Source organism: Condylostylus longicornis, unplaced genomic scaffold (assembly GCF_029603195.1).
Source record: "Condylostylus longicornis isolate FDR11 unplaced genomic scaffold, ASM2960319v2 ptg000046l, whole genome shotgun sequence".
NCBI lineage: Eukaryota > Metazoa > Arthropoda > Insecta > Diptera > Dolichopodidae > Condylostylus > Condylostylus longicornis.
In genome coordinates, this window is record NW_026578015.1 from 1,492,591 (window position 1) to 1,636,769 (window position 144,179).

The following is a 144,179-nucleotide window of genomic DNA, read 5'->3' on the forward strand; positions in this document are numbered from 1 at the left end:
ATACCGATTTGAATTAATATGGTGAGTGATTTAGTTATAGCAGACACTAAGAAAAGAAAAAGCTTATACAGGGAGTTTTGCACTCGCAATATTGAGGTACACCCTTCCACCGTTAGAACATCATTATACATCTAAGAAAGGTTTTTTTCTTTACAAGTGCTTATATTTTTTTCCCATTTTAAGCAAATCTAATTAAAATTATCTAGAATATTTTTGGTTAATTATTATTTTATATGCATATATTAGGCAAATTACGTTTAATGATCTTAAATTATTATGTAGGGTTATTTTTTTTTAATACAAGCTGTTGCAATTTTAATGAATTGAATAAATTGTTTTAAATATTTTTTTCTCAAAATTATTACTTCATTATCATTGGCTACATAATTATTAATAAATTTCTTCCATTACTCATAATTACATACAACGTATTTCTTTTATTTAAAAAAAAAAAAACTAATTAAATAGAAAAAATTGATTGATTGATTATTTACTAATCATTGCATATTATTATGTATAAAGAAGGTAAAATTAACCGTTATATAATAATTGTTCATAATTATATTATTGCAAGCTAATAAAGGTTTTTTACAAATATTCCCCATACAAATATAGGGAAGCAATTTTATAATTACAGTTTTATTCGAAAAGGAAAAAAAAATTTCTTTTTCATACTTGCAACTTAATTTGATTTTTGCAATATTTTCCTAAAGCATAATAAAAGGTATACAACACTTAATTATAAAATATACGCAACAAAAACAGTAGAAAATCAATAAATTTCACTAATTAATCAAAATAAGAAAGAAAAAATATACACGTAGATAACTACAAAATAAATTCAATTGACACATCATTCATTTATTTATTAAGTCATACACTTATCATTTAAAAAAAAAATTGGTACTATTGTTCATGTGCGGTTTCTAAAAATGTTTTAAATAAAAATTGGAGTTACCGCAGCAAACAAAAATTAAATATACATTTACGATATAAACCCAATATCGTATATCGTATATCATACGGAGGGTTCTGAAAATAAAAATTTTATATAATTTCATCGAGAGTTATTACATCCTTCTCAAGCTTTCTTGGTTTCCGCTATGATCCTGAAAGTAAAAAAGGTAACTATAAAACGATTGCATCATCTCATTGAAAAATTACCTGCTATCCCGTTATAGAACTAACGTTCTCGCTTCCAACGACTTTATCGATGTCTGACACATCGCACAATTCATCTTACTGCAATCAATATCTATAATAAATTCTATTAAAGTTTTATGTTGATACCATTAACCTTTATGTTGTAATAATTAGAATTCAATAAATGTAATAAAGCATATATGATAAACTTCAATTGCAGTAGATTTGAATATATGTAATCAAAAAGTTTGATCACTAAGGCACCACTATATACAAATGTTCGTATCACAAATTCTTAACATTATATTTTATTTTTTTTTAATGAACAAAATGAAATCTTCAAATGTCAAGTATTTTGTTTTATTTACATATATTTTTAATTTTTGCAAATATTTTATTTTTACTATCCATATAAATTATAATTATTATAAATACTATATTGAGAGTTCAATATACCACTTTTGTTTTAAATTATAAAATGGCAAGATAGCAACGAAAAAAAAAAATAGAGAGCATAAATTAAATTAATTTTTATTTACTGATATACTCTACTATTGTTATTATAATAATTATACAAAAATTTTTTAAAATAATATTATACGTTATAATTACATATTATGAAAATGTAAAGAAAGAGAGAAAGGGAGAAATAGAAATGACTGCTGCAGGCGAATTTTTTCTTTAAAACTATATTTATACAACTTAATCACATATTATGCTAATTTTTCCCTTCATATCTCTTTATATTTTCCCACTCTCTTTATACCATCACTTCCTTCTCTTGATTGAATTTAATTTTTTTTTATTGTCTATTATTGTATTTTTTTATTTTTATTTTTCTAACTCTATTTTTGCATTGTTTTGAATATGTGATGTGTTTACTGTGTGTTATAATGAATGCGCCACAGTTTTATAATAGTGTGTATTGTGTAGTATGTTGTGTATACATGTGTGTATATAATATGAAAATTTCAAACGACATGTTCAAATATTTATTATTAATGTTAAACATACAACAAGTGTTGGTCGCTATTTAACAAAAAATAAAAAAAAAAATAATAAAAGAAGAAAAATTTTAACTTTCAATCACCAATGTCAATGTCTTTTGGTAAAAGATCGTTAACCTTTTCATCTTGACCATCCATCAATTTTTGCAATTCCTTCTGGTTTTTTTTGTCTTGACTGATTTTTTTTTCTTATTTTTTGTTTTTCTACTTCTTTTTTAATTTTTTTTTATATATTTTTGCAAAATTCCGTGAGCTGATTTTGATTCATACATTTTTTTTCATTTCCAACTCTGTTTGCAATTTATGCAAAAAAAAAAAAAATCCAAAAACATACATTGAAACACGTACGTTTTACAATATGAAAAGCAGTTATTCAATATTTTGTAATATTTTTGTTTTCCTATTTATTTTAATCTTATATAACAGAATTGCATTGATGGATTGAAAGCATGTTGTTAAAAAAAAAAAACCGCTACCATACACCAATAATTCAGTCATTCTTTTGTTAAACTTCTATCTGTATAACACTCTATTATTAATATTTTACACTAAAAATTCCGTCTTAACCTTACAAAAATATATTTTAAGAAATATACATACGTAAATATGTAATTTTGTAATAAAATTGAATTTCAATATACGAACTGTAATTTTTCTAAACTTCATCTGTGCTTCTGCATATTTTATATGCACTGTACAGTAGAACACAATTATATTTAATATTATAAAAATCAATTTTCTCTTAATAATTTTATTGCTCTTTTTATTTATATATTCATGTAAATACAAAAACACTCATAATTAATCCAAAATAAATCATCATAAATAAAAGACTATAGCTGAAGTGAAACATTTGCAAACAACCTAACAGATAGCCATAATATTTTTGTTATTAAAGCATGTAAATTAACTGACATCTTTGTTGTTTTGTGTACAGTAACTCAAGTGTATAACAAAATTAATGGTTAATTTAGAAATTACTTTCAATATTATTATTTCCAAGTACTGAACTAGTTGCACTAATAATCGAAAAATAATGTGCAGAAGATTTTAAGATTTTGTATATATGTATATTTCACTTCAAAATTTATGCCCCGCTAGGTATGTATAACAGATTATCTTATTCAGTTTAAATTGGAATTTACTGTATACTTATAATATTTTTTGAATTAGTTTGTATAGTATCTATTTAACACAAAATACATAGTAGCACTACTATACTTAAAGTACAGTTTCTAGAAATAGCGTTGCTTTTGGTATATGTATATACATTAAAATAAAAGTGTTATACAAGGAGAATATAATATATATATGCAGATGTATAACAAAATATTGCAAAATAGATATATACGCTTGCACATATACATACATAAAAATCTATCAAGTAATATTCAATCTTCTGTCCATCAAAAGCAAAACCAAAATATGTAATAAACACAAGCGATGAAAAACACAATAAAAATTTTGTTATACCTGACCATCATTTATTATTTCATCAATATCATTATCATTTTATTGATTAGTATAATACAAGAGTATTAACGTTACATATTTATAAAATTTAGCGTTAATATTCATTTTAAAAATAGAAATATTTCTATATAATAGTTCGATATAACAGAAATATTTTTGATTTTAAGTATAAAATTTTACCAGGATGTCATAGACAATAATGATTACATGTCTGTATGTGTGTATGTGTATTTATTATTTTGAAAATTTTATTCTACATATAAGTATATTATTCTTATAGTTTTAAAGGATGAATTTTATTTGATTTCTGTAATGCATTTTAAATGAATGCAAATAAATCTGTTAATAGATAATATTTTTTTCTTTACATTTAAATAACAGGTACTTCATTAATAACTAATATGACAATTGACAGTATATATATACTTGTATGTACTTCAAATAAAATTGACAAGCAGTACTATCGTGAGCAGTTACTTCAATAGCATTCAATAATAATTTAATATGAGATTCAATTGCTATGAGAATATAATATCAATTTTGTATTATTATAATTTAATTGAAAATATCTAGAATAATTTGAATAAGAAGACTATAAATTAAGCAGCACTATGTACAACTACATGCTCCTGACGGTATGCAAATATATTTATGTGATACATTTCATATATTTTCCAATTATTAAAAAAATTCCTCTCATATTTTCTCAGAGAATATTTCCTATTTTCTGCTTTTAGCAATAATAATTAAATATTATAATGCAAAATTTTAAAATATAATAAAAATTTTATTTCCTTCATCACTAAACAAAAAAATTTTTTGATTTTATATGAAAATTTTAAAGAAAATTGCGATCATATGCGCTCATTTCAAAAATAAAAAATATTCGCTCTATAAGCATAATCTCACATTCAGACACATGTACGTATTTTAAGAATCACGTAAAAATTTTCATATCTAAATAGATAAATATTTAGGGCTATAAAATATTATAAAAAAAATTTTTCCTTCTTCCTTTAAAATCCATTTTTTTACTTTAATTTTTTAATCTTTTACTTTTAATCTTAGTCATCATCATCAAGATTATTATAAAAATTTTTTTTTTATGAAAAACATGAAAGAATATACTACCTAAATACCTGTATATACTAAAATTATATAATATTAAATAGTATAATATAGAAGTTGTTGATCTTTTAGTTCATATACCTACCTAATAAATATACAGGATGGGATTATATGTGAAACAAGTAGAAAGTACACAAGGTATATGCGCGCAAAGTGCATTTTCACTTCACAAAATTCATAATTCCTATTATGATACTGATAATAATGATGATAGTAACAGTGATCATAATGATGATGATATTGATTATGACGACAGTAGTAAAAATAATAGCGATAATCATATTGTATAATGATCAAATATTAATATTCAACGTATATAACAGTAAGAATATAATTCGTAATAGATGTAATAGTAATGATATAGTGATGATGATAATGATAATCATATAATGATGATCAATGTTTCATATTAAAATTAGAATATAAATTCTTCTTCTATATTCAGATATACAGAAGTGGTAGCTATTATTACAGTCAAAAACTTTATATGCGTAAATAATGATGAAACATCATCATTTTCCTTGCGCATTAGAATTATTCCTTAAGGTATATGTATGTGTATGAATAGATCAAGATGACCTTTGTATACAATATGTGATATATTCATATTTTATGTATACATATATGAATATTTAATATACCTTTCTCCACATACTTTCTAACTTTTCTTCTACAATAATTCTAATCAGTTTTACTCAAATACTTTCTGTGTGTGTGTGTGTATTTAATATTCATATTTACATACAAATGTGATTTAATGCTTTATATTTTCTTTTAAAAGTGAAAAAAAAAGTATTTTGAATAAGGAAGACAAAAAACTGACAGCAATCAATAATGAATGTATATATATATAGTAAGTGTATAAACGACCTTAAAGTTGCCTTTATGAATATAAAACTTATGCGGTTATTATATAGTTGAACCAGAGAAGTACCATTATATTTGAGCGAATTTATGTTCATCGAATAATTTTCGCCTTGTGCGAATGTGTTATGCTATAGTTAAGTTGGAGGGAATGAGGCCTCTAACACTTGAATCACATATAATCATCTGTGGTCACCATCAAGATACGACCTGGTTGAAATTGGAATTCAACAGTGGGATATCAATAGGTCAAATTGTTTTTGCCGCCACACCCAAAAATATTTTCGTTAAAATTTCTACATATAAGTAGGAAGAAAGTCCATGTAATAACAAATCTAATTTTCTGACAGAGTATATTGCTTATTAAACAAACGTCTTAATGCTATAGAAAAATCAAAGACCATATACTTTATGCTGTATCTGCGGTGCAGTCGATGTATACACTACCTATAGGATGTATGTGCAGTCGATAATACACTACTTATACGAAATGCCTCTTATGTACACCTTATTGTTTATACTCGTAATATATTCCAATCTCTTGAGGAAACAGGGAAAGAATTGAATTCGTGTCTATGATAGGGGATTTTATTACAATAAATCGGACTGGCTGCGATTATATCTTTAATTTAAAAGAATATTACAATTAAATAATCTAGTTTTAATAGAACATTTGCACTGTATACAATAGAAAGTAACCGGATAATACAATCATAACAATGTATAGTGTCCAATATGATCAAATGTCAATTCGTTTAAAAAACATTTCGTTTAATTGTACCCTCTACCCCATACCTTAATCATAACTTTTCATTCTTATCAAATAATTGCATGTACAATAGATAAATAAAAAATTTTTTGAAATAAAAGTCAGTAATAACTCAAAAATAAAATAACTATTCTGCGCACAAAGAAATTTTATTTTTTTTGTTTTTTTTGCTATTTTTACTTACTATGCTGTACGCTCTTTACACTTAGACCATGTATATACCCTTAAGTAAGAGAAGTTAGACATATTTTAATCGTTGATTTAATAATCAGTACTTTTTTATCTTTCTTTTTTTAAATTTAATTTAAGAATAGAATAAAAATTGCAATTCTAATGATTATCTTTTTTCCTTTTTTATGACATGATAATAATACTCTTTTTTTACTTAGTAGTTGTTATTGTTACTTTTATTAAAGATTAACAATAGTAACACGGTTGAATTCACTTTACTTCAATTTTTTTTTTCTTCTTTTTTTTTTTTTATAAAATATTAAAGGTTATACGTGTTAAAGTGATTTAATGAAATTAATGAAAAATAAAAAAAAAACTGCAAAATTTCCTATAGGAAATTCTATAAAATAAATTTTAAAATTTATACAAAAGAATTCAATGAATTTTGCATAATATACACTTAATATAAGAAACAAAAGGGTAGCTAACCAGAAGTAGAAAAAATTAAAATTCTATACAATAAGGAAAACCGCTGATTAAATTCCGTTTTTTTTTTTTATTAAAATTAGTTATTTATTAATGAATTTTTCTAGTACACTATTTTTAAAGAATATGAAATGAGAATAAGTAGATTTCCTTATAATTGTTATTCTTTTGCACCCAAAAGTATGCAATTTTTTGTAGTAAGGCAACTATTTAAGTAGTATTTTCCATAATACCTAAATTGTGATTTGTGTTTAAGTTTACTTTAAAATGTTATTAATATTCTGTAATTAAATAGTTTTTTTAATATTTTTTAGGTGCATACCATTTTACCATTTTAGGTGCATATATCGTATTGCATACAACATGGGAGATATTAGGATTCCATCAAATTTCTGTGTCCATTTTCAAATGTAAATCTCATTCTCAGTGTAAGGAAAACGTTAAATAACTTTTTTAATCAAGATTTCAGCTTGTTTTTCTGCCTGATGGTGTTCGTAAACGGATGTTTGCACTTCTATGTCGTAATTTAATTAATATAATGTCGTGAATTGATTAATTTTCAAAATATATCAGAAGCTATAATTTTTATAAATAAATTATTTTTCACCATCTTTGACACAATAATCAATTTTTGAAATACATCACTGAAACTATATTAGAGTGACAATCTCTAACACAATAATGAACCTCAGTAAGGTACATTCAAAATATAAACCACGTGCACGTTATGCACTAATTTTTGTCTGAAGAAGACTAGTTAATGAGCTTCTGCTTTTTTCAGATCAGCATGACAGCGTAACTATTTTTCTTTGTTACGAAGCAGCCAGCAGATTGGATAGATTTTAGAAATTTCTAATTTATTTTATGAACTATAACAATTATGGCATTCGTACAATAATTTTATTTCCATATTAACACAAAAAATTGAAAATTTTTAATGAATTTTCATGTAGTAAAAAGCGAAACGAATTTTTTTTTTTTTCAAATTTCAATAGCAAGCATCCGAAAAATTTTTCGTCTCAAAATTCACAATAATGAATATGGTAACAAACTATTAAAAGATGGTAATTAATTACATTACTTTTTAAAATTCAAAAGTTCAAAATGAGCATAAATAAATCACTAAAGATATTACAAGCACCTGAAATTTTATACATTTTTTTTTTTGCTTTTAAACTACAATCGAAATATTGTACAGCGGAATAAACCTTTTTTCGGAAATTTTACTTTGTTTTCATTTTTTAAATTATTCGGACTTTTACAATTTAAGATCGAAATTTTTATATTCAAGTTCATTGTAATATTTTTAAACTGATAAGTAATTGTTATACAAAATTTTATAAATAAAATATAATATGCAATCTTATACTCCAATCTTCGGAAACATTTATATATCCAAAAATTATAACACTGAACAAAAAAAAAAATATTGCATTTAATGTAAAAAAAATATTTTATGCTTTATGAAAAAAAGTAAAAATAAATTTCCATTTCAACAATGTCGCACACAAAACACATGTTACCGATGAAATCATAGCAATTTATCATTGCTACGGCTTATTACATATAATTTAATACACAATATTATTTGAATATACAGGATGTCCGAGATTCGATGGTGTACTCTTGAAGTTTGGTGATATTCCTAATACTGGTATTTGGTTGAAATACCAGCTTTCATTTTACGTAAAAAAAATTAATAAGTTGTTAGGGATAAACTATGAGTAAACAAGGATTTATTCAGGCATTGTTCTAAAGAAAAACTTGTTGGAAAAAATATTTTGATTTAAAAAATTTTGATTTTGGCTCCTATATTACGACACTAGAAGGAAAATTTCATGATTTATAAAGTGAGTGGCACAAATTTATTCCCGATTTATAAAGCAAAATTAAAAAAATCTCACGCTTTTCAAAAAAACCAACTGTAAGACGCCGTAATTTAAGAAGGAGACGAAAAATGAGAGGTGTCACCCACTATTGATTGTTCGCCTAACCTTTTTTTCTATCAGCGTGCCTCGATAATACCATCGACTCTCGCATAGCTTGTTTTTATATTATAAAAAGTGAATCGATTATTGCATAAAAAAATATTTTTTTTTTTCATTTCCTATCTTTTTTTCCGTTTATTTTTATTAATATATACAATTTTAAAAAAAAAAAGCCAATATTTTTTTTTTAGTCTGCAATAATTTTTAAATTTTTGAATTTTTTATGGTTATACATATGTTAAGATTATACATACACTGTCTGTATTGTTCAGTTGATGCGGTAAAGAAAGTCAAAAATTTTATTTTTTCACTTACTTTTTTATATAATTTAAATCGAAAGTCCTTTTTTTTCCCGTTTTTTATTTTTATTTTTTTGATTTGCCCTTAAAAATGACAGATCGGCAATACTTGAATATATGTATATATGTTTATGATATGATAAATCGTTCAAGTGAAAGTAATCTTGATTTTATATCGCGAATGGCATAATAATCATGTAGATGGCATAGCAATACTTCAAAATACATATAACAATGTATCCAATGTATGCGTTTTACAAAACTGTTATACATACGTACATACATATGTATATATTAACGTACACACAATAAAATGAAGTTTCAAATATTTGGAGAAAAAAAAAAAATTATTGGAAATAAGAAAACAAAAGCAGATTTTCAAGATTGATTACAATTTTGTATAATTTTTTTATTTTATTTTTAATTTATTGTGTGCATTTGAATTTACATAATGCTTTCCACTAGCAACGCTCTATATATGAAACGCTTTATATAATTTCAAATGAAGAAAATTATGATTTTGAGTCGGCTATATAAGAATATTTTCAAAACTATACTTTTTTTAATTCATAAAAGTAAAATTGTCGCAAAATATTGTTTAAAAGAAGAATTTTTAACAATTTTATTGCTATAATTGAAGTTTAGTAATGCATTTGAAGTTTAGAAAAGACCAATTGTCAAAATGTTTAAAAGAGAGTTTTAGATTGTGATCTTCTTAAGAGATGGTAGCACTCCAAATATATAACGAACATTCACAATAGCTTTTATTAATAATAATTATTAATTATTAGAAGATGAGTTTATTAGTAATAAATTCGAAATTATTATTATTCAAATTTATATATATAACAAATCTTCATACAGTTTATCGTTTATGCTCCTAAAGTAATTTATATTATACCGTTAAAAGGAATTCACTAATTATTGAAAAAAAAAATGTTAAAGGCCATCTATAGCAATTAATGTGCATATATAGAAAAGTAGCTCTCAATTTCTTTGTTGGATATATTGGCTGATATCCAATATTAATTAAATCATAATTATTTTCAAAGTTACCATGTACTGCTTTCAAAATTTAATTTCCTTATATTTCAAATTCACATTTTTTTATTGAAATTTCTTACAATTTATACACAAATCCTTAGATGATTTCGAAATAAACTTTTCTCTCTTTTATAATTTATTACAAAATGTAAAAGAAATAAAAAAAAATTTTCAATTTCCTTCTCACTTTTTTCCTTTGAATTTTTCCTATACAAAAATATTGTATACGCTCAAAGATTTAAAATAAAAAAGAAAAAAAATCTTTTATCACAAACGACAAATTCCAGATCAGATCATCCTCATTATTTTTGATGGTTTATGATCTTAAAAAGTTCACAAAAAAAAAAAAAATGCCCGTAATATACGAAAAATTTTTCGAAATTGTTTTATTTATTGGATTTAAAGGAGGATATAACCGCATTAAATTTATTGGATCAATTTTTTTTCACTGTTTTTTTTTTTTTTTGCAATTCTTTTGATTATGCGAATTTATTTTTTTTTGTTTACGTAATGGTTATGTTCACAACTGCCATAGGAGATGCACTACAATTGTACTATAAAATTGCATCGCAAAATAAATTTTCGTTTTTAAATTTTCGTTTTCACAGAAATCCTGTGTTTTTGAACTCACCTTCTATTGTTTGTTTTTTTTTTTTAATTCACAATTTAATGGTTGTAATTTTCGACTTAAATTTTATGGTGAAACATTTTTGTGTATTCTACTATTTGAACTCGCATAACTTAAGCTTTTCTTCTTCTCATTTTTTATTTTGTTATACGCTTTACAGTTTACACTATTTTTTTAAGTTTATGGGTTATTAACAAATTATGTAACATTCATTATCATAATTACTCCCTTACTCTCGCATCTCAACATAGAGCTTCTAAAAAGTCTGTCGGTCTATACATGTTTCTCTATTTCGGACTAGCTCTTCATTTAACTCCACATTTCTTCCTGACTGTACATTTGAAAACTGCAATAAAATTCTTCTTCGCATATATATTCTTAACGTTGCTAATTCTCTTACTTCCCAATGGGAATTCTACTCTATACCAAACAACATTAAATTAGTTTTAAAAGTAAAAGTTTCCCCAAGTTATGAACATAAGCAGTTATGGGCAAATTCTTTAAAACCTAATTTATTGGACGACCCTCTGTGACTTACAAAATCACTAAATTCCCAATTACCTATAAATTGAAATTGTCAGCAAATGAAGATCAGCTGCAATAATCCGTACACATAAATGTTGGAATTACACACTTAATTGAATGGTTCAAGACTGCTTATATGTACTTATATCCTTCTTATACCAAAAATAAAATCATAATCATCCAGACAAGAAAGCGCCCAATTTCTTCATATTTACAAAAAAATTTTTTATCATCCTTTATTTTAATCAATTTTTTTTTTTGTTTTTTTCAGGAATCTTCTCTTTTATCTTCCGTATTCTTCCATATAAAATAAAGGTGAATAAAATCGGAAAAATTTGCAATCATGCCAAAAAACAAAGTAATCAAAAACAAAAAAGAAACACTCGAATCCAAAATTCTCAAGATTATTCTGAATGTCTTTAAGTATTAAAATTAAGATTTGCAATCGTCTCCATCACAATCGTATCATCATCTCTCATCACCATCAATATTTATATAGTTTTATTCAACAACAATAGTTACAAAAAAAACAAGAAATGTGAAAAATAAGAAAAGATTTAATAAAAATTGCGATTTTATGCTTAACAAAGCAAAAAATTGGGTTCAACTATGCTGAACCATGCCATCACTATACATATATATTTTACAACTTTAAGTGTAATAAAAGTACATTAGGTACGTATGCCAAAAAAGAGATGAAAACAAGAATAAAAGTTTTAACAACTTAAAAAAGTAGCCATAAACCAACCAAACCAATATGACTTAAGTATTAAGTAAGAAGTATGAGAACACAAAAATGAAAATTTAAGAGCCACAAAACATTGACATGAACAATTTTTGTACAAATTTTAACTTTGTGCATTATTCCCCACATTTACATACATATGTACGTGCATAAGGTAAATCTGCTCTTTGTTGTTCTTACCATTTTTATTATTTTCTTTAAATTGTGTGTTTTTTTTGGTTGGCTTAATGTTTGTTGGTTAGTTAAATGAGTGAATGATCAGTTATTTGGTCTGCTGCCGGTTAAAATTTTTTTTTTTATATAAAACTATATCAGAAACAATCTAAAAGACACAACGGAAACGAAGCAGCGAAGAGGACAGCTGATGCTCATGCCATACACAAATTTTATATAATTTTTGTTTTTCCTGTTTTATGTTTTTCTTCTTTTCTATGTACTCTTGTTTTCTTTTTATACTTAGACACACACTTAATATATTTGTATAATCTTATATATGATTTATTAATATGTTCCAGGCTAATTAAAGACCATAAAGTTCTTATAAAAGTACACATCGTTTATTTGTGGTTTTTAATTTTTATTTTTTAATTGTTATGGTCAGGGATGCCATTGAATTCTAAAAAGTTAAAATATTTTAATTACAAATGATCAATTTCTTGGATTTTCGATTGAATTTTACCAAATACTCTAGTGATACTTTCAAAAGTCTGAAATGACTCAGGCGAAATCCCGAAAAAAAAAATTTCCAATTATAATTTCACGATTGTTTCATTTCATATAATGTATGTATTTAGTTTTCCTATTTATTAAATCCCGTCAATTCCGTTCGAACATTTTTTGCTTTAACTTTTGTGGTAATGCCAAGTGATATAATTAAGTCCGAATTTCTTAACGACATAACTGACAAAAGGGCAGAAACAATTTAATTTAAATTTGACATTTTTTTTTAGACTGGATTGGATTTCCTTCTCAACTTTGTGTTAGGATAATTTTTGATAGCTTAATAACCATAATGAGGACTGAGCGCCAACCCAATTATTAGGCTAACCGAAAAGCTTATTTAACTTCATCTTTAGAATGACGGCAGCTCATAAATGGAAAAATTGTAATAATTCAAAAATTTTATATTTTAAAATTTAAAATATCATTCAGTAACCCTTAATGACGTGAATTACATTAATATTTAAAGCAGAATAAAAGGGAAATAAAATCATACAAGACAAGTTAGTTTATTATTATAACACGAGCAGGTCAGCTTAAGTTGAGAGCACTCTTTGGAACTCAAAAACACAATAAAAAAAATTAAACAAATTTTATGAAAAATAAAAATGAGACAACAAACAAAAATGCCAAGATCAGATCAGACCTTAGCATATCCATATTTACATTATGTACATAATTATGTTATGAAAAACATAATCGTTGACTCAGAGAACAAACGTTTTAAGTTATATTTAATAAATTTTCAAGAAAGTAATTTTAAATTTAAAATTGGGCAAAACATAATTAATTTCTAAAATGAATCTTAAATTAAATTCAAATTTAAATACGGAAAAGTATTTTGAAGCGAATTTGATATATTTCTGCTCTAATATAAGAATAACATTTTGGGATCCTGATTTTAGTCCAATTTTCAAAATCAACTTCTGGTTTTCAAAATAAGTTCCATAAGTATTTATTTTAGTAATTATACTTTAAAGACCATGTCATATGCTTTTGCATATTATTACGAATTGAATGTGAATGGACGAATATTCAATCAAATTTGATTGAATATTCAATGAACGAAATTGAATGAACGAAATTGAATGAACGAATTTGAACGAGAGATATCTTATTATTAACTTCATAATTGCAGTAAAATTGTATTGCTACATGCTCTATCTCATTACCACAACTTACTCTCATTACAACAACTCATAAGCTATTAATAATGTATATTTATATACATACTGTTGCATATTAGCACCGTGTTACTGCAATTTCAGAAAAAATTTGTTAAATTTTCAGAAACAAATTTTATTCAAATTTTAGACTTGCATTGGTTTTAATCTACAAAATTTTCTATCAATACGCTTAACATATATGTGCTTTATATTTTTTGTATATAAATAAAAGCAGATTTTATACTTAGAGTATACCGAGATTTTTATCTTATACACACACATTTTTTCTTATATTATTTATAATTTTTTTTTTTCTTATTTAATTTTTGATTTAAAAAAGATAAGTGCAATGGCATTTTGTTAAAACAATAAAAGGGAGTGTTAATATGATAAATTTATGCTAATAGCTTGTTTTTTCTTTTTTGGTTGGAAAAGTTCAGAATTGAAAGTAGGTGCCTTACGTGAAATTATGCTTTCTATCGTACGTAATATAATAAAATCATATTATAGGCATAGGTAATTATAATAAAAAACCAATTTTGATTTTTTTTTCTTCATTTTTTTTTTTTTAGATATTTTAATAATAAAAATAATAATTGATATACTCGCATAGGTACGTTAGACAAAAATTATGTTCAGCGCGTTTATTATTGCGTTGTGATTATAAATGTAAAACGATTACGCATAAAAACGACATATAAAAAGATCAACCAACTAACAAACTAAAAGAGAAATGGTAAAAAACTTGGGTTAAAACAATGGTTTATAAAGTAGCACTTTTTCCTTGAACAAGTGAAAGTACTGCCTTTAATATAAATCTAGTACACAATTTAAATTTCATTCGTATACTAAATTACTTCAAATGATTGCATATATTTGCGGTACGATAAAAAAAAATTGAAGAGAGAACATAATTTAAGGGTTAATTGCATGAGTTAAGAAAAATAATTATATTTTTTAAAGACATGACATTTACCGTCAGTAATTTGTGGAAATTTGAAAAAGCATCTTCAGTATCGGAAATTCTAATTTTACAAATTTCGAAAGACGATAACTTGAGAGAGGATCCAAATAGAAATAAATTTTCTGCTAACAAAATAAACTATTTATTAGTATTTGAAAGGTTTTAAAACTTCAGATTCTTACAACTTATCGTACAGAAGAATAACGGTATTAAAAATTTACAAAAACGGATTTTAAATAACGATTAATTTTAACGCACATATTGTTTTTTAACGTTCTACTATGCTAAGTCCCGGTATAATTAAACCACCACTACTTTTCTACGTTTTCAGATTTTAAAAACTTTTGGTTTCGCTGCAGGGCTTTTAAATGGCTTTAACTTTTAGAAGAGGGGGGGGTCGATTGATAAGTAATTTTAGGCACAAGGACGGACGGATGGACGGACAACAATTCTTGTTGACAAAACTTCTACCCCTTTAAAGATAGATAAATGAGATAGAAGATAGAAGTTTTGTAAACAAACACAAGGACGGACAGACGGATGGTCTGACAGAGTAAAACTAATAAGTACTCTTTTCAAAATTTATTTTTGGAATAGTACTAAAAATAACGATTTAAATAGATTGATGGTTATAGATAAAAAAAAAAATAAAGAAAAAATTAAAAAGAATTGATATTCATAATATTTACTTAAAGGAATTGCTGGTTACCATGCTGTATGTACTCTAACGTGATGCGAGTACATGCATATGTATGAGCATGAATGTATTTTAAATATAGATTTACATATTATTTTTATAATGAATATTGTGCGTAACCCATAATATTAATTTGTATACATTCGTATATAAAATATTGCGTTTTCAAAAAGGAATTTCTCTTCATTCCGGATTTTGAAATTTTTTAATATAAAAATATTTTCATCATTTAATAATTACAATGTATAGCTTAAAATAATGTTAATGCATATAAAAATAATTAAAATCTATATATGTATGTATATACATACTACACTACATATAAAGAGTGTATAATAATTTATTTGTGGGATCAATAAATTTAAAACAAGGAGTAATTTAAAATTTTTTTAAATTTCAGGAATGCGAATGAATTTGGTGGCTCAATTCAATAATTTCAACTATTTGTTGTTTTTTTAAATGCCATGCAAGCAAATAATAGGCACACAAACTGTAACGAAGTGAAAAATGACTGCACTCTTTCATGATATACGATCAGTGACTTCAAAATTGTATTAATGATATAAAAATTCGGCAAATCCGAACTGTGAACACTCGCTTAATGGAGTTCAAATAAAAAATAATTATAAAATATTTGTTTCTCTAAAAAATTTTTGAAATAATTGTTAAAAGATTGAGCAAAATAGATTTTCAAAATCGAAAAATACTCAAATTCTTGTGGCTGAGACCTTATATTCTTTGGTAATGTGGACACACACATGGCCACTTTTTATATTAATTTTCCGGAAATAGATTGTTATACTTTAAGTTAGAATTTTGTGATTAGTTATTTCAATCAAAAATATAATTAATTTGTTTTTTACCAAAAAAACAGTATTGAATTGTAAGTGTTGAGGAAGAAGTCTTAAAATTTATAGCCAGTATAATTAAATGGTTTCTGCTACCAGTTTAAAAATTTTCCAAGAATTGGCTATATCCCATTGTAGTTAATAATTTTTAAAATATAAAAAAATATATTAGAATCTATAATACAATAAAAATAATTTTATTTAAACACACAATTTAAAATAAAAAAATCAACATAATTAAATTAGTGTATAAGTTCAACTCTAAAATCCTAAATTAGCAAGCATATTTTTAAAATCACATCTATATGGGTATCTACAAAATTGCAAATCTAGCCGCAACACAATTTTAATTTCTGTATTATTATGTGCCTGATAATAACTTAATTTAACATATTCATGTATTCATGAATAATTTTAATTCATCTTTTGCAAATAACCAATCGAATTACTATTTAACCATGAATTATGCATTGAACGTTGTTTACGATAACCAATTAATTCATTCATAAGCCAAAAACTACGTAAATCATCTTCATTATAATTATAAGTTCCATTATTAATTGTTGCAATATTATTCATATTTTCATTAAAAATTTTTTGTTTAACTGATGCCATTGTATTTAATGTTTTTAAATTATCAACATCATCATAATTTGGTGTTCTAAATATTTTAATATTTTCAATTGCATCTTTATCTGATGATGATATTAATAAATCAATTGGATGAAATGGATTATTACCATAGAATGCTTTATATTTTGATGATTTAACTAAATTAATTATTTGATACATTCCAACAGCACCACTCCATTGATAACCCAATAATACTAAAATAATACGAATAATATTATTATAATAAAATATGAATTTAAAAAGTTTAACAGTACAACTTACGAACTGTAAAACCCCCTATAATTGTTAAACCAATTAGAATACCTAAATTAACACTTTTCTTAATAATAAGCATTGCTGTTATATGAATAAATAATGCTCTTATTGTGAAAAAGCATTGTGTTATAATATATGGTATTAAAAACCATTTCTTGAGCTACAATATACAGTAAAAAAAAATATTTGATTAATTTTATAAGAAAGATAAAAAATTTATTTTAAAAATATTATACCTTATACGTTCCATAAATACAAAGTAAGCAAGCAATAATATGAATTGTTGAATCAATTATCATATGAATGATGAAAACATCTGAATCTGAAAGACAATAATTAAATAAAATTTTAGCCACTTTTTCTGTTAGTTTAAAAAGTAATAAAGTACTTAAATTAAATTGCAAAAGGAAAGAATTAATTTTAAAGATTTATGATAGTTGGAATCCTTTTACGACAAGATTAACATTGCTACTTACTTTGTTTCATAAAATTTGCAAAACTCTTCAAAAATAAATTATTATTCAATTCTGGATCTTTTTCAATTGTTCGAACAATTTCTGGAACCAATTTCTGACCATAAAACGCAAACGCCAACAGTTCAAGTAGTTTGAAAACCTAAAAATAATATTTGGGCTTTAGTAATGCTTCAAATCAGATACTATTTACAAATTAATTTTGCGATTGTAAAATTTGGTTTGACGCATTTATATTACATATTGTCAATTAAACATATAAAGTATTTATGTCAATTAATAAAGTGCAAATTATGGTCTCATTTATGGAAGATTTTTCATCTTCATTGTACCTATTGCAAATTCTTGTACACTCGAAACTGAATAGGGCAAATACGCAATTCCAAATCTTACAATTGCATTATTAATGTTTTATATAAATAATTTATATGATTATTATTTTGTTATTCTCATTCCATATATGTAGATTATTTTTTATACATTACTGTAGAAACCATTGCTGAAAATATGACACCTAAACGCACAGTACAGCAAAAACAAAAAGATTCCATCCAAACCATTTTTAAATTTCATTAAATTTATAATTCCAATTTAAGTTCTGAAAAGAGAATCAAAAAATTAAAAATATGTATACTAAACACACAATACGCAATAAATAAATAAGAATTTTTAATTCAATTATTCAAAATTTTTTAATTATTTTGTGTCAATTATGGCAAATCCAAACAGTTATTACAAAAAACGACAAACGACAGTAGCGCTCTTATTATTCTTAGTGTTAACTTTTTAAAACATTGCCTTATAAATAAAATCGAAAACTTTTCTAGTTGCTTTTTGTTTCATCTAATACACAAACCATTAAAAGTTTTCATTTGATTTGTAGCTAACTTCACTTCAAAGGCAATCAAATCTGTCAAAACAACATCAAATTTTTCTTGCGTAAATTTCATTGTAATTTTCCGTCTTCAAATTTTTTTTTCAAAATACAAAATTATTTGAAAATAAATAAAATCATAATTATTGTTAAAAATCTCATTTTAAAGTTTAACATTACAAAATAACGGTAAACATTTGAAAAATGGATATGTTACCAAATCATTCAAGATGGTTAGCTGAGGATGTGGTACAGTTAATAGAACTGGTAAGAAAGGATGAGGCCATTTATAATCCTCGGCATATGAATTATTTTTGTCGTCCTTATGTTGAAAATTTTTGGCGTGAAGTTGATATTAAACTAAATAAAAATCGTAAGTATTGAAATTTTTAATGTTAAAAATGAAAATCAAATTCTTTTATTCCTTATACTTACTATATGCAAATATGCTCATTATTTATGTAATTTGTAGCTGGAGCAAGCCTTGCAAAATGGACAAATTTAAGGATTTCATTTCGTAGAGAATATTCAATATATTTGGCTGAGAAAATACAACCATCATGGATATTTTTTGAAAAAATGTTATTTTTAAGTCCATATCTTCGAAAGTAAGAAATTTCTATTAGTCATTAGTATTCTATTAAATGATAGACAGATTCTTTTCAAAATTCATTATATTTGATATAATATCTTTAGAAATATTTATTTTAGAAAACGACCACAAATTGAAGGAATTGATCCACATAATATTCAAGAAGCACTAGAACAAATTAGTTCAATAACACGCGGTAATTATAAAAGTTTTGTTGAAAGTATTGAACGTTGTGGTGGTGGTTCAGCTACAGAATCTGTAACTGGTGATGATCATCATTCACCTGATACTGCTGATGATGATATCGTATGGGATGAAAATTCAATTAAAGAGGAATCTATTGAAGAAAATTCACCACCTGGTGAACGAGCTGTTGATGATTTAGAACATTATGATAATGATAATGTTGAAATATTATCAGAAAAATCATTGCCACCAAAATCACCAAAAGAGCACAGCACAAGTACATCACAAGAAGAAAGAAATTTATTAAAACGTAACCATCATCATCATCAATTAAATAATAATTTGGATGATGAAAATATAGAAATGAAAAGAATGCATTATAATAATGATATAAATTTAAGACATTATCCATCATTATTAACAATTAGAAATTTACAAATGAATAATGCAACAGAATCTACAAGACGTATGAGTAGTAGTACAACATCCGGTTGTAGTACAACAAATACAAATAATAACAACAATAATAATAATAACAATACAAATAATGCCGGTATACAAAATGGACGTATATGCCCAAGAATATTTGATCAACAAATTCATCCGATACCAAACAATGGTTTAAATATTGATAGAGAACGTATTGGTAATAATTGTTCTAGATCATCAGCATCATCTAGTCAAGGTGCATTAGATATGGCTGATAAAAAAATCGATGATATCAGTTTAAGATCAAATGGTAAAACATCAAATTCAGAAATTTGCATATGTAAGACTGATCCAGATGCAATGTTTTTAATGAGTTTATTACCAGATATACAAAGTTTATCACGTAAAGATCGTGGTAAATTGAAAATTGAAATACAAAAAGTTATACAAGATTTTTTGTATCCAGATTGAGTTAAACTCTAAAAAAATTTTAATGTAAAACTATACAAAAAACAAAAATAAGAAGATAAAATTAAAAATATTTAAAAAGAAAATTTAAAACAAATATAAAATGAAAATTACTTATATTAATCTAGTTTATAAATATATTATATTTTCCTTCAGAGGACGTAATGTACTTAAGGTACAATATATTTAGTAAAAACAAAAAAAAAAAACATAAAATGGCATATTATGCCTAAATTTTAAGTTTTTAATATTAGTTTATTTATATGATAATGGTTTTCTGTAATTATTACGAAAAACAAACAATGATTAAAATTTGGAAACGAAGATATTGGGTGATTTTATTCCATAATCTACATTATGGCGCATTGTAGTTTTTAAATTAAGTCTTAAGAATTAAATTACATATTATTATATTACTATATTATGAATATTGTATTGTATAGACAAAATATTTGCTTTTATTGTTATAGTATTTTAAATGTAATGGAAAAACAAAATTATAAAAAAAAAAATTTGAAATAAAAAATTGCATTTAAATTTTCTTGAAAAGTATTTAACCGTATTTTTTTTTTGTAATTACTTTTAATTAAACACAAGATTGTTAAATTTATTAAATTTTAGTAGCAAAGTAGAATATTTATTTAACACTATCACTCCCACATAATGTAGGTACTCTTTTAGACGCATCACATAAGATAATGCAAAAATTTTTATTATTTTTAGATAATTTCGTAAAATTAATATTCTATAAATCCTCAATATTTTTGAAAACCTCAATAATTAACTTTTAATTTAGAGCTAAATGAGTACCTTAATCCTCAAATATAGTGATTATTTTTCCACTATCCGAACATACACTGATAATCCTTTAAGAATTTTTACCTTTATTTTAAAATTTACTCTTTTCCGAAAGTGAACTTTTGTTACTTTACTGAAAGTTTGACTGCATTAATGTAGTATTTAACAGAAAAATATTGAAAAGAAATAGAAAAAGAATTTTTATGAAAATTAATGTATAGGTCTTGTACAATTAATTGATAAAGATCTCTTAATGAACACGCAATATGTATTCATTGTTCATTATAACAAAATTTTACCTTAATTTTGAAATTATTACGAACATTTTTTTCCATTAGGTAAAAAACAATTAACTGCAAGCAATTTAAAGGAACGTATGAATAGAGGAAAACCTATACGATAATTATTTTAAAAAATTTAGTAATTTAAATAATTTCAGCTAAATATACAGAAAGAAAATCTAAAATTTTTTAATTTAACATTTCTTTATTATAAAAAAGAGCCAAAATAAAAAAAAATATTTCTTGAATATCTTATTGAATGCTTATTATTACCATCTTTTAAACAAAATACTGTAAAGTTCTTAGATTTAATAATATTCCATAAATCTAAAAGAAAATTAATTTTCAAAAAGCGATGGATAAGCTGCTTTAAAATAGTGACTATTTAAATCTTTTGCTTCTTTTTGTACTTTTTCTTTTAATAATTTAATTTGATTTATATCAATATTTTCTGAGGAACATAATAATCTAATTTCCTCTAACAAATTTTTAAGTAATTCATCATCTTTTTCTGTTTTTAATAATTTATGTTCATCTTCGAATTCACCATAAAATTGTGTAGCTAATTTAACAGTTTTATTTGGGAATTCAGCTAATTTTGCTACATGAATACCAAAACTTTTTTCTGTTACACCTGGTTTTACCTCATATAAAAGTACAAAATCATCTTGATTAGCAACAGCTGCCATATGACAATTTTTTACAGTTGGTATATCCTTTGATATATCGGTAATTTCATGAAAATGTGTTGCAAATAATGTAAAACATTTAATTTCTTTAGCTAAATGTTCTGCTATTGACCAAGCTATACCACAACCTTCATATGTTGATGTACCTCTACCAAGTTCATCAATAATAACAAGAGATTTTTCAGTTGCTGAACGTATAATACCAGCTGTTTCAATCATTTCAACCATAAATGTACTTAAACCTTTAATAATATTATCACTAGCACCAACACGTCCTTGTATTGAATCAACCATTGATATTATAGCCTTATCGCATGGTACAAAAGCACCAACATGTGCCATTAATACAGCTGTACCAATTGAACGAATATATGTACTTTTTCCGCCCATATTAGGTCCAGTTATAATATACATAGTTGTTTCATCCTTATGAAATTCTACACTATTCGCTATAAAATTTGTATTCGCTTGTAATTCTAAACAAGGATGCCTAATATTTGTAAGCTCAAGGATACCTGAACCTTCTGGTAACATTTTTGGTTTAACATAAGTTTTAGGTGCCGAAACAGCTGATATAGCAAAACTTACTAAACAATCTATTTCAGCAACCGATTTGTTAAGATTATTTAAGGTTCCTATATAACCAATAGCTACTCGAATGACTTCATTAACAATAGCTTGTTGTTGATCAACATATTTTTCTTTTAACACTTTAAATTCTTCATCGTAATTTTGCAATTTTTCATTTGTGAAACGAACTCCCCCTTTAACACAATCCAAAATTTTATATCTCTTATCTTTTCGAATAGAACCCTCATCTTTTAACGTTATACGGAAATGATATCCCAAATGACTTATATATTCTAATTTAACTGTACCTTTACCATCTAGCTCAATATCATCATTAGCTCTTTTAAGCAATTTTTCCATTTTAGCATAAATCTCATCCATTTTAGTTTTAACTTCTAGTAAATCATCATCAAAAGAAGCCTTTACCAAATATTCACCTTTCGAAATCGTTTCAAAATCAACAACTTGTTCAACCATTTGCTTAAGTCCTTTTAAATCTTCCATTGTCGATTTCATGGGGTTAACAAGAACATTATTAATTGTAGAGTTTTCTAGCTCCATCAATGTTTTGATTATTTTTGGAGCTCTCATAATAACTTGGTATATCCTAAATACATCTTGCAATGTAGCTTTTTTCCTCAAAAGTTTTCGAGCAGCCATTTGTATATCAGGTAAACGTTTAAGATAATCATCATGCAGTTCGTTCAATGAATTTCTACTGTCTAGTAAGCATTCAACAATGTCATGACGATCCTTAAGTGTTGCTTCATTTCTTAGTGGTTGCTTAATCCATTGAGCCATTAAACGATGACCTTGTGGTGTACAACAATAATCTAAAACACCAAGAACACTTTGCCAATGATAAGCGGGACTTGATGGATTTGAACCAGGCTGTGGAAGAATATTTAAAGCTGCAATAGCTGCTGCATCTAATCTAACAAATCTGTTAAAATCCATTTGTTTTATTTCGTAATTTCCCACATTTCCAGCATCTTCTGTAAGTTTTAAATATTTCATAACTGCTCCTAGAGCGCTAACAGCTATGTTTAAAGACATTTCAGGAAGTGAATTTGCATCTTCAATCTGACCCTTTTTAAAACGCAACACATTATTTAAATCTTGCACAATATCGTCATTTTTAATGTTAAAATCATTCTTTTTACAACTTGTTACCAAAATCCTATTTCTTTCCATTAATTGTTTAATTTTTAAGAAATCTGCCTCCTCACTTGGTAAAATACATTCTTTTGGCCCCATTAAAACTGTTACTGCTTCCAATTCACCAAAATAATCATCATCTTGAAATTCCATCAATGATATTTGACAATCATTTTGTTCAACACAAGCCACACCAACTCGCCTAGACATACCATCTGTTTTTATTTGAACACCAATCACAGATGAACCTATATTAACTTCTTCATTTGAAAATAGTATATCATCGAATTGTGAGCAGTTTCCAGGCGACCCTTGATATTCCAGTTTCCAACTTTCTTGACCACCTTTACTCGTATATACTTCTACTCTAAAATTTTTTACTAATAGAATATCTCTTATGGCTGTTTCAAAACTACTTTTTGACAATGTTACATATAACAATGTTTCTTTATCTGTGGGACTCATATTTTTAACAATACCATTTGTTATTTTTGATACTAAATCGGAATCATCTTGCCCATGACATGTATAATATTCACCTCTTTCGAAAAATCGAACAGTCGTTGCTGGTTTTTCACCCAAAGATTTAAAAAACTTTATAAAATTTTTCTGAGAATTGACATCAAGATTCAGGGCATGAAATACATTTTGATTATCACCTTCTTCCATTTTTATAAAATTACAACTGAAAATGTTAATAAATATTGAACAGTATTGATATGAAAATCCAATTTATTCTTCGCTACACTGTGTTATGCTTGAAATTTAAGCATAAACACCAAAATATGAAATCTTTCCGCCTAAAAATAAGAAACGTCAGTCTGACTTTTCAACTTTTTGTTTTGAAAGATTACCAATAAACAATTCTACTACAAATTTGACATATCACAGCCTTCACATCCAAGAAGCTTCATTTTTCGGGCGTAACAAGAAAACATGACGCATTCATATTTTATAATAACCATACCAAACTTCTTGAAAGTATTCAGGATTAGTTACTTGCAAAAAGAAGCATGTTTTGTATGGAAATTGTGTAAAATTTAACTTATAAATTTAGATATTGAAATTTTGATATTTCTTTTCCAAAGAAAATATTTTAACCATCTACCGGGAAAAAACGAAATAGTATGTCTTTTCTGTAAGTCATTGCGACAAATAACTGAGTTTTGTTTTAATTGTAATTAGCATATCAGTTCTTTTGACAAATATTATTATTAACGTCGCGTTAGAAAGGTTCGGATCGGAGATAGTATTTAATAATTGTATCCTCGTTTCTCCTCGTTTGATAGTCTTGTGATTTTTTAAATTATGCTAGCACCGTATTATGACATTTTTAAAATTGATTTTTTTTTTATAACTGTCACTTTCATTTACTTTACCATGCGCATAGCGCACACAAAATATTTTTGGTGTTTACGAAAATTTAATTCATTAATTTTAAATTAAATTTACATTATCATGTTGACCAAAAATTTTTTGTGTAACTTTTAAAATAGTATGTTAAATCTAATTTTGCGGAAAGGCACCAGCCTTAAAACAAATCACTTGTGGAACTATGAAATTAAACGAGTAAATATTTTGTTATCACTATAAGTCACTTGGTTGATTATATAAACATTGCTCAAATATAAAATCCATATTTTCAGCTATCGGGGAAAATTCCTTTAAAAACGGCAGTGAAAAATGAATATGCTGATGATTTTTCCAAGGACTTACAATCCATTGCTGTACCTGTTAGTGCTATACCAACAATAGACTCCACTCATAGGGCCGGTTTATCTGCTGTTGTTACCCAGAAAAAAGTTGATAGAACAAATTTCCCTTGGAATGTGACTCCGTCACAAGATGGCAAATTACTTAAAAAATATTTAAAACTGTCAAAATCCAGATTAACAAGTTAGATTTTAAGTTTAGTTTTATTTTGAATTCTACTCAAATTCTAAAATATATTTTAGCTTTAGTTGTTGTGACATCAATGGCTGGTTATGCTATGGCTCCGGCACCCTTCGATTGGGGAACATTTTTAATGTGTTCTATTGGAACTGGTTTAACTTCCGGTGCTGCAAATGCAATAAATCAATATCACGAAGTACCATTCGACTCCCAAATGTCGAGAACAAAAAATCGTGTATTGGTTACTGGACAATTAACACCAGCCCATGCGATAGGTTTTGCTTTGATTTCCGCAAGCACAGGTTTAAGTATACTATATCTGGGTTGCAACGGTATCACTGCAGCTCTAGGATTGGGGAATTTAATACTTTATACATCAATATACACGCCAATGAAACGTTTCAGTATTTTAAATACCTGGGTTGGTTCTGTAGTGGGTGCTATACCACCTTTAATGGGTTGGGCAGCTTGCGCTGGAGGATTAGATGCTGGTGCATGGATTTTAGCGGGATTATTGTATGCATGGCAATTTCCGCATTTCAATGCATTATCTTGGAATTTAAGACCAGATTATTCAAGAGCTGGTTATCGTATGATGGCTGTAACTAACCCAGCATTATGTCGACGTACTGCTTTAAGATATACATTAGGATTAGGTGCTTTATCTTTAGCAGCGCCGTATTTTGATGTAACAAACACATGGTTTGCTTTAGAATCACTGCCTTTAAATGCTTACTTTGCATATTTAGGTAAGTGACTAAAAACATTAACTTAAGTTCTACCAATGATATTTGCTTATTTTTATTTTAGCTTGGAAATTTTATAAAAAATCAGACAGTGGTACCTCACGAAAATTATTTAAATTCTCTTTATATCACTTACCAATCTTAATGGTTCTATTTTTATTTAACAAAAAACATTGGTTCCTTTTTGAAGATACCAGTCTACCATCAGTAGCTGCCCCAGGACTAATAGCAGCAATGGTTAATCCAATTTATGACATACAAAAAGCAAAAGCGAAAGAAATTGCAAATTATTATATATCTTCAGATGCTGTCCCTACAAATAGTCAATCATTTGTTACAGCAACTGCAGAATTAAATGGTGACAAATTACAAAATAATTCTATTTTAAATCCAAATTTGAAAGCGTCGTGATAATTTTTTATCCTAAGATATATTCTAAGTTTAGTTAAATTGAGTCCAACAAAAATATTACACTTGCACATAATATGTAAAGTGTTATTGCATTCAAAATAATTTATGAATTTTAGTTTGAATTAAATCTAAGTTAAAATCTATTTATGAAATTGTTAACTTTGAATATTCAGTGTTTTAAAATCATAAATTGTATTATAAATCCAAATATATATCAATGTTTATATATGTAAAGGTGTTGCATATATTCGCTTAAGACTTGCAATACAAGTGACTACATAGATAGCTAAATCACTTATTACTATTCTATGAAATGGTGTATGTACCTAATTGAAGGCTCGCAAAATTGTGTAAATACAAGTGATTATTATTATTTAAGCAGTACTTGCAATTAAAAATAATTTTTAATGCAAAGAGATGAAGTATATAATATGTATGTATTTATATTTGCATAATTGACAAAGACACTGCTGAAATATAAGATATTATAAATTACCAAAATTTTTATTTATAAAAAAGTTTATTAGAAACATATTTTTTAACAACAACACCCATGACACTACCAAAATATAAATGCACTTTAAGTGTTTATCACTTACTACAATGATGTGAAAATTTCGTTTTATCTGAAGTTCCAAAAATAGAAATTTAATCTTTAAATTTTTATCGCCTGTTATCATTTTACACAACGTTTACAACTTAGCTTTATTTTTTTCAACCAAAATATTAACAAATTTATGTGCTTCTTCATAATATGGTGTACACTGTTTTCTTACTCTATTTAACCATGCTTTTAGTTTTGGTCTGCCTTCTGTAGGATCATAATTAGCTAAAGCTGTTTGTTCAACTTCACAAGCACCGAAAATATCAGCAACAGTTAATGAATTTGAACACAAATAATCTGTATTTGCTAACCAAGTATTTTCCATAATATCCAATGATTTTTCCATATGGGCCTTAGAAAATGCGATTTCAGCTTCATTCGGTTCCATCCCTAGCAAAGCCGGCTCCAAAAACTTTTTACGAAAATACATACCACAACCTAATCTTGTATTTAAATGTTGCCATTCTAAATATTCATCTACTGATGCTCTTTGTTTAACTTCATTAGGATACAATGTATTAGAAATCCTATTTCCAGTTCGGCTTAAGTATCTCACAATTGCAACACTTTCAGATAATTTAAATCCATCTTTGTCAACAATGCATGGAACTTGTGGAAAACGAGAAACTTCATTTTTATATTTGTCACTCAAATGTTCACCTTTTCGTAAAGCAACTTTACAGTCTTCATAAGGAGTTTTACTTAATTTCAATAAAATATACAAAGCTCTTGATGGTTGAGACATCAAATCATAATAAAGTCTTAGATTTTTTGCCATTTTTATATTGAAAATTTAAAGTAAATTTGTAACTTGAATTATTTTCTACACCCTTATATTATATGGGATTTGAACTCTGAAGTTTAAAGTCCAATATCTAAATTGAATATTGTCACTTTCGGCTTTTTATTGTTGTGTTTTTAATTTTTTTATAAGTACGTTCAGTAATTGAATAAACAATCTGTTGATTGATCAAAAATCCGTATGATAAGTAAAAATGTTAAATGTCAATATGTTTAAGAGAAATTGACACATCCATAATTATTGTAATTGTCTGGATATGTATTACGCCATTAGGCTCTTGTTTAAAAAGTTAAAACTAATAAATTTTAAAAATTTAAAGTAATAATTACATATTTGATTAACAATTTGATTAACATTTATTTTCAAAAAATAAATTTCACTTTAAGAAATCTTAGAAGCATACTTTGTTTTTTATATTATGGAAATATAATTTAAGTAAATGACTTTCCTATAAGAGAAATGAATAAATAATTGCTGAATTCAATTTAATCCTGAATTGTTTTATAAAAATTAAATGCAATATTCAAGAATTATAAATCTTTAAAATTAACAAGTTAATTATTTTTATTAAAAACATGTACAAACAAAGAATTATTTAAGGATTTTATAATTTGCTTAGTTTTCTTTTTTTTAATTGCATTTGCAATGAGATTTCCTTCAATTTTAAGAAACTTTTTAATAAAATGTCAAATATTTTCTGAAACTATACTTGATCGATTACTTCTGAAAAAGTTATTTTGCATAAGTACTTTTGAGACTGTTATAATAAAATATTCAATATCGTTGCCAACTTTAGAAATTTATTTGACATTTTCCACATAAATTTGACATTTTTTAAGAAGTTTTTTTTTATTTTGATGCTGTCTTTTCTGAATTTAAGGACAGTCTGACATTTGGCTTATAAGAGTTTAGTCGTAAGATTTAAAAGGGAATTTAAAGTGTTTTTATTGTTAAAATTGTGCAAATTTTTTAATAAAACTTAAATTAATAATGCAAATTAATTAAGAAAAAAATATGAATTTTAATAAAGAAAACATGAATTCTTTCTTAGGATAATGTTTTTTTTAATTTTGTTTTTGTAATACTATTGTGTGCTATGGAAATTGTTTCAATATAGAAAAAAAAAACAATAAAAGAAAGTTTCTCCCAAATTCTAATTAGGGCAGAAAAAAAAAAGTTGTAGCTATAAAAAAAGAAAATAAAAGTAAAATTATACCATATTAATAAAGAATAATAGTTAAATTAATTAAAATATTAAAAAAACAATTTGAAAATGTCATTAAATTCGTAATATATGCTTTTGGTGATTTAAATGAATTCCAATTCAAAATAAATATTTACAAGTTGTTCTTATGTATTTTGAATAATATTTAGATGGTACTATTACCTGCGTGCAGTACAATGCATTAAATAGAGCCTTAGGTTAAATTAAAAAAATATAGAAAATAGAATACGCTCTCAAGGACGTTATTGGAATCCAAAATAAATCAATAAAAAATAAAAAAATTCTAATCAAGTACTCGTTTCAATTAAAATATCAATTAAAAGAGTTTCAATTTAATTTTTTTTTGTTCATTTTCTTTTAATTTTTAAGTAATATTATTCTTACATACAGAATAAATTTAAAAATAAAATAATAAATCTACCTATATGTAATTGCAAAATAATAATAAAAAATTTGTTAAAAAAAAACAACAATAACAAAAATTTTATCAATTATGACATTCATACAGAGCACAATATCCCGCCGGGCAAATCTTATTGGTATATGCGGTGTAAGTAGTCTATGTATATTGTTATTAATAGCAACACAACATAGACCACTTCCGGAGCCGCAATTTTCAACAGAAAATTATCGTTCATTTAATACAACTGTTACAATAAATGATATATTATTATATCAAAGAGCAAAAATTATACAAGAAATGGAAAATTTTGAATATCCAGCTGGTAGATTTGGTGTTGATGCTGAAAAATTATCTGATTTAATAATGGAAAATGATGGTTCACCAGTACGTTCAATAATTGTAACAACATGGAGATCTGGTTCAACATTTTTAGGTGATATATTAAATTCAATGCCCGGTAATTATTATCATTATGAACCATTATTAAATTTTGATATTAAACAAATTCGTGGTCCACCAGATGATGAGAAAGCAATAAATAATTTAAAAAATTTATTAAAATGTGATTATACTGATATGGAAGAATATTTAGAATATGGTAAAGAACATAAATATTTATTTGAACATAATGAACGTTTATGGACCCAATGTAAAGAATTTCCACAATTTTGTTGGAGACCAAAATTTTTAACACCATTTTGTAAATTATTTCCATTACAAAGTATGAAAATTGTTAGATTAAGATTATCATTAGCTGAAAAACTTTTAGAGGATGAAAGGTAAGATTTAATCTTGTATTTATTATGTATTAAATACTAAAAATAATATTCTTTTCAGCATTACTTGTATTTACTCAAGATTTGTTTTTACAAAATTAAAAAGTTTTTGGTTGCATTCTAATATTTACTCTAGTAGCCAGGCACACAAATACTTTCGATTTTGAGTGTGAAAAAGTAAAATTTTTAATTTGTTGCCTTAACTAATCCCTCTTAAATATTGTATTAATCCCTATCTGCCTACCTTCTTAAAACATAACCTTTTTATCAATTCTCTATAACTATGCACGTAAAATTTGCATTCTCAAAACTAAAATTCTTTTTGGTTAAATTACTTAAATATTGCGAATCAATTAGTTGCGTCAGGTATTAAATAGGTCAAAACTATAAGTAACTATCCAGTCAAAAAGGCAAAAACAATAAGTAACTAAGCAGTCAATGAAAAATAAAATTCTAATTGCTTTCATCTTTTAATGTTTCTTTAAAATTTTAAAGTATCAATTAAAAAATAAAAAAACTTTTGAAATAATTGAGATTTTTATTACTTAACTAAGTTGGGTACCTAGGTATTTCATTTTTAAATTGAATCTTTCCAAATTTTTATTTTTATCATTTTAAAATTTATTGCTTGCAATTAATGTATTTTCGAAATTACTCAACATACCTAACTAACCACAGTTTACTTCTCAGATATTAATCTATTATATTTCTATAAGCAAGTAGTATAATGACCGAGTTTTATTCTAAGATTTAAAGAAGCAATCAAAGAAGTTAAGCTTTTATAAATTATTGGACAAGAATTGATTTAGGTATTTAAATGCATTTCAGTATGCCCAGATAGAATCAAGAAAATTTTAATAGTTAAGTAAGTTACTTTAAAAACCAAATTCTTATGCAAATACCAAAATATTTTAGAAGTTTGCCCTCAAGTTCAAATTAAAAATTCAATAACTAATCGCAATAAAATATTTTTTTTTTTATTTCTCTTCTATCTTGGATTTCTCAACAGTAGTTAAGCTCTTTGAATAAGGGTCAAGATGTAAATTAATTTTTGTTTTGTTGCAATTGCTAACCTATAAAATTTTGAAAAATTACAAAAAATCATTTTTAAAAATTTTTAAAGTACTTAATAAAAAATTTTAATATTTAAATAATTTTTCATGTCAATAGGATTGTAAAAAAAATAATAAATACTAAATGATGGAAGTATTGACAGGGTGCACAAGATTCGATAGAACTTCATTCGATAAAACTTCAAATTGAGTATACAAAGTTTGGTTTGTTTGTCATATTTCCTGAGTTATTAATTTCAACTTTAAGGTTTCATAACTTGAGAAAGAAGGCCCATACAAAAAATTTAGTTAGGTGTTTTTCGTTCATCTAGAGGCATTCTATCACCTTATCGCGGGAATACTGTGCTTTTACTGTGTAATTCAATTTTCGTGAAACGATTTTCTTATTCGGAAAAATAGTAGGGTGATACCAAGATACAATCGATTTGTACGGTACTACTTTTACATTATCTACATACTTATATGAAAATCGAATTATATAGTAAGGCCTCTGTTCAATATTTGGCACCCTGTATTCATGATTTTCATTTAAAAAAATTGAAATTATAAACCTGATTTGTTAATCAACTAAATCAACTTGATTTGTAATTTTCTTGTTTACAATGCACTCACATATTGTATAAGTAAAAAGGTCAAATAAAATCATTTTTAATAATTAAATAATAGGTTAATAAAGTCTAATTTGCATATTATAATTTTGTTCTTGTTTGTAAAACGATTATTTAGTGATTAGGTTAGTGATTGTTGCATTTAAATGAAATAATTAAGAAAAGAGTTTATTCTTAAGAGTAGTTATTCTTAATCTGAGTTATTGCAAATATTTAAGGGTAAGGTATGCTTTATTGTGAAATATATCTTCTGTGTTAGAATACTAAGTAAGCATTTAAAATCACAGATTGTTTGTCTCTTCCTTCGGTGTCTTCAATTATTACAATTATTAAAATTCGGTGTCTACAATTTATATTTAGTATGTAATTGAGCATTTTGCAAAATTTTAAACTCTAGACTCCCAAATCATTTTAATTTCAACTAATAATGGTGTTTTTAATAAACCTGAACAGTCAACTGTTATCCCGATTGCAATGTTACTGCTTCGACATAAAAATTTTACAATAGAAATACCATAAAATTTAAATCTTGTTTAAATTTTCGAATATTTTCGTGAGTTTACGTGCACACACATTTAACTACTAGTTTTAAAGTTTTAGAATTCAAGGTTCTTTTCATTCTTATTGATATAAGCATAAAATAAACTAGAATTAATTTTTAATTTAAAACATGAATAACAAAATTAGATTTAAGTAAAAGCTTGTTTATTAATACAAGTAAGAATTTAGTTATTATTTAAATTTTTCTATGATTACAACTTATCAGATTTGTATGTCTTAAAAGTAGGCACTACGATTAAATTATTAATAATTAATACTAAAAAAAATAGAGTTATTAAAAATTAATTCCTTTGTACAGATAACCTTTCTTAATAACCAAAAATATGAAGCTGAATAAAATCTCGTAACACTAAATGGATATTTAGAGGAGAAAAGAAATTTGTGGATAGGGAAATTTTACCATTGCTGGGCGGGTAATTTCTAGTAATAACGATAAATATGTTACAGAAATTGAAATGAAAATCTTGATTACTATTAAATGTTAAGCAGCGCAATAATCTTCCAAGTAAATTCAATTATACTTATTTGATATTAATTTAATGCACACCTTCCTCCATATCAATCACTGAACAGAAGAGATGGTTAAACATAGTGCATAGAGCATTTGCTATCAAACTATTTAAAATGCTTAATACAATAATGAATTGCAAAACAAAATTTAGTAATTTTACGAAATATTCCTTAAATGACTATCTGGAAACCGCAACAAATTTGAATTTCCGATTATAATAAATTTTCAGTTGTTGGAATTAAAAATATAAATAATTCAAATAAATTAATATTTATACTTACTTACATAAAAAAAAAATGCTTATGGTACGAATGAGCCGGTCACTAGAATGTTGCGTTCTGTTAATTCTAGTTTTTTGGTATTTGATACTGGTATTAGTAAGGATATTCTTAGATCTAGACTTTTGTGTAATTTAAATTAAAGTAGTAATATTTTTCTCTTTTCTCTCTGGTAGTCGGTATTTTGTTAGCCTTTATGTTTTTTGTTGTTATTATTATTTTTAAGTTGTGCTCGTCATTTTATTTTACTTACCTTTTTTCTCTTCGCTCTTTTAATCCACATATTCTCTATTTCCCTCCCTTTCCTATAAATAATAATGCTGTTGCTAGGTAACAGATACTTTCTTAGTTTCGACTAAATGATGTTTTTCAATTGCGCCTTTTGGCGATATACTTTGAGCGTTTGAATTTCGAGATTTTGGAGAAACAATACTGATTTTTCGACAGTTGAATGCCGTTTATTAATTAGAAAGGTTCTATTAGAATTTCTATAATGATATGATTTTATTGAAATGAATTTCATTTTCGATACAAATGAATTGTAAATGATATGCCATTCCTCATTGTTATTGCAAATAATAAGGTACTTAATTAAAAATTAGTATGAACAAGTGCGTATAGTACTAAAGAGTGTGTCACGACATTAATTTGTATTTCAAATTTTCTCTCTTTACTAAACTTCACCACATTCGAATAAATGTGGTGATACAAACTCAACTATCATCACATTTACTCTATAATTAACAAACTAAATTAGATTTTCTTTATAATTTATTTTTTTAAATTGAACTGAGAATTTAATTATAAATTTTTAAAAATTTTATTTACTTATTATTGGTTTCATTAATAAAGAGAACAACTAAAAGTTGTTATAGAATAGGAAACAGTAAATTGGTGTTCAACACATTATGTTTTAAAAACCTTTTCTTAATTTTATTTACAATACCTTTAATTTAACCTTCTTTCATCAATTCACAATTAAATTAAAGTAAGTTTATGCTTTAATAATTTACCACAACAGAATTTCAATAATAAAAATAATCTTAAAAATTAATTTTTTTTTGACTTAATGAAGTTCAATGATTACAAAAAAAAAAACCTTCTTTTTCCTATTACCTTTTTCTTATTGATTGTCACGAGTAATACAGCAATATAAGTAAGATAAAATTTACCTGAGGTTTTATATGAGTATAACGGTTTTTATTGTATATTTAATACCGTTTATTCGTTCATTTAATTTAACCGCATGCCGTGTTTATTTTTTTTTTTCTTTCTACTTGTATAACAGGAAAATTCTACTATTACAATTATTTTATTTGTTGAATTTTTTTTAAATATTTTAACTAAATTTTCTAATTTCATTCTATAATTTTTATAATAAAATCTAAATAAATATTTTGATTTGATTTCATAGAAATTTTATTTTGTAAAAGTATAAAATGTTTATTTTAAAAAGAGAAGTAAATACTTAATTAGTGAAATTTATTAATAAGACATCATGTGTTATGGAAATAAACAATGAAAATTTCTACATAGAAATGAGAGAACAGATTGATGACGTAAGGGTCAGTGATTTGAGTAGAGTTTGGGTAGAAAAATTTTTCTATTTTGACTCGTTCTGTTGACTGCGTCATCCATCAGTTCTGCAAAGTTGTATGAGCGAATTTTCTTTGTTTATTTTACTTGTTTATAAGAAATTTTCGAAAAATACACGGGCAACTTAATTATAATATATAGCTTAAATTCTAGGAGGCTTACGGTACTTGCCCACAATTATGTACGATTTCAAGAAAATGTTGCTTACAACTGTTTACTAAAATGAGTTTAAAGAGCTTTTGTTAATATACTCTGGTAAACTACTTAGTTAGGTCTTGTTTGCTAGACTAGGTATAATAGTCTACGCGTCAAATTCAATGAAATTCTTTAGTTGTTTGGGAATAATTATTGCAATTTCTTAAGTCTTTTTTTTTATATTCACTGATTTTGCGTTGAATTTGACATTCGTTGTATTTCATGCCTTAATATTATTAGCAATTTGTTCGGTTTAAACTTGAATTATATTAAATTCTTTCAAGAGCATAAATGAATAAGAATTTACAATTTATGAATAATTTAATTCTGAAATAAGTACTTATAGATTTGTGGTTATTATTTACAGTTTAGGGAAGTATTAAGTAATTAATTTAAGTAGTTTCTTTTCCGAATTCAAATTTTGATTGCAATTTCATATTCCATTTAAGTCAAAATTATAAATTGTGTACGTTTTGTGATTAATTAACATTTTTGCTGTGGTTATCATTAAAAATTTTCGAGATATTTTTGTATTGTTGTCTATTAAACCCTTAATTTTCTGATTACTTAATTTAAGAACTTGAAAATTATTCTCAAATTGAATTAAGGGTTAAATATGAATAAAATTAAAATTTTATCAGTAACTTCTTAATTTTAAAACAAAAACATTTTCAAAATACAAAAGGAACACATTTCATTTTTGACCGCACTTACTTACTAACTCAATTTTTGATGAAATCTCCAAAGAACTTACGTCAAAGGAAATGAATTTATAAAATAAAATACACAAATATTTTAAATCTGCATATAACAAGATTTTCTGTCTATGCTAGTTCAATGTCATGTTGCGGTTTATTTTCTCAAGTTTTGAGCGTTTATAATTAGTTTTGCTTATATTTTATTAATTATAAAATTTTAATTCGTTTCTTGTTTTAAAAAAAATTGAAAAATTTTTATTTTTGGTTTTTTTTGAAAAGTTTTGAGTTTCCTACAATTTAATAATATTTGATTTTCTTATATTTTGTGTGTAAACTAAGTAAGTGTAATTAATTAAAGTAAATTTATAGTTATGATTGATTTCAATGCAATTTTTTAATTTTTGGTTAAATGTAAATCAAGTAATCAAGTTACTGAAATAACATTATTTGGTTTTGTACATATACTTATAAGTAGTCATAATTTCTGAATTAGATTTCATAGTAAGCAATAAAGATTTGAAATTTGAATAAAATGATTATACTTATTAAATTAGATTAGGAGCTGAAATATTAAAATTACTCTACAATTTTCAATAAATATTAAAGGAAAGGGGTAGTAGATGTTACGATACCTCTATTTTCAATATGTTATCAATAAATTACCGATCTGGGTGTCACACCAGTTAGAGATCGGATTTAACTATTTTTTCAATGAAATCTTAAGAAATATCAGAAATAGTGGCAGAAACTTATCGATAATTTTTGTTCATTTTAATAAGATAGCAAAATTTTATGGCATCTTTATTCAATTACATACTACTTATACAATATGGTTTTTGTATTAAACTACTTACTTACCTATTTACTAAAAGAAAACATCTTTTTTAAATATGTAATATAATAACTTTAATATTTAAGTATAGTAAGTAAATCTGTTAACATTTAAAAAAAAAAAATGCAATAAAATCATTGATATTTTAATTGCTTTGCAATAAAATAAAAGTAATAACTACAATAATAAAAATTCCACAACATACTTATATGTAGTTAATAGAAATGTAGCATGAGAATTTTTATTTTATATCAACACCACAATAATAATAAGTGTCGTGATACATTTATGTATACGTACATAAATAGCACAACGCATAAAGCAATTGAAATTTTTACTCTCATCCACAAGTATTTTATGGCGCTCATTTAGAATTTTCAGATTTGAAAAAAATGAAAATTATATTAAAATTTTTCTATTGATTTCAAGAAAGGAGTAAAAGAAAAATAAATATTCATTAATGTCGCATTAAATAAATCATGCAAGTAATTGATTTTATCACAATAATATATGTAGTTGACCGGAATGGCGTTTAAATATCCAAGTATATGGATAATCAAAAGATTAATATACTTGTTCTTAGTAGATTTTACTTTTCTAAATAAGTATAGAAGTTAGGTTAGGGTTATAAGATTATTAAAATCTAATTTATCATAAAAGAATTTAAATATATAAGTAGACGGCTCCCCTGGAGTGACGTTACAGCATTGATATAAAGAGAATTTCAGAGAAGAGAATATATGCATGCAAATAAATCGCGTGTTTTTTTTTAAATAAGTGAATGAGTAAATATACTTGTATGGTTCTCTTCGTATTCCATAGTATTTGTGTTCAAAATCCTAAGTCTATTAAGTAGTTAAGTATTATTTTCGCATCAATTAATATTCTATTTAATTATGTAGTTAGTATAGGTGTTGATTTATTGAATTTGTGGTGAGTAAGAGTTGGTTTGATTAACTTGTATCAATTTATGTACTTATTTTATCACATGTTTCATGTTTTTTATTTACTGCTTTATATATGTTTCTTACTTGTCCCCTGACGCACACTATATTTTGTCACATAAGTAATAAATAAATTATTGTCAATATAAATGTATAAATTAAAACCGCATTAATTTCTCTTGTTTCCTGTAAGTACAATCTCTTTATTACAGTAATCTCTCGCTTCAAAATGTTTTTGAAACCGAAAATTTACGATTTTAAACGAAATGACTCAAAGTTAGATTCATACTTAATTTTTATATAAGAAAAATTAACTTTTCAATTTCGGGTTGTAAATTGTATATTGCAGCTGGCAATGCGCCGCGACCAACATATAAGGATTTATTATTGTACTTACCCATTAGTTGCGGAAAGCGCCTCTACAACTCCCTTTCGGAACTCACCCTCCTGATGAATTCGAGTAAATTAAAAGATCTAGCAGACTCTGCCGGGAGTAAGTATGTACTTTCTCAGTATTCCTCTTCTCTTGCCGAGTGTATAGGCAGCCATATTATGTATATTGAATTTTTCTATGTAAAGGTGAATTTATGCGAGGATTTACTGTATTTTAAAATCTCTAAATCTTAAATATGTGCTTGGCTATTTAAAATATTGTGATAAAACTATTAATTATAATATTTTTTTTTAAATTCTTATTATTTTTTTGAACAAATGCAAATTATGATTTCCCTTTCAGTCAATTTCATTCAATTAATCTTACATATATAAACTACATATTCATTTTAAACTCTTAACCTATGAAATCAAGCCATTAAATCACTTAGTATAATTTTTATACTTTTATTAATTAATTATTTTGAAGAAAAAAAAATTTTTTTTACTCTAGAGAAAAATCTATTTTTATCATTCACCGCATGTAAAATAATCAAATTTATCAAGAAATTTTTGACTTACTTGGTTATAAATAAATCTTTAAATTAACATATAAAACATTTACGATCATACGTTATTAGCATTATTGAGGAAACTATATATGTGTATGTATAGTAGATATACGTATATAAATTTTAAATATGTAGTATAGGGTATACCATTTTTCATAAATTTTCTTCTATAAAATTTTGTTTTTTGACCATTCTTATTCGTGGATCATAAGTTTTTAGATTTCTACAGCTTAGTATTGATTGAATTTAAAGTTCACATATGCTTACTTCTGTACATTTGCGTCTTAATTTTCATGTATACTAAGTATTTTATCAGGATAACCAGATTTTCATTCATCTTTGAGAATGTTGAATTCAATAACTCTGAACATTTTTGGATGTAACTATCCAAAATATAACTCATCCTGAATTCAAAATTGAAGTTAGTAAAAGCTTATATTGTTACACAATTCAGTTTATGATCTGTAAGTAATTACTGAATTGGATTTACAAATATAGTGTTACAATACTTACTACAATTTTGCAGCTTCGGTTACTTAACAATTTAAAAGGAACACCTGGCCCCACATAAATGTAAGGTATTTTAATTTGAGTATTCATTTCGATATGCTTAAATTCTGGGTATGAACTAACCCCTAACACCCTCTATCCTTAGAAATTTTTCTTGATTTACTTACTACAAAAATCTTTTGATATACTTACGTACTTTCATTAATACTGTATTTTATTCATTATATACATTAAAAGAGCAAAATATTGAATAATTTAAGTAAAAAACAAAATTTATTATTCAAGTATTTAAGTATAAATATGTAAGTATATCATGTATGTACATATATATATATTAATTAAAAGAAATAATAGCTTCAAATATGTCGAAAAAACATAATTAATCATTAAAGTCTTCTATGTTGGTATACTTGTACATACTTACACATAATATACTAATATTTGTATATAGGATTTCATTATATGTTTGTGTGACACTCTCAAATCATACAGGAAATAAATATTTTATCTAAAGAGAGCAGAAAATATAATAACAAAAATCAAAATGAATATAGAGTAATGAGTAAATGAGTTAATGACGACGGAATAAAATAAAATAAGAAAGAATAAAAAGAAAAAGAGATGAAAAGGGATGAAAAGAGCAAAAAATATAAGCTAAAAAAGCAAAATTCTTTAGTACCAAAAAAATAAAATGTAAATATTTTCGTTTGCAATACGTGTTTGTCTGTATGTATATTAGTATGTGTGTGTGATGTGCATGATAAGTTATTTGTATATATTTACTTAAAGTGATAATGCTATTAAGTTTAATAATGCAATTATGTTTGATAGCAGTGTATTTGAAAGAACAACGGAAAAAGTATAACGTAACGTCATCATAATTTTTCGTTATAACGCAAATATTTTCAAATTTTCGTTACTCTAAAATATCCGTGTTCTAATATAAAATTAATGTGGGTTCTCTTGTTAAAAGTGATTCTAGCGCCAATATTAAGAATATTATAAATTTTTGTCTATTTGCGGTATGTATGTACCTTGGCTTAAAATGTGTGGTGCGTTTTAGTTACTGCTTACATATAATATACGACAAAATCTAACATTTACTCGTACATATACATAAACATACTTATGTAAATACTGTTGGCACCAGACCTTGTTTGACAGTAAATATTATAGAAATTACTCTATTCTCACCAAATATACTGTCACATTTTTGAAAAGTACAATACGGAACGTGATACAATGTCATAGTTTGCGTTTTTTTTTAAACAATACTTAAGGATTACTGTCACTAATTATTTTGTTGTATTTATTCATCTATCTTAAATATTAACCATATAATTACATAATTTAATTAATATACTTAAGTATATTTATTTATAAATTATTTTAAATTTTAATTTTATTGATTTTAAAATTCAATTTGCGATTTTTAAATTTGTTTATTAAAGTATTTATGTTAAAGTGCATGCAATATAATATTAATAATAAGATCATGCTATAATGTAAATTTACAATTCATTAACGAAAAATAATTTTAAATTATATAAAGTTCAAATATTATTATTATTTAAATACTTGAATGAAATTAAATAAATATACTTAATATTAATTAAGGCAAATAATTCAAAGTTAAATTAAAAATTTTGCTTTATTTTTAAAATTTTTGGAAATTTTGATAATTTTTTAATTGAAAATATTGCCATATTTCACTTCAGCATTATGAAAAATTGAAAAATATTGAAATTTGAAAATTGAAAAAAATTGCATACTTCTAGGCAATGTAATATTCTTTTTTGCTTTAATATTAAGAGTAAAAGAAATTTTTAAGCAATTTTACCCTATCCTTAAATTATTTTATAGTAGAAGATGGAATTTATTTTCGTAACACTTGCTTATTAGTCCCTTCAAATCCTAATAAGTCCCCTCAAACTCCTAATAAGTATAAATATTTTTTTGTTAAAGAAAATACCAGAATTTTCATTTCAATTGATTTTAATTTCTATTTTAAATAAGTAAATCAGATTAATTTTTACACAAGCTGATTTAAAATTATCTCAAACTTTAGATTTAAAATTTGTTAAAAGCTCGACACTGTAAGTAAATAGTTTTTGTTTAATTATTTAAAGTATATAGAGGGAGTATTAGTATTCGTTACAGCTTAAATACTGTGTTAAATTCATTAATTAGCACTACTTATGATGTTTTGAAATTTTCTTATACCGTCCATTGTATTTATTTGTTATTTGAAATTTGAAACAAAAAAAGTTCAGTAGTCCAGCGTTGGTGCCTTGTAAATATTTTAATTTGAGAATTTTAAAGTATAATTCACTTGTATTTGAAAGGTTTGTAATATAAGTTGGAGTTTCTGAATAAATGTGTACTTGTCTATATGGTCAAATATTTTGTTAGTGTTGGTTATTTTTTGTCATGAGTAATTCAATATTTTTTTTTAAATATAATTAAATTGAGTTTTAAGACTTAAGTTTTTTTTTTGTTCTCATCACTTACTAAGAATTTAAAAATTGTGAGTAACTTAAGTGAAGAACAATACTATCTGATGTAATCATTAATAATTACTTTTAAAAACTTTAAAAAATTCTTTTGTTTTATAGTAGTTGTTTTTTTTGTACATTTTGCAAAATATATGAGCAAAAATGTCAGAATCATCTAAAACTATTTAGAAATTTATAGCAATTTGATCTATAGTAATTTGAACTTACTAACCACATGTTTTTCTTATATATATATTTTTTTATGATACTTAACATGCATTATCTAATAAAAATTATTTTAATATTCTTTTACTTATACTACAAAATTCAATAAAATGTGTGAATTACTAACAGATTAAATCAACAACATTTTAAATATTTAGATATGAAATGATATCATTATTATTATGTAATAAATTCATATATAAATTACGAGTCCATGTATTTGCTACTAGATGTTTTAAGCTAATATAGCAATACATATTCATATATATATACAGTCAGGATCTGCTTATTTAAGCACATTTAAATTTTGCATGATTTTCGTTGTTTGTATTCACATTTCTTGAATATAACTCGTTTATGGAAACTGCCGTAGTTTTCTACTGAAGTGCCGTAATTTGACAAAAATTTCAAAGAGATAAGCGAATGGCATTTCGAGTAAATAATTTCGTTTAAGCTTATTAGACTTTAATTTATGACAACTCTAATAACTGAATTGAGTTTTATGTGAAATTAAGAAAAATTTTGTATTGAAAATTCTGTTGTGCTTACAAAAGGACCACAATAAAAAAAAGATTACATTTCAGTAATATGGCAAATTTATTTGTGTTATAAAAGAATTTTGCCAGTAACAGATGTGTTTATTGGAGTGTAGATTTTAAGCGAACCGAGTAGGGTAGCAGAACCCGCCGATAGGAGTGTAAATTATGAATAAATTTCATTTTGCTTATAAAAGAGTTTTGCTTTCGGGTGAATTTAATATCTTTGGATTCGACTGTATATATGTGTATGTATTTAATATGGTAATTATTATTATTTTCACATTACAATAAGATTATTGACTAAGTATAGCGGTCATTAAATATCTTTTATGGGAAAGAGCTTTTTACTGTAAATATGAATTGGAATTCATATTAATATATTAACGTAAATAATATGCTATATATTAATTTTGAAGATTATAATGATACTTATGCACCTCAAACTATTACTAGTTGGATTTATTATGCCTTCCTACTAAATATAGTCTGAACTTGGAGTATAGAATAAACTAAGTATACAATATACTTAGGGCCTGGAGTACTCTTCTGTGACCTATGGTCAAGGCGAAATAACGTCAAAATGGATCTTTATTTTGAAATAAACTGTTATATTTTAACGTACTGCCAAATGTTATAAAACGACAATCGTTAAAATGGAATTGTCACTACTCTTTTATTTTTCCATCTTAAATTCTACCATTAAATTCTGTTTGCTGTTGCTAAAACAAAGTCTCTTAGAGAATTTGTCACCCCACCCCAACGCACCAAGGTGGAATCCTGTTATATTTTAATGTTATGTCAAATGTCATTGAATGGCAATCATTAAAGAGAATTATCTCTTCTCTCTCTCTTTAAAAGTCATTAAAAAACAATCGTTAAAGAGAATTGTCACTTCTCTATTGTAAACGTGTCCTTCTGTGTATAGGATAGGCAAAGGAAATAGATACAAACAGAAAAGGAATAATTATTGTTTTAATATATATAGTATACACAAAACATACATACATATACATACAATTATGTACATTTGCCTATACAATGTTTTTTACATTTTTTTTAAATCTAATTTTCTAAAATATCTTCATCATAATTTCATATTTTTTTTTTCATATTTTTATTTTAATATTCATATTATTCTCTTTTAATTTAAATGCAAATTCGTTTTAATTTTTGAGTTCTTTGCCATTTTTTTTTTTTTTGCTTGCTGACTTTCATTTATCTATTTTTTTCTCTTTTCTGCATTAAATAGCAGTTTTTTTTCACTATTATTTTATTCCAATAATAACTAATATGCAATTCCGAAAAAAGAAAGAAAAAGCAAAAAAAATAAATAAAAAATGAATAAAAGAATTATGATATTAAAATTAAAAAAAGAAAAACATAGAAAATAATATAAAAAAGAACATAAAAGAGAAAAAATAATAAAATGAACTCCTATTTAACATTGATAGAAATCAAGGGCATTTCATGTTTACACATGAAAAATTATCATACAACATGACAAGTGTATTAAAAAACAGCTATCATCTTAATAAGTATATATGATGAATACTTACCTGAACACAGAGAGTACAGTATACATACACAATAGAAAAATATAGAGAAGAGAATATAAAAAATTATAACAACACAACTAGCATGCAATGCACATACATGTGAGTATACTAAATACGCCGCTCATCGTACTGTTTGACATTTGAATATTATTTTGCATACCTTATCCGATTGATATAGATAATTAGTAACCAAAGTCTAAAAAGATGACAATCATTATTATTATTAGAGTAAGAAAAATTAAAAAAATTTAAATGAAAACAAAAAAGAATTATAATTTTTTTTTAAGGTCTTAAAATCACCTCAACCGTAACACGTCTTGTCATGCATATATGTAGGTATTTCTATAATTACAAAAACTTTAACTAAAATTAATATGTATAAGAAAATTATTTTTTTTAGCAATTATGATTGATGAATGAGAATTAAAATACTAGAAAATTATAATTAATATTATAGTTTTTTTTACTAAATATGTAGATGTATAGATTTAATATAAGTATATATAGAGATGTAACTATTTTAAATACACAAGTTTGAGATCAATAATGCTCCACATGCAATCATATAATAAAAGGGTCTTAAAAGAGACCTCATTCAACAATCAAATTCAAATATTTCATGTGTGATTATTTAACAGTTTGGGGATACTAGTAGATATATAACATGCAGTAGATTTGACAGTAGTATTTGACAGTAGGTATAATAGTAAGCGTTGCAGGTGACGAAGTTGTAACTATTGTGCAGTAGGAATACAAAATTTTATATAAGATAAATATTATGCTTCAATTAGTACGTGTATACCTAAATAAATTTATTAAAACGGATTTTTTGGGCTACATTTAGGAAATTTTTTTTAGATTTTAATTAAATTTTAATAAAGTCTGTTGTATTTAATTTCTTTTTCTGCCACGAGGGGCTTTGCGTTGAAACAATGAAAGTTGGACTATCAAGGAGTGGTTGTATTACGACGAGTATTTAATAATATACTGAGAGGGAGAAATCATACTAAATCCAAGTGTTGTGGTCGGTAATAAAAAAATAGTACACAAAACATTGCTTTTTAAATAAAAAATTTGACATAAAATGCAGCATCGCTTCTTCAAACTTTTGTTAAATTTTACGGCAAAATGATGAGCAATAGAAAACTTACACCATATATTCTACAATATCTTGTACATTTGATTTCGTAAGAGAAGCAATTTTTTTTAAATAGATTTCAGTTCCGGAGCCAGGAAGACCCATTTGGCAACAGAACTGCTAAGGAACTTTTGAGATAAGAGATGTTGCATAAATTCTGGGGATTGCAACATTTTGTGTAAATTAATTTTTTAGTGTTCGCGTGAAGCTGCCTCTTCCTTCCTTACTTATACTGATAGTACTAAAAGCCGGCTCTTCCAATCGGTTCTAGAAAGTTAATATCTAGTAAAAATTTAAGTACCGCATAGCTGTTTAAGATACCAAACATTTTTTTTATTCACTTGTAGTTTAAATTACGGTAAGATAAATTTGCTTATATTTTTAACATTCTATTTAAGAGCGAAAATTATTAAATAAGAATTTGTAACTATCATTTTAACATTTAATTATGAAAAATTTTATACATTCTCACATTCACACATACATACATATATTCATTTGTATATACAGACGTTATTGTACTTTAGAAAATTCATTCAAGGATTTTCTCTTTGCTATTCGGTACACATTTTTAATTTCTGAAAAATGAGAAGAATAAAAAAAAATCATAAGTAATATTAAAAATAAAAAATAACCATCGTCGTAAGCGAATAACACTAAATGACCCCGATTCATTCCAGTAAATTCGTATTTCATTCTGATTTTTTGTATTTGCCACTTTTTTTTTTCATTTTAATTTGTTTTCTACACTATTTTTTTATGTGTTGTTTAGGCTTGTGTTCTTCGAGAATTTTTTTTTTTAATTTTTTTTTTTTTTTTTGACACTTTCATGATTATATAGCGGTAATTATGGTTAATATCATAGTTATATTTTTGGTTTTGGTTTCTGTTTTTAATTTTTTCTTAAGTATCTTTATTTTTTTAACTATTTGCAAGAGTCGCAATATTTAAATGTTGTGTACCTATGTTTATAACCTAGATGTTAAGTCTAATGTGATGATGGTAAAAAAAAAACATTTTTTCTGGTTTTTTTTTTAACTTGAAAACTGACTCTTTTTTTTTAGCTCCTCTAAATTTATTTCAATATTGTATTTAAATACGCGTATGTATGCATATTTTGAAGTTAATAATTAGAATGTGTGTATGTATAAATGTATTTAATTGCATAGTAATTGTAATTATGTTCTGTATAGCATTAATATACTTTAAGAAGATAGTGATTACAGTTTAGATAAAATTTCTAAAATTAAGGCATACAATTTTATGAAATTAATGAGTGGGTATGAGAAGACTTGATATTGGGCAGATGTATGTAGGTAATTAAGAGAAGTATTAGTACAAAAAGAATGGTATAAGAACTAAAATTATATTTAATGTGATTATAATGAGAGATAAATCAAATCAGATTTGATACAGAAATCTGATATAGCACTCGATTACAAAAATTTCAAACAAAAGTTGCTTCTTTTCTGTAAAAATTTTCAATTTTCGTAAAATTTATGAGGTGGGTGCAGTTAGTATTGTGGAGAATTGAGTAGGTGATGAATTTTTTGTTGAAAAGTTTATTTATAGTGAAACACATTTGATGGTTTACATTAATTTATTTTTATTTTTTGGTACATAATGTCCCGTAAATCTGGGTATATGCGGAACAATAGAATATTCGACAATTTTTAGTAGGCAATTTACTACTACCGAAGGCAATTTGTATTCTTAATATGATTTCATTTCTAAATTGACCAAGTGAATTAAACGGTACTGTATAGAGTTTTGTCTTATAATCAAAAATAAATTCTAAGTACAACCAATTTATGATAATGTTCTTAATATGAATATTACCCAATAAAATCTTAACAAAAAAATATGGAAATTTTCATCACATTAAATTCGAAAAGTATCGATTTTTGATGGGTGATTTCAAGGTGAGAATATTGTAGATTAAAATCGGTTCTTTTTCATCAACGCCAAATTTTTATGGTTATTTTCTCCTTTATGATTTTTTTTTTGTATTATTTAACCTAATTATTCCCATTACTCTGTTCTTATTAAATTTAATTTTATTTTCTACAAGTAAATAATAGTAATTTTTATATTTTATAAAATAAATAGTCATCAATTGAATTTAAATATGTACTTGTATAGTTACGGTTTAAGTATATAAAAAATATTAAATTTTATTTACGCACAAAAAAAAATACAGTGTGCCTACTGATAACCCTATCCGCAGTTTTTATTAATACAGAGTGAACAATTTTAAGGTGTTCTTTTTTTTGACAATTTCTAAATTTGAAGAATATTTGACTGAAATTTTGGAGCATAACATGTCGGGTAAGGGACACGCCTACGTAACGAACAATAATTCAAGGTGAAGAATTACAATTTTTGTATAATTTTTGTGGCAAATTTATTTGCCAATTTTCTTGTCTAATTGCGTATAGGTACCATTACGAAGATTGAAGTATGGTTTATTAAAAATTTACACCTTTTTATTATGAACACAAACCAATGCAAGAAATTAGGGTCTCTCAATTACTCTTTTACTTAGCTTTAGTATTTCAACTGTTTTACAATCAATTATAAAACCACAATTTTTTCTTACTTTTGCATATATAAATATATTAAAAAAATTTCAATTTAATTTTTGACAAAGAAATTATAAAATTTGATTGACAAAAATATTATTCATTGTGTTGACATTCACTCGGTTTGTTATACTCACTTCACAAAATAATTATACATATGTATATAAAAATTGTATATCTTCACTTCCCTTATAGAAAAAACAAACAAACTAATAACAGAACAAAAAAAAAAAAAAAACAAATAAATGAGCGTGGAGTTTTTATTGTTATATAGCCATTATAATATTATACACATACTTTTATACGAGTAAGTATAAGAGTATATGTGGAGAACAATATCATAAGAAAATAATTAAATCGCGTGCTACTTGTTTACATAACTGCAAAGAAATTTTTTCGCGATATGAACTGTTATACATACATACATACTTACATGTATAATATTATTGTAAATGAACCCTGTTGTTTATTATTGGTTTTCTTTTTATTATATTATAAATATATATTTTTACATACAAATAAATATAAGGAACAACAAGTATACATTTGTAATATGATATAACATAAATATTATTATTATTATAAATTTAAAATAAATCATTAAGAATACTTAAATATAACAATAAAATGAGAAAAAAAAAAACCACAATTGATAAAAATTAGGTTATTTTTGTAGATATACTTACATACAAATATTATGTACTTGTATAACAGTATCTACTTTATTACTGACTATAACACTATACATTTATTTACATATATTGTAGAATACAATGCTGATGAAAGTTTTCCGTTTTTTATTATTTTAAAGATGATAATTCGAATATGTTAACACTTCCTTGTTTATAAACATGTTAGAGTAACCATATGTGCCTTAAAAATTTTTTTTGCATTTAAGAATATGTAGTCTTCTGTATTGGTTTTAATTTCTTATTAATAATCTACTCAGAACGCAATTATTGAACAGAAACACCAGCCATGCAAAAATTTTGTAAGGATATCCGAGCCTTGTGTTATAAATTGGGAACGTTATGATGGGCTTTGTTGCACAGAAAACTCTGTTACATTTATATAAATTCACCGCAGCTTTAAAATTCCAGATTAGCGTACGCATCGGACGTAATTTTTGATATTACTGAATTAGAAAGTTTCAAATGTAAAAAATGGAAATGTACATAGGAAAGAATAGTTCGTCTGTCTAGAGCAGAACTATCTTAAGTCACAATTTTCAAATTATTCAGGAGACCAAATTAAATATAGAAATTGAATTTATATCAAAATTCTCAGTTCATCTGCTCACATTCTTGCGTTCAACGCGCAATTGGCACAGGATATTGCTTAAAAAAATTTTTTGATAGAATTTGACTTATGTCTAATGTTGCTCTAATCACGGGAGTTGTTTCTCTAATTTATTTCCTACTTTAAATACTTAACAAATTAAATATATAAGCAGTTACCATAATTAACTTCAATGAACTCCAATTAATTTTCATGTATTATTTAAATTTCCGAATATTTTATAGTGCTAAAAATAAATTTTATTATTAAGTTTGTCATTATTTCTTATCTCATTACTTGAACACAATTTTGTAATCATTTTATCAGTACTTACTTGTACGCTTCCATTAATATTTTAAAAAATATGTACTTATATGTGTTTGTTTAAGTTTAAGGCCTTTAAACAAAACAAAGAAAATGACTAATTTTATATTTTATAAAAAAAAACAAAAATATCTGACAACATTTTGAATACCACATTAATTTTAACAGATACTTAAATACTTAATTTTGTGGTGCTAATTAAGTAGCAATCAAATGATTAATTTATGTTAACTATACATTTACTGTCATCTATATACTTATTTTCCACCAATATCTTGCCATCTCTTTGCTGTCATCTCTCTTATACACACATAATTTATATTGTATTCTCCTTCTCCCTTATAATTTTTCATTCTAAATAGTAATTGCAAATTTAAGTAAGATTTGAATATTTTATGCCTTCTCAACTATTATGATAAGCAGAAAAATATTTATTTTTACTTTTTAACTGTAAAAAAAACAACACAATAAAAGCACACAAAATTTAGAAAAAAAAAACAAAAACAGAAAAAAAAAATTTTGACCTAAATCTTTTAATGCTATCTCTAAGTTCGTGGTTCTTCAAATATTGACCCCCATATTCTTCCTTTTTTTGGCAAGGCAATTAAGTAAGTTTTTCAGTTATGTTTTTTTTTTATATTAAATGCACTATAGTTGTATGGTACGAGGTATATGCGAATTTATTTTATTAAAACATACGAAGGAAATTTTTTCAATTGTGTTAACAAGTTTTATTTTGCTTGGAACCGTTTAACATCAAAGAAATCTAATTAATTCCTGAATCAAAATGTTGTCGATTTGCACATTTATACAACCGGGAAAACAGAGTACTGCAACTGCGTAATTATTTATTATGTTCCCCCCTGTGCGAGTGCGCGGCATAACCTAAAACAACAAGATTTTATGGAGTGACATCGTCTGTTTCTCTATCTGTCCTTTTTTCTTCCTATTTTCTCCTAAATGTATGCAATATCGTAATTAGTCCTGTATTTATGTGATAATTGCAGTAAACTCAAATAAAGCAGCACTCGCCTTTTGTAAAATTCTACTTTTAATTTAAAATTAAAATTCATAATTAGATAATCTAATTAGATAGTGAAAGCTGATATTTTGCGTTGGCATCACCTTCGTTGCCATTATATTTCGATCATATTTCGTTTTATGACGGTCTTCTAAATTAAACAGGGGTGGTATTTATTAATGCTATTCTAAAAATATTCAAATTATATTGATAATTTTTTTTATTTTAAACTTTATGGTTATACCTCGTCCAGAAACTTATTTTAATGTAATATTTATTTGTTTCACTAAAATAAAATGTTTATTTTTACAAAGTTTCAAGTATTCACCTCTTCTTACCTCCAAAAATAACTTTAAAAACAAAAACCATCATTTTTCTCTATTGCATTATAAATTTTAAATGTTCATTCATTCATTTATTCTTCACTTTATTCACTCAGTTCATTCCTTTACTCTTCGTTTTGTTCATTCGTTGAATTCGAATCTCATTTGTTTTTTTGTTGTTGTCTTGTGTTCAGTGCTTGTCAGAATCATTCATTTAACTTTTATTTTTATAGTTGTGTTATTGTTATTGTTTTTGTTTGTTTTACTCTTCTTTAATTTTAATACTGTTTATATTTTTTTTATAAAAGGTAGGTAGTGAATTTAAGTTGTTAAAAATTTACCACAATATAGACGTATACCCATTTTATACCACATTACTGTATATATGCTTGCATATACAAGAATTCAAGATTTTTCCCCTGTTACCCCGGTTTTGCCTTTCATCGTTCATTCCATGATTTTCTACTTATTCATTTGTTTTTTTTTTTTGTGTGTTCTTTTTCCGACTCTCTGACATTTTGATTAATTTTAAAAAAAAAATTTTTTTTGTATTTGGTTTTTCTTCTTCTATTTTTTCTTTTGCAATATTATTTTGTTATACCATTTGCTGTTATTGTTATAAAGGTATATTTTTGTTATTTTGTGTTTCTCTTATACTTTGCCATATATGTATAACAAATTGGTACCAAAATATTATAAAAAAAGTGTCCATATATAAATAAGTATAAATTAAAATAACTTTTCTGGAGAAGTATATAGGTAGTTGTATAATAGTTATAATATTATATAACCTATGTTGTATGTATATTTGAACTTTTCTATATTTATAACAATTATAACTTGTAGCCAATATACCTGTAGCTGATTATCTCTTTTAATAATTAAAGTTTGCAATTAAATGATTTACTCGCGTATGTATATCTTAAAACATTTATAAGCACAATTTAACATTTATAATTTATTTTTGGTATACATACAAAATAAATTATGGCTAACTTATTTTTATGTACATACTTATATGACTCAACTATTAGACTACCGTCGACGCGAGAAAATATAAAAAATATTTTTAGCTTTTGTTTTATATTTGATGACTTTTCTTTTTTTTTTTTGGTTACCTTTCAACTTCTAATCAATATTATTGTTTATACAAATTTATAAGTTCAAGGGTAATGTAGGTAATGTATGTATGTATGTACATTAAGTATACGTAAATAGACAATTTTTTTTTAAATTGCTAAATTAAAATAGGAAGAAAAAAAATTGTAGTAATTATAGTAAAAAATGAAATAGCGAAAAATATACAGAAAAAACAAAATCGGCGATTATAAATTGAATAATTCGCGATTTATTTGATAAAATATAAATAAAAGTGAACTTATTTTACTTTTATGTTAGTTATGGAATTTTGATACGGCCTCTATTCAAAAATAGTAAATTTTTTTTGCATTACCAAAAAATATGAGCAATAATGTTCTAAAATAAGCAGCTTCCTAATTTGTTAATAATATGGAAGAACTCATGCAATATTTAAACAGAGAGAATCGAATAAATGACATGATGTGGATGTATAAAATTCGAAAAGTAAAATTCCAAATCAAATTCGATGCCTATAAATGCTTCCTTTATTAATATTTAAAATTAAATTTTAATTCAATTAAGAAGCTGATGTTGAAGTATTGCGGTTCGATTTTAAGAAAATATGAAAATTTCAAAAAATACGAGCTCAATAATCATAGTGTTAATTGCATACCACAGTTTTAACTAATATTTATTAATTTTATGAGTACAACTAATTTTATTAGTCAGTCAACTAAAAATATATTCCCCCCATATTGTATTTGTCACATCACTAGCCGCAATGGATTGTTATTCGAAAATTCTGTCCCTTTCTAAATAAATTTCGAAATTTAGAATTCTATATACTAGAAACCAAAATATTTTTCAATAAAGATCCCATCACAAATGATGCGAATAAAAGAATATGGATGATTGTTTTCAAAAATATACGCTACTTATAATGTCATAAAATAAAACATGATCGCTAATGAAAAACACTCGAAATATTTTAATTAATAACAATGCTAGTATCTCAGATACGCGATCTCAGGTATACACGAATACTAATTTAGAATATAGTGATGTAGATATGAAATTTAATTATAAGTGATATCTTGCGGTAGAGTCAAAGTTAGTATTTCACTTATAATCGTATAAAAATAAATATAATTGGATGAGTAATTTCGGCACTCTTAATTGTATTCATGCCGTGTCTCTGGGGAACTCGATCATACGTCGATTATTAATGAAAATCACATATTAAAGACACAACTTTTTTTAATATATTCCAAAATACTCACCTTATTATTGGCCAAATTTCTTAAAAAATTTAGTTAACTCTATTATAATTTTTCTATTGATGACAATATTTTCTACCATTTCATATAAATAAAATAAAAATCTTCTAATACAAACATGATATATGTATGTATTTACGTCTACATATAATATATTGTAAGAGTAGAGCAAAACATTATATGATATGATCACCTTTACAGTTGAGAGCACGATTTATTGAGGCATACAAGCTATAATTTTTTAATATACAAATTATGAATACAAATTACAAATTTCTTTTTACTATGATCCCCTAATTGTTGCAAATGAAAAATAATAAGATATCTATTTAACATAAGAATTTTTAATAATAAAAGAAAGGGGGAAAAATTTCGTTTTCTTTAATAATTTCTAATTTTCTCACAATTATAATTTTGTGAACAATTAACCTTAAATTATTTTAAATGCATATATATAAAACATATTGCTGTTAGTCACCCAAAATTATAAAATCATATAATTTTTCTGTTATACAGATGTATATTTAACAAGAAATATACTAAAAACCAAATAGGATAAATAATTTTATAGATAAATGCTTACATTTGTGTATAAAAATTGTAAATATAAAAATTTTTTTTCTTGCTATTAATCTATATATTATTCAAGACACTAATTTGAAATTTCATTAAATTTCCAGAATTTTTTTTTATGAACTGAAGTGTGGATTATAATCAGTTTTTCATTAATTTTTATACATGATTCTCTTGAAAAAAAATTGTATAATTATGCATGAAATTTTGCTTTATATATTGTATATATACATATATGTATATGTATACAATTCTATAGAGTGCAATGCATCGTAAAAAATATGTTCATGGGCTGATGAATTTTGTATATTTTGGCTTTTTTTTCTTCTTGTATTTTTCATCCTGATTCCTATATAAGTATAAATGGTTTCGTAACCAACTCATAGATAGAAATAAATTTTTATTTAAGATATTATTATTATGATGCAATGCAATCCAACTTGAATTAATTCATTATAAATTGTATATAAAATTAAGAGACAATATATAAAGAGCAATGAGAGCATAGTATAGTTTTCTATCTCATACATAAGTACATACAGGAAATTTAATGAGAGAAAAAATAATCTTATTTAATATATGATGCAAATATATACAGTATAATAGTTAATTTATGTATGTATATTAGACTTATTTTAATATTCATTTCTTTTTTCTTTTATATCATTTTGTATAACATAATTGTATATATAGAAATTATGCTAATTTTGCATTTTTGCACGAAATTTAGTGCATATATAGAGAAAAATCCTTGAGAATTTTCATATATATATATATTTAATTTAATTATGGGGGTGATGGTTTTATTTCATTATTAGTTTTTTTTAAATTTTTGCAATTTATCGTGTGTGTACTATAATAAAATTAGTGAATATAAAGTAAAAAAATTTTATATATACTTACTCGTATTTTAAGTACATTTGATTAAGACAAAAATAATGTGTGTATGTAGGAGCATAATGAAAATTATAAGAGATTTTTGAATTAATGGCAAAGCACATATTTGTACTTTTCATTAGGTTTTTGGTTTTTTTTTTTGTGTTTAATGGATTTCAATGTCTTATAAAATTCTTAGTAATTTTAATAAAATTTTCAAATTTAATTAATCAAGTTGTTTGTTGCAATTACAAACTATACATTAAGTGTTGTTTTAAAGCAGCAATGTCTATACATAATAACAGTATGTTATTCATGGAATATTTTTAAAAATATTCGAAAAATTTTAAAATTTTCTGCTTAAAAATATTTAAAATATATTCATTTTAATTTAAATATTCATCAAATTTTATTATTTCCTAATATCCGATTCCTAATAAAAAAATTTTTATTACGCCTAAAAATATGCAATTTTTAATCATTACTTTTATACATTAAAGTCTGTTATATCAAGCATTTTCAAAAACTTATATATTTGTTTTAGAAATACTTAGTTATTAAAGCCCAAAAGATCTTGATATAGTTATACAAAGATTTTACGAAAAAATTTGTGAAACGTCTACACCTTACCACATTTCTTAAGCATCATTCTGCTGTTCAACTATTTTTCAATAACTTTTTTAAAAAATTGCATTAAACTTAAAAATTTTCAAATGCAATCGAAAAATACTGTCACATTTTTATAAACATTGGCTAGAAAAAAGATAGAATTGACGTACCAATGACATACCGAAATTTCTCATATAAGTAGTACGAGAGACTAAAAAATAGTGTCAATACTATGAATGAATATACTAAGGTTTGCAGAACTGCATAATGCTCACATATATACGGTGTTATATAATATGCGATTGGGGGGCAAGAATTCTCTTTAAGAAGGCTCTTTAAATAAATACTCTAGTGTATGTATCGGGTTTAAATAATTTCTATTTCATATGATTTTACTGTAAAACGGCTTACACTTTATACTTGAAAGGTTAAAATTTTTAAGGCTCATAGTGATTCTCTTGTAATTTATCATAGTCGGTTAGGTCTATTAAAATTTTTTTTATATATAAAATCTTGTATATCAAATGTATTATGCAATATTTTTATTAAAAGGGGGAAGTGTAACATTTGTGTTAAAGTAACGAAGTGTATTATATATGTGATTTTTGAAAATAAATTTAGACGAAAACTAAATTGTCGACGAATTAAAAAAAATTTTAAAGGATTTACACTTCATATATGCATATATATATATATATATACCCTTTTGAATCTACTGTACATTTTTAACTTATATTTGGCTCACAAAAATTTAAAAGAAGGAAAAGAAAAATTACGAAAAAAATTTTTAATTGAAAAACTAGCAATGTTTTTCTCTTTAAATTTTTCCTCCTCAAAGTTTGTGTTGTGTGTGGGAGGTGTTAAAAAAGTTTAACAGAGGAATTTTTTTTTTTTAATTAATTTTATTTATTCTGATTATGAAAATCAGCAAACGAAATTTGATAAACTTTCAAAGTAAAGTTTTTATACCATTTTGTTTATTTTTTTTTTAATTGCTTAAAAAATTTTTTAATTGATTTTTTAAATTTTGTAGTTTTTATTATTAATTTAGAAGTAAGTACTTGTACATTAGTGTTTCTATTTCTATATTGAGCGATATTTTGATGTGATAAAACTTTTGTATTTTATTTTCAATAAAATTGTCGCAGAATGATTCAATTTGTGTTTTGGGACCCTTATATCCGTCTTGTAACTAAAAAATCATAAAATATTAAGCTTAACATATACTAAAAATACATTGGGGTGGCTATATAAGTACTAGGGTGCCGAGTCACTGAAATATAGTGACTCGACATCCTAGTGTGTATTTTCCATGGTTAATTTATAAAATAATTTATTAAGGTATTTATTTCCTTAGGAGACTTCATATAACTTTATTTTTCGCAAAAAGTTTCGATAAAAATACGCTAAAAATGCTCTTAAATTTTTTTTTTGTAGAATAATTTTGCAGAATTCTATTTGACCTAGACCATTTTCTTACTATGAATATTGAATTTTTCTATTAATAATTTGCCAAAAAACAATTTTAATCTCAATTTGACTCTCTCCCGATTTAATAAACAAACATTTATAATTTAAGTGCGCACTAAAAAAACTTCAAAGATAAGAGAGCCGCCCCACATGTAAGTCATAAATTGAAAAGTAAATAAAAGAATTAAAAAGTAAAAGCTTAAAAATTTCATAAAATTCACCCAATTTTTCGTATTATGTTAATGAAACTGTTTTGTAAGATACAAGAGTATAAAAATCAAAAAAAAATTATGGCACGAAAATCAATATTAATTTAAAAAATAAATATTTGAATTATAAGCCATTATAGATTTTAAATAAATAAAACCGTATTTTTGAACGAAAAAAAAATTTTTTTTTAAAAGCGCCATCTGACATTCGGATCGTTTATTTTTTGCTAAATGATTGAAATTTGTAACTTATTGTGAAAATCTGATGTGGTTAGTAAATAACCAACCCGTATATTGTCTAATTTACAAGATAGGTGTTGCACAAGATTATTAAATGTTCAAATATGTAATCGATCCGTGAATAGATCCGATCCCGAGACTTCCGAAACCCACATATAATTTTCATCAAAATCAGTTCAGGCGAACTTGAGACTGATTTTTAATAATTCTGCCGAACTTGAGACATCTCTGCTTATTCACGCTTCTTTACCATGGAGAAGTGCATTTCAACCGAAAACTTCATATGCGAAATTTGGTACCATTACATAACCTCTCTTATTGTATTCAATACGGTGTCGATAAGAATGGGAAATTCTATATTTATAGATATTTTAAAATTGAAATTTATAGTTGCTTACCTACAAAAGAAAGTGAGTTAACTGCTTAATATGGAAATATGTCCCATATATTTTATTAAAATTGTGGGGGGGGGAAGAATTGACTTAACTTTAAAACTAAAATCTATAAACTGATTTTAATTTGACTGTCGCTGCGTTTGAGAACATTAAATAACAGAAAGTAAATATTTACGATAATAATAATTTTTAGTGATCAAATAAATTCGTGGAATATTGCTATTTATGTATAAACAAAATTCACACCCCTATGTCGGCTAGACAATATCGTAAATTTAATTAGATCTAATAAAATGTAATAATTTTTTTTTGGTTTAGATTTTAAATAACAAATTATTATTATTATTTTGAATTTTAATATTTATATACTTACTTAAATTATTTATTTTTATATTTCCAGGTAAGGATTAAAACTTTAACAAACTTTGGCTATAATTGACTTAGGATATTATTTTAGGATTTGGTAAATTGTTCAATTGTCTTATTATAATAACATAATTAAGCATATATTTTAATTGAAAGTGATAAATTAGTGATTAAACAACGTTGAATCTCTTCAAGATTTGCACTACAATTGATACGATTTCGAACCACTTGTCGTTATAGCACTTTTCTAAACGGACCCTTTATTTTTTAATAGGCATACAGAGTAAAATACGGTTGGGTAAATTTTGTAATAATTTACAACACAATATTTGATTTAACTTAAATTTCAAAAAGTTGTGGTACCCATTTGTACCAGCCATAGGGTTAAATATAAAATTACGGTATTAAAGTATTTACGGTATTACATATATTGTAAAATTTAAATTTATTTTAATTTTATTACTACATATGATGTGAGTCTTCCGGTCAACTTTATTTCGGTTCCATTATACGTTATTTGTTGGACATTCTTATTTTTTCTTTACATACTTCATAGCTCATTATATCTTGCTGATTAAGACTGCGAAATTGGTCTGAAACTTTTACTAGCACTTCGCTCTCTTCTTCCTTTTAAGTTCCGGGATCAAATCTCTTGATATAATAAGTTTTTTCAAATTTCGACTCTGTATCTACGATTTCAATTTTAGCTAAAGTATTTGTAACTTTAATTAAAAATCTTGCTCTTCCAATGCCAATTCGACTCTACAGATATATGTTATGCTATAAAAGTGAGCCTCATGATTACTATCATATTACGAATATTTTATATACCTTCTTTACTGTATATACGTATTTCACACATGACCGTAATAGAGAACAAAAGATTTCAATTTCTAATTTACATTTTTTACATAATTATGTAATTTACATAATTTGTGTGTACATATTTATATTATATAAAATGACTTCGAACCCTAAATAATTAAATTAAATTTTCAAATAATAATCATTTTTTTTCTTTCTTATTTAAAATCATTACAAGCAAAATATTCTTTAAAAATTGCAGATCATTTTTTTATTCCGCCCGAAACTAAACACACTTATACATTCTTAAGCACTAAATTCGAGTTACGATAACATAAATTTTATTTTATAATACGATAATATCAGTAAAAATACTTTTAAAATTATTTAACATATATAATAACTTACACATACACAAAAGAATCATGTACTAAAAACAAAAGCATAGATAATCGATATAAAAAAGGTCGATAAAAAAGAGCATGTTATCAATAAAATCGATTTTTTAATACCCTACACCTTGAAGAGATGTGGAGTTTATAAACACTTGGAATAAACGTATAAATATATATATACTTATTCGTGTTTGTGTGTTCGACCGCACAATAACTCAAATACCATAAACCCAAACATAAACAAGCTTTCAAATGTAAGGACAGCTGCTATTCAATCTTCTTCTGACAAAAATGGCCAACTTTTCGGGCAGTTGCCACACAACTCAAAATGATTATTTTAAATATTTCAAAAACTAATAGCATCCAATTATTATTGATGGTTAGTTGCGGTGCGGCAGGTCCATCTCACCCCAATTAGTACAAATGCAATGTTTTGCGAACACCATCCCGTGGCCACCACCCAGTCATTAAGCATACGATTACATGTAACATGCCCTAATCACCCGGTTCTTTTCAGTATAGTTCAAATCTTAGAAGTCTTGACAGAACATCTTAGTGGAATGACTTGACAGAATCAGGTAGTTGCCAAACAATCGTATAGGGTATAATTCAGTCAATTAAAATCGACTGAAACGTTTTTTATTTGTTTTTAAATAAAAAATTTTCAATATTATTCTTTTGTTCTATTATTTGCTACCACAAATTTACATAATGTGAGTGTAAATGTGTGTATATATACTTTTTGCTCACATAATATAAAAATCCCGAAATGGGGCGCTTGTATTTTTAAATAAATTGTCAAATTCATCTTCTGTCCGCTAATAAAACGATAAAAATATCATTTTGATTTTGATCCCTTTCTGGATGGTATGATTTTCTTTTGTTTTTTTCGTATTTTTAAATTCTTTTCTTGTTTCTTCTCAATTTTTTTCTCTTTCTCATCAAAGAGGACAATGAAGTATGTATGTAGAGCAACAAGAACAAAAAATGTTAAAGAAAAAAAAAGGGTTAACCATATTGAATCCTACTGTAAACATGCTTTGTTTTATCCTTTGTCCTTTATTCTTTTATACATTCCTCGTACATACATGATTTTTATCCTTATAGTTGTCCTTATTACATTCTATGTTTTTAACTCTGATATCTACTTTTACATATCTTTATTTTTTTGTTTATATTATTTTATTAGTTTTTCATAATTTATTTAAATTAACCTTGAAATAAATGTACGATATTGTCCTCTATATAATATATAAATTATATGGTATGTGAATATGTACATGTGTATATATTTTAGAGCTTACAAGTTTTGAATAGTTTGTTAAATAAGTACGTACGTAAATATGTGATGGAAAATGTCTGCATTTGATGTGGAAATTTAAAAAACAAAAAAAAAGAAAGAAAAGTTTTTTATTAACTATCCAGTTATTTATTGGTCATAAAATAAGGGGTCTAAAATGGAATGGGTGTGGTGGCCAACATGCTATAAAGTAGATTATCCATTTCTGTCTTTGAAATTTTGATAAATCTTTCTTTATTTTTGATTCTAATTATTATCATATTTTCCATATAGTGAATAGAAGAGAAATTTAATCAGTTTATGACAATCAAAGGCCGAATGAAATTTTTTTGGGAAATTTTAATTGAGTTCTTGTCTTGGGTAGTCGTTATTGTCTTAGATTTGTGCTGAAAGGCATTAACTTGATTGATATGTGTTAGTTTTTTTTCCTGGAAGTTTGGCAGAAAAAATGAAATATCTTTTTGATATTGATACACAAAGAATTCTTACTTAAAGTCAAAATTTTATCATAAATTTCTCCCGTTATTTTGTTGCAGCTACATAAAAGCTCAAATTAAAACTTACAATTTCCTACGAAAAAAAACTTCGGAGACTTTATTACTTGTCATTTACTGTAGCAATTAACTTATTCACAAAAAAATTAAATAAAATGAATATGTCAGGCCAAATATTAAAATATACATTCATGTTTAAATTATACACCACATGATTTACTATGAAATATGCAACGTAACATAAAATAATATTGTTATGATATAGAAAATAGATTAAAATAAAATAATGTTATACAAAAAGAAAAAAAAATAAAAAAAATATTTCTAGCAAAAAAAAATTAGTGAGTAAAATATGGTGATTTTTCTCAAAATAGGGTCATTACAAAAATTATGATGACAATTTAACAAAGATCATTCTAAAGAGAGAAAAAATACATTTCATTTGTAAGTTGTGATTTGACAGTAAATAAAAATTTTGAGTAATTTAATTTATAGAGCGTATAATTATTTATATTTTTCAAAATTTCCCATAATGGTTTAAAAAAAAAAATGTCCCATATTCTCAAAATTTCTCTTGTATGTTCATAGAAATTCAATGCAATATCACAACCAGTTAATTTTCATAAATCAGAAAAAATATATTTTAGGTGAGAGAAAGTAATTTACGTATATAGGACGGTAGGAGTACTGTTATGGTATCACAACAATTATGATAATTTCACATGTTCTATTGAATAGTAATTCCATAGTAATTATTGCTCTTTTTAAGGCAAAAATTACAAATAAATGTTGTTCTATATTTTGAAAATTTATATAAAATTTATTAAAATTATAATTTTTTCTCCGAAAATTTCATTACCATTTTAATTCAATTTAATTTTTTTTAATATATTTTTAACATGAAATTTAAGTTTGTTGTCACAAATTACCTACTGTCCTATAAAATGTAAACTCTTACAAGTATATAAGAAAATTTCGTATATACATTCTGTAGTAACTTTTTTAAATATACTCATTACATTTACCTCTATATATTTACATATATATTTGTATGTCTAAACCAGTTACGTAATAATCATAATTTGTATATTGTCCTTTCTTTCCTTTCTAACAAATAATTGCTATAATTGTTGAATTTCCTATTATCCTGTACAAAAAAAAAAAAATTATTAGAATATAGCCTTATGTCACGAAAACTATTATTATGGAAAAAAAAATGTACAATTATTTTTAATATTTAAAAACAAAATGTGTACATTTATTAATTCTTTTGTCATTTTTATTAAAAAAAAAATTGAGGGAAAGGAAAAATAGAATAGGAGAACAAATCGAAATTGATTAAATTCATTAGTATAAAAATTAAAATAATGTTCAGATGTATGTAATATAGATTAAAATTTTAAATAGACTTGATTTGATAAGTAAAACATTACTAATTACACTGAAAAAAAAAATATTAATTAACTGTTGTTGTTTAAATAATTGTGATTATTTTAATCAAACAACTTAATCTTGCCTTGTTTTAGAAAAAAAAAAACATGAGCATTAATTAGATGAATTAGAAAAACAAATCTATGGCTTTAAATTTCTCCGACAAAGTAGTTATTTTTAAAAAGGCAGTGAAAGAAAGAACTTGAAACAGTTTTTCTTTTTTAGTCCCACTTCCACCCGTTAATGTTGCCACCCTGAAAAGAGATTGCAATGCGTATAACAAAAAATCTAGAAGAAGATTTAAATTTTAATTTAATAAAAACATAAAAAATATTTTTAGATCGTGTTTTCGTATTTTGATAATTTTTAGAATTACTTAATACAAAAGGCGGGTGTACTTAGTATTGGGATCGGGTAAAAGCGGGATCATTCATATTCGGTAAAAGAATATTGCATTCTATAATTAATGACGAATAAAAGTAAAAATTTATTTTCTTGAAATTTTGTCCAACTCATAACGCAGTATTTACCCTCTTACAGCAAACAATCAAACATTGAGAATTTGCATTAATGATTTAAGGGTTTTTATGTACGTAGATGCTAGTGTTGCAGGAGTGGTAAAAATTTAGGTGTTTTTGAAATATAAATCCTATAGCTTATTTCAGTTTCAATTGTTTAAATCATTAAAGTTGTTGAAATTTTAAATTAAATTTTACTTTAAACCAGTTAATATTCTAAATTGAGGCGCTCAGTGCATTTGGAAAAATTATGTTCAATACAGCTGTAGGGGCCTAAAGAATTGTTCTATATTTTTAAAATACTTAGTTTACTCATCTTTTAACTATATTTTAATATAAGTTTGTTTTTACATTATCAAGTAGACCACTAATGCGTTGAGCGCCTCAATTTTTCAATTTATTTAATTATTCAATATAAAATTGTATATTATATGATTAATATATACTTTTGTATAAAATCTATTAAGATTTTTAAAATTGAATTCAATTGTTATTGAAGGACAAAACTGGTTTAGAATTTCATCTCCTAAATCATTATAATTAGGCCAATTATTTTTAAAACTAGCAAAAATAATAAAATTCATAAAATATTTTTTATAAATATATGCAATGAAATATTCACATACAGACACACACATTTACAATTTTCTGTCTCATTGTGTAATTGATCTCTGTCTATAGATTTAGTGGCAAAACACAAAAAATTTTTATTAATTTTGTATAAATTTATTGCATATATCTAACGTATACTTACTAATATAAAATCCTTATAGAATTCTACTATAAAAATTTAAAGAAAATTCCTAATTGACATTTATATAATATTTTTTACGTGTTTGTATAATCAAAATAATAATCAAATTTTTGAAATATTCTCATGTGACACAACCTCAATTTAGTAAAATAAAGACAAAAACACACAATAAAAACAAGCACGTGCGATGTTTTTTATAATGATTTATATTTAGTTGTTAATACTAAAAACATAGGCCGCCTATAATTTTATATTGTGTGTATTTTATATGTAAATAGTCTCTGTGTCTGGTGCGTAATATAATTGCGACATTATTCTGTACACATACTAGTAATTATATTTTAATACCTATGATTTTTTTTGTCAGGAACGTACGTATACTTATTTGCAATTTTCAAAATTTTGACACGATTGTAACTGTGTCAGAAAAGTAGTTTTCGAGTTAGATATTCCAAGTTAGCTATGTTTGAAAAGCCTCGTTTTGTTTTCCTTAAAGGTGATGTTTTATATATGAAGAGGGCATGTGCCCAAGTTTCTGGCAGTAACACTTCATTTAGTCTAGACCGACTTTGCAGCTGGTATATGCGTAAGCTTTATTTTAAGTCTTTATTTTGCTTAAGTCATGTAAGTCGTTAGACGAGATTAAAAATATAACTGCATTGTTATTAAAGATATTTTGGACTTTGTTATGAAAGATATTCAGTATGGAACTGAGTTGTGGATACTGATTTAAGGGGTACCAAAGGTTGTTAAGTGACTAAGGAATTACTCAACACCATTTTGGCCAATCAACTCTATGCCGTTCAAAACGAACGTAACACAAAAGACGTTGAAAGAGAAAATACTTAATTGGTAAGAAACGGGGCATTAAAATTGCACCCATTGCCCAAACATCAATATGTGTATCAACTGGGCAAACTCTAGAGCCCTACCTAAAAATTAAAAGGTTGTTCGATATAAAGGCTGCCTTTTAGATATAGAGGGTGTTATTGATAACATTGCATATTAAATGATCTCGTCGTTCATAGATCGTTAGAGTAGTCAAGGACATTCTTCCTAGGCTTTCTTATATATGAATTTCGTATTTTAATGTAGACCCTTGTATACTTAATTTAACACGTGCATATGCAAATCATTTTCTTATCTACATAAATTTAATCAAAAGCGTTTGTTAATGAAATGTGTTTGCCCTTGAATTTATCTAATTATGATTTTTGATAGTAATAATGTAATTTTTTATCAAAAGTTTTCGTGTTCGATATGAGAAACATTACTGAAAAATACGTTTCAATTTATCCGATAAAATCTTAATTATAAAGGTAAATAAGAGTGTATTACTGTTATATTAATCATGACTAAATATTTATGGTGTTAGACTAAAACATTCGATTGAAATTTATTTCGGGGTCTACAATCACTTATCTACTACTCTTTAATAATTTCACATGTATTTTGATTCGTATAGCATTTTAATTTGAGTATGTTGTTGTATAACAAAAATTATTTTAAATTAAAAATTTTTTGTTTTTGATTCGGAATAACACACTGTAATCAAAATAATTTCAAAACAATATACTTGAGGATTCTGTGTGGGTATATACCACAGCTTTTATATTGCATAATAACTTCCCAGATTACAATTTTATTAATTTTAATATTTTAAATTAAAAATAAATTTATCAATAATAATATTTATTTGTTTTACGATTAAAAATTCATTTTAAAACAAAAAAAAAGTAATATTTTACATAAATAATTAAAAGAATGTCAATAAAGCATAAAAAAAGAAAAAAATTATAGAAGAGATTAAATTTGACATTGCTGGTTGCGCGCACGCAATTCCACAAGTAATGTTGTATGCATATATAAGAATATGTACGTAGATACGTGTATTAACATTTCATTCGTATACGAATTTGAATAGATTATTGAAGTACATACGTGTATATTTCGTTAATCCTTTTTCAAAAATATTTTCATTACAATTGCGTAAGAAATATTTGAAAACAAAGCAAAAAAAAATTTATTTTCCGTATTCAAACAAATACTCAAACATATGTGTGTTTATAAACATATATACAAGTATGTACGTATGAATAAAAATTCGAATATTTTATTATTACATGCATATAAAAATAAAAATCCGAATAATAAGAAAAAAACAACAGGAATTTGTAAAGGATCTTTTAAATTTACATTATTATTATGTAATTTATAATCACGTAAAACATGCATATTTATAGGCGTTTTGTGTTTTTTTTTTTTACTATTCTGTTTTTATTTTTATTTTCAATAGATTACATTTTGAATGTTTTATTAAAATTAAATAACCATATTATCTATACATTTACACATATATTTATCATAAAAATGTTTGTACACGTAAGGTATATGTAGGGTGACCTCTTAAATATTTTGTTTTAAGTTTTAAATAAAACATAATATAAAAAAATTTCAACTTTCGGCGTAATATGAATTGATAAATCAATCGTTCCTTCTTATTCTATAAATATAATTACGAATAACGAAAAAATATTGGCCATATATGTTCACTGAATGCATAAAACTGTTAATATTTCTTAAATTAATATTAAATTCAAGGAAAATAATTTAAAATAGTATTAATTCAAGGAAGTTGTTCGGGCGCCATTTCCTTCGAATTGAAATTTAGAATTGAGAATTATAAGTGAATCATGCATAAAATCTCAAAAATTAAAACACCTTCCATAGCGTAAGCGTTTTAACAGTAAATCGGCAGTTCTCGAATGAGAATCAAATGCTCACTGAGTGCATAACAAATTAATGTACCTTAAATAATAATAATAATAATTCGAAGGAGCTGTTCGGGCGCCATTTCATCAATTATTGAAATTTTTAAAAAAAAAATTGGGTCGATTTGGAAAATTAAGAACCATAAACGAATCACGTATAAAATGTTAAAAATTAAAACATCAATCAAACAGCTGGAAAACACCCTTCTCCATAAGTACGTGTACATATGTACAATATAATACGCTTATTCATAAACGATTTCCTTTCAAAATTTACATATAATATCCGTATATTTGTTTATATATTGAAATTCATACATGCATACATTATTTTTATAGATTATTTAAATGTGATTTTATGTACGTTTATGATTTCATGCGAAACGATGAAGGTGAAATGAATATACTTAGAATAAAAAGATGTAAAAGTAAAAAAAATTATTAATAGACTTTTGAATAATTTAAAATAATTTTTTTCTTTTCTTTTCCTTGTTTTGCTTATTTCTAAGGATTTTTGAAATTAAACCAGAAATTAAAGTCTTCTTGTCTTATATTAATAATATGGAAAGAAAAATTTTATAATAGTGATAAGAAAATTTATATAATACACACTTAAAAATAAACAAATAAAAAGAATTCTATTTAAATTTGAATTCGTTGAATTGTTAATTGCGCCTTGGGATATGTAATTTATATATTTTATATACAATAATTTATATTCAAGGTAATAAAAATGTTAATTTATTTACATATATAAATGTAAAATAAAATTAAGAAATAAAGTGTCAAGAACCCTCTAAAGGAATTCTACAATAATTGTGGTTTTAAATAAATATTTTTTTTTAGGAAAGCAAATAATCACTTTTTAAGATTTGCAAGAAGGGTTTCCTTGCGAAAAGGTTCTTGTAATTGATTGATGAACCGAACTGGTAAGCAGGTTTTTATATTAACTGCGTATATAGTATGAATTCTGTAACATTCCACCGCGAGCCAAGAAATAAATCTATTGTGTGCTCTCCCTTCTATATATCACGCTTCGAAACCTAAAGCATTTATTCTTCTGATAAATTTGAGTATTTTGTGGCGACCGATTTCTTGCATAACTCGTCTGCTGCAAAAATATAACCATGCAAAGCGTTCCTTCTTCTGTGAATCAACGTTCCACACTTACCGAGAGGATGTTTTGAAGTCTTCTTTATTTCTTTCAGGCCCTGAGTCGACAATGATCTCTTAGGAGACCCTTGAGCATTCTCATTTGGTTTCTACCCATACTTATTGTTTTGCTATACTACTTTTGTTCATATTCATCCAGAAGTTCCCACAGCCCAAGGACGGCTTATCCTCTCCTTTTAATATACTTTGCTAAAAACATTTCCTCAGCAATTTTCTCTCATTCTGATTTTATTTCCTTTTGTTCACATTTTCTTGTCTATAAGCTTTCCATTTAAATGTTTTACTTTATTTTTATATTGTGATTATTATGTAAAGGAAATGCACTTCTATTCTTTTTTTATGCACACAATATTTTTGGTACTCAAATTAGTTCAACAAAACGTGTTCTCATATAATATCATCAATCACTCTTAATAAATAAAATTTTTTAGTTGATTTAAGCTCTCAAAACTGTTATACATAATTGAATTTTTTCACATTGTTCGAATAGCACTAAATTTTATGAACTTTGTAATTGAAATTCAAAATTCATTTCTCGTATGGTGAATTTTTAATTTATTCAATATTAAAAAATTCACTTAGTTTTGCACAAATTTTGCATTTTATATGAATAAATTTTCTAGATATATGTATATGTATAACAATTAAATTACAATATAAGGACGTAATGGCATATTAATTTTTAATAATAATTTTTTAATATTAACATCAAGGTTTCAATTTTGATCATATTTTTATAAAATGCACTTACACACATCTGTATAAGTGAATCTATATAAGTGTACTCTAGATTTATTTACTATAGATATATGTATAACACTTTACGAGTATACAATAATAATTTTTTTTGTTAACCTACATAATTTTTAAAATATTTCGCAAAACGTAAAAAAATGTTTTTGGCTTTTACCCAAAAATGAAGAATTTTTTTTTTGTGTTTTTGAACAATGGAAGTTCAAAAATATTTCCTTTTTGGTCCCTATTAATTTACAAAGAAGAAAGAGAATATTTATTAGAGTGTATCAGTTGGCTGACTCTTGTTAAGCGTGTCTATATATATGAATGTACAAGCATATAGTTTTTAGCTAGATTTTTTTTTAAAGAGTATGGAATGCAAATCGCGTACATTTTGTGTTTTTTTTTGTGTAATTTAGTGTTTCTTTTTTCAAGAAATGGCAATGACAACAAAGAAAATGTATGATGGTAGAGGAAAATGGAGAACAAAAAATGAACGTTGATAATATTAAAATATTTTTTTTTCAGTTTTTGGCAAAGGATTTTTACATTTAAAGTGAAAAGTAAAAATACAGGAAATGGAGTGAAAAATGAAAAAAAAAATGTGAAAATAGAGAAAAGCTGACGTTTTTCACCATTTTTATATTTTAAATCCGTTTTGCTTTTTTTGTCTAAATTTAAAGTAAAATGTCTTTTAAATTTTTCTGTTTTGCTATGTGGTTTCTCTTTTTTTTTATTTGAATTTGTAAATCATTCGAGTATTACAGTATTACTAGCAATTGGTATGTGTGAAGCTCTCGCTTGTAAAAGAAGGGAGATACTTGAAGGCTTTGCTCTCATGTCGGTGGACTTGCAGTTTTGTGGGTATCACAGGCTGTTCGAGTTCATCAGGAGAGTGGGTCTCAAGCGGATGTTTTATGACATGCTCTTCACTTATAAGCGGGCACAATAGATTCTTATACGAAGTCGCGGTGCACTATTATCCCGATTGTATAAATCTATTAGCAACATATGCTTTTCAAACTATGAACCTCAAATCAAATCACCAGATCTTGGAATTTTAGGTTTGGAGCGAAATGTATATATCGAAATCTAGAGGTTTATGGAGATTCCACACATTGTATGAAGAGAAGTCACTATTAAATTTAGTCATTTAAATAAGAATAAAATAAAAATACATCATAAAAGATTAACCGATCCCGCTTAAGTAAACATATGAGAGTTAAATAAGGCTGCCTTCCACTCCAATACCCTTCAATAAGTTTCCGAACGAAATAATTAAACCTGGAAAATCTAGATTACGACTATGACAATACCTTTCATTTCCACACAAACTATATAGTACAAGCAAAACTCATCCTTCTTTGCAGTAAAGTAAATTCATTCCTTTGTGATGAATTTTGAATAAATATAATAAAAGCAAAATCTTTAGCCGGAACGCAAACCAATTCAAAATTAAGTAAAATAAAGCTATGGAAAAGATGTAACAAACTTCAATTACCTTGGTAGTGTATTTACAGAATGAGACACGGAGATCAACATCTTGAATAGGATTGGATTAGCCAAAGCAATATGGAAAAATATGTGCCGCAAAATTGTGAAACTTGAAGGTTTGCACAAGATAAATGTATGCTGTATACGAAACCGCTTTTCGTTTATAAACAACTTACAACTATTCCGAAAGGGTTCGAAGTGTTATATTCCTGATAAAGCAACGCATCAAAAACTTACAACGCAGAATATGTTACTTTTCTACGTGTTAACGTATAAACGTAATATAATCCTTTTGCTATGTAAGTATGCTTTTAATAACAAACGTTAACGCTTGAAATACTTTCGAAGTCTACCTACTTACATAAAAAATTACGTGTATAATATGAGCATACATGTCTATGTACATATATCGGGTTTTATTTGATTAAAAATGGAATTTAAATTTTACAGTGGTAAAAAAAATAAAATAAAATCGATTTAATTAAAAGCGATTGGTAAATTTATTTTAAAAAATTATTTTAATTGAATTAATTAAATACTTTTTAAAACTACTTATATAATTTATTGGGTTATTTTAATGGGCCGTTATTAAATGGAATTAAGTATTTAAATATTGCATTCATTTTTTTTTTAATTTATTGTGAATGAACAAAAAAGAAAAATGCAGTGATAAAAGAATTTTATTTAATAAACTTTTAAATGAAAAATAACAACACTTTAATTACTCAAATATAAGAACTGATATGAAAAAATTTGTTTATTATGTGCCTCTACGGCAATCGACTCGATAATTAGAGGCAATTCGAAGCAATCAGATCTAGGAACCGAATCCAATAAGATCTTGTTCGTGAAAATGAAAAAAATTAAAAATGTATTGACAGAAGGTCAACGCATTTCGAGCATTTATAGGGGTGGCAGACTGTGAAAGTAAGGTAAAAGGAGAACTGACACTAAAAATCACCCCAATTAATGTGTTGGCAACTTAAAAGTAATTCGCAAATGTATGTACTGCTCTCAAATGTACTGTACATGGTGACTTTTTTTAACTGAATGTATAAGCAAACAAATCGATTTTTAAAATATTTATCAATGAAATTTCTCACCTTTAGACATGCACTCTTGTCACATTGTCGTAAATTACATTTTTGAGCAAAAGAAAAAGAGGTAATCCACATTTTAAACGGATTTTATTATTTGCATTTTACTGATTTTATTTCTCTCTCTCTCTTGCTCTCTAAATTCAACATCACCTTTTAAAGATGACTTTTAGTTGTCTACCAATCTAAATACGTGTAAGTGTATATCTATTTCCTTTGTTGCTTTTGGTTTATTCTTTTACATTATCTTTGCCTTTTGCTCTTTTTTGTTTTTTCTTCTTTTTTTACTTGATATTGACAAGGATCTCTGTCGTCGTAGTTGTCATCGTCTTCTTCATCTTCTTTAAGTTTTAAAATATAATGTTAAAGATGCATTGCGGCATTTTATTTTTAGTTTCTCTTCTTATTTTCTCTTTTGTAATTCTTTGGCAATATTATTATGAGTAGGAATAAAAATAATAAAATAATAATTTTAAGGTTTTTTGTTTTGGCTTCTTTAAAATTGTAGAAATGATATCAGGGACTTTTCATATTATTTTCTGTTAATTTATACACATAACGTATATTTATAACATTTTAAATATTGCTACTTTTTTGTTTGAGAATGTAAGTAGGTATATAGTTATAATAGATATATATATACTCGTTTACGAATACATTGTGGGGAAAAATATTGCAAATTTTGATGTGCAAAGAGTTGAAGAATGCTCCAATTAATTTAATTGATTTTTCAGAATTCAGTTAATTAGTCCAAATCTTTAAACGTGTTTTTTGACTGACTTCACTGTTGGAGAATAGTATAAGATCTGTTTCTTGGCCAAGCATACATATATAGGTTTGCATAGGAAGCCACAATAACGTCAAACAAAACACATTTTCTTTGTTTAACAAACCAGCGCTGACGATGCTTACGCTATCAATGTATCCTGCTATGATAGGATATGGAAGACAGCCAGCGTTTCTCACAACTATAACACAATTTTAATTATAATGTCAAGATCTCAAACAAATTTGCTTGTCTTCAAATGTTTGTTTTTCTTTCCAATTCTTTTGGATTATTGAAATGACAACAACTTTGATTGGATAATAATTTTTTTTTCATTTAAATAAAGAAAACTAAAATTTTTTTTTTTGCATTTTTTAATACTTTTTTAATTTAGTTGAAGGTAAAAAAAAAAATTCTTTCTCTAATTTTGTATATGTCTAACTCAAGAGTTGAATTGAAAATTTTTCTTTTCTTCTATTTTTTATAAACAGGAAATTTTCTCTTCAAATCAAAATTTCAATTTATTGAATTTCAAATTATTTTGTACTTATATGTGTGTTTGTTAAAGTGTAAGAATGCGCCTCTTTATGTGCTATGTGCAAAAAGGATATATTAAAAAAATTTTTGTTATACTTTACGATTTAAATTCAAATATGTACACACGTTTACGTTAACGTATACTATAAAATATCCTATTTTATACTAACTATATCCTATATAATTATGTTTGATGATGAAGGTCTTTCTAATCGATTTATATGGTATTGACATGTGCTTTGATTTTATTTTTTCTTCAATATACTACGATATTTTTAAAATAAGTTTTCTTGCAATATAAAACAAATGAGAAATAAAAGTTTAAAGGGGAAAGGTGAAAAAGAAATATAATACTCGTATCATGTAAAAGTGATAAAAGAGAAGAGCTGCTTGCTATAAGTCATCTCGTGTCTTCGAATTTTTTTTTTTTGTATTTCTCTTTTTCTTTTTTATCCTTTCGATGGCGAAAATTTCGATTTTGAAAAATAAGTTGGCACTGTTTTTTTTTTATATGCTGACAAATGGAGAATATTACATTATCATATCTACTTGGAGTTTAAAGTTTGCAATTCCGTTTGCAATATGTATTTAGTATATATTCAACAACCGCACTGCATACAATAAAGTGCATGGAGGTTTTCGTCCAACAATTTCACTTTTCATGCAAATGAACTTCTCCCCGGGTTCTCGTTTAACAAGAACATTCCGGAGATCCAGTAGTTCTTCTTCGTCCAAGTCCGTTAACTGATCCTGTTAATGTATATAAAAAAACTCAAATAACGCCACTCTTCCACAGATAGGGTAAAAGATCCTTATAGAATGTGAGGTATTTTATTCATCCGCCTTCTGGAAAATTTTAAACGGCGGATTCGGCACAATACAAAACCAATCATTTTCTTACGTGCTTGCATGTGCGACAGTAGTCGATTATTATTCTTTATTTATATTCGGTAATTCGTTCTAAAATATGAAAGACAATAAGAAGCTTGTGAGCTTCCGTTTGGAACAACTTAAATTGAAAAAATAATCCGAGTTCGGCAGTAAAATTCTAATTTGAATTTAATTTTTGGCAATTGCAATTTAAAAACCATTTCAGAAATTTAATAACACAATTTTCTAAAATTTATGCTTTAAATTTAATTTTTCCAATCATTTTTCCATCGTATCCCATGATTTTTCCCACAAACTATCAACTTTCTCTTTTTGACTTTTATTTTTTCTCTTTTTGACTTTTATTTTTTATAAAAAAAAATTTTTTTTATAACTTTTCAAGGTATTTTTCTATTCTTGTGATTGGAGGCGAAGTGTGAGTAAATATACTAAATATTAAATTTAATGGTGGGGCAACAAAGAAAAAATAGAAAAAAAAAAGTTTTTGGAAAGCATTGAATTTAGTTCACAATTCTATATTTGTGTTTTTTTTTTTGTTCAAAATAGAACAAAAATCGAAAAAAAAAATCACTAGTTAAATCTCGTTATTTTCTGAATTTTGTTGTTTCCTTAATAAGGCTAAGAAAGAAAAGAAAATAAAAAATTGTTCGAATTTCAAGGCGAATTTGTTATGATGGAAAAAAGTTTTTCTCGAATTTTTTTTCCAAAAAAAGCTATTTATTTCTTTTTTAATTAAATTGAAAATCTTCCTTGAAGAACTTTCCTACATTTTTTCCATTTTATGTTTTTTTATTGCATTTAAAATTTTCATAAAATTGATATAAGAGTGTAGGAGTGTTTGAGTGCTAAAGAGAGGGTGTATAATAGTTATAGATATTTTTATTTACTCGATTCCATTCATAGACACTACAATATATTGGTCCTTGTATACATATGATTTGTTGACTAAAATATTTTATTGAGTTTTTGGTATTTTGCTTTTTTTTTTGTTTTATTTTCTTTAAAAACAAAATTAATAAATCTTAAAGTTGATATTTTTATACAATTTATTTTTTGAAAAATTGGAATAAAAGTTGCAATATAAAATTTTCACTTAAATCAATCAAAAATTAGATTTTTTAATCAGAATTTTACGAAATTGTATAGACACTTAAGTAGGATTGTAAAATATTTTAAATTTAATTGAATCATAAATTAGATCATCTTTATTAAAATATTGATTGTGAATTCGTATATGACACAAATAAGTTGTGTCATTTTGAAATTTCAATCAGTTTGTAAAAAAATTAAAAATTGTGTGGTTGATCGATTATAGAAGCTTTCGTATATTTGCTTGTGTGCGTGCGCATTGCAATATAAAGTATTAAAGTCGTTAGTGTTTACATATACGACAAAATCTAAAATTTAATATGAGTCTGTTAAGTCATATATATGTAAATCCTGTTCGACATAAGATTTTTTCTAACAGCAAATAATAGAAATCACTCTTTATTATCATTAGATTTACTGTCAGATTCTTTAAAAATAAAATGGCGGTCTTTTTTTTTGTGTTTTGAACGGGGATCAGCTGATTTCTATTTTGGATATAATTTCGTATCACAATTATCAAATTTTGAAGTAAACTCTAAGATAATTTCAGTGTGATATACAAACAGTGATCAGATGTTCTCGTAGATTTAATTTTACATTTTGTCGTATATGTAAACTATGTGTCGTATATGTATATAATTTTGTCGTAAAAATACAATTATATTATAGAATGAAATCAAGCTATTAAAAAATCGCAAAAATAAAAATTTTATGTCTGTGCAAGGCCTTCGTGCTCCCCTTTTCAAACAATTTAAAATATGGCTGATTCCACAATTGCACGTTGCGTTTAGCGTTACTTACATGCATTTTAATTTAATTGAATGTCGGACCAAATATATTTAGGAATAAATGCATAGAAACACATTCAAAAAAATTTTAATTCCAAAAATTTCTTAAAATCAAATTTAATGACATCATTACTGTTAAGTTGACCTAAAAAAAATAATATTGGCAAGAATTCCCAAATTTACTGAATTCAATTTTTTGATTTATCCATTATATATAGAGTTATACAACATTGTGTAAATATTTAAAAATAAATTCTGTTGCATAAGATTTACTATTAATAAACGAATAGAAAAGAAAACTTCAATCAAATTAAATTAGGAAAAATTTTTGTTTTTCTTAAAAATTATAAATTTCGAAATTCACCTATAATTTTTTTTTTCACAAAATTTGAAAGTAGGTCACTTAATTAATGTTTACATTTTATAATTTTCGTACTTGTTGGTGGTACATCAAATAGAATAGATTCACAGTGAATTGTACATCTTATAAAATTTCGATAAATTTTAGTAAAAGATTTTTCAATATTTTGAAAAAATATGTTGAATTATTGTTCAAAATTGTAAAATTAGTGCTTGTAACTCATTCATAGCTTTAATTTTTTTAAATAAGATGTAGCAAATAATTTATTAGCAAAAATATTAATTAAGCAAATGCTGAAACGAATTGAAACCAAGTAGAAGTGTTACGATATAAAATGCATCTTCGATTCTAAATGATGTAAACATTGATTTGATTAAATTTTAGATAATTTACCCTATTTTGTTCTTATTCCTACTGGCGTTGTATACAATAAGGTGCCATATTCAAATTATATTGTGTTGGCAACAAATTTCAGATGTCCAAAGTTGAATTTGACTTTGTTTTGGAATTGTGATGAATTAATCAACTATTGGAACATGTCAGATCTCATACCAACTAGACCATTAATTCGGAATAATTTTAAATTTTTGATTATTGTTAAGAAAATAACCGATTTTAATTGAATAACCCTATAAATTTTCACACCAGTGCATTTGTTCAAGAAAAATTAAAGAATCTCTGATTGCATTCTGTGATGCAAAAACAATTTATGTCAATATTTCATTTTTATTTCTTATAATATACAAATACGTATATGTACATATTTTTGTATATATACAAAGATATAAATGTAAAGATTGTGTAGGTGGAATGCAAGTGCAATTTTTAATATTTATCTTAAAATATTCGACAGCGTATTTATTTAGTTTATAATTTTTTTAAAAATTATTGCAAGGAAATGATTTCGTAACACAAATATTGTTAAAATATTGCGAATTAAACAAAAATTCTATATACATATTTTAAATTAATTTAATTCGAAACCTGCACCACGAATGTTGAAAATATTATTTTGTAATGAAATGCTGCAAAGCTAGATTATTTAGAAAATTATGTCACAATTTTATTATTATTACAATTACTTATTTTCAATCAATTCAATTAATACCAATAATATATCAATCCGCTGTTGCCTTTTATAGTTAGCTTGACTAAAAATGCTGGTAAGAAGTTTACGGATCAGGTGATTTACGATAACATGAAACTGTACTTAGTCTACTTACATGACGCGGCCGATCACATGTACCGAAACGGTAAGACTAAATTAAGCATGAAAGTATTTATTGAGAGCTTACGTTTGGATTACGATACTCTGTTTAGAATTTTTGGGAGATATAACCTGGCCCTTAATGTGACTCCTTATATGGACTTGGTAACGTATCATAGCCACATGAAGAGTAGGTGGATTGAATTTATTTGCAGAGAATAAGGGAGTCCAATGATAGGTTTTTTCGTTCCTTGCCCTCTTTCGGCATCAAAGTAGTTTGGTTAAGTTTGGTGATTACTCAGATGTTGCTCATAATTTATTCATAAATTCAAAAAAAAAAATTAAAATTTTTTGCACGAAAAAATTTACAGGCTTCTTTGGAATCGATTTTGAATTTATAGATCAGCAAGAGATCAGGAAATAGATTTCAATTTTTCCCCCAATTTTCTAAAAATAAATTTGAATAAATTCTACTACTTACATAAACACACTATTTTTGCAACAAAACACATTACTTCTTTTTCCAATTTATCACTAAAAAATTTTATCTTCCATTTTATTTTCCCATTAAGTTATACTAGGATTAAAATCAAATGATCCTTGGGTTATTTACGATGAATTGTTATATAAATGTTCGCTTTCATTGTAACGTTCCATTTTAATGCTTTACAACTTTTAATTATTATGTTGAACATTTAGAAATAACTGTTTACAATATAATATAAAAATGTAGTATTACTTTGTTGCTAGCGCGCTGTTTTTGTTTTAATTGCAGTTTATTGCGTGTCTAAATATTTACGCCTGCCAGCTTCCACTGATAGCCCATACTCATTTTGATTCGCAGTTATTATTTTTTTTATTAAAAATTATAAATTAAATTTTATCGTAGATTTTTACAGTTTTTCAATCGGTTTTTATAAATAAAAAAAATTTTCAATTTTTTTTTAATTCTTCTATGACACAATTTTCGATTTTTTTTAATAAAAAAAAAAAGAAACAAGAGGAAAAATATTCATTTTATTTTTTTTTTAATTTCGCAATTTTAGAAAATAAAAAAGAAAAAACGGTAAATAACGTAGGTGTTTACAATTCAATATTTTTTATTTTTTTAATTTTAAAATTTTGTAACTATTATTTGTACAATATTTTAGTTTTAGTTGCGATTTTTATTTTTAATTTTCAAGTTTATTTTATACATACAAACACACGACACACTGCAGGTTACTACAATTTATTAAATGCAATTTCATTCTCTTTCAATTTATTCAACATACACCATCATTTTGTTCCCTTCTGTCCACCAATCTCTCACTCTCTCTCTCTCGTCGCATCGCATCAAAAACTGTTTACCGTTCTGGTAAACATTTTTATAACCTTAACGTTTATTTTTTTTGTTTTTCTTATTGTTTTCTTTCACTTCTTAGTTTAGCATTTTTATTAACATTTTGAAAATGCATCCGGAGCGTGTTTTGCCAGAGTTTATTTGTAATTTTATATAGCAAAAACAAAAAAAAAAAGAGAAAAAAACAATGAAAAAAATTAAAAAAATTTTATTTTTAAAAGCGGAAATGTTAAACTTTTTGCTGGTTCGTTATACTTGTAAACGTTAGATGTTATAAAAAACTTATAATAGTAGTATAGAATTATACATGATGTTCTAGATCCAGATCATGTATGTGCAATCTATATGAGTTGAGGGCCGAATTCGGGTTCATTTATGTGGCACACGGATTTTATGTGGTGTTGGTTTAGACTCCTCTTTTCAACAGAGGAAAATTGCATATAAAAATTATTTTTATGATGAAACAGATTTAACATAATCGAGTAAGCTGATATCAAAATTTAAAATAGGTAATATATTCTAAATTCCCTTCTAAATAGGTAATATACCACTTTTGTTGCTTATACGTTTTAGAGAAATTTGTTAAAATTATTTCAAAAAATTATGAAATCTCAAGTTCAAAACTTCATAAATCATTCTCTGTGTCTAAGTTTCTGAAACATAGTTTTTAGCACATTTTCTCTCTAATAAACATTTCTAAAATGTGTTCATTTTATAATACCGTCTCAAATTTCATTCAGATAATTTTTCTATTTTTTAATCCGGCCCTTGGTACTGCAATACTAATACATGTCTGTTGTAAAATTCTTTCTTATTTTCTAAAAATGTATATACATTAAAGGTTAAAAATCAAAAAGCAAGTTAAAATGCAATTGAGATTTTGTTATACGAATAAGTATACGAGTAAGGACTCTTAATATACACATACAAACTTGTACAATATAACAATGTATATACTTATAATAAACTTAATAGAAAATATTTTTGTTATACATACACGTATATATACTTGTATAACATTATACTCTTAATATATATATATATTATGTGTATGAATATATTGTGTACCTTTTATGTTTGTATAAGAATTAAGTTATTTTTTTAGTTTTTCGTCTATATATAACTATATAAAAGATTTATTAAGACAGCCTGGGGATTTTAAATTTAAAGTTATTTATTAGCTTCAAGGTATTGTTAGAGAGTTATTTTTGTTTTTCTTCTTTACTTGCCATGCATTTCTTATATATATATATACATGTAATATAACAATTTTCTATGTAAATTTCTCTAAGGTATATAAGTGAACAGTTTTTTGAATTTTTTGTTTTTTAAATAAATCTCTTTTGTATAGTTTTTACCTTAAAAAATTGCACTTTTTCATGCTTGCTTAAAATTAGATTTTTATTTTCAATTTTTTATAATTTAAGAATTTAGAAAAGCATTATGCACGATGCATGCGATATACTTAAGTATATAGTGTTATACTGGAGAAAATTTTTTTATTTATTCTTAAATATTTAAAAATAATATTAAAAATTATTTGAAAATTCATGAAAGTAAGATTTTTTTTATATTAAAATATTTTTATTCTTTAAAATCAAAATAAAAATTTTTAAATTAAAATTTTTTTTTATTTTTGACTGAAAATTATGATGAATCTGTTAGAGAAACTCAATTGGACTGGCACTCTCAATTAACAAATTTTTGATTACAATTTGCATTACAAAATGTAGTTTAAAACTTTATGGGAGTATCAAAATGTTCTGTGGTTGCAATATTTGGAATTACTTCAAATTTACTTCGAACTCATTTATAAACTCATTTATCTACACAATTTTACTTGCATGCATTTGTATGAAAGTTGTACATTTTCAAATTTTAAGTCGTATACGACACAATAAGTAAAAAATACATGTTATTCTCTCGTGTAATTTGTGAACGAGAGAAAACACTTGCCTGTAAAACGTACGAATAAGCAAATATTTAAGTACTGTTATATCATATATGAATGAAAGAGCAAGTGAGAAACGTTGTTTACCTTAGACAATAATTATTTACGTTTTTTTTCACGTTTTATTCTTTAATTTTATAACTTCCATATTAAATACATACGTTAATTTTATATACAATTAATATTTTAGAAATATCAAGATGTCAACCATTATATTCTAAAACTTCGTTATAATATACTATTATAGAACTATTTAAGTACATATATGTATAGAAAGATTTCATATATAAGAGAGATTTGAATTACATATATTTTATTAATTATTACATACTTATTACATGTAGCACTAAAATCCTAATAACTTTCAATTTGAAGTAATTGTACTCAATTAATTTAAATTCTGATAAATTTTAGTTATTACACGTAAGATTTCCCTTTTGAATATATAACGTTAAGTGCTACGTAAGTCATAAGCTCTAATTATTGCATATAGAATATAATTAGAACTAATATTATAACTAAGATCCTCTTCCTTAATTTCAAGCGTTATTTATTGCATATTTTAACCTTAATATTATCAATTATTATTACTATAAATTAACTGTTTTGGAACCCTAAGGTTATGATGTACTTTTGTTGACGTCATATTTTCACAACATGAAATTTTCTACATTGCGTTGTCTTATAATTGAACTAATTTAATCAGTTACTATATTATTCTCTCTTCAATAAAATTCAACATAATATTAAAATTATTAAAGAGTTTTTATCTTTATTATTTTTACCTAAGTATATAATTTAATTTAATTAATGTCATCTGATTAACATTTTTTCATGGTATACACATTAAAAAAATTACGTCCTCAGTAGGCGGACTATTATATTATATAGGCTATTATTATTTATTTTATTTTTAATTTCCTATATATTTAAGTCCGATTCTCAATAATAGTATACTTACAATAAATTATAGGTATGATATATATAATATACACGTATATACTGACTTAGAGAATAAAATTGATTGTTACCATTAGAATAAAATTTACTTGATCGTGGCAGTAGCATAAACAACTAAATGAAGTACTCATATAGAAACAAAATTAATAGCAAGGTACTCTGTTTTGCAAAATAATTTTATTCTCAATTCTTTGTGATCCAATAAGAGTTTTTTTAGAATTTTTATTTTTTTGTAAAAATATTTTCAATTATAATTTTTATTCACCCTAAATCCATTTGAAAAATATGATTTATTTCTTTGAATTAACTTTAAAACTTACAAGTTATTTTATAACAAAACTTTCTATATATATATATAGGTATTAGATTTATTAAATTGAGATTCTAACATTCTTTACATTAATACACCTGAACGCAAGTATTTTACATATATAGTTCTAGATTTCTCTCTTTCTTTATACATTATCCCTATAAATATGCATTTTATGTTTGCTCTTAATGTTTTGTATGCTGATAAAGTATAATATGCATTACTGTTATATTTAATACAAGTCATTCACCCAATGTTTAAATACGCTTATATTATACAATATACGAGTGCAATATAAGCAGTAATGCATTAAAAATTCAAAATATACAATATAATAATTTTACTTTCTTTGTTCTTTTTACGGTATTATTATTCTATAAAATCCAAGAATTCAAATATAATTATTATATGTATTAAGTATGTCTGGAAGAACGAATAATATGCACCCGTAAGGTAAAAGTAAATCCGTGTATGTTAATTTAATTGGTGAAAATATACTTGAATCAAATACTCGTTATATAAGAAATAATTCGTATAATTGTTAAAATAATAATGTTATATAATATTTGCATACATTATTGAATATTTGCAAGTATTTTAAGGTGGTTAATATCGTTCAGAATGAGATTAGGTAAAAGTAATCATTGATTTATGTATGTTTATACTTTTTTGAAATACCCGAATATTTCGAAATTTGGTAGATGGGCTTTTTTTTAGGCATGAGATATTTAAATACGTATTGTTTTACATTTTAACTACAGGGGATTTTAATATTTTAAGTAAATATAATTAGCATAATAACTAAGGGCAACACTGTAATTAAAATAATAAAACATGAAAAGTTGTGAAATGTTAATGAAAACAATTTTATACCTTTTATATTTTGTAATTGTAAAGCAATAAATTATTAAATTTTTCAATATTTCAACTTTATTTCTATGATTTAATATTTGAATAACCTTTTGTACATGCGCCAGTGTTTTAAATAAAATTTGTAATTATTTAATATTCAGTACATGTTTCTTTACGTTTTTTATTGTTGTAACGAAATATTATTTAGAATAATTACGTGCAAATTAAATTTTTCTAATATACATACACATTTTCTAAACGTTATAATAAAATATTACAAAATTTAATAATGCCATAATAGTAAATAGTTTACTGTAACACTTTACTATACAAATTGATGTTCTCATTGATTTATTTACTAATTTCTCAAAAATAATAGTACTGCTAATTGAGAAAAGAGAGTAATATTGTCTAATACGAAGATAGTATTTTAGTAATTTAGTGTTATAAAAAAAATTTTTTTGCACACGTCTGTTGCAGATCTAAATATTTCAAAATTGACAAAAGAAAACAAATTAAAAAGAATGCATGGATTAAGAATTTTTTCAAAAAAAATTACAAAATTCTGGTTAGAATGGAGGACAACAGTATGGTTGTCAGAATTGTGGATGTGAACGACTTTTTCATTAAATATTATATAATATAACTTGCCATTTAATTCGTCGCTTAATCTAATAGAATCTATAATAGAAGTTAACTAACTTTTGCCAAGATGATTCTTTAAAACTTTTATACATTGTAGATTGAAGAAAGGGTAACAGTGCATTGGGACCAGCTTAAAAGACCTATTGTGCCCCCAAACTAGGTGATGGATAAGACCTTACAACACTTACTCGAGACCCACTTTATTGATGAATTCGAGAAACATGGAAGGTGCGACACACTGCAGCTCTGCCGAAGTGAAGACGTGGTTTCCCAGTATTTTCCTTCTCCTGCAGTAGAGGGCCCCGCATTCTCCCAGAAGGTGTTCCGAGGCCTCCTCATTCTCCTCGAAAAATCTGCAAATCCTTATAAATTTCATGCTGTTAATTAATGCTTTAGGACGAATAAGTTTTCTTTTTTTTTCGAAAGTTACAAATATGAATTTATGTACTATAATTTAAAAAAAAACAATAGTATTTAATTGTAAATATATACCTAAACATATAAAATGTAAATTTTTAAAAAACTCTTGAACAACTTAATGCTATACACACACTCTTATAAATTAGTACTAATTAATATGTTGAAAGAAAAAAAAAACATTCACATTTTATAATATTTTTTTTTTGTAAAAAGAAATTTACCACATGGTTTCACACATTTATTGTTACCCTATATATACACAACTTATATAAAATTATAACTGTTCTATACTATAGGGTATTTAAATGTATATAAAATAAAAATTTTCCATCTTTTGTCTTGAAAACTTTTTATTTTTGTTTTTTCCCATTTTTATACGAATGAATAAATTTTAAAAGTAATTAAGTATTCTTTTATTTTAGTTTATTTTTAATAAGTCATAAAGTACCTTTTACTTAAATTTAAAGAATAAATTAAAAAAACAAAAAGTTATTGTGTATGTGTGTGCGAGTTTTTAAACCTCTCACTGACTACTACAAAAATTGTGAATTTGAGAGGGAGAGGAGGAGGATGAAACTAATTTGGAATGAACACTTATTGTGAATTTTTTTTTGAGTAAAATATTTTATTTGTTTCCAATTTAATTTCTCTTTTTAACGGCTGGACAATTAATTGTGAAAATAACCATATATTTAAATAGGTTTTATAAGTATACATAATTTAAATTTTACAAATATATACCTAGTGCATCTAGTTCACCTATAGGTAGTGTACTAGTATATAAGTACTATATATGCATGTATACTAGAACATACGTAGCAAAGCAGTAATAGTAAAAAAAAATTTTAATACTCATGTAAAAAAATATTGTAAAAATATAAATGCACTTTTAAATATTCAATAAAGAACTACATAAATAAATATATTTAAAATAAATAATAATAATAGAAATTTAAAACCAGGAAACATTTTAATTTTGAAATAAGAGTAAATTGGTCTAAATTTAAGTTCTCTAAACTACTTATGTTACATTTTCAACTTATTACTTACACACATAAAATCTTATACTAATATGCTGAAAGTAATGCAAGAAAAAAAACGCAAGTACTTAGTGATTTGGAAAAGAATTCTTTTTTGCTTAGAAAAATAGTAGTAAGTCATTAACCCCGGAAAATATATACATATAAATGTATACCTTGCCTGTATTTACAAAACATGTGCATATAAAGAGAAAGAAACAAATTTTATAAACCATCATAAAATAAAAGAGGTGACAAGAGAATTATTATTATTTAAATCAATATTAATTGACAAATTTACTTATTTACTTGCATAAACATTTACTTTTATAACAATAAAAGAATAAAATTTTAAATAACAATTTTTTTTAAAGCACGACTTACAATTATGCAACAATCAACATATAGAATTTATTTTTTTTTAAAATAATAATTGATAGAAAGTAAAAAATCATACATTTTATATTCAATATTATTCTATTGCCATTGGCATAACAGTAATTATTTTGATGATGATAATAGTACATAATATAATAGGAATTTATTATAATGACTATAATATATAGTTAATAAATCAAATGAGAGGTGCGTAATATAACTTTTTTATAGAGCCTCAAGTTTTGATTTTAAATTTACTTTATAATAGTATTTACTCAATTATTTTCAATTATTATATGACATAAATATTGTTATTTGTTGGCCAAACTATATGATTACGTTCTGTGTTATAAAAGTAATAATTGAAAACAAAGAGAGAAAACGATATAAATCTTTTAATACATTGTTTTGTTTTTACTCTTTGATAGTGTCACTGTCACGTCAGATCATAAAATATTATAAATTTTTTCTTAAAGTATTGTTTAAACTAGCAAAGTACTAATTTTTTATCATTATTATTATTTATCAGAAAAATTTTTTCACCATTTCTTTTTCAATAATAAGCCTCTCTCATTTAATGCTCTCTTTAAATAATGTTAAACGAATTTTTTTTTGCTCTTCCTCACTATTATTTTCCTTGAGGATAACTTAGTATTATATATTTTTCTTGTTAATCACTTAACAGATAAGTAGGCATTTGTAAGTCTATATCAGTATACTGTTAATCAATAATTGAATTATGCACGTATAACAATTTTTTTTTGTTTTTGGAAATTGTTATTTTCTCTTTTTTTTTATAGTTTTTAAATATGTATACATTAATCAAAAAAATTGATTAATATTTTATATTGTACTTATAATAGTAAGTAGTTTATTATGCGGTGACATGCCTACCTTAAAAATCTTATTAGATTTTTATATATGTATAACAAAAAGAAAAAAGAGCACAAATTACTTACAGTTAAAAAAATGTTATGGGAACAACTATAAAATTGATTAATTTTTTTTCTTCTGAAACGTGATTTAAGATCGGAAAACAAAAGAGAATAATTTTTTTTTTATGTCATCTATTTTTAGAAATGTGCAAATTATTATATTTTTTTTTTATATTATACTGTTATAAAATTAAATGTGTACTATTTTGTGATACTGTTATATATTTTTGACAGAATTATAAAAAAAAGTTCTTCGTTCTTTATTGTGTAAATTTGAAGTTTTGAAAAAAATTTAAAATCAATTCAGCGCAATTCAGCAATTAAAATCCATAAGCTGAATTATAGTTTTATACTACAATTTTGAATTTAGACTTTCTAAAGAAAACTAAAATCAAAATTTATTGACATTTAGCACACTATTGTCATTGTCATTTAGTTTATTAATTATAATTAAGATTAATTTATATAATAATATTTAATTGTTATTCAGTTAAAATGTTTGTTAAATTCCAGTCCATTTGTTCTCATCTTGCTTTGTTCGACTGTTGTAATTTTAATTGTAAAACCATTAAAGTATTAGAAAAGAGCTCATACATTTATTTACCAGAAAGTGTAAATATAGAAAAAATTTTATAATAAATATGGTAACATTGGTACAAGTGGGTTAATAGCATGTTATCTAGTTATCTTTCATTTGCATTCAAAAAATTCATAAAATCACTTACATAATAATTGTATGTACACACATTTTTGGAATATTGATATTGAAAGTAAAATAGGACTATCTAAGAACTATTTTTAGAATTCAATGAAAAATAAAAATATGATTACACATAAATAAACTTTAATATACGTATACAAGTTTGGTATATGTATAAAAGTGAAATCAATTTTTCCAACAAGGATAGAATGACCTTAAAAGCAGGTTTTCTATAAATTCTGTTCTCAGAATTTTTTTTCATATTTTACATTATTATTACATAGGTAATGTACACAACAGTTTAGTCACAATATTGTTTTTGTATATAAGAGAATATAAAAGTTTTGAGTTCTTGCATATTAAAATTTATATATTGTTATACAAAATATAGGAAATTCTGCAATGGTATATCGAATTTTGTTTCAAGTAAATCCTATTTATTTATACATACATATAAGTATTATGAATGTAATTTAGATTTATCAAATACGAGTGATTTATTACTTCTTAAAATTAGATCTAAGCATATAGAATTTCTTTAATTATATGATTTTATTTATATGGCATCATTTGCATAATAATATTTTTTTGTTTTTGGTTGGAATGCACACACTTACATTTTGTGAATGTTAATTATAGTGTCATAAAAATAGAATAACTTGCTTAAATGTTATACGTTACGTATAAGTCAAACAGTACACACAATATTGTAGCTTTTATATTCTTAAACGTAAGTAGGCAGAAAAAGGAAATGAATAAATACAGGGCCGGCTTCTGTAATAGAAATGCAATTCGTTGGATTTGACCTTATTCGGTTTACATACTAACTCAAAATGTATGCGTATATATGTATATATGTATGTATAAAAATAAAAATGATTTAACATAATTTCATGTTATTGCATTTCGAAAAATATTTTTGGAGTTTAACAGTAGTACCTATTCTGTTACATTTTATTGCGGCAATTTTCGGATGAAAAAAAATTTTTACTTACTAATTTTCTGTTATACAGACAATTGCCATTCCGTGTTAAGTTGTAAAAAATACAAAAAAAGTGAGTTTGTGATGAAGAACGCAACTAAACAGTTCGTGTTAAGGAGGATGTCAGTTTATGGAGGCTCGTATTTAAAGGGGTTTGACTGTATATATATACTTATATAAGAATTTTTTTTGCACGATTCGTTATTTTATTATAGTTTCTTCTATAAGGATTCAACAAAAAAATAATGCCGATACTAATTTTTATAGGTAAATAAATGAAAAAAAAAATATATATATAAGTACATAGAGAATTAACTAGTACCTTAAAAACGGTATTACGACATGCATAATTGGAGAAGTTTCATACTTTTTTTTTAAATACTGAATTATACAGCTAAGTATGCATGTAACTACTTATATACGCTATAATTATAAACAATATTTCGAAATACTGTCATGTTAGTTGCAAAAAAATGTTTGAGTAGAATAAGTAGGTGGAAATATAGGATATAAGTACTTAATGTAATTTGAGTATAATATTATTAAGGAAAAGGTAAAATAACAAACTCTCCATCACCACAAGTCATGAAAGAGTACAAGGTTATATTATATACACGTGTATAATAATAATAAAATAATTGTATAAAAATTGTTTATTGTCATTATTCTGAAAGTTATTGTATATAATGTATAAAATCATGAAAGTACTTTATTTAATAAAATCATATTTGAATAAAAAATAACATAAGGTAAGTGTAGCTAATACTGACAGTGGCGGTAATACTGACATACATGAGGTTTTTTATAATTATTAAGAGATTTTCTCTATACAACATATATATATTTTTTTATTTCTAGATTAATTCAAATTATCGCAATACTTCCTTTTATTTAGTTTTGAAATAACTCCAAAATATTGAACATAAATCAGTTTTGTTTCCATAGACATAGCAAAAGTGGGTTGCATTGGAGAATTTCTTATACTTTTTGCTTAATTTTTCCGATTTTGTTTTTATTGTTTTTTGACTTATTTGACGGTTAAAAATATATGTATTTATATTAAATTAAATATTTTGATTATTCTTTATCTTCTTTTATAAGTTATTCGGAGTAAAAACGTTAAATAAATAAGAATTTTAAAAAATAATTCCTATCAGTATTAGGAACATCTAAAATTCGACCCTGCTTCTATTACTGACATATGTGTCAGTAATACGTCAAAAATCCGTATTTTTACAAATGTCGTCATTTTTAGAATATTTAAATTTTTATTTTCGTATTTATTTAATTAAAATCGAATTTGAATTTTCTTTCTAATGTCCGAATTCTGACACTAAGAATTTACTACAGGTTCGGAGTATTTTAGCTTTAAAAACGGGTGTCGGTAATACGATCTAAAGAGGGTCAATATTATGTACAAAATTATGTCAGTATAAAGTTTTAATTTTGATATTCATTTTAATTAATAAAAATAATTTCTTTATACTTTAAAATTGTTTAAACTATTTCTGTCGAATGAAAATCGATTACATTTGTGAAAACTTATATCTGACTGCGACCTTTTTACCTTTTTAATAGTGATATTCGTCTAACAAATTGTGTGTCAATATTGTATACAATACTGTCAATAAAACAGTACAATTCGCTTTCTAAAAAAATGCTTTGAAATTACTGTAAACGTTAACGTCATAACAAATATCACAACGGAAATGGTTCTTTTTAAATAAGAAAAGGAGTCCTTTTTAATAACCCGAAATGTTGTTCCAAAAATTAAGAATGGGTTGCTCTCGTTACGTACTTAATACATAAATAGTCTTTGTTAAAGCAAAAAGCAGCTTTAGAATAGGCTTATTAGCAGCTTTAGAATATATTGATATGATTTCTTATAATTTCGTGTGATCGGTACATCATATTTTAGGTATTATTTATAAGAATACATCTGTAGCAAATATTACTTATAATACTTTATAAAAAATTATATAATTTCGAATTAGATTTTCATAAATATCTTTTAAAAATTTTTATTTATTCATTGTTGCATATTAAGACTACTAGCAAAAGTACATTCTACAGTAATAATAAATTCAAATCAGCTGAATTTCACATATTTTTACCTTTAATTCAATAAAAAATATTTTTTTTATTTTTGTTTGAATTATAATATGATAAATTTTTAATTTTTTTTTTAAATAAAATGAAATATCCGTAGAAATCCAAATTATTATTCCATTTTTATTGAATATTATCATTTTAACCATTTTAAACCATTATTCATATATAGAATATGGATTACAGCATATAAAATTACATTGTCAGTATTAGGAACACAAACTGTCAGTAATAGACACAAACATTTGCGGTTATGTCAATATTAGGAACATTTTTTCTCTTCGTCTTTAATCGAAAAATTATGAATTAAAAAATATTTTGATTAAATAATTTTATAAAAAACATTATTCCCAATTATCCAAATTATTCAAAAAATCGGAAATACGATCATTTATTGTGTCTCACATATAAAATATCTCACGCCAAAGTTGAATTTGTTGCGAAATATGTCAGTAATAGGGACACTTACCTTAAGTGTTTTGACAGTAACTATGTATGTATAACATTTTACTTGCATCGTTATAAAGAAGGTAGCTCTTCGTTTTATTTTGACTTTTCTTACTCTCTTTCTTTCTCTTCCTATAATATAATTTTTAGTTTTTCTCTAATACAATTTTATTTTATAAATTACTCAGTCTAATTCTAGTAACTATATATATAACAGTCTATATAACATTTTCGTTTGTTTTATTTTCTCTCAAATTACTTTTAGATGAACATGCCGATGACGTTCATTTCGTAATGGCATGCATATATTTACGTAATTTTTTAAATAGAATAAAATACTAAAATATAATTTATAACAACTACACACGTATATTAAACTGTTATATATTATATAATTACGTACGTACATTATATTAAATTTTATATTTTTGTATCATGTCGATTGTCCTATACTAGATGTATTATATATATCTATATATATCTTGTACGTATACGTATACGTACATATTAAGTATATTTAACAAATGAACTTTTGTGTCATACAATACAAAAAAAGGAAAGGAAAGGAATAAAAAGAAATCCAAGGTCATGCAAATAAAAAATCTACTTATATTCTGTACAATCTACTTGAAAAACATACACAGGTGTATTTAAGAATTAAAAAGCAGAAAGTCAATGGTAGTTGTAACAAAATAGCATGAAAAAGTCCTTTCATGTAAAAAATAAAAAAAAAATTACAAAAGAACCAAATTATTGCTTCAAGTAGTTTACAAAAACGAAATAAAAAAAAAAACAAGAAGAAGAAAAGAAAACATTTAAGTATATTTTTTTTTTCTACATTCTTTTTTCATACTTAATTTAACTACACATACTTACACATACATACATGCATTTAAATAGAATTTCAATAATTTATTGTTGATATTGCCAGATTTATAAAAATTATTTTTTTTTTCCTCATAAATTCTCACTTATTGACTCATAGCTTTAAGTAAATATCCAGCAAAAATACTTGTGCTTTCTTCAATCAAATTCGCACAAAATATGTATGGATGTCTCCTCACTATCTTGGCAGAATCTACACAAAAGGAAGTCCGATGACAATGCTTGTTAAAGAAGCCAATAACAGCATGAACACTATTTCGATCCATTCCTAACAGCAAGATAAAATGAACAATTTCGCATGATGAAATTGCGCAGCAGCAGCACCCGCACCAAAGATTTGATTCCCTCCTCCAGTAGAACGTTAAATCTGCTTCTGATGCCAGACATTAATAGGAGTGTCCACATATGAGGGGAGGGCAGAACGAAAGGAATCTCAGATTCCCTCTACGCTAACTCATCAGCAATCTCCTTGCCCCTGTGCCAACTATTCGCGACATTCACATGAGGGTAACTCTGTTTTTTGAAGCCAGTTTCCCCAGACTAGCACACTGATATATACCAGCTGAGTCGATTGGAGAGCCGAGAACGTCGTTCTGCTATCTGATAGAACATAGATGATGCGATATTTATACGCCTTTTCTAAATTCACTCTCAGGCGAATTTCTATTGCATGTGTTTCAGTTTGAAATACCTTAAAATAAATGTCCAGGATTGCACCCTTTCGATGACCCTGTTACAATGAGTTTTCTACAAAAAACAAAGTAGGGTTTGTATAAGTATTCATTTAATGTAAAGTTTTAAGTCATAAATTATTTTACATACAAAAAAGGTCTCATTTCTTCAGAATCATATATGATGACAACTTTCTATTTCGTAAATCCAATTAAATTCAAAATTTTAATATTAAACATTTAAAAGCAAACAATATTTTAATGCTAAAACATCACCATTGAACTGAATGCATGTACAAATATGTAGATATAGTTTGAGTATTTAATTAATAAACAATAGTCTCATTTTATTAACCTGATTTTTAATTCTTTTCTCTTTCATACAAAATTCAATCAATACGAGTTGTATTAAAAATTTCTCTCTATTTATAAATACTATTGACACTGCAATATAGTGTGCATATTTTATAGATTTCAAATTTGTTTTTCATTAATATGAGAGAGAATAGGAGAGAATCAATTGAATTTTTCATAACGGTGTCATGTACATAATAGAGAAAATCTATTGTGTTTGGGTGGAAGGTCATGTGATATGCAATAAAAACAATTTTTTTCTTTTGCAATTGTTCAAATATAAAGTGGAAATTGAGAATTTCTAATAGAATTTTTATGATGATGTAGAAGAGAAAAAATAGCGCCATAAACAATTTTTATTATTTTGTTAAAATTTTCTAAAAAAAATCTCTCTTGTATAGCAATAAAATATAGTCCAGTACTTTGTATAGCATACCCGTTTAATGTCGTTCTTTATTAATAAAATTCCGTAGGCATAAATTTTTAGCCGGAAAAAAAAGAAAGAGAAGCAGAAGGAATAAAAAGTTTAGCCTGAAGGAAATTATGAATGGCAATTCTTTTTATCCTTTTTTACTTTTCTTTTTTTTCAATTTATCTTTTTCGAAAGTTTTTTTTTAATATCATTGTCCTATTTCTTTTTTTATGTTTTTCGTTTTTCTTTTATGTTTATTTTATATTTTCACCAATTTAAAAATATTTAAAAAAATATAAGAGTACTATTAAGCGAAAAAATAACAGTAAGCATTTAAAGTTATAAAAATGGTATGAGAATAAACAGTGAGCGAACATTTTGTATTATTCCAAACGCATCATATAATTTTGAAACCGGACGCGAACATTTTGTATAATTCTGAATGCATCATACAATTTTGAAACCGGACGTGAACATTTTGTATAATTCTAAATGCATCATACAATTTTGAAGGTATAAAACTTTCAGTTTTAGTATCAGTAGTGTAAGCAGTTTGATTCCCGTCCTAATTCACAAAATTTTATTATTTCTTAAACAATGGTGTGCATTTTTTTTATTTTCACTTTAAATTGCGATTAATGTGTGTTCGCATGAAAATTATTTTGTTTTCTTGAAATCATACAAAAGAATTTTTTTTCGGGTTTATGATTTTAAAGAAAACCTCTTGTTTTTGTTTTCATTGATTCTCTTTGATTTAAAACTGTTAGATTAGATTTTTATAATGAATAAATTTGATTTTCCGTTTTAGGTTTGAATACAAACACTGCGTCAAATGTTTTACAATGTTTGATTTAAAAAACATAAATTTTTTCTTTATTGAATTCATATTCACAAAATGGCACTTTTTATTTTTCAATTTGCTCAAATGTAGAAAATTTTAGTCTAAAATTAATGTTTGGTTTATTTTGTATATTTTTCAACAGTTGGTTTGAAGGCGTTTGATTGCTTTTATATTGTATAATACTTAAACATGTTTGCTCGCCTGAAATTGGGTTTTTTTAATTATTAAACATTATTTCATTTTTTAATAATAATGATGAATTATTGGGTGTCTTTGAGCTTTCATTCGTATTAAATTTTCATCCAAACATATTCAGTATTACAAACATTTTGTATGATAACAAGCATAAGTATGAATGGATGTTTGAACGCGGTTAAAAATACAAAACAAATAAAAAATGTTGAAAATATTTTGTTCCATTAATTTTATTCTTTGTTGTATTTTGGTATCCTTTTAAAATTTTTCTATTGTACATGTATACATTATGACAAACCACAATATTAAAACAGTTTCTACTTTGACAAATTTTATAGGAAAGTAGGAAAAAAAAAATAATTTTTTTCAAGTATCAACCATGTGAAAATGAAACAATTATTTTCTCTTTTCTTAACAAATTTCATTTCTCTTGAAATGAAATGAACGATTCTTGTGGTACACACGCACACTAAAAGGATATCAAATTAAGAAGAAAATAAAAAAAAAAGAAAATAGGAAAAAAATAATAGAAATGAAACGCTTTTGTAGGCGCTAATTTAAAGGTGCATTTTTTATTAAGAATTGTTAGAAAATGAAAAAAAAAAAAAAACAAAGGATGTTTTTTTAAAAAAAAATAACTATGCGACTAAGGTCCTTTGTTTTTTTATATTTTTTTTTTGGAATTTTTTTCAACGACTAACTATAAATTCTTTGAGTATAGCCAAGGGCGAACATGTTTTAGTTTATCTGCAATATAATAACAATGCTTATGTTAAATAATAAAAATTTTTATAGTAGATATTTTGTGATTGTATAATTGAAAATTTATACATTATGTACGTGTTTGTGTGAATTCTAGTTGTTTTATAGTTTGAAATAGGGAAAGGAAAATGTTTAGAATTTAAGGAAATGTTTTGAACATTTTTAAAGACTCTTTCTTTCGATTTATAATTTAAAGCGAAAATCATACGCTATTTGAACAAAACTTTTGCGTTTCTAAAAGAGAGAGCACTTAAAATTATTCTCAATTACATTTTTAAATTTTTCTCAAACAATTTAAATTTAGTGAAAAAGTACATAATTTGTAGCACTCACTTGCCCTACTATAGTAAAGGTTAATAAATGATGTTGGACTAAGGGATCTGGCTATAAAATCTATCGAAAATTTGCGAATATAGTTTATACGACCGTCACACTATTTTATGCTATCTTTTCAAATCATGCAGATTCTACGTTGGAAAAAGTTTTGATCTTTGGAGACTCTTCAGTCGTCGGCCCATATTTTTTGGAGTCGCCATAGGAAGAAAATCGTTGTTCAGCCAGGCCATGTTTATTGTCCGGAACGAATGATAATTAAAGAGAGCATATCTGCTGAATACGGCTGGCAGAATTTTCCATTTGAGGCTCCTCAGCTATGGTTTTTTGGCAATACTTGCAATATGGGGTCGTGCATTGTCATGATAAAGATGTTCATGATAAAATTTTTCGTCGTACTGCGCTCTTGTGTCGTCGGTTATGATCGCTTGTGTAATTTTCGGTTAATTTCGGAGTAGTTCATAATATATGACTCTGATCTGATTTCATCATACATAGAGCATAGGTTTGGAGTAGTGGAGCGTCTACATTATCTTCTGCTGGAGGCCCTGTCTGAAAGAGCATTCTCGGCACAATTTTCTTTTGTTAGTACAAACTACGAATATGTTTAAATTTTTGAATAAAAATGTTTAAACACTTCAGCAGTTAAAAACGTGTTGTTGTTAGGTTAGGGTATTAGCCTACGAGTAAAATTTATTATAGGCCGGTCGGATTATATACCTGTGAGTTTATGCAGCATTTCAGCATTCAATTAAACCCAAATCAATCATGCATGTATAAAGATTTCGGTTCCATTTTTTACTTAAATATTTTAAGAAAAAAACTTCTAACAAATTTATTAATTCTCTGTCAAAAGAAAAATTTTTATTTTTTTTTTTTTACTTAATTAAATTACTTTTAATAATTTAATTCCATCATTTTATTATTATTTTATATACATATAGCATTTAATTATCATTCAAGCTTTAAGTCTTTTGTTCCAAGAAACAAATGTTTTTACATATAAGGAAAATAAAATATAAAAAGAAAAGTTTTTCTTTCAAATAAAAGTAACAAAAGATCAGTTGTGTTGCAGTTCAGACCTTTTTTTTTATTTTTTTTTTATTTCATTTCTTTTTTCCTTTTCTTTTTTTTCCCGCGAATTTTTCACCTTTTTTTCTTTTAGGTGCTGGCATACTGCATTATTTTAAATTATCTTACGGGCATTAATTTCTTTCACTTAAAAGAAAAATAAAAACGATAATAACAATCAAAGAAAAATGAAATGAAATGAAATATTTCATAAAAAGAGAAAAGAGGAATTTGGTCATGTCAACTCTAAATGCAGTCATGTAAAAAAATGTTAAATAAGAAGTAAGTAAGTGATGGGAATTCAAACAAAACTTCCTTATTTATTGTTAGAATTCCAAAAAAATTAATTTAATTCACAATTCTACGTTAATTATCCTATGAGTGATTCGTTAAAATGCGTGCTTAGTGATTATTGTATGTTAAATGCGGGTTGTATTACGATTAACCACGAATTTAGAATAGGCTTGCATATTACTCACAGATACATAAAGATCTGTGCAAGAATTGCAACGCGACATTTGAAAGGGGAACCATGGAGCATTTACTGTGCCTAAGCTCGGCATTTTGTAGGAGGTGAAGAAAAATCTTTGATGAATTAATACACATTTAAGTCATTAGTCGATTTTTCGAACTGCGAAATTGGAAAACTTTTTTCTTCGGCACGAAAACAAGATCGTTTGAATTTTTAAAAACGAGACACAACATCCCCTTTAATTAAGTACATCGCATTACAATAGCATCTAGAACTTTCTAATTGTAATCATGTGGAATTGGTATGAACCAAATCGCGTTGTCTATCTAAGGAAAGTGCCGATATCTAACTATATAAATATAATCGGAACAGAAATACAAAAGTTACAATTTGAATGAACGAGGACTTGATCAAGATCAAAAGTAAATATTCTAATTAATTTATTTGTATGCATTATCGATAGAACGCGAACGAGTGCCTTTTATCCATATAAGTTAATTTCAATTTTGTACAATCTTTCGGGAAAACATGGAAACTTCCTTAATACTGTTCTGTTTAGTTAGCCATCCAGAATAAAAATTAAATAAAATTTGTAATTCCATACGAATTTAATTATAAAAATTTTGTCACTGCCATTGACGACATCTGTGTTTAAAACCGGGAATTTTTCATTTCATGATGAATAATTAACTTGACGTCAGGAGCTAAGTATTATTTTCCATAGTAGACTTTAGTTTTAAGTATCTGAATTGAAAAAAATTGCCGGGCACTGCTTTGAGGCTCTTGCAGTTTTTTTTGCTTTACAATTTCTTTTGTTTTCCCTTATTATTTTGTCTACCTATTCAACTAAATGAAGCAAAAACAAAACAAAACAGAAAACTTTTATTTTCATACAAAATGGAAAGCAAAGAAATCAGTAAATTTGTTTTTCATCAGTTGTAATATTTTCGTGTTGAGAGGTTTTTGTTATACTTAAAAAGTATAGGAAAATTTTTAGATTTAGACTAACTATTCATTTTTTGCTTTTATCTTCTACTTTTCTTTATTTTTTGTAATTGAATAGAATTATTACTAAAACTAAATTAATTTTTTTTTTCAGGTAAGTGTACAAATATGGCTATGTATAAAAAGTGATATGGAACAATAGAAATGACTAAAAACACCTGCATCATTCAGGTTGCCAGTTTTTTCTTTCTCTTTTAGTACTGAAGTTGGGGCTTTCAATTCATCAAAATGGAAAATATGAAAGGATTTAAAAAAAAAGTTTTTTCTTTTATTTTGCTAACTAAAATCTTATTTACTTACTTTTATTTGTATAGCGTATGTAATATGAGTGTTGTGCCTTAAAAAGTAATTTCTTGTATCTTTTAGAGTGCAACATTAAAAGAGAAAAGGTATTTATTTTAGGAAATTTTAAATTGAAAGAGTGAAAGAAATGCAAAAAAAAAAATTTGGGTCATACTCTTAAATATATGGGTAAAAAGATTAAAGAAAGCAAAGCTTGTAAGACTTTTGTTAAAATAATAAAATTTTAAATACTTTTACTTAACTGAAGGTATAGAGTGAGATCAGAGTTTGGAATTAATATGCATATAAGTAGATACTCAGATGTAGGAAAATGTAAATATTTTTATTTTTAATTTTTCTACAATTACAATTACTGGAGTTCATTTCGAAAATTGCTGGAACATCTGTTTTGAAAAACTGTTTTACGTAAAAGAGAAATTAGATTTTCATGAGTAATTGCATTGTGATTTTCTTTAACAATTGAAAACGTTGAATAACCATCGTTGAAGGAGAGTAATTTTACTTGATCTTAACATTTTATTCTTCGGTTTACACATTCTGTAACAAAGTTTTAAATTCCATTCGAACAATTGAATAATTCGAACAATTTTTTAAGATATTAACTTTTTTTTAAAGAGAGACGGCATTTGAAGCGCTGGAGAAGCCTTACGGGGCTTCGACAAGCCAAGTAGCTGTTGGGGAATTAAGACCAGAGACGCTTTATAAAAAGCACGGGGTTCGGCAAAAATCTGGCAAGAACTCTCACGGGTATCTTGACGGCGCATGGTAGACTCAGAGGTCACCTTAGAAGGCTAGACCTAGAAAGTAAAGATGTTTGTAAATTTTGCAAATGAACATTTGTAGTGAATTGACCAATATTGGTAAATTAACCGCCGTTGATTAATTTTCCGGAAATTCATTTATTTAAGCGGTAAATTTAGGTCTCCTCAATGTAGCATTATTGTGATTTATTTATTAGGCAGTAATTTTATCCTTCAATCAATCTACAACACCACATCTAAGTCATAAAAACTTTTTAATATGCAGTAATTAATAACAATAAATGAAAAATCACTTCTATTTTCTTTAATATTAATTTTCAAGAAATTCAACTCTTATTTAAAGTGCGTGCAGTGAATAAGCATAGGAACCGGTTGTTTTTATATTTTCAAATAGACTTCGCGATAAAATCGTAATTGCAAATTACACTTAAATCAATAACGCCATCATATTGATTAAATATTAAAAAATATAATAAATGTAATACTCCTATTATACACATATACTCTACAATACAGCTATAGTCAGAGAAATAGTGAGAGATAGTCAGATATTGCCATTTATGCAATTTAATAATTCTTTTTTAATTGAAAGCAATTGAATTTTAAAATTGAAATCGATAAATAATAATTTAAAAAAAAAAAAGGAAATCTAACCTCGAATTCATAAAATTTACAAGGTGATTGGGCATAATTTACAGGCATGAGTGTATGATGGGTGTAAAAATGTTTCCTCTGTAATATTTGATATTTCTCACTTTTCTGTTATATATGCATGCCAGCCCCCATCTCAATTATATTGCCATTTTGTATAAATTTGAAAAAATTTTCCTCCTCTGTGCTCTGCTTTTTATTCCTATATTTTTAGCCGTTTTATTACATGCATATAGCATGTATAGGAGCTATAGGAGCTATACGTATTCATATCGTATACAATTTTAATTTTAGTTATTGAAACTGTTAAGGATTTCATTTGCAGAAATGGAAAAAAAAATATAACGTTAATTATGTATTTGTATGCATATGCAATTATTTTTTTTTATTGCATATGCTCTACCTTTAAAAATTATTTCAAGAATTTTCTTTTATTCTTCAAAATCATTTAATATGCAATAAAAAAAGAAGAGTGTAAAGAAACTAAGTAAGAATGTAAGAGTTTACAATAAAAATGAGTATTAAGAAAATATTGAATAAAAATTTTTTATATTTTAAGAGAAATGAATGCCATGTTGTTTCCATGTGGTTTGATTGAAAAACTCTTAGGATCTTGGTTGTGTTAATTCGAATTGAAATGCAGAATATTATATTTTGTAGCTGTCTGAAGTTATCAAATGAAATAGATTTTGGTTTTTAATTACACTGCAAAAAAAGAATTTGAAATAATACTAATTTCGTTATTAATAACTCATTTTTCTTGGGAATTTCACTTAGTAAAAAATTCATACAAAAACATACTGTATTTGGCGAAATTTATTTTTCTAAACTATTTTTGTAACTAAGACATTTATTGTTGCCACACTTTTTCAATATTAATTGTAGAAAATGTTTTTCCAGTGTATATTATACGAGTATAAATTGATTCCAAAAATAATTGGCTTTTTGAAATTGTTTATAGCTTTCAATTCAAAAATATCGTTTCCAGGAGATCTAATTTCAAATCGATTAGTACCATAATAGTAACATAAGCTTACACCAGAGTGTATTGCCCATATGGTATAAATACGATATAAGTAAATATTTAAATGTAAAATCAGAAATTGCAGTAATATAATATCGTATTTTGTTAAACTTTGGCCAATTAAGAACAATTCGGTGGAAATTTGCAAAACTGGGCAAAAGATGAATTGAAATTTTTCAATATGTCAATTTTAAAATTTTGAAAAAAATATTTGAATTCATTCTAATTTTAGAAAAATATAGAATTCATTCTAAAAAATTAATCTGAATTTTTATATATTTTAACATCTTCTCCATTCACTTTCTTTCGGTAGCAAACTGTAATGTAAAATTCCTAATTTCGACCAACCTTCTACAACATGGGAACGCGGCACAAAATTTTTATCTTCTTTAAATATTTTAATAAGTTTTTGTTTTTTTTTTCTTAACACTAAAGGGAATTTTAGTTTAAAAAAGAAAATTATTTAAAAATTGAAAGCGTTATAAAATATTCACGAGAATTGTATGCAAGGCATAAGGACTAAGGACGAAAAAAAAACAACTCAATTTCCTCCTCTTTTGCTTTTTCCTTTGTTTGTTAATTTGTTTTTATTCTAAAAGATTTAGAATGAGAAAATTTTCATTTGTAGCGTCGAGTGTTTGTTTTTTCCCCCCTCCTCCTCCCCCCTCCTCCTCCTCCTCCTCCTCTTCCTCCTCCTCCTTCTCCTTTTCATTTCGTTGAATTTTTCCTAATTTTTTTTTTATTTTGTCAATTTTATTTGGTTTTTTCCTTTTTTTTGTTTTTTACTTGCATATATTTTGGAATCCTTAAATAGCAGTTTTTCTGTGTGTAGGTCGTTTTTACTAAAAAAAAAAAAAACCAAAAAAAAATGTAGGATGGAATTAAAAAACGATAAAAAACAAGAGTTCCTTTTTCTCTTTTTCTCTTTATTATACTTTTTTTCTCTCCTGTTTTTTTTTTTCTGTTTTTAAATCAGAGAGTGTATAAGAATTTCAACAACTTTAAAATTTCAAGAAATAAAAATTTGCAAAAAAAAAAAAAAAAATTAAACTTTCATTTTATAAAGTTGAACTCTCTGTCTCTCTCTCTCTCTGACTCCTTCTCTTCTATTATACAACTCTCCCTCTGGCTTCTACCCTCTGAATTCTTATAGTAAAACGGTTTATTCCGAATATTCCGATAAAAAATGGTTTATATATTGCATGTAAAAAATGTATAAAATATTCCAAGTGCCTGAGAAAGAAATCTAGAAGATTTATGTTTGCACTAACCGTACTCGTATATATGTATACACATGTGTATATATACATGCATGAAAAATTTTAAAAATTTTGATTTAAAAACTAAAAAGACAACGATGAAAATCTGCTAACGGTAACAACAACAACAATAAAAAAATTTTAACTCCATGATGGTATCAAAGGATATTTTCCGTGCTACTTAAGAATTTATAACATGTGTGTATATGTATATATATAAACATAAAATTTATAGGTTATCGTATTATGTTACATGAATGCCAAAAAGATTTCTACATAAATTATATTATTATACTCCTATAATATGTGTAGATGTACGTGTACATAATATGATTTACATAATGTACATAAATGTAAAATATAATAATGAAGTAAAAAATTTTTCATTTTAAATCAACTTCAGTCATGTTATTTTTTTAGTGTTTTCATTATTATCGTATATAATTAGAAAAAAAAATATTTTTAATATACAATATAATTGTTTAATGAAAAATTTTTATGAAAATTATTTATTAAATAATGTAGACACTACAAAATTCAGAACTCTGATTTTGTTGTGTCCCCCTCTGGAAGGGTGAGTGACATTAATTGTTAATAATTGCAAGAGCTTAACGTGTATGCAGGTGGCCAAAGTAATAGATCCTGTTGCATTTTAATGTACATATTTGTAGCGTATATCAATAATATTTCAAATTGATTTCCCGGTTTTGACGAAAATACAATGTTGACGAAAATAAAATAGTCGGATTAGAGAAATTTCGCAAGAACTTCCTATAACGGCACATAATTACATACATTTTAAGAAATTGAATCCGAAAATATTGTTATTGGTTGGTAGTAATCTAGAACTAGCAGTATAAGTATAGCAGTATTCTATAGAGAAAAGCGTTTAACGTTTTCAAAATTTTGAAATTTTCAATTAAATTTAAGGTAAATTCTCTCTCCCTTTCTTTATGTGCCTATAAGAGCAGACTATCTCTCTCTACATATTATGTGATTTGCATGAAAGTTCATTTAGTTTTTATTTCCAATTAAAGTGTCTAACTTCATAGAAAAGTTACTCTTACTTGTTGCATAACTGACGTTGTGAGAAATATGTGACTTTCTGTGCGTTATTTACTTACTAAGCGTGAAATTTTAAAACATACTTATAAATACCTATAATTTACATGAGTGTCCGATTGAATGCGAATAAATTGTTTGTATTAACTTCGAACCTTTAAGCAGCCTATAACTTCTATTATATAACTAGCAAATATATTATGTATAATAAGTGATATATATAATATATATAATATATATAATTATATATATATATTCATATGATATATATAAATATATCAGTATAGTGTACATACATATACATACATAGTATTTTTTTGTACATACAAATTTGCAATATAATAAGAAAGTTTCATATGTATACGATTCCCCTGTATAAATATACGTATACGAGAATACGTACATATATTTCTACATTAATAAAATTAATAGCGAATTTATAAAACTATAAAAGAACTTGCATTAATTTTAATCTCATTTATAACCTTCTTAATAATATCAATGGAAAACCTTGAAGTTTTTTTTTTAAAAATTAGTTTTACCACAAAAGTGTATATGAATTCATTTCACACATACCTGCATACATACGTGTATATATATACATACTTTATTCATATAAAGTTGGAATAAGTGTTGCATAAAATTTAAAAGTTTCCATTTTAAGTTTTCATGCGTCGCTTTTACTTTTAAAATTTTTTTTTCTCTCATCTTTTTTCTCCATGTATGTAGAAAAAACTATTTCTCTTTAATTTTTTTTTTTTTACTTTAGTTTGATTGACTTTAAGAATGCTTTTAACGTATAACTTTTCTGCATTAAGAAGAAGAAGACAAAAAAAATTACTTAATAACGTAACATTCTCGGCTGGTTGATAACTTCGCTCAATATCTACATGCATATATACATACTTATATTATGCACATAGTGTAGAAAATTTTAATTACAAAATTTTGAAATATGAAAAAAAAAATTATCATTTACAAATTAAAAAAATTACATTTGCTGCAATTTAAATGAATATTAGCATTTGCTCAAAACACATGCATACGTACATATATTATGTCATTTTCAAAATTTACTGCCATCCCAAACAAATTGAATGATATTCTTTACCATTTTATCACCATATTTATTGCTCTACTACAATTCATTCATTTCACCTCTATTGTTCTCTTATAAGTTGAAAAATTTTTGTATACAAACCAACTGATTTTACTATTACGTTAGCAACTGTTTAATGCGTATGTAGCGTACTTACAACAGTATTATATGGTTGAGATGACATGTACATGACGTATGTGATTTATGACAAAATATAATAATGCTCTTATCAATAAATTTATGAGTAATATAGAGTATTGTTGCAATGTGATAATGCAATTTTTGTAGCATTTTATTACAGTTTGTGTTGTTATTTTATTCCCTCTTTCCCTCTCTCTCTCTCTCTTCCTTTTTGTATTCTTTATTTATGTATATTATAAAATAAATAATCGAGAAAGTAAAATTTCTCTTTTCAATTAATATCATTATGGTTTTTCTCCCATATTTTCTCTTCTTTATATATATATATATACAATTATACCAATAATACCGTAAAATATATGTAAGTAATTGTTGTCCTTCTCCTTGTATATATAATATTTAAAAATCAACAACAATAACAACACATTTTAAAAGCTATTGACCCACTTATAATAAAAACTTCTTCTTCCATATATGCATATATACACTATATATGGAAAAGTACGAGTATGTACCGTATTATATATGGATATGAATATGTATATATATAAATGTTTATGTATTCTATATTGTGTATAATTTTTTTTTTTATAAATTGGTTATGGTTTTTTTCTCATTTGGTTTATTCTTTCAAGGTATTTTTGTTGTTGTTTTTCATTTTAACGTTATTATTTTAAGTGGAAAACCAAGGAAAATTTGTGAAAATAATGAAAGAATATATGTATATAGGGAAAATTAATAATATAAGGAAAAACTTTTCAACTTTTTTTTTTTTATTTTACTTTTACTTTTTCTTTTTTTTATAGATTTGTAATTATTAAGTCTTAATTTATTAAGAAATCAACATCTTATGCTTTAACACTCATACTCAACCCAATTATTTTTAACGAAGTGTGTACCGTATACATATATTTTGTTGTTTTATATAAGAAATCGTGTTATTTCGGTATCTGAACGCGTAAAGTAATTTTGTACTGTGTATGTACATATATATATTTGTTTATACCCTTTGTGAGTATGTTTGTATATGTAAATTATTAATAAGTTTGTTTGTTTTGCTTGTATTTTTTTCTCAATTTTCCATTGCCATTTTTCATTACTGTTATTATTACGATATGATGAGAAGGAAAAATGAGAAAAAATTTTTTTTTATCAATTAAGAAAAAATTTATTGATTTATTGCTTATTTAATTGCGATGACATTTTATGAGAATTATTGCTATCGATAAAATTTATGTTTATACCTACGCATATACGTATAATGTTTGTATAATCTTTGTGTTTCAAGCATTGGAAACGAGTAGAGTGGCGAAAAACGAATAAGAAATAAATATGTAGGGCGGTAAGACTGTAAGAGTAAATTGAGAAAAAAAAAAATATGATCAAATACACACTCTTTTTTTTTTTTTTGTTTTGCTTGTTCTCTTGTTCTCAATTAAGTTTTTTCATCAATAAATTTTATTAATTTGTGAGTAATACAAATTTGTTTAGGATTTATTATAGGTAAAGTTCTTTATGCGATCATAAATAGTAATTTATTTATTATTAAAGTTCAATTAAATTGTAAATTGATTTGTTGAATTTTTTATATGGTGTATATTTATGTAGGTATATGTGAGAATTAAAAAAGAAAGGAATTATGTAAGTGGCAATTCTTTTTATGAACTAGAAATTTGAATTTTTTTTTTTCAATTATTGAAATAAAGAGGAAATATGAGCGATTGGTTGTTTTAATATTTAATTTTCATTTTTTAACTTTATTTTATTTATAGTTTTATGTTATGACATTTTCTTGAATTTGAATAATGTCATGCCACTCTACTTACATACATGTATGTTGAATAGTGTCATGACACAAGGAACTCACAGATTCTGCCAATATTATGATTTTAAGCTGTAGCAAAAATATTTTTGAAGATATTTGAAAATTTTAAATGCGTTTTCTGGGTAAACTAGATGAGATAGAGCGATTCTAAAAGTTTTGCGTGATCACAAGGAACTCACAAATTCTGCCAATATATCATTTTAAGTTGTAGCAAAAGTATCTTTGGAAATATTTGAAAAAATCCATTTGAAAATTTTGAATGCGTTTTCTGGGTAAACTAGATGAGATAGAGCCATTCTAAGTGTTTTTCGTGATCATTAGGAACTCACATATTCCGCCAATATATGATATTAAGTCGTAGCAAAATTATTTTTGAAGATACTTATAACACGTCATATCAACCATCCTACATTGAATAAATTGTAACAAGTAAGGATATTCTGGCCAAAATAATCCTAAAAGTGGCTCAAAAACACATTCCTATAGAAAAGTAAATAAGAAAAAAATTCTTTTATTATTTCAATTAAAAATATAAATTAAAAATTTGCAATTTTTGTGTTTCCTCCTCAATAAATTATATTTCAGTATTCATTTATTAAAGAAATTCATTCTGTATATAAATATAAGTACTTACATAATTTGTTCATATAATTGTGTTCAATGCATTTTGAAATATTGAAAATTTTCAGCAACAGAATCAAGTTTTTTATTTTTAATATCAATTTGTAATTAAATTCATTTAGTAATTATTATTATTGCTTGAATTTATAATTTCTTATATTACCGGATATATACGAATTAATTATGTATATGAAATTTTATTTTGTTTGCAATTTTAATTGTATTTTTAGGTATTTTTATTGAATTTAAATTGAATATAATGTATATATACGAAATAAGTATACGCAATACAATCTCCTACAATAATTACATACTTAAATTTATTACAATTATACTTGATTTTTTTTTTGTAATTACAATCATTAATAAAAATTCTAACAATTGTAAATTTTTAAAGGAAAAAAGTAGGCATATTTTGTCTTAATGCTCCACTGATCCATGAAGGCAAAAATCTAAAATTTTAATTGCAATTTTTTAGTATGGAATGGAAAAAACAATAAAATTTATTGTATTTCACATTTAAAATCTAATTGAATTTTTGTGTTGCGACAGTGCATATGCGTTGCTTCTTTCTCTATTTAATGTTGAGTTGTGAGCAACAAAATTATAATGCTCTTTTCTAGGTGTATATGAGTGTGTATAATAGTCAAACAGCTTACTGTCCAAAAATTAAAAATTTATAACTTCTCATTATTCATATAATTGTGTTCCATCTTGTCATTATACTTATGTAATTAAATAAAGAAATTTTATAATTTAAAATTAAGAATTGAAACAAAAAAAATTTTTTTTAAATTAAAGTGTGAAATGAACAATTAAAAAAAGTTAATTAACTGTTTTTAATTTCACATTAATTACTTAATTTACCGGTATTTAAAAAATATAATAAAATATATTATACATATAATGTACATATAAATGTTTATTGTGTGGCTGTCATTTATATGTGCGTAATCATGAGCAAAAATAAAAGGAAAATAGAAACACAACAGCATTACAGTAAATATAATTTTAATAATCAAACTTGATTTTATTACTCAAATTTTATAATTTAAATGGAACTTGGGATGGTTTAAAAATTTTGAAAATTTTAAGTTTAAGTTCAAGGCATTGAATTAAAAATCAGAGGAAAATTTTCTAATGCAACTGCGTGTAACCGATTATTTAAAATAACCAAAATAAAGGGGCAGTATCACAAATAACGAACAGAGCCGAATGCCGAATATTCTGGCCCAACAGAATTAGAAACAGCGGCCTATGCAAGCAGGAGAAAATTAAACAAAAAAAAAAATATAGAATGATGAGTCACATACTTAGGAAGCAAGATCAGTCCATAGCTAAGCAAACATTAGAATGGAATCCCCAGTGTAGACTTTAATATCAAAAAGTAACAACAGCTGCAGGCAAAATTTGAGCGCAAATTAAATCTATCGCCCAAAATAGAGAGAGGATGGTGAGGTTTAATTTTTATGAAAAAGAATTAAAAGAGGAGGAGTTTAAAGTCCTATGCTCCTCAACTGGAGTTTGAGAAAAAAAAAAAAAAAATCAAATTATGCTTATATTTTTTAGTTTTAGTTAATATTTCGAATCGATTTAAGAAGGAAATTCTTTCCTACAGTACTACTCAGTTACCTAACCTCCAATCATATGTATTGTGTATTGCTTATTTTAACTTGTTTTTATATTCTGAAGAATATAAGAAGTTCAAGAATTTCTTCTGAAATTTTTTAACCACCCTACAATTGTTAAATAATTTTAAATCAAGTTTATAGTCAAAAATTTTAAATTCATAATTCAAATATGTATATGCAAAAAATAACGAGTATTTATTAAAAAAGAAAAGCAAAAAATCAAAATTCCGCAATTTTTTTTGCTAGTTTTGCTAACATTTTTGTTAAATTTATTTTTAAAAATCCAGTTTTATTTTAATATTACGTACTTAATATAAATTTTGTAAATTCTTATATTTGTTTTTAATGGAACATTCATTCAACTTTGTCTTATTACTTAACACATTTAATAATTATTTTTAATTGACCGAAAAGTAGAGCTTTAAAGTGTGCCTCCAATTTAGTGTTGTTTTTAATAGTGGCATTTTTAATCCTTGCTTAGTCATACATTTAAATTCCATTTTTATTTTTTTTCCGCTTTATGTTTTATGGGTTATTTTTTGCTCAAAAAAAAAAAAAACTGGTTTAAAGAAATAGTTTTTTTTCTCTGTTTCTTTTTCAATAATTAAGCGTTTTATTTCAAGTTCGAGTTTCTCTGAGTAATAGAGTTAATAGAGTAGTAGCTCTGAGCTTTATGGTTTTAATTTTCTCAAATTTTTGATTGCGATTTTTTCTGATCTCTCTATTCTGTTTGAATTAAAATTGAAAAGTAAAAATTTAAGAATATAAGATCAATATTGATGATAATGCAAAAAATATGACCAACTATTTTGCTGTGCCCATTTTTTAAATCTTCATAAAGTAGGTAATTGAAGGAAAAAGTGAAAATCAAAAATAAATTTCATTTTTAATGTAAACATTATCAGATCAGTTTGCTTTTTGTTTCTTCTATTCCCTTAATTTTTTTACCTTATTATATCTATTTGTGGCAGGTGGTATATGATCAATATACATAGTTAATTGACGATGATTTTACAAAAAAAAGAGAAGGTCATACAATAATCGTTATTCTAAGTATATTAAAATGTCATAATGTAATAAAGTGTTAATTTGAAGGTTATATAAAGTGTTAATAAACACATATGCACAAGTTAAATGTGAAAAAAAATTGATGTGACCAGCACATAACAGAATTAATTATTAGTTATTTTAATATGTACACGAAACACAAATATTGAGTTTCAAGAAATTCTGTTGATTCCACTGTAAAACGAAAAATTTTATTAGATATGAGTAAAACAAAAACTTTGCCACTAGCAGAAGTTCAATTTTATATTCTGATTTTTCTAAGAAAATTTCTCAATTCGTTTTGGCAGAAGTCAAAATTCGGTCAGACAGGGGGAAATATAAAATTTTGTAAAGCAAATGAATAATTTCGTAGATTACAATTAGACCTTTACTAAAAGCCTAATAATGGCTTCTAGTAAAGGTCTAATTGTTGCCATCTCATTTCTATAAAAAATTTGTGAGCTCATTATTTATCTGACAAAATACCTGAAAATATATAAAATCTGCTAGTTGTTTCAATAAGACTAACTGAAAACGAAAGATCGGGCAACGTATGCCCTGAAAATGTATTATTTCGTCAAATCTCTTAGGAAAATCGAGAATAATTTCGTACTTCTACAACAACTCATAAACTTGATATCTAAAAATCGGTGTTACAACAATACTTCCTCTTATTAGATGCAAGGCGATCTGTAAGAAAAGTAGATACAAGATTGTAACAATATTGCCATTAATTTTTTTTTTTCGTAAATAAAACGAAGAGAAAAATTACGATTTGCATACAAAAACAACAAAAACAATAAAATGATAAATTGAAAATGAAAATATTAAAAGCTATAAAATTTTATTGAATTATTGACATGCTCATTACTGTATTTATACTGGCACGACATAAAGTTGAAAAACACACAATAAAATAAAAACATCAACCAATATTTTATGGGTAACCAATTGTAATTTAAAAAAAAAAAATCTAAATTATTTTTGTGTGGCATAATGTATGTAATTTGGTTGTATGAAAATTCGTGAAAATCGAAAGTAATAAAAAATGTCGAGATGGTATGTACAAGTTGTTAAATATGTTAAAGCTATATTGGTGTATAGGCTATGTAAGAATTTTAAATTTTGTTTATACCTATAGGATATCATTGAAATCTTGGAGTTGACACATTCGGGTAATGTCGCCTGAATTATTGCCTATCTGCAAATGGTTAAGCAATTTTGTCTGTTATTTACCGCCAATATTTTTGCAGGTAACATTAGTACAAATAAAATTTCTTACAGATGAACGATCCAACTAAGTATGATTTAATGCAATATATAAAATTGTTTTGGGAATATTAATAAAAATTAAAGTTGCCACAACCAAGCTAGTACTGACTCTTTACAATAAATTGCATACAATGGTAGTATACGGAGTCATATAACATCAATTCGAAAATTTTACGAATGGCGGACAAATTATCCATTGTTTTTTACCTCATCTTTTGACTCCTTTTTTGTATTGGTATAATGAAAGCTGCTCTTCAAATGAATCAAAAAAACTTCCGAAGAATAAGATTTATTAAAAATGAAAGCTAGAGTGGCAACCAGTAAGACGGTGCAGTTGACATTTACCACATTGTTCTCCAGCTTCCATTCTCCTATTTTTTCTTAACTTTACGATAGCAAAAAATCAACTCTCTTTAACTATCTTCTTATATTACTCACTTGATAAATCTCTATTTGTTTATGATGTCGCCAACGGAATATTCTAAGCCGTAAAAATAATTTATCTGTTAAATTACAGTAATTACTCTTTGAATGAAAAAAAAAATTAACCAAAATTTATTTAACTGACTATTTCTCGTACTTGATGTTTACTTTCTTATATGGGCCGAAATTTATTTTTTTTTCCTTACTAATTTATTAATTTTTTTTAATAGAAAAAAACATGTTGCTTAATTTGGAAATTTTGCTGATTGAAAAAAAAACAAAACTCAGAAATGAGAGTTGAATGAATTGAAATAAAAATATTGTGCCCGATTATTATTAGAATTTGCAATTTGTAAAAAAGAAGAAGAATTCATGTTAGCATTGGACGACATGTTAACTTCTTTTTTCGTCACATTTTGGCTATATATATCTGAGGATTATTATTTTAAGAACTTCCAATATAGATCTCAGTACGAAGGACTACATGTGAACTCTATGCTTCGTATTCGGAGAAAAAATTCCATGCCTCTGTTATAACAAGATACGGCAGCATTAGGTGACGAATACAAAAGATGCTTTTGAATGGTATCTACAAGTGTTTATGAATGCTTATTTTCAAAACGGCTAGAAAGGGTTTCAAGTTTCGAAAAACTCTTATTTATGGGGAAAGGCTTAAATTAAGCGTTGGCAAATTGGTTTAAATCCAAGGGGGAGCACAATTTTTTTATTGCGTTTTAACAACTTAATGCTCTTTTAAATTATGAATGAAAAATTGAACTATTTTGCGTTTCAATAACATTACAAACGAAAGGATAACCATATGAATGTTTTCTTTATACAATTTAAAAAAAAATATTTCCTACAACGTGTATAAATAATGAAAAATTTCTCACACATGTTTAACAATGAATACCTAATTTATCTTATTTACTTTTCCTTTTTGATTTTTTTTTTTCTTTTCTTATTTATATGCAATTTTTTCCCTACCACCACTACTGTCCTCAATCCTCTGTCGTTTCCTGTAAAATATTTAAAAGAATAAAAGCAGCAAATGATAATTTAAAAGATTTATAAATTTTCCCTCATATTGTTGTATATAGTAAGCGTCGTTGTTGTCATTGCCGTCGTAATCATAGTCGTCGTCGTTGCCGTTGTCGTCATCATCAAAGAAGTGAAAGTTTTGTCTTCTTAAATTTCCATTTTCTGTTTACAGTGTTGTTTTTGTTTTTTTATTTTGATTCTTATGCCTTTTTATTTACTGTAATGTTCAGTCAGAGCTCATTCAAAAGCTCTATAGTAAACAAAATATACAAATCTTCCATATTATTGAAAACGGAAAAATTTTTCCTTTTAATTTTTTTTTTCATGGAAAAATGTCAAGTTTTACTTATATAGGTACTTATATACATACATAATATGTGTAGATCCGACCCGGTAATAGTTTATAATAATGGCATTATATTATATGATATTGTGAATGATTGTATAATGATAGTATTGATGATGATTATCATCATTACAATGATGATGTTGTTAATAAAGGAAAGTGAATTGTATTTGTTTATTTTTCGTATATTAAAACGGATAGAAGAAATTTTATAAATATAAAAATAAGAATAACAGTTGAATGTAACCACAATGGTTACCATGACTTTGATAAATATATAAAAATAAGTACATATAAGGAAAGTATTATTATGTACTATTGTGAATATTTATAATATGTAGGTAGAAATATATATTTTGCGAGAGCAATGTCATAAATCAAAAAATGGGATTTTGGAATCCACTGCAGGAATGAAAAATTTTTGATTTATTTTTTCATAAAAACGCATGGGAGACTTTTCAAAAATAGTTTTGAGGGTATTTTTTCATTGTGCCATCCAGTTTGTAGTGATATTTGCTGTGCAAATAATGTCAGAATTTTATTTAATGCACAGTGACTTGATAATTATGTTAATATATTCGTTATAGCTTTTCAAACAAAAATTTTGTATTACATCTTACAACTATATGTTCTTGAATTTTAATAAAATTGAATTAAATAACACGAGCTTTTTGCAAGAAAAACTATTGCATAATATCGCTCATACATAACGAGACACAACACCACAAAACACTGCACAACAAAACACCACAAAGCACAATACAAAACAATGCAATGCAACACAATACAGTAAAACACAACACAATACAAACCAACTCCACACAACATAATACACTCCAACTCAACACAACACTTCACTTAACAATTATTTTTGAACGAATTTTATTTGATTAAAATCTATTTTATAGATTTTGTCTTCGTTCAAAACTTTAAGCTTCTTGAGTTGTATGATCGTTCTTCTCAACGGATAATATGTGATGTATGTGCATGCATGTATGTAGGTATGATAGATAAAGTAAAACATGTATGAAGATTGAGGAAAACATAAATGTACACAAAATACCTAACATGTTATACTGCAAAAGAATTATGGGACCATGAAATCCTCTTAAGGTTTGATAGTTGCTTTATAAAATAAATAAAACCAAATATAAAACATACTTATGTACATATCCAGAAAAAAAAAAGAAAAAAAGTAGACATGACAGTTCAAAGTGGATACAAAATAACTTTTATTTTTTTTTTTCTTCTCTTCTTCTCTTTATTTTTTAACCATATTTTTCCTTTTTCTCGTTATTTCTATGTAGTGTATATATAGTATAGTAAATGTGAGTATAATATGTGAGTTTATATACTCGTGATTATATTTGGGTGTTGTTTATTATTGTTTACTATAATATTTTTTTAAACTTAAATATTTGTTTTTTGATGTCTATTAAAAAAATTGTAACAATTTTTTGTAAAAACGAAAAAAAAAGATTCTGACTCAGACACTTTAACAATGTGTCAAAGAATTAAAATGATTAGAAAATGAAAATATGGTCACATTTTGTTTTATTGTGTATGCTTTCTATAAATTCTTTGGTGTTTATTATTCTTCTAGTGGTCTATTAAAATCTGATTTATTATTTTAGATTTTATTTAGAAAACAAAAAAGAAATTAAATTGTCCTTAAGTATAAATTTCATTTAATAATGAAGGAAATATGAACAAAACTTTTTAAACCAACAGAGTATTTTTTATAAATAATGAATGAGAAAATCCGCATAGCCCTTTGAGACCGCAATAATATTTTTATTTTGTATCAAGCACAGAAAAAGAGAGAGGAAGAAAGTGAAATATGGGGTTTTTAGATAGAGAATTTTTGTAATTATATAAAAACTTTAACAAATTAAAAATTTTTTTTTTGGAAAATTTAAAATGGTTTTTATGGTTGATACTAAATTGAATCAAAATTTAATAAAATATCGAAATAGATGTGTCGTCTGTTTACGCCAGATATTTTGTTAAAAAATAATCATCCGAAAAAGATCTAAATTAAAAATCATGACTCCCCGAAACCTATTTAGTGTCTTGCCCCTTAAACCTTCAACTATTCAAACAGTAAATTCAAGATTCGGGAATAAAGTTTGCAAACATTTCAGATCAGACTGTGCCATTCTATTTACTGCTGAAAATATTAGGTTTATTAAGTAGCAATCTCTGCGTATAGTGCTCTGCACTTTTCTCATTGTGGCATCAGGTATGTGATTCATCAAAAACCGTCTTCTTCATCTGTAATTTTTTGCTCTTGAAATACTTATTTGCTCTTTAATTTATATCGAATAATTTATATTTGCCTGTTCTTGTTGCTTTTTTAATAAATAAATCGTTAATAAACCGATCGTAAAGCGAAAATACGAAAATCTTAAATATGCCATCTATTAGATATATGAGGTACTTCATTCACTAATCACCTACATATTAATCAAATTCAAAAACCAAAAACAAACAAAGAATTTCAATTAAAATTGGTAGTTGATTGCAGGTTAAAATGTTAATTAAATTTTCAATAATTTTCTTAATATTTAAATTTGAAAACACACAAGAATATGATGGTTATGAGCATTTAATAGTTATATTTTAACATGTCTTGTACCTGCTTAAAAAAATTATAGGTTACAAATTTCTATTATTATTCAATTCAAATTACCAAAATTATTTTCTAGTTTTTGTAGCGCAAAAAAGATGTAGGCCACTTAAAAATCAAATTTTTAAAAAATTTTAATATTCAAAAAGCATGATTTGAAAATTGATTGTAGGTCTCTTTTTTCGCTTTGCCTTTTTTTCAACAATGCAATGAATTTTAAAAAATTAGATTTGTAAGAAAAGTACACACTATATCAAATTATTTAGAAAAATGTAAAAAAAATGAAATGTTGTAATTTTCTGTCTATATTTTTGGAAATTAAAAAAAGTGAAAGTCAACAATAATTATAGTGCTCACATCGAACTCAATTTCGAGCATTAATTTTAAGAAGAACCTAAATAATATTCGTGTATTCATTATTTTACAAATGTAATTTTGCCGAATGAATTCCGAATGAAGAACAGTAGGAAAACTTCCATTCAAATATAAGTAATTCTAAATTGTATTTATAAATCAGATACCAAACAATAAGCTACTTAAGAATGTTAATCTTTATGATGTTATAAATTTAATTATGACAATCGAAATGGTTATAATATCGTATAAATGTAAATGATGCGATATGATATCGTATATTTATTAATTAATTAATTTTGTCTCCATTTTTATATTTTATGGACGTATAAAACTTAAATATTATGTCAAAATAAAAAAAAAAAACAAATATGAAAATTTATTAGAAAGCGACGGAAGCTCTCTATTTTGCATGGGCATACGAACAGAAAAAGAAAAATACCAAATTTGTCATTCAAATACTTAAAATACAAGACAAAAATATTAATCTTGCAGTTTTATTGTTTTCTTTTTTTTCTGATTTCTAATTCATGTCACAAAATAATATTTTCTATTTTTAACCAAAAATGTACACAAAGAAATAGAATACAATTTTAGAAAATACAGTCAAGATCGTTTATATTGGAAAAATGACAAATTTGAGATATCGTAAACGATAATATTGATTTGTTTGTACATATTATTAAATGTCACTAAAAGTAGTTTGTTAACTGAGACATTTGGCATCGGATTTAATACCAAATATCATCACATATATCACATATTAGAAAATGATGTGGTTTGTATCATAAATTTTTATAGTATAAAAATTATATCGTATTGCGGAACAGTAGAATCTCTCTTTCCTTTACTTTATTCTCTCAATTAAAATTTTGTTCTCATAAAACTTATTTCTTAATCAAAGTTTTGCTCTCTTTTCGTAATCCAAATTTTACTCTCTTTCAGCAATCCAAATTTTTAGCAAGCAGTGAACATAAAATAAGTCAGTTTTCTAAATTAAAAATATTTTGTATTCAACAATATTTTAATTTTTTTTAGATGAGAGAACGTTTCAAATCGATTCATTATCAAAATGACATTTTAATAATAGCAATGATGATGAATTGATACTTTTTCAAATTTACAAATTATTATTTTGTTTTTTTCTCTCTTTTTATTGGACGTGAGCTAATCATTCTAGGTCATTTTTTGAAAAATTCATCTTTTCTTTTTTGTAGTTTAGTTATTAATATTTCATATTGTGAATTGTGATATTCATCAATCTCATTTCTACAATAATAAAGACATTTTTGTTTCTCTTTTCTCCAAAAAGAATTCTCAAAATTTCATTCATATTTTATGACATTTGTACGTGATTTTATCGTTTTCATTATATCGTTTTCCCTTTCCAATATAAAAAACATAAAATATTTTGAAATTCGAATCCTATAAATAATCGATTTTAACATATTAGTGTTAATTAACAACATAATATGAGAAGAAGAGAAAGAAAAAGAGCACAAAAAGCAAATACGGATCACAATACAATCAACAATCACCACAAACACAACACAATAAAGTCCTAATCAACAAACAACAATATTCTGTATTTTATCTGTCTTTACTATTAATGTACGCTTGCCACCTACACGTGTTTTAGTTTTATATTTTCTATTTTGTAATTCTCAATTCTACATAACCTTTAAAGATTACCAAAAATTTCGTACATGCAGTTTTATTTACCATTATTCTTAACAATGTTATTTTTTATTTCTCTCTTCATTTTATCTTTCCACAACATATGGAACAGTTGTACCTTTTAAAAATAAGAAAGTGATAACGTTGTATGATAAGGATTGCCAGATTGGTTTGCATAAAATGTATTGATTTTTGAACTGGTATTAGGAGCTCATCACCACTATATTCTGGCAATTTTTTTATTATCAGACACACTACCTTATAAATGCAACCAGAAAATTCAAAAATATACATATTTTGACCAGATCAGTCGGTAGGCGAGTCGATCAGTTTTGATTTGAAATCAAAATTTCAATAACACTATTTAAATCATTGTAAAAGTTAGAGATATCATCATAGTTATTATTTTAGTAAGGCAACGTTCTCCCGTTACTAATATTAATGTACTCGCATGCGATTGCCAAAAGAATTTTAGTGATTTCTATATACATATATTATATGTGCAAGTGCAACACCGAAATTATTGCGCGGTAATCGCACGAAATTCGAATCTAAGCGTCCGATATTGGAACTAAAAATAACTGAAATTTTAATTCTTATTCATTTTAATGGATTTGTAATTCGTTGATAATTTGTGAGAACAAGCTGATATTGTCGCAGGACACAATTTCGGCTGCAGTTTCAAATGCGATTTTTTTTGTATTGTAGCTTTAAAATTGTCACTACATACCACAATTATACAGACAGTATAATTGTGGTACGCAGTGAGAATTTGTATTACATATAAATTGTGACAAATTGTTAACCTTAATCGTATAAAAGATTACAAATATCTTTGAAAATGAAAACAAGAGAAGAAGAATTGACAAGAATAGCTTTTAAAGTTTTAAATTGTATTTTGTTTTTTTGTTTTGCTTTTTGGAATTGCCATAGTAAGAATGAAAGCAAAAGCAGAAAATTTAATTGATTAATTTTCAGCACGTAAATGGGGTTAAAAAACAAATTGATTTCGATCTTAAACAGAAAAAAAAACCTAAAGAGGTACATTGTACAAACAATTATACAATTACACATTTACTTTTTTTATAAATTGTTTTTGGAAGGTAAAAATTAATATGAAACTTGTACAGAATAGGTACATTTTAATTTTTTACAAACAAGTAAAAATCATTTAAATTAATTGGCATTTTATTCACAGTTGGAGTACAAGAAGAAAAAGAAAAATTAAAGGTTAAGCAAGGTTTTTTTTTTATCATCGATTAGATTTTTCACTTTCACTTTTAATTTAAGTTTTTTTTTGTTATTTTTTAAGGAGACGTGATTAATTTTAACTTTTTTTATTTAATTTTTTTTTTAATTCAGAATTCAGAAATGGTTGTATAATTGAAAATAATTTTCTACATAAATTTTTAATTAAATAAACGCTTTTAAAGTTAAAATTTATTACGTTATCAATTATAAATACAAAAAAAAAAATATTATTTAATTATTTAAATTAAATAAATTCTTATTGTTTGCATAACAATAAAATTATAATAATTTCAAATATAAATTTGTATATAAAATTAAATCCAAGTTAGCATAATATTTAAGGTATCATAAATAGTAAGTTTCGTAAAGATGTTAATCCAGATCTCATTCTTACAATCAATTTTTGTATTCAAACTTTTTTACCTCAACATTTCATATAACACAATATAAAAACAACGCTTTATATTTTAACTTCTAAAATTTTTTAAAAGCGGCAACCCTGTTTCAGAATAATGCGTTATTCAAATTACAATTATTGTCAAATCAAATTACATTTTCACTTTTGGCATCATTTTTTTTTATGTCATTCAATTCTTGTTGAAATTGAAAGTTATTTTGAAAGTATCGAATCGAATTCTTTTATACAATCGAAAAAGAGCTGCTAATTAATAATAAATTTAGATATATACTATATATGAATTACCTATGAGTTTTAAAAGCTCGGTCATTTGATCAATATGATTTATTATTAAATCTTATATTTGATTCAAAACATACACAAATATGACAATTCTGCCCATGTTGATGTTAATAAACTACTCTTAAAATGATTTTTATTTGATTAATTAGTTTTCACTTTTATTTGAGAGGACTCGTATGAGTATATTACACGTTATGTAGTTGGCCACTGGAGAGATTGATTTTCAGAAACAAAATACTGTTAGTTGATTCATTGCCTCTCACTTCATATTTTATTTGAGTATTTTCAATTCAACAATTTTTCAAATTTTTTGAGCACATTATGTAAATTTCATCAATGTGGTGTTTCTCTTTTAATAATCTACTACATTTTAAAGGATTTTAATTATTTTTTTTGGTTTTATTTATTATATAAAATTTAAAATTGTGTAGGAATTGAAATAATAAATTAAAAAAAATTTAATTATTCAATATTAATTTAAATGAATTAAAAATTTTAATAGGATTAAAGTAAATATTTGAAATAATTTTCTTTTTTAATACTAAGTGTAAACAAAATGTATGAGAGTAAAATATTTTAGATCTCTTTAATACTATTTGGGATTATTAATTTAATTAAAAAAGTTATTATTTAATAATTATAATATGCTTGAAAAAATATTATTAATATTACAATATATAGTCAATAAAATTTTATATTTTTACTCAAGGGACATTTTATAAGAGAATTATTTGTAATTATTTTCATTATGAGCGAATTTAATTGCAATAATTTACAGTGTATATGTATATGCATATTATTTGTGTGCATTTTTATTATTTTATAATCTTACCTAATGCATAGTGAACAAAGAAAAAAAAATAATGACTCTCCTAAATTCCAATAACAAATTTGTTAAATTTTCCTGCCAATAAGTAAATTATTCTCTCTTGCACAGGATATTTTTTATAGATTTCTTAATTACTTTTACTTCTGCTACATACTTAAATATTTCGCTGAGTATGCGACAAGAGTTTTACATGGCGGTCATGCATTGTTCATGTGTTTTTAAGTATTAACTCTATTGTATACTTTGTTTAAAATTCCATATCTCTCAATTAATTTAGACTACCAATAGCGAGCAATGATCGAAAAATAAATTGAGGTTTTTCATAAAATACTCGAAATTATTTACCTTATAAGTGCTTAGTTATACTCTCTATTCCTGAAAATTATCAAGATATTTGCTATTCTTGGGAGTATTTGTCTGGACACTACAATAAATAATTTAACGATTCCGCATTTTATTTATAGAAGGAATTTAAAATATTTTTACAATTTGATAATATCAAAGAAATGCTCCAAGTGCGGTACACATATCATTGCGTTTTATATTAGTATTGCAAAAAAATATGGTCACGATTCTAAATTAATAAAAATATTCCAAATTTGCTAAATCATATAAAAAAAAATTATAAATAATTATTGATTTTTTTTATTTTAAATAATTATTCAATAATTATAAGGATCTTTATTCTATAATATATATGTAGATAAAATAATAGGACTAATTACCTAATATAATATTAAAATACAAAATTCTAATTTAATGACTCTCAAAATATCGTTAAACAAAAATTTAATTTTTTGTGGTCAGATCATTATCATATTCATATATAGTATGTATTAAAAAAAATTTTATAACTAAATTTATAAATTGAATACTAATTTTATAATTTCCCGGCATTTACAGAAAAAATATTTTGATCAGGCCGTACAAGTGAGCTAAAGTAGAATTCTAACATTAAATTTTTATTTGGGTAGAATTTTAATATTATTATATAATTCAGAAATTGAAATACACTATGGTTGGTTAATTTATGATATTTGCTCATATTTTAGCACTGTCGTCAATGTAAATAACGAAAAGAATTTGACATTCTTCTAAATTTTAAACGGGTTTACTAAAATTCTCCAATATTTGAATGTATTGATTCCATTTCCTAAATGAAATAAATGTTAAATACAAAATATTCTAAATTGGTCAAAACCCTGAATTGATTTAATAAATAGCTGCATACGAGTAATATTATTTGCTAAGCTATTCGAACGATTGCATTTTAAAGTTGTAATATGTCAAAATTGTAATCATGTTTTTATTGAGTATTATAATTAGTTTCTCGCAGTTTCAGGCCAAAACTCAAGAATTTTCTTATAATATATGTATTTTAAGAATTTAGTCTGACATGCGTTCTTTACTCTTACAATTTTATTAAATAATATAAGAAAATATTACAAAATCAGAATTGCCGAAACAATTACGCAAAGTAGTTACTTTTAATAAGTGATTAGAATTTTCAATTTCCGGTTAATTTTGTAAATGTCGTGACTTTTTTTCATATGAGAAATTTTTTTATAATATATGCATATAAAAATAATTATAATTATAATAAAAATCATGTCTCACTATATATACATAGTAATTGTAATTAACATTAAATTAAAGAGAAAAATTAAATACTAGAAATAAAATTATAATTTAAATAAAAAAAAAAGTTTTGGGGTTTTGTTTTCAAATCACCCGCTCTTCTTCCTCGCGCTGTCATTTATTATTCTAATACAATATTGTTATACAAGCAAATATCCGTATAATACTTATTATACAATATATAACTTGTATATAAAATTTATTGTACACATGAGAATCACAAATTATTTTCCCATAAATACAAAATGGTAATTATTTTACATTATTATATTGATTCAATGATAATAAAATAATTTTTTGATATAAGAGACCTAACTATTGTTAATAGTTAAATATGTAGAAAATTTGTATTGTAATTTTTAAATATATACATACATATATAGCAAAACCAAGCATTGTATAATATACATTCTAAAAGTATGTACGTACATATTTAATTTACATATAAAAATGAGTTTGGTAGAATATTTTTTGAATAAGATTTTGAAAAACAAAACAAGAATGTTTAGAAAATATTGTTATCTGTTATGTTATTTTGTCTCTTACATGTTACAGCTATTGTTATTGCTTTTTTTTGCTTATTAATAAATAATAATAAATAATAGAAAGTCATTAACTCTTTTGAATATAATAGCATGGCTATTGTATTATATGGTTCATGAACTCATATTAAAAATGTAGAAAACAATACAAAATATGTAAACAAAAAGTTAATTGCACACATATACATGTTATAAAAAGAGGCATTAGTTGAGAAGAATTTAAACTTCAAAACTACATTCATAACACATGAGATCATGCAACAAATGTATGTGGATATGCAAATACTAAGATGATTTTTGAATTCATAATATCTACTGCAGACTTTAACACAAATTTTGAACAAAATGAAAAAATAGTACTTAAATTAGTACATACCCGATATCAGTGACATCTTATGATTTATAGCAATATTTACGACTATTAAAAGAATTTGTATAGTGGCTAGTAAAAATATTGATTTCAGAATCGAAGAGAGCATGTTGTATTTTCTCTTCTGTAGCTAATATGTCTATAATATTATTGCAGTGGTGATTAAAATTAATTTCTCTAATATTTTAATATAAAAATTTCCCATTATAATGTACTCTCTTATTAAGTGAAATAAAAATTTAGAGCCCTATTTTACCTTTTTAATTTTATCAGAGAACCAATCATATAAGGGCATATTTCTATATTCCCTTCCATTCCAATTTTACAGCATGTATTGTTTACGCTCTTTTGTAGTATCCCACTGCTATCTACATCACTGTAACACAGGTCTGTAATGTAAAATTTTGGAATATAAATAAAATTTTGGAATATATTTAATAAATAAAATTATAAACCTATTGTTCTATTATAATATTCGCATAAATATTATATAAAATTAATTATGAATATTAATTTATTAGAATAATAATTACTTTGTTAATTTTTAGATAATCAAAAATCAAAATTATTTCAAAGATGATTTTGTATAACTTGTATAGAGAAAATATTAATAAAATTTTTATAGCTGTAATTAAATAAAACTTTTTTATTATACTAGATTTTTTTTTTAATTGAAGAAGAATGTAAAAGAGAAATAAAATCAAAAATTCTTACACTTTAAAATAGAATTAGATACTTAAAATCTTTAAATTCGAAATGTATATAAGTAATTAAATTTTGTATAATTAATAAAATTACGATGAAATTTATATCCGCTGTGCTATTATAAATACTATGTAAATTACAATTGTGAAGGTAATTGGGTCAGAAATTTATTTAAATTTTTATGTGTTACAACCACCTGGTGAGTTGTAATCATGTATAAAAATAATTGATATACATACATACATGTATATAATTCGGAATTACTCAAGGGAAAATTTATGTATACATTGTATGCTTATGCCGCTTAGTAGAGCGCCTTGTGGTAGAATGTTTTATTACACACTGTATACATACTAATAAATATAAGAGTTGTAGAATAATTCTCGGGTATTTGTCAAAAAAAAAAGTTTCACTGCAATCCTGTTTTAATGCAATTAAACTATTATTTGACAATTCCCCCAGCAGAACATTTATTAAGTACTTAATTTTTCTTAAAAATCGAATAACACTAGATCGGTTTATTTAAAAAAGTACGGTTCTTTCGGAAAAATTTCAGGGAATTTCGAAAAAATTTTAGTAAATTTCAGAAAAATTTCAGGGAATTTCGGAAAAATTTTAGTAAATTTCAGAAAAATTTCAGTAAATTTCAGAAAAATTTTAGTAAATTTCGGAAAATTTCAGTAATTTTTCGAAATTTTTTTTAAAATTTCGAAAAATTTTTGTGAAACTTCGAAATATTTTTATAAATTTTCGAAAAAAAATTTTGTGAAATTTCGCAAAAACATGTTCAATAAAAAAAAGAGTAACAAATACACCATGGCTTGTACTTGCTATTTACTATCAAAGTCTCCCCTTATTTCTGTTATACTCGTAATAATTTATATTACAGTTATTGTATATACGAGTACAACAGTTTATTTCATATTCATTTTTTATTCCATGTTTATATCAAAACGTTTTGTTTAAAATCGAAATTAAAAATTTAATTTTTATTATAAAAACAAAAGTATAAATTTTTTAAAGAGAAAAATAATTAAATTTTTATATAGCTTCTCCTCAAAATAATCAAAAATTCACGCAACAACCTTCAAACAAATAAGTACTTATAATAAAAAAAAAAAAAACAAAAATTTTTTCCTTTCATCTGTTTTAACCCCTATTTATGATTGCTCTAATTAACTTATTAAAAAGGTAATAAAAAAAATATTTTTTTTAATTGATTAATTCCCGCAAATATTTCGGAGAAATCTGAACTTTTTCCATTTGTTTTATGTTAAAGGATCTTAAATGGTAAATTATATTTTAATTTTACAATATGTTTGATTATTGTTATACTTTTATTCTTGTAAACAGGAAAAGCATTATATATAATTTTCGAATTCGAAAGGAAATATAAAAATTGTATAAAATTAGAAAAACAAAATTGTTATATACGAGAATATTTTAATTTTATTTCGAATTTATTTCCCAATAAACATTGTTTTTTTTCCAATAAAGCATAAAGTAAAAACTACAATTTAATCGAAAAATTCGAATTTCCAAATTCACCACTTTAATTTATGAAATTGAACAGTTAAACTCAACATGCATTCCTTTATTCAGTTTAAGCTTCATATTACTGAAGTATTAGCGTTTTGGAACTCAATTTTGTATTCCGCTCGTTACAAAACTGTAAAGTGTATTCTGCTCATTCTTAGAGCGGCGAGTGAGCTTTCTAAGAGAATTTTAGAATTTTAATATGGTAATCACTACTTGACATGGTAGTTTTTCTTAATTGTTATCTCCGAAAATTGTTATTATTGAAACATTTAGAGTTGGCTTACGTGTGTTACAAAAGAAAGTATAACAATAATGACAGTGTATAAAGTGCATTCAAAACTCTTTCATTACCTTACTTACTTCGACCCTAAAAATAGAATAATTAAAATGTTTATTTTAATTTTTTTTTTCTATAATTAATTAAATAATAATTAAAATAACTATAATTTTAATTATTAAAAATTTACGTAGCGCTGTCGTCTATTTCACACACATAGTGTCATAATAATTAAAATCATAATAATTGTTTTGAATTGAATAAGGGTATTAACCTAAAAATAATTGATTTTTATTTTTTGTTACTCTGCTCTATATATGCACAATTCACATTTAATCTATTATATTAATTTATATAATAGATATATATGAACTATACTCGTATTACAGTTATGATAATATCAAACAATCTTTGCAATTAAAAATCATTTCATGTACATAATTTATTCTTTAGCATGTTATTTATTTAATCCTTTTTGATGTTATTATTATTAAAAAAAAAAAACTATAATAAAAAAGCAAAATATTTCAATAAAAGGATTTTCAACAATACCCCCACATATAATACTTACATAACGTATATAAATTATATACTAGAATATATATATATGTTATACGTCATATAAGAGTAAATCCAAATACAATAAGTCTATGTGGTATATGAATGCAATGGTGAAAACTAAGAAATTTCCATATGAGTAGAATTTAATAGAAATAAATGGGACACAATTTTTGTATAAGAGTACGCTCAATGTATATGTATGTATATATATATGAATTTCACACATTTGCTAATATAAATTTTTTGTTTGGATTTATTTAGTACGTGCAAATAATTGTGTGGCACATACATATACATAGATACATATACACAAACATATTAAATGGTTTTAACTTATAAATCATGTAGATTTTTTATAGAAAAAAAAAACAGTGTTTGCACTTTCATTGCATAATTGTATATAACATTATATAAGTTATTGTATTGTTCTTAAGTTTTTTTCATTTTAATGTGGTTGCAAGCGCAACTGCACATCTTATATTTATTAGTATAACACTCACTTTATGTGAACAGTGCGTAATAAAACATATTATTCCAATATCCCATTTAAAAGTCTTCAAAATATCATTCTCATGATAAACGCACCCCATTGTATTCCGGACCTCATAGATTGGTCAAGTTAATCAGAGAGTTGGGTTTCGAACGGTTGTTGTTGGGCTCGAACTTAATTGAGGGTAATAGAAGGTCACAATAGACCCTTATACAAATTGGATCCTAAGATATCCATCCTGAATATTTAGCGACTGATCATTGTTACTATGTTGGTTGGTAAAATTGGTGAAAAACGATTACATACTAAAGTTATGTACGATTACATACATAATGACCCTATGGTTATATTTTCGAAGACTTAAGCTCTTAAGCCGTAATTTTCGAGAATATATTTAAATAATTTTAATATAAATCGTCGGCGATAATAAATTGAGTTTTATAATTTAGATGCATTTAAAAAATTAGCCTTCAATATGTTTTCAAATTTTAATGCAATGTGAAACAAAATTTCAAAACTCACTGTATACTTTCTCATAACATTTCAACAGTATATACTTTACTACACTATTTAAGTACATGTACCTTATTGCTATATAAATTTTTCCTGTTCTTTTATACTTTTATATCACCCATTATTTTTTATATTTTGCTCTATTCTTATAATGTTCACACTATTTTACAGTTACGTATTATAATCTTTCATTAAAATGCAATTCTTTCATACAGAGAGAACGAGAGAGAGAGAGAGAGAGAAACAGAGCAGTGCAGTGTAGGTGTCCTTGTTAAATCCTTCTATTCAAAATTCTTCTCTAAACTATATACGAGTATACACGTTCATATTTTATGACATTAATATAAATGCAACACGCCTTTGCTATTTTTCTTATTATTATGAAATGGTGGGGATTGTATTGTTTTAAGTGTTAGTATAACAAAATACGAAGAAATATAACAAAAAAAGTTTTTTTTTTTAAATTACCAAAAAAAAAAAGTTTTATGAATAGAAACAACAGGGTATAAAACAGAAATATAACAGAATTGAATATAAAAATATTAAAAAATTTTTTAAAATAAACAAAAATAAAAAAAAGGGATAACAATAGGATTTAGACATTTAAATGAGGCTGTATAAATGCTTATGCTACTATAGGGGAGGGAGGGGGAAAGTATATTCGAAAATATTTTTATATTTTTTTTTGTAATTTCTAATAAAAATATTTTTGTTAAAACTATTATTTTTAGTATTTTTAGGAAATATAATGTTCTTAAAAGTATTTAATTATACAATATTAAATAGAGAACAAAAATAGAGAAAGAGAATAAAAGGTTTTTAACTTTTTTTTGTTTAAAGAATAAAGGTTTCTCTTAATACGTACATATGTGCTTATATGTATACTTTGTATCGAGATGAGTAGATAAAGGAAAACTATTATAGAAAATTCTTTTGTTTTCAATTGTTTTAAGAAAGTTTTTAAGGAAAAATATGTAATCCTTAAGATAAACTTTTCCTCTTTTATTCTTGTAATTTTAAATACATATATACGAGTATTTAAATACTACATACGAGTATATACATATACGAAATTTTGTATCACAACACATACAACATTGTAAGAAGTACCACCATACCCTCATTATATTATATATGAAAACTATTGTATATACTAATAGAAATATACCTTTCATACTAATTGTATTATAATAGTTTCAATATTGTATTCAAACATGTTGAATGGTATATTTACATAGAAATGGTATGATAATAAAAAATTTTTTTCAAAAATAATATTTATTTTATATTCAATTAATTATTTTATATTCAATTTCAATAAAATATTAATAATAATAAATTTATTTAATTATAATTTAATAGAACATTATAAAATTTAAATTGAAAGTTATTGCAAATTTACTAATAACTGAACTTGAATTATAAAACTGTTGTAATTGATTATAATAATGCTAGCTTATGTTACGACATTAATTGGTATAAGTACCACTTAATTCTTGAACAAAATACGCTTTCGCATATAGAAATTCAAGTATACCAGGAGGAATAAGAATTCAATTATATAACACTTGCATACAATATTAATTTTAAATATTAGAGATATGAAATTTTATATTTAATATTACTGTTACTTGCTTGCGTTTGAGAGTATAATGGCGTTAGGAAATAGAGATAAATTATCTTAAAACGAATTAGAATGCGAACCACATACATATATAGCCTATAAATTTGAGTACAAAAGTTTTTGATAACTGATTTGAGTACAATATTTAATATTTTTATTTTTCATATAATTTAATTTTTATAAATGCCATCTACCGGAATAAATACAGATATTGCTCTCACTCAACTCTCTTTTATGTGTTTTGTAGTTTATGTGGGCTACTATGTTATACCCACTTAGTATACTTAATGTAGTTTTTGTAGTTTATGTGTATATTTAGGATTTTAGAAATTAGTATTTTACTTGAAGCGTTATATAATATTTGGAGCGTTATATTATACTGGAAGCGTTGTGTTATACTTGGAATATTATATGTGCATCTCAAAGCGTTATACAATTAAAATATTTATTACCCTAAAATTAAATACAAACATCAAAATTGATTTCAGTACAGTTGAAGCTGGTATATTCACTTGTCACATACCCAACTAAATTTTCGTAATAGCCATCTACATAACGTTACAGTATAAACTACAAAAAGACTTCTGAACTCTGTTTTGAAAATTCATAGAGATAAGGCGTCTTAAATTTTAACTGTATATTAAGATAATTAGTATATATACAAGTAAAATTGTCAAAATATTGACAGGTACCATTTAAATAATAACGCATGATAATAATGTTATTAATTTTATTAAAGAATAATAGTTTAATAATGAAAATTAATTTAATTTTCTTTTTGCTCAGTATTTTGATACGGAAATTATCTAAAATTAAATATTTTACTTTTTAATCACTACTCAAATAAATTTAAATTGAAATTACCATTATTATTGTATTCACACTTTTTTTTGTTTAAAAAAATTTCAATAAAAATTAAATACTCGTACAATTATAATGTCAGAAAACAAAATATTAAAAGTGAAAAAGATCAAAATTAAACTTTTCAAAAATTTTTAAATTTTATTGTTGAAAAGTATTAGAATTTCTTCTCCATTATAGTGTGCCGAGATCCAAATAAACAGCATAAAGTTTAAACGTTATAATTCATTTATGTCATTCAATATGTCATATATGTCATCAAATATCATTTATACGTCATAATTGTCATATAAGTATTACTTTCTGTACATAATATAAATTTAATATTAAGAACAGTTATATAAAGTATTACAAAATAAATCCAATAAAACTAATATATTGTAATCCTATTAAAGTTAAAAAATGGAGCATTCAAGAATATCTTAAAAAAACATTTTTTCTAAATTGACACATAAGGTACATTAATCACTATGATATTTTTGTTCTGATCCTTTGATATGTCAACAAATATGAACGAATAATTTTAACATTATTTATACCTTAATTATTTATCTATATCCTATACATAAGAATCATATTGTGTCCATTGTACTTTTTTTTTTTATAAATGAAGCGTATAACGAATTTTGATATTATCCTCGGAAATAAAATTGTGTAAACGTACCTATAACAAGTTAAAATTTTTATTGCCTATATTCATTAGTTCTTGAATTATTTGTCATTATTTTAGTAGAGAAGCAAACCATTAATAATCGTTGACCTCATACATATATTTATTTTTGTTATGGGTTCACGTATAGGATAGTTGTGCGTACACACATCTTGTAATATTTGCTTTTTATTCTAAAAAAAACAGAGAAAAATAAATCTAGGCCATATAAAGTGTCAGCAGGTTGTTCAATATTAATTTATTAATAAAGAAATTTATTTTTAATAAAAAAATTTTTTTTTTTGCTTTATTCTTAATATTTAATTTATTCATGCAGAAATCGAATAAAAAAGGAATAAAATCTCCTATAAATGAAGTTTTTTTTTTGTGCTGATTTTTAATTGAATTGATGCTTAAAATAATATTTATTAAAAATAAAAACTATATAGGCAAACATTTTGTCTATAAAAATAATTTTTCTCTACTACAACTACAAACTTGGCTGGCTCGACTACCTCATTCTGCCTTAAAAATTCTGAACACAAAAACCCATCAATTTAATTTTAAACAAAAAAAAAAATAAAGTTTTTCATGTAGTTTTTTATTTTTATTTTTTATACCCTGCACTTCGTGAAGGGTATATTAACTTTGGTATGGAGTTTGTAACTACTTGAAGGAGTCATCTGCGGTATGGACATATATATATATTCTTGCTCAGCGTAAAATTCTGCGTCGATTTAGACATGTCCGTCTGTCCGTCCGTCCGTCCGTCCGTCCGTCCGTCCGTCCGTCCGTCCGTCCGTCCGTCCGTCCGTGCGATCGCACGATAACTCAAAAACGAATAATGCAATCGACACCAAACTTTCACAAGTTTTTTCTTTTGTGCCAAGGACGAGCCCTATTGTTATTGGAATAATTCGGACAACGAGTTCGGGTAGCTGCCATACAACTCAAAGAGTTTATTTTAAATATTTCAAAAACTAATAAAGCTATAAATATGAAATTTGGTATACATGTGTCCAATTATATTCTACACATGCTCTAAAAATTATAATGGGATAGCTGCACCGGTTCGGGTGGCTGCCATACAACTCCAACAGCAAATTTTTTATATTCGGAAAAATAATAAAGTCAGATTCATGAAACTTGGCAGTCATGTGTCGAATTATAGGTCAAATATATTTCTGAAGTTTTAGAGGAATTGCTTGACAGGTTCGGGTACCTGCCATACAACTCCAGAAGCTAATTTTAAATATTTGGAAAAATAATATAGTCAGATACATGAAACTTGACAGTTGTGTGTCGAGTTATAGGCCTGATATATTTCTGAAGTTTCGGTGGAATTGCTTGACAGGTTCGAGTAGCTCCCCTACAAGTCTAAAAGCTTATTTTAAATATTTGGAAAAATAATAAAGTCAGATTCATGAAACTTGGCAGCCATGTGTCCAATTATAGGTCAGATATATTTCTGCAGTTTTGATGGAATTACTTGACAGGTTCGGGTACTTGCCATACAACTCCAAAAGCTTATTTTAAATATTTGAAAAAATAATAAAGTCAGATTCATGAAACGTGGCAGTTGTGTGTCGAGTTATGGGTCAGATATATTTCTGAAGTTTTGGTTGAATTGCTCTACAGCTACGAGTAGCTCCCATACAAGTCCAAAAGTTTAAATATTTGGAAAAATAAAGTCAGATTCATGAAACTTGGCAGTTGTGTGTCCAGTTATAAATCAGACATATCCGTGAAATCTCTATAAAATGGTTTCACAGGTTTGAGTAATTGCTATACAACAACGAAAGGTGCAGGGTATAATTCAATCGGTTTATACCGACTGAAACGTTTTTACTTGTTATTATTCTTATTAATTTAACCTACTTTGGGAATAAAAATTGTATTTATACTTTTATACTGCGTTATATTTTCTTTTTACAATTATTATTTTGTTAATTTTATAACACAAAAAAAAAAATTTCCAATCATCTTCTTTAATAACAGCCAGCCAACCGAGCACTACCTACTACAAAAAAAAAAAAAACAATAATTATTATAGTGAAAATCAAAAAAGTTGACAGTAGCAGTAGCATAGCAGTACTTACTTAGTATGTCTACTTAAGTCTTGTAATTGCTGCAACATTATTATCAAATTACTTACTATATTTTTTTTTTCTGTTGCTGTTTATTCTTTTTTTCTTTTGTTAATTTTTCTTATTTGTTTGTTTTGTTTGTATTTTCTATTTTACGAGTATTCTCCTGCCTTCAGTTATTCCTGTTCATTTTTCTCTTCTTTCTGCATTAGCGGTAGATGTAGACGCACGGTAATAAAGCCGTGTGTATGAATGAAATTCACATGATAATTAAATAAAATAAAAAATCAGGGGTTAACAACACAATTTCTATTCAATTATAAAATTAATATCAAATGTCAAATTGGTGACAAAATTATATTTAAAGTGATTAAAGAAAAATGCCTGTAACAATACCATAAAACTGTTAAAGTTAAAGTAACATGAAATTGATATTTATAATGAATATTTGAATACCTCGTGATTTAAGGAAAAATTTAGTATAAAAAAGAAGAATTTTGATAATGAAATGTCAACTATAGTTCTACAAAAATTGGGCTCAGTAACAGTTTTTAAATTTTTCAATTACTTTGTATATTGAATACAAAAATTTAGGTCTTTGAAATTTTAAATTTGATTTACTCAAATATATACAAATATAGACTTGAACAGTTTATCTGATTGTCATACAGACATATTACCAAAATGGCAACTATTATAGGCTAGTGTGAATTAATCTCATTTAAACGTTCCGAATTTAAAGCTATTTACTCAAAAAATGAATTCTTTTGTTGTTTTTTTCATTTTCAAGAGCATTTTTCTTTCGTAAAATGACAACTTTTTTTCCGGTACAATACAATAATACGAGTACAAATTGTTAATGTCAAATTTATAAATTTATTCATGTCTTTCCTTATACAAACGTAGAATGTGTAAACGAGTCGTATACCACATAACATAAAGGCTCCGCCACGTATTATAGTACACATTAAGGTATATATATGCATATGAGAAGAAGGTTGTTAAACCCTTTCTATTCAAATATAAAATAACATAAAATTATATTGCGTTTATGTATGTACACAAAGAGAAAATGACAAGCTTAATAATGATTATCAAGGTTAATAAAATTGTCACAGGTACATTTGTATAAAATTTATGTATGTATATAGTATATTTTGCAGTATAAAATATAACATAATGTTTGTATATAATATGTATAATTTTATTGTTTTAGTCTCCTTATACTTACATGGTATGTATTTTTTTAAATACATTATTGTATTTTACTATTATAACAATTTATTATGTTGTTAGCTGCTTATTATGCTTCTACATTTTGCTTGTTTGTAATGTTTTACAACACTATTCTATATGTTATATTGTTATTTTGTATACACACACGTATGCGTATAGAATTTATTACATTGCAAACATTTTTTCTTTTTCGTAAAATTTTTTAAATTGCAAAATAAAAAAAAAATTTTTTGTCGGCTAAATATAATAGATTCAATATAATTTATTGTAATACTTTAAATAGTTTACAATAAAAAAAAAACAGCAAAATATAACAAAAGAGAATTTACTACAAGTATTAAAGTAGCTATGTCGGATTGAAGAGAAAAAAAATTTTGCGGCAATTTAATTTTCTCTTTAGATAGGGTTAATGCTCTTGATAAATAGAAGAAACAGCAAAAATAGGAGACGAGAAGAACTGTTATACAAAATATAAATAGAATTTTAAATATTTAAATTTTTTAAAAAAATATATATGTATATACGAGTATATATTTTATATTTATTATACTTGTATTATTTTATTAATGTCCAAAAGGGATTTTTTTTTTAATAATACGAGTAACACTCTTTTATATTCGAAATCTGTAAATAAATGCTTGACAAACATTTTACAAATTATAAACCACAGAAAGACCTTAAAAAAATATTTATTAAATAAATTGTGGTTTTTATAAAAAATAATTAAATATAATAATATTTTTTGTGTTATTTTGAAAAAAAAAATATTTACATAAATTTTATTTTAGTTTTATTTTTACAGACGGTATAACTTCGGAACAGGCGAGATTTATGAAATTAAAAATTAAAGAGAAATTATATTAAAAAATATTTTATAATATTTTTGATATTAGACAAATTATAAATGATTTTCTCTAAATTTGTTCTTTATTTACTCTATTCATTTTAAAAGCTACTATAATACTACTGATTTGTTGTTATACTCTAATTTTTTATAATATTCTCAAATATTTGTGACATTGTCTCTTATATAATTATATTTGAATTTTCTCTATTTTTAAATTTGTGATAACTACATAATTATAACTACATAATTAAGAGTAATTTTAAATTTTTCGACGTACTAAAATATTATTGTATTATTTTTAGGGTTTCACTACAAAATGTTGTATCGCACAAGCTTACGATATTATGATTTCTAAATTTTTCACTTTTCATCCTAGATTTTCCCACAAATCAAGTCGACGATAAAATGACATGTGACAAAATTATAAAGCGATTTTACATGGTAAAGCATAATTGACGACAAATATACTTTTCGACGAAAAATTGCATAAACGTTTTCAAATTAAATAGATCGTGTGGAGAGCCCTCACAAATTTACACCAGTATTACATCTTACGTATGCTACTTTAATTCTAAAAATTTGATATCTGGTCAGTAATTGTAACATGTTGTGAACTACAAAATTACTCTTATTATTTTTGTTAAATTCCCTATTTCATTCAAATTCCCATAATAAGGGGAAAATATTGCTCAATATTGTAACACTAGACTATTACATTATACAGAATAATTATTAATCTCAATAAAATAATATCAACGAATTGTCGGTATGTATACTAAATCAAAATCGAATTAAAAATGAGAATTTTTTCAAATTACAAACAATATCCTCCACTGCAATTGAACTGCAACTACACAACTGCATATATAGATTATTCATATAGAATATAAAATATTTTTACATTGTTTTACGATAAGTAAAAGAAAATAACATAAGTAATAAGTAATTTTTATTGTAATTTTTTTTTGTTGCGATATTATCCATTGGTATTTTACAATTAATTGGAAATATTTCTTTTAACAACTTGATTTTAGATATTTCTTTTTTTAATAATAGTAAAACCGGATAGATAGTGTTTATCATCGTATAACTTAACAAAAAATAAAGTATAAGAAAAGAATAATAATAAAATTAAAATCCAGCATCGTATTGAAATGAAAGGAAATTGAATGAAAGTATGTATGCATGTATATAACAAAATAATAATAAAGTATAGTCAAGACGTGATCAAAGAGAACATAGTACATTACCATAGACCTTACGGTTGTAAGACTGGTGAAATTTATTTGCAAATTATGTGCAAATGTGCAGAAAAAAAAAACGAGTGTATAATAGTTATATTACTTTTGTGCTATTCAACTAAAAATGTGCATAGTTGAGTCTTTTATCTAGACGTTAGTATGTATACTTATGTGCACTAAAATCTTAAATCCTTTATAGTAACAAAGAAAGAAAAATGAGAAAAATCTAGGTAAAATATTAAGTATTTGAAACATCTGTGCAACATATAGGAATAGGAATAAGAAATATGAGAAAAAAAAACGCTAATGAAGAGAAGTGTTAAAAATTTTCTCTTCTTTTTTATGCTAATAGGTAATTATAATTTTTGTTCTTGTTTTTTTTTTTTTATCGTATATCGTAAGCATAACCATATTTTATTATTATCAATTTTTTCTCTTTTTTTTTTTCATTTCTTATGCTATTCCTGTGTGCCTTTTAATAACCAGTTGTTCATATGCTTAATATATGAGAATTCCATTAAGATGAGCATTTCTAGTACTGTTACCTAAATATGCACATGAAATATGACTACTTTCATTTACCTATTAAAAAAAAAAGAGAAAATAAAACAGAGATTAAAAAATCAAATAACATAGAAAATGAAAATTATTTCTTTCAATAAGTTACTTGCTATGCCATCGTAATGTGACATGATAATTATATTTACCATGCCAATAGAATTAAAGAGAGCCTTTCAATAGCAACAACAACAGTAAATTTATATTATTATACTGTTACAGTGTTATTCAAATGGAATTTTAGTTTTTGCTCGTTTTGTTATTTTTTGATAATAATTACTTTTGAAATGTCATGTTCAATAAATTATTTAATTTTAATGTCATTTTAAAAATAAACAGTTGATTTGAAAGTTTAAGGAGTTTTTTTTTTAACTCTGCTTTTACTTATAAGGCAGAGTAATTATTTTAATAATTTAAGTATTTATACGCATATATATATAGGTTAATCTGTATATAAGAAAAACTTAATTGTAAAATAGTAAATAATTTAAATATTTAGTTTGTTATATGAAAAGCGTTAAAATGTGCACAAATGAAGACAATAATTAGCAATAAATTATGTGGATTTTATTAATATTTTTAATTTTCAAAGTCATACAAGTTATATGATCTTTATGATAGATGAGATATATAGGTATATAGTTATTTCGAATATTTTGCATTAAATTTATTTAATTTCAGGGATTGAGATGACATCATTTCCAATAGTTGTTTTGTTTTTTTTTTTTTTAATTTAATACTAAATTTACTAATACATGTGCGAATAAATGGTTTTCATATAATTTATTAATCATATTAAATCTGGCGATTACTGTAATTATAATGAATTATTGACTCCCTAACTATGTAGTAGTTTTCGGTTGTTTACACATTTGTTTATTGTCTCTACTACATATTAATTGTATTGAAGTAGAATCTAGCCAATGTTTTAGTTTAATTTTATCTGCATGCTTGTTTTCATCATGCAAAGCAGGATTCAACCCCTTTCTTTTAAAATATTCTGCATTCTTAACACATACATATATACTATTGTTCACTTCTAACACTTGTTTGCTTAAGTTATTTCCAATTAGTTATAAATTGTCAAGCTGAGTGATTGAATCTTGTAAAAATGACGTTGTCAAATTCTTCTATGTATAACGTTGATAAGATTTTATCTTAAAGTGTGATTGATGGTTCGCCGAGTGCGGGCTAGGAGGGTTTGATGGCACATTATTGTTATTATTATTATTATTATTATTATTATTATTATTATTATTATTATTATTATTATTATTACCATTATTATTATTTTAAAATCATGTAAATTATTTAATTTTTTTTTTAGGAATTGGGTTTATAAAACCTCTTTTCTGTTAATAGAGTCTAACATAATTTCAGATTATTTTGAATTAATCATTTGAATTAACAGAAGCTCCTAAGACTGTTTGAATTCTCTATAAATTCTTATGTTATATAAGTTTCGTAAATAGTGACTCTTTAAATTATAAATAAATTAAATTATTGCACTTTAACCGATTATAATAATGATATGAAATATTGATATTTTTATATATATCTCAATAAATATGAAGTATTGCATATTTTTTCCGCTAAATAATTGGAACGCATTGTATATTAAATTTCATTATGACTATAGTGTTATACACAAAAGTAGTAATTAATACTATATACTAATTGCAGTTTGTGGATTTCAATAATAATGATCGTTGATCGATTATGCAGTATTACACTTATGGTTCACTTCACATATTTGATTAATTGTATATAACTTATATAAAGGTTTAAATTCCTTACAAGTATAAATGTAATACATGTATGATTCATTTTGAAATTTGATATTTTTTATTAAATAATTACGATTTATAATATTTAATATTGAATTATAAGATAAAGATAATGATTCTTGTAATATAATAGTTTTTATATAATCAGATAATAATCATATAATAAATTTACATAATTCCATAAAGAAAAATATTTTGAAAATAAAATTAAATTTTCCGTTAAACTTAGAATTCGAATAAAATTCAATTAATCTTCATAATATATACATATATGTGTAAAATTTATGTGTATATATACACCATATATTTGTATAAATACTAAGACTCCATAAGATTCACTTTGTGTGCAATAAATAATATTAATAAAATAGAATTTGCATTAATTATTTAATTTTTTTAAGAATTTAAAGAAATAAAACTGGAATATAACAATAGAATTTCATTTTGTACTTATTATAACAATTTGGATATGAGACATATTATGTATAACAATTTGGATGTGGAAAATTTCGAATTTAGAACAGAAATGATTTGTAAAATAGCCATAATTTCCTTAGAAAATAAGGTTTAACAATCAAAATTATAAATATATCAACATAAAATGTAAAAAAATAATTATTGCATACTTTTAGGATGATAAGAAAAAAATTTAAAGAAACGTTAATACTATTGTAGTATGATTGAATTCGGCGCCTAATTAAATGATTATACAGTTTTGGTAATGGGAAGACATTTACCTTGAGTTTTTCCCGAAAATAAGGAACTGAAAATTGAAATTTTGCTAAACTTTAGAGGAGATGACTTGAAAGAGCAGAAAGGTTGCAGAAAAAAATTTTCTTCCCAACAAAAATTACCAGAAATAGAACAAGAGCGGACGAACGTACAAACACAGTAAAATGAAAAAACATATATATTTTAATTTTCCATATTTTATGTGTTATACTTAATGGCTATGTAGTGTTGACTCTTAAAAATAATTATGGTCAGTACTACTTATAAGTACAAATAAATTTATTAAAAATCAATTCAAGTACAATTACTTAAGTTGTTGTAAATTTGTCAGAAACGTTGAAAAAATTTTTTAAAAATATTTTTTTTCCACTTAAGAAAAACGAGCATAATAAAATATGTGCTTTAAGTTACTGTTATACATTTTCGTTCCAAGAATTTATATTTTGCCATAATTCAAAAAAAAAAAAATGCAAAAACTAGGCCAATTGTATAATTTAATGTGAAAATCTGGATATATTATCGTTCTTATATACCGAATGAATGTATAAGTGTAGACATGGTATGTGTTAGAGTATATAAATTAAATCCAATAAGTACTTGTATACTATTTGTATATATGTTCCTGAGTAACATTAAGAATATCCTTTTGTATGTAAGCATCATCACATTTATTTTTTTTTTTTAATAATAACCTACTATTCTTTGTACTTTAAAAATTATAGCTCTCAATTGAATTTATTATAAAAATTTGTTAAATATTATAAATGTATGTATATAATGTGCAATATATCTAAATTATGCAGGATGGTCCGATCCAATTGTTAAAGTTCTCTCATATGGGTTCGAGGGGCGTGAGAATTCGGAATTATCAGATTTAAAAAAATTCTTTCCGACGAATATATATTATTGCCTCAATGTTGTTGAGGCTATATGGCATACCGTTATATAGATCTATATAACGGTATGCCATATGGTCGATGTCAGACTTACCGTTTTCAAGTAATAGTTGCTCAAACACAAAATTTTAAATTGAAAAACTGAAAATTTCGTAAAAAACGCTAATTATCTCAAAAAATTCTGCTATTTTTTTCTCTCGTTGCGCTACATTATTCCTTTACGACTTTTATGAAACTTATGCCGTGTTCCAGGCAAGTGTGGCAAGTTAAGCAATGAATAATGTAGGAATCACCTCCCGAGAACTTTTTGTACTTGAACCGGACTACCCTGTATAAGAGAAGAATGAAATTTTATATATTAATCTTTCAAAATCTTAAATATTTTTTTAAAGATTGTTTTCAAAGGCTATTTTTTTTTAAAGAATTTTTTTTCTGTTAAATTTTTGTTGAATTTTTGTTTCGAAAAATCTGAAATATTTTCCATTACAAAAAAAAACAAGATTGATGTCCTTTTTGAACTAAATAAAATAAGTACATGAAATATTTATAAAAGTACTGAGAAAAAAGTATTAGTTTTTAGTACTTTTAGATCTAGTACTTTATTAATTTCACTTTGTCCGTCGTTCGACGCGCCGTCCTACCCGCCATCTATCTGTTTATCGGTTTACAAAACTTCTATACTCTTTGGGATGGAACATTTTTACCTTTATCGAAACTTGTAATATTTAAATTTTCGGTGTCTTTTATTTCCGAAACTGCAAGCTTTTTCGAATTTCTATAAAAACGAAAACTTAACGGTAAATGTCATCCTATTAAAAAAATAAAATTATTTATCTTAATTCTCTAAATTAACCTTCCAATTCACTTATTAGCACTTCTGTTAATTTTTTCGTTTTGTTCATCCTAAAACTATGCAATAAATTAATATTATTTGGTATATAAATAAAAGTAATTTAAAATAATGTAGTAGGAGACTGTTATTAAAAGCAGTTCCTTTAACTTGTTCAAGAAAAAATTGCTTCTTTACAAACCATTGATTTAATGGTATTGAAAAAATTCTCTATTTTTAGATAGGGTGATTTTTTTTTAAACATTTTAGTGTTTAATATTGCAAAATTTTATGCAATTTTTATATTAATTGAAAAATTAATTGTTTCCCCAAATAAAATTTTAATTTTAAATTTAGTCCCATGACAAAATGAATATTTAAATAACCATTGAGAAGAATTCTCAATTTTGACTCAATTATTTAGCACATTTTAATTGAAGTCGAACAGAAGTGAGTGGTCGAATATCAATTCAGTAGATTTCAAATATCTATATACAAAGTAATATACAGAGAGACGTCAAATATGGATCTACTATTCGGATAACTCAGGAATTATTTAACTCAGGACTCAACCATGAGGGCCCAAGAATATAAAAATCCACAAATTTAAATAGCAAGAAAATCACCCTATACATATTGGTGATATAGTTACATTCTTATTCCAGGAAGTTTTCATTTTAAATGCCCTCATTTTTATAATGCATGCATGGGGGTGTATTGTAAAGAAACTATATTATATGCTTGTATAGAAAACTGTTTATATAACTAAATGTTTATATTTTTGTGGTCTTTTTATCTCCAAAAGTTTCTTTTATGTATTTTTTAACCCCCTTATTTTTAATGATATTCCAATCTCTTTTTTTCATTATTCCTGAAATTATTATTCATAGAAATTTTTTTTTTTTTTTGTAAAAATTTAAATTTTATTTGAAAATTCGTATACAATACTTGTATACTTTTGTGTATCAAACCAAATTTTTAACATACATACACATACACACAAGTTTGAAATTGCATTCGAACATATTTTCCTTCAAATGTGATATTGTGTATATACTGGAAAGTACAATCAGATTAAAGTCAATCAAATTTTAAGGAGAAACCCATTAAATATTTTAGAATTAAAGAATTCAATTGGAAAAACTATAAATTTCCTAAATTATAGTTATTAAAATTGTTGAATGAGAAAATGATTTTTTTTATATTTAATTGCCTACCCAATTTATTAATATTAGTTCAGTTCATTCTTAAACTATTCCTAAAATTATAAATTTCAATTATTCAAAAGAAGGAAATTTGATTTTAGACTTATAGGTCAATTCTATATTCAACCAATTTATATAGCAATACAAATTTGGGCACCAGTGCACATTGTCCTATATTAATTAACATTTAAAGCTATTTCATGTGTTTGTCTATATATCACCTCACATTATCAAAGATTTCAGAAAATTTAAAAAAAAATTTTATTAAAATTTAAAAATAATTTCCAAATTACTTCCACTTAATGACTACAAATCAGGATTTTTATATTAAAGAGCGCATATTCCACTGTAGTATCTAGTTCTATCTATAGAACTGTATTATATATTATTCCGAATACCTGACTGAATCACGTTAACTAAATACTGTGCAATATACAATTATTGCTGGATAATAAACTGGATTATTGTTAAGAAATGCGAAGAAACATTGAATTGATGGCTATAATTATAATTTCAATTACTCAACTTCAATTTTTTTTTTTTCAAAAATCCAGTTTTTTTTACCTTTTTTAACAAAAATTATTAATTAAAAAAATATTAAAACCAGAAGCTTTGAAAATTTCATAATTTGCGATATCGATTGCATTAAGATTAATCATTAAAATTAGATTTGAAATTCAATTGAGATTCCTGCGATATCAATTTGAACAAAATTTTAATTTATAGTGGCAAATAAATGAACTAATTTAAAATGACAATGATCATACTGCTCATAGACGAAAGGAAATATTAAGAGAGATGTATTGGATGTTAAATTTTATTAAACATATCGACTCTCATTAATTATGAAAATTTACTTTTTTGAATACAAACATAAAAATTGCCAAGACAGTAAAAGAGTTTTTATTGATAAACAGCAAATGTTTGCATAAAACAGTAAAAATATTTTATAGAAATTTCAAAGAGAATTATTTAATTATGAAAAATTTTGTTAAGAATAAAAATGTTAATATGCTAATTATTTTATTTTCCCGGATTTGACAAAAATAACAAGGCTCGAGTATTTTCTTTAGTGAGCACTCAGCGTTTAGTTATATCCATTCTTAAATCATAGTAGTCAGCGACATTCTGTTCTGTTATCTGTAGTAATATATTCAAAGAAAGTAAATATTTATACTCAAAATGAGAGTCATAAAAAAAAAATGAGAAATTAATCAGAAATCTCTTGAATCATCTTTGAGATAAACGATCAGGCTCTAAAGTTAAACCGAATTTTTCTCTGAAAATCTCATTTCTCTAATTAACTATTCCGTTAATCTCTTTAAAATTTTCGATGGCCACTCAATTCATGAAAATGAAATGTCATTTCAATGCCAAATTGTCAACAAATATATTTACAGTATACCAATTTCTGATAAATCGATAAAACCGAATCGATTTTCTGCCTACATATCTCACAACATTACGATTCTTTGGTGCATTTGTCATGAATTTTTTTAATATTATTTTGTGTCTTTGTTAAGCCCAATATGTTTATGAATCGTCGTATAATAAGAATATAAAGTAAGAAGAAGGCAGTAGCAATAAAAGCAGAACAACAAGCAACAAAAATAGCAACACAAGAACCAAAAGCAAATGACAAAAGAAGCAATAAAATTATTAAAAATCTATTTCTTTTTTTTGCTCTGCTCTGCTTCGCCTTAAGATAGAGAAAAAGAGCCTTACTCACTTCATGTATAACACTTTTTGCTTGCAAAATGAAAATGTGCAGAAAATTTATAAAATTGCATAATGTACTGCAATGAAAATAATATAAAGAGAGAAAAGAGAACAAAAAAAATTTAAGGAAATTCGTGACGCAGATGCAAAAAAAAAAAATAAAAGAATCTTTTTTTTTTTTTGGGTTCCAACTTTTTTTTGGCTTGGATAACTGTTTTTTTCGAGTATCTTTATCGAGGCAGTAAATTTTTGGATTTCAATTTTTTTTTTACTTTGGTTTGGTTTTAAAATTTTGTTATTTTTTTTTTTTTTTTGTAAATAAAACCTTTGTGTATTGACTCATATTTCGGTTCGACCAATTCATTTCTATTATATATAGAAAATAATCCTTTCAAAAATAATGTTGTTATCCCTATTTTTAACAGTACACAACACTAAATATAATATAATTCGTAGTACTCTGCGGCTCCTTTTGTTACTCAATTCAATTGTAAAATCCAAAACAAAAATATAGTATACTTACCTACTCTTTGAATACAAACGATTTCTCATCAAAGTGGAAGTTTATTAATAAAAAGAACAAACAAAAAAAAATTGCTCTTAAATGGTTGAATTTTTGTTACGAGAGCAGCGGAGGAGAGTGATGATAGTGGAGTTGAGAACGCTTTAATAAATATGAAATGCAAATTGCAATGAAAAATTAATGGTTTGGATAATTTTAATTAGTGTTATGAAAACTAAGTGAATGTTATTATTCTTTGACTTAAAATTTATTAAAAAAAAACATAGTATGGCTTTTATTTTTGGAGAAAAAATATTATGGGGAAGAATTTATTTTATTTAAATACTATGGCTATATATAGAGACTATTAACTGATTAAATTGTAAAAAATAATGCCAATAAGTGCAAAATTTTGTAAAATAATTCGAATATAGGTTACATGAAAGGGTTATTACTGAAAGTTCCAGAATTTGAAAATAGATTTTAAAATTTTACATAATATAAATTTTACATAATAATTTAGTTTTTTGCTAAATTTATTTGTTTTGACAATTAGCGGACTGTTAAGCCGACAGACTTAATAACGACAGGCCACTAAGATTTCTTTGATTAAGATTTTTATATTATATTAGCATAGGTTTTAAATTGTTGATAAAATTTTATGGTATGGTGTATCAGAAATTATTGAAATGCGTTACTTACTCGAAAGTTGACAGTTTCATAAATTAGTCAGTGTCAAAAACGAATTAAACTAGATGATAAAGAAAAAATTATTCAAATTATGTGTTATGACACATTTGTAATTATGAGTAAATTATAGCAATTGTAAGATGAATGAAATTTTATAATAGGAAAACAATTAATGTGAAATTTAATGTAAAAAGTGGCAAAATATTAAAGCAAAGACTTTAATTTTAATTTAGAAATTTTTCGCTTTTTTTTTGTATTTTAGTGCCATTCTTCTTTTTAAAAATAAAAAGTATGTAGAATTAATTCGAATTTAGTGTCGCACGTATTATTGCGATACAAAATACAAAAATATACATGACTTATTGCCCTACCTTATACTTTATGTATACTACAATAAATGACAAGCCAATAAATCTATAGCAAGTATTCGTATTCTTCTTCTTTGTAAAAATTCACTTTCATTTTCATTCACCCATTTAACCTTAACTAAAGTAGAAACGAAGCTAAAAAATTATTATGTTCTATGTGAACACACATACATGTTCATACATATATAATAAATATGAGTGCATACAATTATGTAAGTATAGCTAGAAAAAAAACATCATGTATTTAAAAATAAAATCATTTTACATCATCTGAGATTCTGAGATTCTGAGAATTGGTTTTATACAAATAAAATGAATAATTGATTGTATTTCATTTACAAAAAAAAAAAAAACCAACAATTGCAACCAAAAAAATAATATTCCCATTTCGTTATACGGAAAATTTTTTCTCTCTTTTCTTTTAAATTTTGGATTTATTAAAAGCAGAAATTTTTGGTATTCTTAGCTTTTATTAACTAAGTAGTTAAAAACTGGTTAAAATGAATTGTAAGTGTATATATTTCAATATTATACCTATAGCACAAATATATATATGGTGTTGGTGTAGTTACAGTGAATTCTGATAGGGTGCGCTTCACGAATACGACCTCTATTGTATAATATTTAACACATTTTTGCTATAATATTTTCTTTCGTTTTTGCTTCACCGCATTTTAAGTTAAATGTTGCCTTAAATACTTAAAATATAATACTTTATTAATAAACGAATTTAAATATATGTGCATTACTATTAACTTAATTATTTAATTTTAAATAAAATTGAATTTTCAAACAAGCTAGTGCAATAAAGTAGATTAAACTGAGTGATCAAAATATATGTGACATACTTGTAC

At 24.9% G+C, this 144,179-nt stretch overlaps 6 protein-coding genes across 7 annotated transcripts; 3 read left to right on the plus strand and 3 right to left on the minus strand.

Annotated features, from left to right (window-relative positions):
- Positions 1–17,240: 17,240 nt before the first annotated feature.
- Positions 17,241–18,523, minus strand: LOC129610673 (uncharacterized). Its single transcript, XM_055523316.1, has 6 exons — positions 18,512–18,523; positions 18,030–18,168; positions 17,790–17,875; positions 17,560–17,713; positions 17,353–17,492; positions 17,241–17,270 (listed from the first exon to the last, which is right to left on the minus strand). Exons 1-6 carry the CDS (start codon positions 18,521–18,523, stop codon positions 17,241–17,243), a joined length of 561 nt encoding a protein of 186 aa, XP_055379291.1.
- A 500-nt stretch (positions 18,524–19,023) lies between these two features.
- On the plus strand, positions 19,024–20,578 carry LOC129610674 (putative uncharacterized protein DDB_G0282133). The gene is made up of 3 exons (XM_055523317.1): positions 19,024–19,273; positions 19,373–19,508; positions 19,612–20,578. The coding sequence occupies exons 1-3, from the start codon at positions 19,105–19,107 to the stop codon at positions 20,576–20,578; spliced, it is 1,272 nt and encodes a 423-aa protein (XP_055379292.1). The 5' UTR covers positions 19,024–19,104.
- A 1,335-nt stretch (positions 20,579–21,913) lies between these two features.
- On the minus strand, positions 21,914–24,863 carry LOC129610658 (DNA mismatch repair protein spellchecker 1). Its single transcript, XM_055523295.1, has one exon. The coding sequence runs from the start codon at positions 24,738–24,740 to the stop codon at positions 21,993–21,995; it is 2,748 nt and encodes a 915-aa protein (XP_055379270.1). The 5' UTR covers positions 24,741–24,863; the 3' UTR covers positions 21,914–21,992.
- A 587-nt stretch (positions 24,864–25,450) lies between these two features.
- LOC129610651 (protoheme IX farnesyltransferase, mitochondrial) lies at positions 25,451–27,558 on the plus strand. The gene is made up of 4 exons (XM_055523286.1): positions 25,451–25,640; positions 25,718–25,967; positions 26,027–26,713; positions 26,775–27,558. The coding sequence occupies exons 1-4, from the start codon at positions 25,569–25,571 to the stop codon at positions 27,119–27,121; spliced, it is 1,356 nt and encodes a 451-aa protein (XP_055379261.1). The 5' UTR covers positions 25,451–25,568; the 3' UTR covers positions 27,122–27,558.
- Positions 27,559–27,622: 64 nt separating this feature from the next.
- LOC129610652 (glutathione S-transferase theta-1) lies at positions 27,623–28,609 on the minus strand. Its single transcript, XM_055523287.1, has one exon. It carries the CDS (start codon positions 28,501–28,503, stop codon positions 27,814–27,816), a length of 690 nt encoding a protein of 229 aa, XP_055379262.1. The 5' UTR covers positions 28,504–28,609; the 3' UTR covers positions 27,623–27,813.
- An 818-nt stretch (positions 28,610–29,427) lies between these two features.
- LOC129610656 (uncharacterized) lies at positions 29,428–97,445 on the plus strand. Of its 2 annotated transcripts, none has more exons than XM_055523291.1 (2): positions 29,428–30,934; positions 97,008–97,445. In XM_055523291.1, the coding sequence occupies exons 1-2, from the start codon at positions 30,246–30,248 to the stop codon at positions 97,009–97,011; spliced, it is 693 nt and encodes a 230-aa protein (XP_055379266.1). In that variant the 5' UTR covers positions 29,428–30,245; the 3' UTR covers positions 97,012–97,445. The 2 variants fall into 2 exon arrangements, with proteins under 2 accessions (XP_055379266.1, XP_055379267.1); XM_055523292.1 differs by lacking the exon at positions 97,008–97,445 and adding an exon at positions 58,292–58,419.
- The last annotated feature ends 46,734 nt before the right edge of the window (positions 97,446–144,179 follow it).

Coding starts and splice junctions, on each gene's coding strand:
- LOC129610673 (XM_055523316.1), bottom strand. Junction 17,876..18,029: donor TGCAAATTTTATGAAACAAA/GTAAGTAGCAAT, acceptor ATTGTCTTTCAG/ATTCAGATGTTTTCATCATT. Junction 17,493..17,559: donor TATAGGGGGTTTTACAGTTC/GTAAGTTGTACT, acceptor GTATTATTTTAG/TATTATTGGGTTATCAATGG.
- LOC129610674 (XM_055523317.1), top strand. CDS start 19,105: ATGGATATGTTACCAAATCATTCAAGATGGTTAGCTGAGGATGTGGTA. Junction 19,274..19,372: donor TATTAAACTAAATAAAAATC/GTAAGTATTGAA, acceptor TGTAATTTGTAG/CTGGAGCAAGCCTTGCAAAA. Junction 19,509..19,611: donor TTAAGTCCATATCTTCGAAA/GTAAGAAATTTC, acceptor TATTTATTTTAG/AAAACGACCACAAATTGAAG.
- LOC129610658 (XM_055523295.1), bottom strand. CDS start 24,740: ATGGAAGAAGGTGATAATCAAAATGTATTTCATGCCCTGAATCTTGAT.
- LOC129610651 (XM_055523286.1), top strand. CDS start 25,569: ATGTTAAATCTAATTTTGCGGAAAGGCACCAGCCTTAAAACAAATCAC. Junction 25,641..25,717: donor GGAACTATGAAATTAAACGA/GTAAATATTTTG, acceptor CCATATTTTCAG/CTATCGGGGAAAATTCCTTT. Junction 26,714..26,774: donor TGCTTACTTTGCATATTTAG/GTAAGTGACTAA, acceptor TTTTTATTTTAG/CTTGGAAATTTTATAAAAAA.
- LOC129610652 (XM_055523287.1), bottom strand. CDS start 28,503: ATGGCAAAAAATCTAAGACTTTATTATGATTTGATGTCTCAACCATCA.
- LOC129610656 (XM_055523291.1), top strand. CDS start 30,246: ATGACATTCATACAGAGCACAATATCCCGCCGGGCAAATCTTATTGGT.